General features: G+C 31.9%; 3 protein-coding genes across 8 annotated transcripts in view; 2 read left to right on the top strand and 1 right to left on the bottom strand.

The window, feature by feature from the left end:
• LOC143047644 (testin-like) overlaps positions 1-59,797 on the top strand; it is an 81,561-nt gene extending 21,764 nt beyond the window's left edge. For 2 of the 3 annotated variants that reach the window (XM_076220829.1, XM_076220827.1), the window contains 10 exons: positions 4,768-4,853; positions 7,978-8,158; positions 10,112-10,345; positions 11,348-11,563; positions 37,954-38,154; positions 44,843-45,017; positions 50,686-50,709; positions 54,097-54,266; positions 54,821-55,007; positions 56,160-59,797. In XM_076220829.1, coding sequence (XP_076076944.1) covers positions 4,768-4,853; positions 7,978-8,158; positions 10,112-10,345; positions 11,348-11,563; positions 37,954-38,154; positions 44,843-45,017; positions 50,686-50,709; positions 54,097-54,266; positions 54,821-55,007; positions 56,160-56,308 — 1,623 coding nt within the window. In that variant the 3' untranslated portion in view covers positions 56,309-59,797. The remainder of the gene's footprint in view (positions 1-4,767; positions 4,854-7,977; positions 8,159-10,111; positions 10,346-11,347; positions 11,564-37,953; positions 38,155-44,842; positions 45,018-50,685; positions 50,710-54,096; positions 54,267-54,820; positions 55,008-56,159) is intronic. The other variant, XM_076220828.1, reaches the window with a different exon arrangement.
• Positions 59,798-73,524: 13,727 nt separating this feature from the next.
• Positions 73,525-103,341, bottom strand: LOC143047638 (ATP-dependent RNA helicase DHX33-like). 2 transcript variants are annotated; one of them, XM_076220811.1, is made up of 20 exons: positions 103,249-103,341; positions 99,989-100,060; positions 99,049-99,206; positions 98,163-98,213; positions 97,492-97,563; positions 96,711-96,820; positions 96,338-96,455; positions 95,092-95,190; positions 94,232-94,317; positions 93,644-93,815; positions 92,995-93,092; positions 91,127-91,300; positions 88,481-88,571; positions 84,424-84,489; positions 83,581-83,669; positions 82,091-82,157; positions 79,269-79,373; positions 78,267-78,467; positions 75,450-75,559; positions 73,525-74,073 (listed from the first exon to the last, which is right to left on the bottom strand). In XM_076220811.1, exons 2-20 carry the CDS (start codon positions 100,053-100,055, stop codon positions 73,992-73,994), a joined length of 2,016 nt encoding a protein of 671 aa, XP_076076926.1. In that variant the 5' UTR covers positions 100,056-100,060; positions 103,249-103,341; the 3' UTR covers positions 73,525-73,991. The 2 variants fall into 2 exon arrangements, with proteins under 2 accessions (XP_076076926.1, XP_076076927.1); XM_076220812.1 differs by having other exon boundaries at positions 99,989-100,064; positions 103,250-103,312.
• Positions 103,342-103,534: 193 nt separating this feature from the next.
• On the top strand, positions 103,535-140,597 carry LOC143047637 (activating molecule in BECN1-regulated autophagy protein 1-like). Of its 3 annotated transcripts, none has more exons than XM_076220808.1 (16): positions 103,535-103,628; positions 111,356-111,537; positions 112,391-112,449; positions 113,010-113,193; positions 114,951-115,126; positions 115,913-116,011; positions 119,427-119,545; positions 120,384-121,466; positions 124,832-124,943; positions 125,982-126,133; positions 128,402-128,512; positions 129,080-129,265; positions 130,298-130,395; positions 130,901-130,957; positions 131,404-131,543; positions 136,388-140,597. In XM_076220808.1, the coding sequence occupies exons 2-16, from the start codon at positions 111,415-111,417 to the stop codon at positions 136,584-136,586; spliced, it is 2,898 nt and encodes a 965-aa protein (XP_076076923.1). In that variant the 5' UTR covers positions 103,535-103,628; positions 111,356-111,414; the 3' UTR covers positions 136,587-140,597. The 3 variants fall into 3 exon arrangements, with proteins under 3 accessions (XP_076076923.1, XP_076076925.1, XP_076076924.1); XM_076220810.1 differs by lacking the exon at positions 103,535-103,628 and adding an exon at positions 110,482-110,500; XM_076220809.1 differs by lacking the exon at positions 103,535-103,628 and adding an exon at positions 110,535-110,700.
• Positions 140,598-144,179: the final 3,582 nt, after the last annotated feature.

Here is a 144,179-nt window from a genome sequence, read left to right as displayed (position 1 = left end):
ACCTGTTAAAACGTTTAAAGCGGCTGCATTTATTTGCACCTGTCCTAAGTCAAAGAGTGATGTACTAAATATAATTTCTTATGTATGTTGTCAATACATTATTTATCCCCATCTTCTCAGAAATTTAACTGGTACAATCTAAACATTAACATTAATCTTAGAATGAAGGTTAATTACCGTTTAGCGGGTTATTTTCTCGAATGTAAAATTTGCAAATTTTCATTGAATGAGGTATACGATATATTTTGGCAGCTATTATTTGGCAGATTAAAAACTTTGCATGTGCCATATTAAGTTGGCAGAATTTATTTTGGCGATTTTTTTCTATCCGAAAAAATTTGCAATATGGTATTATATAACAAAACTTCATGGTACTTACAATGGACCTTTAGGGTTTCTGTTACTCAGGAAGTATTGAATGATTTACAAAATACACTTCACATGCGTATTGCCCCATGAGGATACATGCTTTAAATAAGTAAGGGAGACTACTCCATATATAGCTGGATGTCTGTTGGTTACCCCACCATCTTAATTAGTTCTGTCTGTCTGTTATGTGTCATTTGGGGAATGATTGCCAGTTATGGTTTACAGTTAAGAAAATATTATGTTTTGGTATCAATAATGGAAACTGATACAAACTGATAGCTGCCAATATAAAGGATCAGCCATCTTTTATCAAATCTCTGATGTATCAAATTCAGTTGATGTAATTCCTTTTGCATTTAATCTTTTGGAATATAGCAGGATTTTTTCTATGTTAAACTTTTTATGTATTATGTAAAATAATTAGTTTAAATAGGCCTTTTATTCCTCATTTCTGCTAAAATTAGCAATATTATTTTAGTAAAAATCAAAATTTGTCATTATCATTTCAAAATTTTTTTTTTTGTAAGAATGATGGCCACATTATATTTGCCAAACAAGTTTAGGATGATCACATATTTAAAAGTCAAGCATGGTTTATTTATATTGACAAAACCTTCATACTTTGGACCTTAAACTATTACTTATTTTTCTCTGTTCTTTTTCAAAAGTGTACACAAAAATAATTTGATTTGAAAAAATGTAATAAAGGTTTTTGTCAAGGACACAAAGAAACTTTAAGATAAACAATAAATTGATCTATAATGTTTAGGGACATCTTGGTTTTCAGTTATATATGTCACGTTAATTTGGTCAATATATATGGAAATAAATGAGGAAAATTTATTCAATTGATAAAAAAAATATGGAAAACCTACTGCACGTATGCTTGAGTAATTTGCATTGAAAAATTGTTCTGACATCGAAGGCCAAAGCATCCATTGAATATAGATTTTCACCATTTTTACATTGAAATTAGAAGTGTTATTGCGAAAAAATATCCAAATATGTCCTTCAAACATTTTTCTGATCTCCTGGATTCATTTCAAAATAAAAAAAATAAAATAAAATCAATTTTCTGTCTTACTGTTTATACAAAACAAATATATTTTTCAAGTGCAATGTTTGTGTTAGTCATTTTTATTGGAAATTGATTTTTATCATTAAACTTTACATCTTGAGATCTGTAGAAAAGCTAATTCAACAAGTTGTTTTGTGATTGATTAATTTCATTCTAACCAATACACCATAAATCATATTAGAAGATTCAATTTGTGTAAATTTTGTCAGAAAGTTGTTCCATGTGATGTATTTAGAGGTGTAAGTTGACAAATTGATTATTAGTTTTACAGAAGTCATAATTAGATATGTCAGAAGAAAATCTATGATTTCAATTGATTATAAATCAAGGGGTCTATGACCATCTCAAGAAAAGTCGAGGTTTCTACAGTTAATTCTACCATTTACAACTGAAGCACACCTCCGGGTGGCGAGATTTTATTGTTGTATTGAAGACCCATTGGTAGCCTTCGGCTGTTTTTGTTGAGCCTGCAACTTTTTTTGCAGAAAGCTTGACACAGGGATAGTGATCCAGCGACTACAGCGGCGTTAGCTAACTTCTTAAAAACTATATATTTTAGAAGTGAAAGACCTGGTTGCTTCATACTTTGTATATAGATGCCTCATATTACAAACTTTCCGTCAGTGACATGTTCAATGTCCTTGACCTCATTTTCATGGTTCAGTGACTACCTGGAAAAAAATTCAAGATTTTTTGTAATGTTAAATTCTCTCTTATTATAAGTAATAGGATAACTATATTTGGTATGTGTGTACCTTGCAAGGTCCTCATGCCTGTCAGACAGTTTTCACTTGACCTTGATCTCATTTCATGGATCAGTGAACAAGGTTCAGTTTTGGTGGTCAAGTCCATATCTCAGATACTATAAGCAATAGGTCTAGTATATTTGATGTATGGAAGCACTGTTAGGTGTATATGTCCAACTGGCAGGTGTCATCTGACCTTGACCTCATTTTCATGGTTCAGTGGATATAGTTAAGTTTTTGTGTTTCTTATACTATATGCAATAGGTCTACTATATTTGGTGTATGGAATGATTGTAAGGTGTACATGTCTAGCTGACAGGTGTCATCTGACCTTGACCTCATTTTCATGGTTCAGTGGTCAAAGTTAAGTTTTTAAGTTTTGGTCTATTTTTCGAATACTATATGAAATAGGTCAACTATATTTGGTGTACTGAAATATTTTATGATCTATATGTCAGTCGTGCAGGTTTTATTTGACCTTGACCTAATTTTCAGGGTTCATTGCTAAGTGTTAAGTATTTGTGTTTTGGTCTGTTTTTCTTAATTTATTAGCAATAGGTCAACTATATTTGTTGTATGGAAGAATTGTTAGCTGTACATGTCTGCCTGGCATGGTTCATCTGACCTTGACCTCATTTTTATGGTTCATTGATCAATGTTTAGTTTTCTTGGTTAATGTTGAGTTTATGTGGCAGTTGTAATAAAGCTTTATATTTAGGACCATCAACATAATATCAATGATTAGTTAAGAAGGCGAGACATTTCAGCGTGAGCACTCTTGTCTGCAATTTGGTCAGGTTGATGTCTCTTTGACACATACCCCAATTTCATTCTTGATTTTATTTACTGCATAATGCAGTAGGGGTTTTAACACTTAGGTAGGCTTAGCGACCTTTTTTTGTAAGATTTTCTTTGCATGGCTTGTTCAAATTCAAAATGGAATGATTAAATTTTTACTTATTTGTACTCTTTTTGGGGGTTTCAAACTTCAAAGAATTGTAAAATACGTAAAAGACAGCATCTTCTGTTTATTTACTCAAATTTACTCCTTTTAGAATATAAAAAGGTCATTGGTTTTGATCATTATTGAAGGCCTTGTGGTGGCCTATTGCTATGCCATTTGGTCTCTGGTATGAGAGTTGTCTCATTTGCAATCATACCACATCATCTTATTTTAATATAAGACAGGAAAGATTTTGGTGGTTTTAGCCATTAGGTCTAACCAAATCAAAGTAACATTAAAGGGTCATCATTTGATATTAAGGTGGGATTATGATGGCAGCTAATAAGAGGTTATAGTATTATTGTAATACTTGATTTTTATGTAAATTGTATGTAGCTATATGACCGTCTGCTGAAGGAGATAATTAAACAAATTATTTGTTAGATAAATCAATTACTATTAATATAATAATGATGTTTTTCACATTATTGATATAAACGATTGAGGACAGTCAGTTCATATCGTTATATAAATCTAAATCACTTAATGATCACCTTCAAACTTCACAAGATAATCTGGCCTCCAAATTCACTTGATAATCTCAGAAAGTGATTTTTTCCCCACACATCATAATATATATATATATTTAGGCATGTTTGATGTTTACTCTGCTGTCTGGAAAATTATGTCAAAACTTATGAAGCTAAATCGTTATAAAATCAAAGAGATGTGCAATCCATGATAAGGATGAAATAAATTTTTAGAAGGTAGAAACATTATATATTTCTTTAATTTTGTAACACCTGCATAACTAGTTATGCTTGGGCGTAAATTTTAAAGTTGTTAGTTTTATGAATGTTCATCTTTTATGAATTAAAAAATATTTGATGAGAAATGCTGACTCTGCATATTTCAGTTCTTAAGAAATTAGTATGCATGTATGTATACAGTATGGCAAAATGTTTTAAAACAACACATTGAAACACCAGAGTTTTCTAATAACTTAAGTATCTTTTGTCTGTTTGGCTCTTCAGACAGAATTCAACAATGTTTCTGACAAAAGTTTTAAGTTAAAAGAGGATGCATTCATGGTAACATAATCTTAAGACCTAAAGTTTAACAATGTGAATTATTTAAAGTCATGTCTTGTAAAGTTATATAAAGAACTGCTCCTAAGCCTTGTGGAATTTACCGTTGTCAGCAAACTTCATAAATGGAGAAAATTTTAAATTTGCCTCTTCAACAAGAATTGAAAAGTTCACAGCAAAGTGTTACTAACTGTATATATATGAATAAATTACAAACGAAAGTGAACCAATGCCTTGTAAATCTGTAGTATGGTAGAGTCCATGAAGTGGATACCTTGGGTATGCAGGGTCTTTATGATAAAAAACATAAAATGTAGAGAGTCTTATAACAACAACACTTTAGGGACTGCTGCAGAAATTTATTGATCAACATGTTTCGGTGCCTAGGGCACCGTCATCAGGATAAAAAACAATACATAAAATCATGCTGATGTTCAAAATCAGGTTGTAAAAATTTAAATGTCACAATGTTATAAGACTCTCTACATACATGTACATGAATAAAGATATGAAATCAATGAATTCATCTAATTTTTTTTCCAGGAGATCATAGTTGAAGAAGTTGATGAAGGACAGCCATGTTTAGCATGTGTAGAAAGGTGTTCTGGATTTTCACGACACAAATGGAGGTACATGTTTAAAAGATCTATATTCAGAGACTATGGATTCATTTATCGTCATGGGTACCAATTATCGTGGTTTGAGGGAAACTTAAATATTTGTGGAAATTTTATTTTGTGGTTTTGGCAAAGTCTGCATTCATTCCTTTAGAAAATTTGTAATTTGATGAATATTTCAATTCATGGTTTCCCTGTACCTACAAAAATTTATATCCAACAAATATTAATGAATCCACAGTATGTTTGCATTTGTATTACTGGTAGAGCTAGAACACTTCAGTCTTACACATATTGTTTTAAGTTTTGACTAGTGATGTCGTATATCTCAAGGGTCTCATGGCCAAGTGGTCTAAGTAGTTACTATTGTAATCACTAGGCAGTCAACACTGAGGTTGCGATTTCCAACCCCGCTTGTGCAGGGGTGCACTTGACTCCAATCGACTAGGATAGTCCGTTTTCTTAGCAAAGGTCGTGGTTTTCTCCGGGCACTCTGGCTTCCTCCACCAATAAATTTTAGCACCACGAAATATCCAAAAGCGGTGATTAAAAGTGGTGTTAAAACACCAAAAATGAAATCTTACGTATACCTCACCTATTAAGCATTTAAACAGGGTCTTTAACAGTTAGGACTCTGGAGCCTGGTGTTCAGTGATTGTCGTTTGTTGATGTGGTTCATAAGTGTTTCTCAATCCTTGTTTTTATGCCCCATTTATGTGCATTATGTTTTCTGGTCTATGCGTCTGTTCATTTGTCCCTCTGTCCATCCGTCTGTTTATTCATTTTGATGTAGTTGGATTCCAATCAACTTGAAACTTAGTACACATGTTTCCTATGATATGTTCTTTCTAATATTAATGCCAAATTAGAGTTTTCGCCCCATTTTCAAAGTCCACTGAACATAGAAAATGATAGTGCAGATGGGGCATCTGTGTGCTATGGAAACATTCTTGTTTAATACATTAGAGCGTTGGTTTTACTGTTTGAATGGTTTTACTTTAGTCATTTTAAAGGCCCTAAATAGCTTGCTGTTTGGTGAGCCAAGGCTCTGTGATGTATACCATACATCAACCTATAATGGTAAACTTTTTTAAATTGTGACTTCGATGGAGAGTTGTCACATTGGCAATCATACCACATCTTCTTATATCACTTTTAATATGGTTTGTTTTTGCAAACATGGCATAACAAACAACCCTTTTAAAGAATGGATCTAACAGTTTGATGAGATGAATAGGTTACAATATTTCCTCAGTGAGTCAGCTTTTATAACCCTGCTTGACTGAGTTGAGGGAGTATACTATGGATTCATTTATTTTCGTGGGTACCAATTTTCATGGATTAAAGAAAACTTACAAGTTCTTGGATATTTAATTTCTTGGTTTTGCCGAAATCTGCATACAAGCCTTTATAAAATTTGGTATTCATTGAACATTCAATTTTGTGGTTCAACAGTTCCCATAAAATCCACAAAAAAATGGTATCCAACGAATAATAATGAATCTACAGTATATAAATCCTCATACATGAGCGTCAATCTGTTTGTTCATCACACTTTGGTATCCAAAAAAAATTCTGTTGAAAGAAAAATTATTCTTAAGTATTATTAACAAAAATTAAATAGGATGTTTATGACCACTATAAACCCAAGTTTAAGTTGATTTTCTTCATTTTCACTTTTACATTCTAGAGTTATAGTACTTAATTGTCTATTTTGATAGGATAAATGATTTAGTTTTTGCTAAAATATGAGACTGCATATGAAAGACTTAAAAGCTGTGTATATATATATTTTTTTTTTTTTAAATGTTATGATATGAGTTTCATGGGCATTATATTTTTCGGTCTGTGCGTCTGTTTGTCTGTCTGTTCCTTCCTATGTTTTTCCATTCATTTGTGCTGCTTCAGGTAAAGTTTTTGGTCAAGGTAGTTTTTGATGAAGTTGAAGTCCAATCAACTTGAAATTTAGTACACATGTTCCCTATAATATGATCTTTCTTATTTTAATGCCAAATTAAAGTTTTGATGTCACAGTCCACTAAACATAGAAAATGATAGTGCAAGTGGGGCATCCGTGTACTATGGACACATTCTTGTTTTAAATGTTTTTGAGTAAGTAAAGTGTTTAAGAAAACTGTATACGTTTGAAAAATTCATTAATAGAAAATCTAAGTTAGATTTAGATGCAGATGTTATGTAATTAACAAAAACTATAATTTGCCATTTTCGATTTAATTGTTTTGTGAATAGTGACACATGTTGCTTAAGTAGTAGTCTGAAAATAGCTAACACCCACTGGTGATTTAAAGTGTTAAACATGTTCAAAGTAGAGAATCCTTCACTTAGTCTCTTAAACATATGTATGATGTCATAAAATAATAATAAACATATGATGGACTCAAAATATAAAAACACAAAATCTAAAGAAAAATCCCCTTCAATTTATAGAGTTATCTCCCATTGATAAGACTTAAATTCACTCTCTACTAATCATAGTATCTAAAATGTATGTATGTTGTCATAAAATAATAATAAACATATGGAGGACTCAAAATATAAAAACACAAAATCTAAAGAAAAATCCCCTTCAATTTAAAGAGTAATCTCCCATTGGTAAGACTGCATATTGTAGAGGTTATAGTATAGTACTGTATATGCATATACATGTAATACCCTATCTATTTGTTTTAAAAAAAACCTTAGTATATCTATTAATATGTGTTTCTTTAAATTTTTATGCCCCACCTACGATAGTAGAGGGGCATTATGTTTTCTGGTCTGTGTCTCCGTTCGTCCGTCCGCTTCAGGTTAAAGTTTTTGGTCAAGGTAGTTTTTGAAGAAGTTGAAGTCCAATCAACTTGAAACTTAGTACACTTGTTCCCCATGATATGATCTTTCTAATTTTAATGCCAAATTATAGTTTTTTAGAGATTGATGGGTTGTTGGTTGGCGTAAGTCTATATTGAAAGCCCTTACATGGTACAGGTAATTCATTTATTTTCATGGATACCAATTTTGTGGGTGGAGGAAAACTTAAATTTTGTGTGTGTTCATAAGTCTGTATGCAATCTCATATAAAATAAAGTTATAAGGTAGACAAATTATGTTACGTAACATGTATTTCTTATTCTTTTAGAAACACCTGTCAAAATTGCAAGTGCCCAAGGGAATTACATGACATATACAACTTAAACTTTGTCAATGTGCGAGATCGACTAGGATGGAAGCGAATTGATGATCCACTCAATTGTGCCACGAAGGAAGATACTGTATCGTTAGGGTACACCTGGGTACCACCAGCGTTGAGTCCTGAACAGGTAAACAATAGGCATGGTTGGCCTCAGAGAAAATTGGTCTGATAGAATGCACACTTTACTATGATAGCATTTTGCAGCGAACTTTAAATTAGAAATAAGAAAATGTGGATATTATTGCCAATGAGACAAATGTCCACTAAATTCCATTTGATGCGGATTTAAGTAACTTTTGATCACTGTATGGCCTATAAAAGTGTTAAATCTATTAAGTCAGCTATACATTGCCATGATATGAAAAAATGTTAAAAAAAAAACAGAAACCAACTGTATCAACGGGAATGCTGGCTTCTGACTTTGGACATGCACATTCAGAATATGGCAGGTTAATAAAGAAATAAGAAGATGTGGTATGATTGTCAATGAGACAAATCTCCATCATAGACCAAATGACATAGAAATTAACAGATATAGGTCACTGTACAGCCTTCAACATTTAGCAAAACCTATACCACATAGTCAGCTATAAAAGGCCCTGAAATGACAATTGTAAAACAAGAAATCTTTGGCCTGATTTATGTACAAAACCATGAATAAAAACAAATATGTAACACATCAACAAACTACAATCACTGAATTGCAGGCTCCTGATTTGGTACAGGCACATACAGAATGTGGCGGCGTAAATATATTTGTGAACACTCAAAGATATCTCTGACCTGGGACAGTAGTGTTTTAAGTCTATTATTTTAACTTAGAGATTAATGGATAGCATAGTTATAAGAGTGCATTAGGAAAACATAATGTTTCAAATATGATAATAAACTATACTGAATCAGTATAGAAAGAATGAAGGGCCTCAGTGGCCGATTGGTCTAAGTAGTTACTACTGTAATCACTAGTCAGTCAACACTGAGGTTGTGAGTTCGAACCCCGCTCGTGTGGGTGCACTTGAATCCAATCTTGATTGACTAGGAATGTCAGTTTTCCTATCAAAGGTGACTTAGGTAGTTGGTTTTCTCCGGGCACTCCTGCTTCCTCCACCAATAAAAACTGGCCGCCATGAAATAGCGTAAATGTGGTGCTTAAAAGTGGCTTAAAACACCAAAAATCAAATCAAATCTAAATCAACAACAAAAAGTAAACATGGGGGGAGGGGGTGGTTTATGTCAAAGTTCTCGAATAATTCAATTTTAAAATCTACTGACATGTTCCTCTCATCATGAATTTACGTCTTTGACATTTATGACCATCTAATTTTAAAATTTCATGTCGCTTGTCAAATGTGTTCAGATGATCAATAAATTAGAGATGAAGACAACATTTGTTTAAAGATTGTTGAAATAGTGAATAGTGTGCACTAAAGACAAGTTGTTTCTTGAAAGACATAAAAATATTGTTTAGATGAGAAGAAGAAAAAAAACAAATTTGTTGTCCATATATTAATGGAACATTTTGACTATTTTGTTTTTTATGCCCCATTTATGGGCATTATGTTTTTTATGTGCCATTTATGGGCATTATGTTTTCTGGTCTGGTCATTCGTTTATCTGTCCCACTTTAGGTTAAAGTTTTTAGTTGAGGTAGTTTTTGATGAAGTTGATGTCCAATCAAGTTGAAACTTAGTAAACATGTTACCTATGGTATGATCTTCCTTATTTTAACGCCAAATTAGAGATTTTATCCAATTTTCACGGTCCACTAAACATAGAAAATGATTGTGCGGATGGGGCATCCGTGTACTTGGGACACATACTTGTTCTTCTTAATATATTAACTTGAAATAATGGAAAAATGAATTGAAGATATGAAAGAGTGTTTTTTACTTAATTTAGCTTTTGATCTGAATAATATTTTTTTACATTGTATAAACCTGTGTTGATAATTTGCAGCATTCAGACCAATCAAAACAAGCTATCAACTCATTAGTCTGGATGTTTAAGTCTTTCCATTTCTACAATTTCCCCATTTTAAGTCATGTTATTAAATTATTACTATTTTTGTCTTTCATTGCAGGTAGAAGATTACATGGATCAACTTCCTAATCATAAAATTCCAAGAATTGGTTCAGCTGGTGAACGATACAGAGATCTACAATTAATACGACAACTGCCAAAACAAGACTTAGATCATGTTCACTGTAGAATGATTCATAACGACATAGAAATAAAGGAATATAATATCTTTCGAGAACTACGTGACAGTATAGCTTTAGATATTGGATTGGTTAAAGAATCAGAACACGAAACGGTAAAGATATGCTTGAAAATTCGGAAAATACAGAATTAATCATCTTGCATTTAGCTTGTCTTAGAATGAATACAGTTTACTTCCTATTTTTCAAGAATTTCAGGATTAGTTTTCTTTTGTAATACCGTTGAATTTAAGCTGCTTTAAATTAAAGTTCAAAATCCTTTGAAAAATCATTCTTATTATGCTCAGCAATTCAGCAGAAATTTTTTCATATTGGAGTGGCTTGAATGACAAAAATAATTTACTGTACTCATGGACTTTCTATACTATATAGTATAAAAAGTTCCTGCTGTACTAGACTAATTTTGTTTGTTTAATAGGGATTTCATTAGAAACTTAAATGAATGAAATGAAATAAGTGTAAACATGAATAAGACACCAACTCCAGACAACCTAAAACGACATTAGGAGGTCGCTATGCATCTTTGAACAATGAACCAGTACCATATAAAATATTCTGATAACGACGAATAATCTTCAATAATTGAAGGCTTGCTAGAAACTGAAAGAAGAAGACAAAATACTTTTTATCCTGATTGGTGACATGCTGTGAATATATTAAACAGAGAAATTTAAATATTTGAAACCAACCTACAAAAAAAAACAACCTCAAAAGACAAAAACATGAAAAGCATAAAAAAACGTTATGTTTTCAGTATTTTGCTCTTTGCAAATCTTGCGAAAAAACATTTTGATGAAAAATGTTTATTGAAAATTAGGTCAAAAGGAAGAATATGAAATAAGAATAGCTCCACCTGATGTGAAAAAAAGTGAACAATAGTCTTTTCTCTCATAAATCCAACTCATCATGAACATGTCTTGATGAAAGAATAGGTATTAAAATGAACAGTTTGTAAATATGTATCTGAAGCACACCTCTGATTGCTCACTGTATTGAAGACCCATTGTTGGCTTTTGTCTGTTTCTGCTCTTTGGTTGGGTTGTTGTCTCTTTGACACATTCCCAATTTCCATTCTCAATTTTATTGATATTTTACAGAGTTGTTATCACTGCCATGGAGAAATACAAGGAGATGATTTAGTTGTCTTTGCTCCCAAGTTTGGTAAAGATGTATGTTGGCATCCTGCTTGTTTTGTATGCACCACCTGTGAAGAACTCTTGGTGGATTTAGTGTATGGATGTCATGCCAAACAACTTCTTTGCGAAAGACATTATGCAGAAAAAATACGTCCAAGATGTCCTGCCTGCGATGAGGTAAGAGATTTGTTAAAGGCAAGCTATGAATTTTGTAGGATAATACAACTCATATTGAACTAGCCTTTTTGGAGGGTGATAATGGGGGTACCTTCATGACAAATAAGGGTAAAAATTCTTGCCAAATGATGTTAATGGTAATTTTTGGTGTATGATGATAAAATATGCACTTTATTTTAGATGATAAAAAAACTATTGATTTTGACGAATCACATTAAATTTTTTCCAAAAATAACAGTAACGATAATTTTTTGAGACCTCTGATGAAATACGATAAGGATATTTTGATGAATCATGGTAAAATTTGACACTAATAGTAGCCGAAAATGGCTATTTGATGCCTGACTGTAAAGGCATTACTACTCTCTTCTAGTTGTCAGGAAAGGCAAACTAGTACATTGGGCATGTTATTATGTATATAAGCAAGGAGAGCAATAGCTTACCCAGTATGCATTACCAAATATATTGCTCAGTAGTTGTGAGTTTGAACCCTGCATGTAGCAGGTGCGTTTGACTCCATCTTAATTGAATAGGACTGCTTGTTTTTCTCCAGAAGGTTGGTGGTTTTCTCTGGAACTTTGGCTTCCTCCATCAATAGAAACTGACTGTCACTATATAGCAAATAGATGCTGCAAAATCAAACAATTCATCAATCAATCAGTTGTCAAATCAACCATGGTGTTATAGGAATCTTGTACCAAAGTCACCAAACCATGAAAATAGATACAATGAAAAATTAGATTAATTTTAATTTACTGTGGATTCAATTATTTTTGTTGGTACCAATTTTCGTGGATAAGGGAAAGCAACATGTTTGTGAATATTTGATTTCGCATTTCTGATGAAGTCTACAAAGAAGTCGATAGGAAATTTGTCATTCGTTTAACATTTAATTTCGTGGTTCACCTGTAGCCACCAAATGCACGAAAATTGGTATCCAACGAATAATAATGAATCAACAGTACTTATTGTCTAGGAAGGTAATAAATAAATAAATTGACACTTCTCATGTTTCTCATTGAATGTATCATTATTAGTTCTGTGTAATTATATTAATTACATCATATGGTATTAGTTTGAGAAACAAAAATAGATCTCTTTGAAGTTGAGTATGTTATTCTGTTAAAAAAATCTTGAGTTAAGAGGTTGCTCATCATCGTCAATAACAGAACATATTTGTTGTATAAATGTATTCTCAATAACAAAAACTGAAAATTACTACAATCTAGACATTCTTTTATAATCATTTCCTTTGAGATTAGTATAAATAGAGCTAATAATTAGTATAGTATAAGTAAAAACATATGAAATACTTGATAAAACCTGCATAATCAATCTCTTTCTCAAATTAAGAACAATTGCTGATTTTATATAGAAAGGGGAATAACTCTAATTGTCTTGGTAATTTAACAAGTGTCTAAAACTCCAATTTAGAAAATATAATACATGTGATTTTATTGATCTTAGTTTGTAATACTTCTGTCAGTTAATCAATCTTTTTTTTCTTTTTTTATGGTTTTCTGATCAAATTTAACTATTTTATCTTTGGATCTTCTTAACTGAAAGTTTTAATTCTAGTATATGTATTTCTTTTTTCATGATGAAATTAGTGCATAAATACAATTTATATATAAATAGTCAAAACATAATGTTCTTCTTCCGTTAACACCCATATATCACAACCACAGATAATAATCATACTAATGAATAACAAAAAAAGAGTAAAGTGCAATACCACACGACAGAGCCGAGGAGGGCTGGTTTAATAACATCCATTTAATAATGTTTATCATATACAAATTACAAATCAGCTTGAAATGTCAACATATTTATAAATTTCAATAAACACAATCATTTGTAAATCAATCAATCTCTTAATGCACAATGCAAAATATCAAATAGTATGGATATTCAAATTACCTTTTGAGTAGACCCTGTCATGCCAAAGGATTAAACTGCCAAATCATATATAACACTTAACCTAAAGTGCCATTCTGTAAGCAGACAATTCAGAAGGAAATAATTTCATTCTAATTCATAAAATCAAATGACTGAAATCATTTGAATATTTATTGTGTTTCCTACTAATATCCACATCAGCAACACATAGGAATCATTCTTGTGACCTTCCTTGATGTTATTTGCCTTAACATTTTTAGCTCACCTGGCCCAAAGGGCCAAGTGAGCTTTTCCCATCACTTGGCGTCCGGCGTCGTCGTCGTCGTCCGTCGTCGTCCGTCGTCGTTAACTTTTACAAAAATCTTCTCCTCTGAAACTACTGGGCCAAATTAAACCAAACTTGGCCACAATCATCATTGGGGTATCTAGTTTAAAAAATGTGTGGCGTGACCCCGCCAACCAACCAAGAAGGCCGCCGTGGCTAAAAATAGAACATAGGGGTAAAATGCAGTTTTTGGCTTATAACTCGAAAACCAAAGCATTTAGAGCAAATCTGATATGGGGTAAAATTGTTTATCAGGTCAAGATCTATCTGCTGTACAATTTTCAGATGAATCAGACAATCTGTTGTTGGGTTGCTGCCTCTGAATTGGTAATTTTAAGGTATTTTTGCTGTTTTTGGTTATTATCTTGAATATTATTATAGATAGAGATAAACTGTAAACAGCTATAATGTTCAACAAAGTAAGATTTACAAATAAGTCAACATGACCGAAATGGTCAGTTGACCCCTTAAGGAGTTATTGTCCTTTATAGTCAATTTTTAGCCATTTTTCGTAAATCTTAGTAATCTATTACAAAAATCTTCTCCTCTGAAACTACTTGGCCAAAGTAATCCAAACTTGGCCACAATCATCTTTTTGGGGTATCTAATTTAAAAAATGTGTGGCGTGACCCGGCCAACCAACCAAGATGGCTGCCATGGCTAAAAATAGAACATAGGGGTGAAATGTAGATTTTGGCTTATATCTCTGAAACAAAAGCATTTAGAGCAAATCTGACATGGGGTAAAATTGTTTATCAGGTTAAGACCTATCTGCCCTGAAATTTTCAGATGGATTGGACAACCTGTTGTTGGGTTGCTCCCTCTGAATTGGTAATTTTAAGGACATTTTGCCATTTTTGGTTATTATCTTGAATATTATTATAGATACAGATAAACTGTAAACAGCAATAATGTTTAGCAAAGTAAGTTCTACAAATAAGTCAACATGACCAAAATTATCAGTTAACCCCTTAAGGAGTTATTGCCCTTTATAGTCAATTTTGACCAATTTTTCGTAAATTTTTGTAATCTTTTACAAAAATCTTCTCCTCTGAAACTACTGGGCCAAATTAAACCAAACTTAGCCACAATCATTATTGGGGTATCTAGTTAAAAAAATGTGTGGCGTGACCCAGCCAACCAACCAAGATGGCCGCCATGGCTAAAAATAGAACATAGAGGTGAAATGTAGATTTTGGCTTATATCTCTGAAACCAAAGCATTTAGAGCAAATCTGACATGGGGTAAAATTGATTATCAGGTCAAAATGTATCTGCCCTGAAATTTTCAGACAAATCGGACAACCTGTTGTTGGGTTGCTGCCCCCGAATTAGTATTTTAAGGAAATTTTGCAGATTTTGGTTATTATCTTGAATATTATTATAGATAGAGATAAACTGTAAACAGCAATAATGTTCAGAAAAATAAGTTCTACAAATAAGTCAACATGACCAAAATTGTCAATTGACCCCTTAAGGAGTTATTGCCCTTTATAGTCAATTGTTAACAATTTTCATAAATTTTTGTAAATTATTGTAAATTTTTACAAAATATTTTCCACTGTAATTACTGGGCCAAGTTCATTATAAATAGAGATAATTGTAGCAACAAGAATGTTCAGTAAAGAACGATCTACAAACACATCACCATCACCAAAACACCATTTTGTCATGAATTTATCTGTGTCCATTGTTAATATTCACAAAGACCAAGGTGAGCGACACAGGCTCTTGAGAGCCTCTAGTTGGTTATTATCTTGAAAATTATTATAGATAGAAATAAACTGTAAACAGCAATAATTTTCAGCAAAGTAAGATTTACAAATAAGTCAACATGACTGAAATGGTCAGTTGACCCATATAGGAGTTATTGCCCTTTATAGTCAATTTTTAACCATTTTTCGTAAATCTTAGTAATCTTTTACAAAAATCTTCTCCTCTGAAACTACTGGGCCAAATTAATCCAAACTTATCCACAATCGTCTTTGGGGTATCTAGTTTAAAAAATGTGTCCGATGACCCGGCCATCCGACCAAGATGGCCGCCATGGCTAAAAATAGAACATAGGGTAAAATGCAGTTTTTGGCTTATAACTCAAAAACCAAAGCGTTTAGAGCAAATCTGACATGGGGGTTAAATTGTTTATCAGGTCAAGATCTATCTGCCCCGAAATTTTCAGATGAATCGGACAACCCGTTGTTGGGTTGCTGCCCCTGAATTGGTAATTTTAAGGAAATTTTGCTGTTTTTGGTTATTATCTTGAATATTATTATAGATAGAGATAAACTGTAAACAGCAATAATGTTCAGCAAAGTAAGATTTACAAATAAGTCAACATGACCGAAATGGTCAATTGACCCCTAAGGAGTTATTGTCCTTTATAGTCAATTTTCAACAATTTTTATAAAATTTGTAAATTTTTACTAACATTTTCCACTGAAACTACTGGGCCAAGTTCATTATAGATAGAGATAATTGTAAGCAGCAAGGATGTTCAGTAAAGTAAGATGTACAAACACATCACCATCACCAAAATACAATTTTGTCATGAATCCATCTGCTTCCTTTGTTTAATAGTCACATAGACCAAGGTGAGCGACACAGGCTCTTTAGAGCCTCTAGTTTAATATGCAACTCGGTGAAAAAAAATTTTTTTTTTCTCTCATACTGTATATAAAATTATCCATGTAAGGTTTTGTTTATCTGAACCTCCTTGAAAACAGTAAGAGAAAGTTCAACCAATTTTGCAAATTTTACTAAATGAATTGATCTTGTGCACCTGCTACTTAATCTTTGATCTTATATCAGTAAGTTACTGCTCATATGGTTACTGCTTTAGAAAACTCTAGACTGCAACCTGACTGGATTCAACCAAACTTGCACAGATTCTTCATCAGGGAGTTGTGCACCTGCAGTATATTTTTTTTATCCTTAGTAGTGATTTTGTAAGTTAAAAAAATCAAAACATTGGCATTTTCATTTCTTCTTATTTTATTTGGAGATCGCTGAAGACTAAGGTATTACTCAATTATTTTTATTTGTTTTTTAAATTTGGAGAATATTTCAACTCCTGATCCATAGAAATTAACTTAATGCTCTTAAAAAATCTGTATCAAAAGCCTTTATGCTAAATAAAAATAAATTTTATCTTTTAGAGTACATTATTATTATAGGCTTTAAAGTCAGCACAATTTGGAGATGATGTAAACAAATCAATGATTTGGTCATTTTCAAACCTAATTGAACTCTTCTTATAACATAAATGAAAAGGAATTTCAGTTTTTGGACAATGTCTTTTTGAGTCATTTACAAATGGGTTATTCTTTTAACTTGGTTTGACAATTTCTGTAGAGCTTCAGTATGGTTAACACAGCTTGTCTCAGGCACCCTAAATGCTTTTTTAACTTTTTTCATCAGTACAGAAAAAGCTTCAGTTAAAACAGTAGAAATTTAGTCTTTAACTAAGAAAAGAGACTCAAATTGAATCTACCTCAAAAGGAATACACAGAAATGGCATTGGAACAAAAAAAAATCATTAGAATTAAAATTGGGAGGGCAGCACCAAAGCAACATATGGAGGGGTACTTGTAAAAGTCTATGCAGTATCCATATATTAAGCTCCAACAAGTTATAAGTGATTGTGCTTTATAAATGTATAAAAGTAGTTTATAGATTTTCTAAGCTGATAATTATTATTTTATATCAAATCAATCTTGCTGATAACTTTTAATTGAAAAATCAATGGTTATAAATATATATTTGTATCAGTAAGGAATAAGTATGTTGCATGTCTATATACAATTAAAAAACAAATAGTATGTCGGTCACTATATTTCTATTACCTGAGAAAATTAATACTTTATCATTCCAGTTGAACAATTTACACCTAAGGTAATGTAAATAAAAAACAGACAGGAAAAATAATGCCATTTTTTATTACAATAATGAAATACATTGTTGTAATTATATGGTTAAAGCCCAAAGGTAAATAAGACAGATTCAATTAAGCATAACAACAGAAGACTTTACATACGGTATAGGTATAGTATTAGTAAAACACATGTTGTGTTAGGCTCTGATCCTGTTCATAACGTTAAAGTATGTATTAGTTTTCTGTTTTGCTTTTTCCAATCATATTGTGTTGTAAAATGATGCCCTTTATGGGTTCTTGATTAGATTAATAAAATTCTTATCTTATCTTAGTAGGATGAGGGATTACCAATTAGATTATACCCTGTGTAGGGCCGGAGACAGGTGTTACCTGGATAAACTTTATCTTTTGTAGAATGTCAAGTGGTCTAAAAATACAGTACTGGCATGGCTGTAACTTCCTTACTGTAGCTGTTACATGTAGAGTGATTTAAAAATAAAGTACTGGCATGATCATATCTTCCTAACTGTAGGTGTTTTATGTTCAGTGGAAGTGTGAATGAATGAACATTCTTAGAGTGTTCAAATACAGTTCTTTATAGGCTGAAGTTGTCATAAAATACAATTCTTTAAGAGCTGAAGTTTTGAGAAACATAAAGAATATGTAATTTTGAATATACGTTCTTAATTTTTTTAACTTTGATTTCATATGATCAGTCTAGGGTTTGCCGTTCCAAAATATGGCCTTATATGGTCAGGATAAAACACATATTTTCTTTGATCCATCAGTCTAAAGCATAATTTATTAAAGTGAAATTGTTGTGGTGTTTTTTTTTTTTGGCTACTTTAAAAAAAAAAAAGATAAACAATCAATAATTGAGGCTGTCATATGTGTTTTAAATTTAAAACAGAACCAATTAAAAGTAGCATGATCGAAAAAAAAAAAAAATAGATACCATATTTTCTTTTGTGTTTGTTTAAATGAATATATGTCATTTGATAAAAAAATTAGAACAAAACCATCAATATCCCTTTTACCTAGTTCTTACCTATGACATACATTCTCCATCAATAATTAAAATGTAGGCTGGACACTTAAATCAATAAACAAGATAGTTTACAACAGCTTAGTACTGTACTTTCTATCAGACACTGAATGAGTCATTCTGGTTTAATGATTTTACTACTATAAATTTTACCTGTATTTAAGAAGTGATTTTATTTTCAAAAAGTTTTAAAATGGGTGACTTGAAGATGTCAGCTGTCGAATCCACGACAGACATGGATGTATTTAAGCGACTGGAAGAAGAAAAAGCTCCACAGGTATTTAATATGAACATATTGTTTGATGATATTTGAGAAAATTTCATTCAGAAATTTGAATATTGATCTTAATGTTTACTTCTACTACAAGGGGATTAACTTTCGTAATCTTCTGTAATTTTATAATAACAATACTTAATATGTCAAGTTGATTTAAGGAATCCTATTCAAAGTCTGCGATCCTTGAAAACAGATTGTAAAATAAGTGATTTTACTTTAGATTAAAAAGGGGTACATGTAAAATGACACAACTTTAAGATGAGGAGTGTTTTCCTAGGATTGGTACCTGTATTCATTGATTTTAAATACTCTGATAAATATGCAAAATATTGCATGTTCCTGAATAACTATTTTTAGGGTATTCATAAAAGGTCAACATTTTCTTCGAAGCCCATTGTTATTGTTTTTTTCATTACATAATTTTATTCACAAACTTATATAGTACATCAGATAAGTTTTACAATTATGAATACATGTAAGAAACAAATATTTCAAGTTGTTGAATGGCAATGCCTTTATTTGGGTTTTGAAAGTCAAATTAAAATTTACAATGTTTATAAGTCATATTCATTATAAGGGTTTCAATTTCTCATTAAAATACAATTGATATTATATAACAGAGTTTAAACATTTATGTTAAAATTTAGAGTTATAAAATGGTGCTTTTTGTACCAAGTTTTGTTTTCATAAAAATTATTCCTTTAAAGATGACATATAAGGATTATGGAATTCGCCCTAGAGATAGCTATCAGTTGGGTTGGAGGAAATTGGTCGACCTCAGTGCGATAAGGGAACAACTTGTTTGGTCCCTACCAAAATAAAGGGAAAAAGGGTGGGGGTGTAATTGTGACAAATGTAAGAAAAAAATTGTAATGATACAAATTAAATTTCATTATATCTTTTAAAATTTACCAGCTTTAATCAACATATTAATTAATTAAGATTCTGAATCTCAAGATGACTACTAACGAAAATTGGTAAATAAATTCAATAACGAAGGGAAAGTGAGAATTTAAACTAACAGAACACATTTAAACAGGCTGCAGTCTGTCATGCTTAGCAGTAAATATTGCAGTTGGCGCAAAGGCAACAAATATCTTGTATTTAACACAGAGGGATTGATAATTGTTTCAAGTTATTAGCAGTAGGAAATTCTTGTGATATGAATCACTAAAATTTAAATAGAAGATAGAAAATAATCAGATTTATATTATTTGTGTAATTATAAGTTCATCCTGAATTGCCTACCCTTGATTTTAATCAAACTTTTCTGATAGAAAGTATTTTTCAGTTTTTACTTATAAAAAGAAATGCAGAGTTTGATCTGCAATCTTATAAAAGCTTCCTTATGTACTTAAAACATGTGGCTAGCATGTCAACTTGTCACAAAATATTTTAGTATGTGATTTAGTGTAAATAAAAGTCTACTTCAAGATAAGAGAACATGAAACACTGATCTTTTAACCTTGAGAGTTTTTTGAAAGCGATTGCAGGAAGCAAATACTTAAAATTGAAAAAATTCTGAAAATAAAGAATCCTCAATTTTATAAATTCAGAAATTATTGCGTGCATTTGTTATTGCGATTTTGTCATATTAGACTAAAATGCAATTTTAATTTTTGCAATTATATGAGAAGAATCCTGTTTTGTTTATACAAAAAAATTTAAATGAGAGTTTAAATCATTGCGATTATTATAAACCCCATCACATTTTTGGCAATAATAACAACATCACAATGATTTCTGAATTTACAGTATTTTAAAAACTTTTAAGTGTATTCAGATGATGACACATTCCCTACCTCCCCAGCTAGACAAAGTATTTTATGATTTTTCTAAACAGTTTATATCTCTCCTAAAACCTCTTAAAGTAAAGAAAAAGTATTTATTTTGAAAGATTAAGTAAAAATCTAGGATTTAACAGACAATTGTAAATGTTTAAGTACTCTGTCAAAATTATTTAAACTTCTTTGTAAAGTCTAAAATACGAGTATTTGACTTTTTACCTAATTGTTGAAGGTGTGTTGATTTATAGTTATGTGATGAAAGAATGTAGGGTTTAATTCTTCCTCTTAAAAATTTATTAATTTACAATAACCTAACAACTTTGGTCAAGCCTCTTTTGAACAACAAAGTAAATATGTACAATGGCGTGTCATATCTTCTGTCAAAATAATAAAAATTTACTGCTTTATTATCATGTAATTTGTCAGATATACCTGGGAGGATTCAGAGATACAATTGTCCGATAAAAAGTAACAGGTGACCTGCAGGTGAAAACTTTGACCTGTGTTCCCATTAAAAGATGTAGTAAAATGTGTGATCATATATAGAACTAAAATAAAAGTGTAAAAGTGGTCATTGTGACCTTTATCTTTTGTCTGTTTTATTTAATGATGTATTTTTTCAATGTAGCAATGAAAATGGGATGACTGATGTCTTATTTAATCACTCGGCCAAAGGGACTATTGCAAAAGCTATCGTCTTTTCTAAATTGTCATGTGTGTCTGTTTTTAGTACATTCGCTATTTCAACAAGTCCTCTGAAATAAAAGGAACCATTTGATTCAAACATTGCTATCGACTAATACAGACAGATCTTTTTACAATTTTATATTATGTTTTATGGAAAAAAAGTCAGTCAGAGCAGATTTTTAATTCTTTCTAAAAATTTCTTTATCTATGACTATGTAGCAGTGATGTTATGGACATCGTGTAGAAATAGTACTTTTTTTTTGGCTGATCAAGAAGCATCATACTTTACAGCTATGATGATTAAGAAATCCTCTTTATTTGTGCTAGATAAACCTCAATCAAACCATATGTGAAATCAATTTATTTATTTTGATAATTCTTTGCCCTATCTGAATCAAATGTTGAGATATTGTGTATTTAAGGTTGGTTATATAAAATTCCTCTTTAAATTTCATCAACTGCCAGAATTTTTTCTGGATTCTTATGTTTCTAACCACAACTGTCTTTGCTTAAACTGCCAAACCAGATCTCCTAATCAACTTCATAGGAATGATCTCTGAAATACTCTGTGAAATGATTTCTTATTTTCTGCTGTTTCAACTGTTATTATAGGTTACTATTGGATCCATTTGTTCCTTATACGAATTTGCTTTCTGTTCATAAATTTCGTTCTTATGATTCAAATTATCATGTCAATATTAAAAAAACTAGGCACTGAGTGAATGATTTCAGAATTTTTATTCATACCCTCAGATGTTGCCACCATTTGGTACTGCTACACCCTGAAAGAAAACATTCCATCGTCAGCTATTTTAATTTGTATGTTTCCTCTCTAGGTATTGTAAACTCATCAAAGATACCTTGTATACCTCCTGAATTCCACTGTATTAGCACCTATCTGAATGTCTATTAATTAAAAATCGTACAAATAACAAATACATCTTCCTGTCATTATGTAATATAATTTCACTCAACTGAGCAGGTAAAAGCCCTCATCTGTACAGGTAACTGCCCTGGTTTGTACAGGTAGCTGCCCCTCGAGAGCTGCCCTGATTTACCTACTGCATGTTTTTCAGAAGTTCATGTGAATGTTGGAAATTTGTTGTCTTGGCTTCTTTTCAGCCTCTTTGGCATTCAATTCTGTTATATATCAGATAATGATGGTGTACTTTATGTTCTATAAAGAAGGGCTATGACCAGTCATTCTCATGTATAAATGATATTTTTATATAAGTGCATAGTATATCACTTATTTCTTGGTAATTAACTACTTGTCAAAAGACTATAGATAATATAGAAAGCATTAAATCTGACTTCAAAGAATTAATTAATTCTCTAGGAATAGCATTGCATTATCACTGAGAGTGATATAAGATAAGATAATATAAGAATATTATTCTGATCAAGAACCCATAAAGGACATCATTTTACAACAACAATATGCACAATATGATTATATGATATATAAAGGGGGTTGTGTGCAAAGAAGAACATGACATAAAGAATAAATTAGAAGCAACATTGCATTTCTATCAATATGATCCTAGGCAGAGATAGTATTTTCATTCTTGTATGAAAATTTCCAAAGAGTAAAATTTCATCTCAATGTGATCGTCTGATATATGACATGTTTGTAAAGGGGTTAAGGTTTCATTCTTTAGAAAATTGCTTTGTTTTGCAAGCTTCTCATTTAGCATTTTTCATCCTTGAAGAAAAGTCGTGTTATTCAATCTTTTTATATCTTATTTGTCCATGTATCTTTTTAAAACATTTAAAGTAAACTCCTTATATTAAGCATTTTTTTTAAATTCATACAATGATGAAAAACTATCAATTATAATGTTGGAGTCAAGACTATAGAAGTTCTCATGCGAACTGAAAGTTAATTAGTGCTGACTTTTTCAATAAGTAAAGAATACAAATAAATTGATAAAACATCTGTTTTCTGTGCAGGTAGTATTTAATATAATATTAAGGTCTGTTTGATTACTCAGTATAGTTGGAAGCATAAGATATCTGTCAGGAAACGAAGACAGATCATATCAGACAGAGCTAACATTTTAGGTCTGGCATTACAGCATATAGGAATGCAACAGATGGTCAGAAGCCATCACAATACTATTGATAATTACATACATAATTGATTAACTAATGACGTTAAAAACCTTTTAAAAATACATTACATGCATAGGGAGTAGATAAGTAATTGTCAATTGAGTAATAGAGAATGTTGTGGGAAGGAGTTAATTATAACTATTACAGAAGATTTGTTACAAGTATGGATTAATATGTATCTTGTAATTGAATTTTACAAAGAATAAAACTATTTTTTCCAAATTTAACAAAACAAAATGACTATCTGTATGAAACAAGATTCATAAATGACACTTCAACATGCAGTCACATAAGTTGATAGGAAAAGAGTCAACAAGTTTTAAAAAAATCCTATAGACTCCTTAAAAAAACTTGAGCATGTATGGTCACTCAATGGAAATGTTCAAAAACCTTGTCATAGTTTGTTTTGTTTGATACATGAATCTGTAAATTCGAAGTCCTTAAACGAGGGGGGGGTGGCAGGACCTTTTTCGGGACGGCGGGATCTGGTGTATTTAAGCTCGGGATATCGGGATTGATCCTTTCGGGATCCAGTAATTCCTTTTTCTTTTAATTTCAGGATGTCGGGATTTTGGTTTTTGTCGAGCCTGCAACTTTTGTTGCAGAAAGCTCGACATAGGGATAGTGATCCGGCGGCGGCGGCGGCGGCGGTGTTAGCTAACTTCTTAAAAACATTATATTTTAGAAGGTGGAAGTCCTGGATGCTTCATACTTTGTATATAGATGCGTCATGTTACAAAGTTTCTGTCAGTCACATGTCCAATGTCCTTGACCTCATTTTCATGGTTCAGTGACTACTTGAAAAAAAAGTTAAAATTTTTTGCAATGTTAAATTCTCTCTTATTATAAGTAATAGGATAACTATATTTGGTATGTGCGTACGTTGCAAGGTCCTCATGCCCGTCAGACAGTTTTCACTTGACCTCGACCTCATTTCATGGATCAGTGAACAAGGTTAAGTTTTGGTGGTCAAGTCCATATCTCAGATACTATAAGCTATAGATCTTGTATATTCGGTGTATGGAAGGACTGTAAGGTGTACATGTCCAACCGGCAGGTGTCATCTGACCTTGACCTCATTTTCATGGTTCAGTGGTTATTGTTAAGTTTTTGTGTTTTGGTCTGTTTTTCTTATACTATATGCAATAGGTCTTCTATATTTGGTGTATGGAAGGATTGTAAGGTGTACATGTCTAGCTGGCAGGTGTCATCTGACCTTGACCTCATTTTCATGGTTCAGTGGTTATTGTTAAGTTTTTGTGTTTTGGTCTGTTTTTCTTATACTATATGCAATGGGTCTTCTATATTTGGTGTATGGAAGGATTGTAAGGTGTACATGTCTAGCTGGCAGGTGTCATCTGACTTTGACCTCATTTTCATGGTTCAGTGGTCAAAGTTAAATTTTTGAGTTTTGGTCTTTTTTCTAATACTATATGCAATATGTTAACTATATTTGGTGTATGGAAATATTTTATGATCTATATATTAGTTGTGCAGGTTTTATTTGACCTTGACCTCATTTTCACGGTTCATTGCTCAGTGTTAAGTTTTAATGTTTTGGTCTGTTTTTCTTAAACTATAAGCAGTAGGTCAACTATATTTGTTGTATGAAAGAATTGTTAGCTGTACATGTCTTTCTGAAATGGTTCATCTGACTTTGACCTTAATTTCATGGTTTATTGGTCAATGTTTGGCTTTCTTGGTTAATGTGAAGTTTATGTGACAGTTGTAATAAAGTTTTATATTTAGGACTATCAACATACTATCAATGATTAGTAAAGAAGGCGAGACATTTCAGTGTGTGCACTCTTGTTTTAAATGGGACCTCAGGATTTCATGTTTTTAAGCCCGGGATTTCGGGATCAGGACCCCTTGGAACCCCCCTACCCCCACTTAAACGGAGAATGGGTACTGCATTCAATGAGACTTGCTGTGAAATACAGAATGTAGCAACAGTTTAAAATTTTAATTTCACCTACATTAGAGTGTTTTAACATACATTTTCTTGTATATTCCTCAGTTAAAAGTGAAGCACTCACTATCCAACTGTATTGTGTTACAATAAATCTATCTTGACATATTTGTTGAAAAAGTGCATTTCAATTAACATCTATTTTGTTTTAACTTCTTCTACATTTAACCTCTAGTTGTCGTAGGAGTTGGGCCAACTTCAAACAAAAGTACCTTCTCTCTCTAATGTACTTTTTAACTCTGATATATTGCCTAGTTGTGACACAGCTAAGCAGATTTATCTGCCTCCTAAACAATTGTTATGTAATTATAGGTCTGAGGTAATTGGAAAAGATTGTGATATTGTTAGTTACAGGTGTATCTTTACAGGTGTGTCCTCAGTTATCTGTCTGACAATTTTAAAGTGGTATTTCCCAGTTATCAAGAGGTCAAGGTCGATGATCCTGAAAATTATAACCTTCAAAATGTTTTAAAATCCACTGAACAGAGTTAGCTTTTATATTGAATGAATAAAATCAGCAGACAATACTTGGGTAGACATATACTAGCTGTAAACCAACTATTTTTCTGACTAATAAACCTGGTATTTATGGACTATCCACAGTAGAAAAATAACCAGAATATAGATTATAGTAAATGTCTTTATAGTGGATAGTTGTCTCATTAGCAATCATACCAGTATGGAGTTATACCTCCAACTTAATCATCTCTAATCATGATTCCAGTCAAATTTCTGGTCATGATTCCTGTCATAGGCGGATCCAGGGCGGTCGTGGAGCCCCTCCCCCCTTTTCGTGGGAAAAATTTGGTTGATTATATAGGGAATCATTGAAGCATGACTGGAGCGGGCCCCCCTTAGGAAAAGTTCTGGATCTGCCACTGCCTGTCTCGAATCGCAATCTGTATATATCTCTGTTCAGATACCTCATTGACTATTTTCCAGTCAAATTCTTTGTACTAGTAGATAATTGCAAATTATGATTCAAATACAAATCTCTTATCTACAATCTGTAATCATGGTACCTGAACACTTTTGATTATTATCATTTACTACATACTTTATCTATCATGATCTCTGATCAACAGATCATGATTGTCATCTTATATCTCTAATCATGATGTTATACCTTTCACTGTTCCAATCTGTAATCATGATTGCAATCAACAACTTTTGTTGTTAACCATTTCTTTTTTTTAAGAAAATAACACTTCATAAATATGGTACGTCTGATGTGCTTTTCTAAATTAACCTTCAACTTCCCTTACTACAATTCCAGACACTTAAAAAAAGGACAGAAAGTATTATATTGAAAACTTGAAATTTGTATCCCCATATGACTTTAAACTAGGAAGAGAATTTGATATCTAATGAATATTAAGTACTCTATTAAAAACCTGACTTATGCATATTCCTTTATTCAAAGAATTGTGCATAAAATGAACATTTATTTAGAAAAATAATGAAGAAAGAAATGAAAAAGGTTGATTCCAATATTCTGCCCCATATACTATTTCAGAAGCCAATATCCTTTGTTGCGTAACTCTTCCTTTCATTAACATGCAGTATCCTTTCATTAATAGCACTTAGATACATATTTCAGAGTTTCATGTTACACATCGCACTTCAGTTTATCAAGTTTATCAGGAAATAATCAATTTCCTATTAGTTTATTGGCAAAATATTTAGAAAATGTTTACAACAATCCATGTTAATGTTAAAGGATAAACAAAATATAAACATAGGATTTTATCTATGTGATATTGATACCTGGTATATCACAATACCAGCAACAGGTCAGATTGTTTATTTATATCATTCAATTTACAAGGCTTCCACTTATTTTGATGAGTATTCATTTTTGTTAGATAAAGATGTTGATAAAAAAAAAAAAAACTTCCTCAAACTTTCTTTATCTATTGTAAAAATTGTGAGATACGTAGTTATTCATTGTCCTGCTTAATAATCTGGTATGTAACCACATATTTTATTTTTTAGTAGAGGGTGGTAAAGAGTTATTTTTATGTATTGAGTTTGCCAATTCAATTTTTTTGCTGTTTGAGGATAACAACTATCATTAGTCCTTCCTTACATCATGTATCCAGAGCCCCCTCCCCCTGGATCTTCATATATAATAAATGCATTCACTTTTTACTAGTTTAACTCTAAACATTGGATGATGCCCCCCTTCTTCCCCCCTCTCTTCTCCCCCTTTTTAGCTCACCTGGCCCGAAGGGCCAAGTGAGCTATTCCCATCACTTTGCGTCCGTCGTCCGTCGTCGTCGTCCGTCGTCGTCCGTCGTCGTCCGTCGTCCGTCGTCGTTAACTTTTACAAAAATCTTCTCCTCTGAAACTACTGGGCCAAATCAAACCAAACTTGGCCACAATCATCATTGGGGTATCTAGTTTAAAAAATGTGTGGCGTGACCCGGTCAACCAACCAAGATGGCCGCCACGGCTAAAAATAGAACATAGGGGTAAAATGCAGTTTTTGGCTTATAACTCAAAAACAAAAGCATTTTGAGGAAATCTGACATGGGATAAAAATGTTTATTAGGTCAAGATCTATCTGCCCTGAAATTTTCAGATGAATCGGTCAATCGGTTGTTGGGTTGCTGCCCCTGAATTGGTAATTTTGAGGAAATTTTGCTGTTTTTGGTTATTATCTTGAATATTATTATAGATAGAGATAAACTGTAAAAAGCAATAATGTTCAGCACAGTAAGATCTACAAATAAGTCAACATGACCAAAATGGTCAGTTGACCCGTGTAGGAGTTATTGCCCTTTATAGTCAATTTTTAACCATTTTTTGTAAATTAAAGTAATCTTTTACAAAAATCTTCTCCTCTGAAACTACTGGGCCAAATTAATCCAAACTTGGCCACAATCATCTTTGGGGTATCTAGTTTAAAAAATGTGTGGCGTGACCTGGTCAACCAACTAAGATGGCCGCCACAGCTAAAAATAGAACATAGGGGTAAAATGCAGTTTTTGGCTTATAACTATGAAACCAAAGCATTTAGAGCAAATCTGACAAGAAGTTAAATTGTTAATCAAGTCAATATCTATCTGCCCTGAAATTTTCAGTTGAATCAGTCAACCCGTTGTTGGGTTGCTGCCCCTGAATTGGTAATTTTGAGGAAATTTTGCTGTTTTTGGTTATTATCTTGAATATTATTATAGATAGAGATAAACTGTAAACAGCAATAATGTTCATCAAAGTAAGATCTACAAAAAGGTCAACATGACGAAAATGGTCAGTTGACCCGTTTAGGAGTTATTGCCCTTTATAGTAAATTTTTAACCATTTTTCGTTAATTAAAGTAATCTTTTACAAAAATCTTCTCCTCTGAAACTACTGGGCCAAACTAATCCAAACTTGGCCACAATCATCTTTGGGGTATCTAGTTTAAAAAATGTGTGGCATGACTTGGTCAACCAACTAAGATGGCCGCCACAGCTAAAAATAAAACATAGGGGTAAAATGCAGTTTTTGGCTTATAACTATGAAACCAAAGCATTTAGAGCAAATCTGACAAGAAGTTAATTTGTTAATCAAGTCAATATCTATCTGCCCTGAATTTTTCAGATGAATTGGACAACTGGTTGTTGGGTTGCTGCCCTCCAAATGGTAATTTTTAAAGAAATTTTGCCGTTTTTGGTTATCTTGAATACTATTATAGATAGCGATAAACTGTAAACAGCAATAATGTTCAGCAAAGTAAGATCTACAAATAAGTCAACATGACCTTAATGGTCAATTGACCCCTTAAGGAGTTATTGCCCTTTATAGTCAATTTTTAACAATTTTCATTAATTTGGTAAATTTATGTAAATTTTTACCAAATATAGTTCTCTGTTACTAATGGGCAAAGTTCATTATAGATAATATTGTAAGAAGCAAAATCGTTCAGAAAGTAAGAACTTCAAACACTTCACCATCACCAAGGTGAGCGACACAGGCTCTTTAGAGCCTCTAGTTTCAGTATCTTCCATCTTCCTCTTAGGCATCCCTCCCTTTTTCAACCTTGACATACTGTTGTTTCTGTTTGTATTTGTTTAAGAATTGTGCTAAATGCTTGGTGTTATTCACTAGAAATGGAGTGGAATGCATTATTGAATTCATGATATTAACAGCTAGATCATAATATTTTGCTGATTATAAGGGTAAATTGCTGAAAGGTCAATCTCCCTTCTAAATTATTGAAAGCTTTTATCCTGCATTAACCATTATTTTCTGTTGAAAGTTAGATACATCAAATAGAGAAAGTATTGTCCCCCAACACAATATTTCACAATTATATATCTCTGCATTTTGTCTCCATCTATGAAAAAGGTCCAGCCATAGGCGGATCAAGGGGGGGCCGAGGCCCCCCCTTTCATGGGAAAAATTTGGTTGATTATATAGGGAATCATTGAAGCATGACTGGAGCGGGCCCCCCTTAGGAAAAGTTCTGGATCCGCCACTGCCAGCAGAAGACAAAATTCTGTATTAAATAATGTTTATATTGGACAATATGTTATTTTGTCTTGTTAAAGGGAGGTTATCCAAATTTATATTTTGTGTATATACCGTATACAAAATTTCATGGATGGAGTGTGTCAAAATTTTGTCTTATGAAAGGACATTTAATATTTTGGACATGTATATCATCAAAGTATTATATATTTGATATATAAAAACATGCCTAACAAGAATATAAAAATGTGCATGCCTCATGCTTGTATACTGTAGATGAGATTTTTTATGAAGCAGCATTTCACAGTTTTGCACATACTTTTCAAGAATTGTATTTAAAGATTCCAGTAACACTTACAATTTCATGGCATAGGATTCCTAATGTAATACTTTGATTTAGAATTATTGTCAAGGACAGTATTGAGGGTGGATATGACCTTTATCGGGACTCCGGGATCAGGTATTTTTAAGCTAGTGATTTTGGGATCGGGGATTTTTTTTTCTTCAAATTTTTGGATATCGAGATTTAAATTTATTTAAATTCAGGATCATGGGATTTCGTGTTTTAAGCCTGGGGTTTGGGATCAGGAGCCCTCTTACCCCTTTCAGTATTTCACTGTAAAATATAATCATGGGAAAAAATTCAGGGACAGTATTTTGCACTGAAATATTGTCCTAAAAATCTTGACAAACACAATGTTAGACTAAAGCTTCTTTGTAATCTGGGTAAAATTTTTATCTTTTTTCTGCATTTTACTGATAAACGAACTGTTTTGGGCAGCCATCATTACACTACTACAAAAGTTGCAGACCCACTAAAGTTTGACAGATTTTAATGAAAGTTATGAACTTCATAGGAAGGGCAAATATGAATCTTTATATTTAACAAGAAAGCTGATTAGTAAGAATGAAATGATAAAACCACAATTAATGCACATAATTACCCATTTATTTCCATAACCACAGAGAATAATGCTAATTATGAAATAACCACAGTATGCAGTAAACCAGAGGTGCATTACATTATTGGGTAATAATTAGTGATACTATTTTGAGGGGAGAAAGGACAATGACACAAACATCCCTGAAAAACACAAACAACCATAAAGAAAAGTTGCAGTGATAAGGTTCCAAGTCATAAGTTTTTTTGAGACAAACAAATTGAAATTGGTCTTTGGTAAATTATACATGTTTATGTATGACAAGTTTTTCAAATAATTGTAGATGAACATTCAAAGATTTGACCATTGTCCAATGTCCTCAAATTAACACAACTGTCTATGACCTTTAAGAATATGAGTAAATTTTCATCTTGAATATGCGTATGGGAAAAATATCAACCTGAATATTCTTGAAATATTTGCCACTGAATATGGATCGAACCACAATCAGTTAGTATAGGTATAGGAAAGATTTCCGTCAGCAGTAGCATCTGAAATATTTGACCACTGGATATGAATCAAACCAAAATCAGTATATGTTTAAGAAGGATGTTCTATAGCAGTAACATATGAAATATTTGACCACTGGATATGAATCAAACCTCAATCAGTTAGTATATGTTTAAGAATGATAGCAGTAACATCTGAAATATTTGCCACTGGATATGAATCTAAACCACAATCAGTAAGTAAAAGAAGTATGTCCTTTAGCAGTAGCATCTGACCTTCTAAATAAACTGCACTAAATATTAGCGACAACTAACCTTAGAGATATGCAGAAGTTCTGCAGTCAGATTAATCTGTCTGATTGATTATGAAGATTTATCATAAAGAATGTTACTGTTTACTCTCACTATTTTGTGGAGGAATAGTTTGCACACAGTTTTGCACACTTCCCTAAACTTTACAGATCTTACTTATATAGAAATTATGGAGATTTCTCTTTATTATCCTCAGCATCTTGGTTTCTTCATTATCTCAAATTACAGGTGAGAAGATTTTTTGTCTATTTGTTAATTAATTGTATTCTGGTTTCATTAATGTTGTAGAATCAGATGAAGATTATAGATTTGAAAAAATGTCTGAAAAATTATACATACAGTTGAAAAAAACAATTTGTTAAATGTTAAAAATGTAATTAATGTTGAAACTAATGGCTGTTTTTATTGTAAAGCTGATTGTTTACACTGTAAATTATTGTTTATAAATTTTCTGATAAATTACATTTTTGTTTTTACATGGTTCTGAGTGGGACAAGTACAGGTAAATAGCACACCTGAACCGCAGGTTTGGTTAAAAACGAATTAACTAAATTTTATGGACTTTCCCTCATTTTATTTTTGTTCATAATTGCTAAGGGTTACTGTTTTGTATATAAGTTTCATTTAGATGGACACTGTTAAGAATCTGTGATGTATTTTTGCTGTTAGAAATTTATGCTTACTTTACACTAAGAATATGAATATGCTTAAGGGGGTTATATTTTACCTCCTTGTTGTGTTCTGTTTATTAAAGTGGACCCTTAAGGATTGGATCAGATTGAATGTCTTACTTCCTGGTCCGGATCATGGCGGGATGGTATAATTTTTAATGATTTGAAATATTGTCATTGACACCTTTTCATGGTTTCAAGGCATAAGAATTGTCACACCTGTAACATAGTTGTAAAATGTGTCTGTCTTTTCTGCATTTAAGGACTCATTTTGTTGGTGATTTGTGTTAGGTTGCTGTCTTTATAATGTTTACTCCCTAATCTTTTTTTACTCGATGTACAATTTGTATGTGTAACTTCATTTAGAAATAACTGATTTTTCTGTAATTATATACTGGGAAATCATTATTACTCATGGGATATTAATTTTAGTGTATGTTGTGGGTTTATTACCACAAATTAAACAGTTCGATTAATGCACATTTCCTGAAGGCTTATATGCAGAATTTGTTAAAACCTGAAAATAAGGTATCCTGGAAAATACAAATTTTTCCAATCCATGAAAAATTGGTACCTACAAAATAAATGAACTTGGAGGGGGGCATGGACTGAGATTGATGAGGCAATGATCTATTAATGACTCTAGATCTTTGTCAGCTGTGTAATCCCAAGATAATCCTCATAGTTTGCCATCCGTAGTGAAAGTATGTGTTTGTTTAATCTTTCTAATAATGTTTAGCTAATTTATTTACTTTAAGTTGTAGTTTTATATAATTGTTTTACCAAATATTTACTGATAATAAGATGATAAATGTGATATGGATCAAATGATATTATTTGATTAAAAGGATTGAAGAGGGATTTAAGTTCACTGTTCTCAATCATTTAACATTAGTTTTCTGTATCCCATTTTAAGTTGGCCTGTAGGAACATAGTATCTTATCATCCAATCTGCGTCCAGGGTCTCAGTGGCTAAGTGGTCGAAGTAGTTGCTACTGTAATCACTAGCCAGTCAACACTGAAGTTTTAAGTTTAAACTCAGTTGGTGCAAGTGCACTCAACATCAATCTTAATTGACTAGGATTGTCAGTTTTCCTATTGAAGGTCTTGGTTTTCTCTGGGCTCTCCGGCTTCCTCCACCAATGAAAACTGGCCACCACAAAACCGCCAAAATATGGTGCTATAAAGTGGCGTTAAAACTAAGAAATCATATCCAATATGTCATCCAAAATTACCTACATCAATGAAAATTTAGATGGAAAAATTTCTTTTATTGATCAATTGGATTTAGTTTTTGTCGAGCCTGCAACTTTTGTTGCAGAAAGCTCGACATAGGGATAGTGATCCGGCGGCGGCGGTGTTAGCTCACTTCTTATAAGCTATATATTTTAGAAGGTGGAAGACCTGGGTGCTTCATATTTTGTATATAGATGCCTCATGTTACGAAGTTTCCGTCAGCCACATGTCCATTGTCCTTGACCTCATTTTCATGGTTCAGTGACCACTTGAAAAAAAAGTTCAGATTTTTTGTAATGTTAAATTCTCTCTTACTATAAGTAATAGGATAACTATATTTAGTAAGTGCGTACCTTGCAAGGTCCTCATGCCCGTCAGACAGTTATCACTTGACCTCAACCTCATTTCATGGATCAGTGAACAAGGTTAAGTTTTGGTGGTCAAGTCCATATCTCAGATACTATAAGCAATAGGTCTAGTATATTCAGTGTATGGAAGGACTGTAAGGTGTACATGTCCAACTGGCAGGTGTCATCTGACCTTGACCTCATTTTCATGGTTCAGTGGTTATAGTTAAGTTTTTGTATTTTGGTCTGTTTTTCTCATACTTTATGCAATAGGTATACTTTATTTGTTGTATGGCATGATTGTAAGGTGTACATGTCTAGCGGGCAGATGTCATCTGACCTTGACCTCATTTTCATGGTTCAGTGGTCAAAGTTAAGTTTTTGAGTTTTGGTCTTTTTATCTAATACTATATGTCATAGGTCAACTTTATTTGGTGTATGGAAATATTTTATGATCTATATGTCAGTCGTGCAGGTTTTATTTGACCTTGACCTGGTTTTCACGGTTTATTGCTCAGTGTTAAGTTTTGTGTTTTGGTCTATTTTCTTAAACTACAAGCAATAGGTCAACTATATTTATTGTATGGAAGCATTGTTAGCTGTACATGTCTGCCTGGCATATGGTTCATCTGACCTTGACCTCATTTTCATGGTTCATTGATCAATGTTTAGTTTTCTTGGTTAATGTTAAGTTTATGTAACAGTCATAATAAAGCTTTATATTTAGGAGTATCAACTAATATCAATGATTAGTAAAGAAGGCGAGACATTTCAGTGTGTGCACTCTTGTTTACCTTCAATGAACATATTCCTGAAACAGAAAAGAATAAATAGAAGACTTGAATATTTGATACTGAAATTACTTGATGTTGTTACTGGAATAAGCGTCTTTTTGACCAATTGAGTTTGTAATAAATTAACAAGGCCATGTGGATTTACATAGTAAACATTGGCAGATCCAAAACTTTTATAAAAGGGGAAAGGGGACAATAACTGACCTAGAAGGGGGCTTCAGTCAAGCTTCAGTGATTCCCTATATAATCAACCAAATTTTTCCAACAAAAAGGGGGGGGGGGGGCCTGGTCACCACCCTAACGCCTAATGTAAAGTTAGCTAATGAACTCAATAGTTGGTTTGATTGATGTCTATATAGAACTATGTCCAATAAAACAATTTGTGTTTGAGACTGAATAAGTTTTGTAGTTTGTATCCTGGTGATATATCTGAATTATCTGTCTCATTGATTTTATTGAGTCTATAAGATCAGTCAACTAATGATATTACCTAATGTTCCTCTGTGTACATTATATAACATATAACAGGCTGACTTGATGAATGGATAGTTATCGACTCCTAGGAGTCGATATTAAGAATTGAACGATGGACACTTAGGGCGTGAATTTTTCTTGCTACCTGATTGGAAGATATTACGAGACGTGAATAATCAAAATTTATTGATTGGTTAGAACAATCCAAGCCTAGTAAATGTCCTTCAATCCGGTAGAGTATCGGATTTGTCGTCTCTTTTTTTAGCAATTAGATTTTACACAGGTAACTTTTATCTATAAATAGATGAATCTTCTGGAGTAAACAACAACGTTAAACGATACTACTTCATAACGTGTGACCTCACGTGTGTGGTAAAATTTGTTGATTGATGCACGTGGCTATTCTAGTAAATGGATTAATCTACAAAGCGAGAGCACTTTCCATTTTCATCAGCTAAGAGTCGAATATAGCACTTTTTGAAAGGCTATCGCTTGTTGTATTTTAAGTGTTGATAAAATAAAGTATGATACCGATAATTATGTGTATAGGACACAGTGGCTGATCCAGGGGGTCCATGGGTTGGAACCCACCACTCCCTTTTTTGGACGATCAATCCATTTTAATAGGAACATAAAGTTGGAACCCCCTTTATCCTTGGTGAGAAACCCCCCTTCTTTTATTAATGGCTGGACCCCACCCCACCTTCCTCTGATAGGGCATATGTTTCTGGAATTAAATTCCTAAGGGAATCAGTTTTCAATCCTACAACAGAACATGTTTATGTGGAATGATGTTTGGAAACTGGTTTTTAATGTCTCTCCAAGCATACCAGCTTCCTGCATCAATAAGAACTGGCTGCCAGTTATAATCAATAAGTGTTGAAAGTGTTGTTAAATGCCAAAAAAATGTCGTCTGTATAATTATCCGATTAAACTTTTGGTTTTAGGTAGTTGTGACCACATCAACTTGAACCTTAGAACACATGCTCATCACTGTAGATTCTTTAATATTCGTTTATTCATTGGGTTCCAAATTTTCGTGGGAAAAGCGGAACCATGAATTCAAATGTTAAAGGAATAACATGAATGACTGAAGACTTTTTTGAAACCATGAAATTGAATATCCACAAGTATGCAATTTTTCCTCAATCTACGAAATTTGGTCCCCATGAAATTTTACGCCTTAGGTTTTTGCTTTTAACAAAAAGATATAGGGAAGCTGTGGTATGAGTCCCAACAAGACAAATCTCCATCCAAGTCAAAATTTGTATAAGTAAACCGTTAAAGGTCAAAAGTATGGCCTTAGAACATTGAACTGTGATATTGTAAGGGGGCATCAGGTGTTAAATGGATCCATATTCTTAATTTAAGTTACTGTAATCAATTTACTGACTGATCTTTGATCTAGTCATGAAAGTTTCAAACAGTCAATGTGTCTTTCTTTTTAAGCAAACTTTTGCTGTTCAGTGTGTCTCAGCCAAGACTCTATGTTAAATGCGGTACTTAGACAATATAATGGTTTACTTTTACAAATTGTGACTTGGATGGAAAGCAATCTCAGTGGCACTCATATTCTTATATCTATTTTTTTAAATATAATATATAGGGAAAATAAGAAAAAAAATATAGTATATACAGATGAATTGCTTGACATTTTTTAACAGTTTATTTGACATCTTTTAGCAGATACTGTAACAACATTTTAATTGAGCTTAATAAATCAAATCGATATTGTGTAGATTTTATGTTATATTTTCTAACATAATTTCATTACCTATAGAGTTTTCTTCAAATGTTAAAGTTTACCGCTGAGAATTGCTGGTTAAGGTTAATTTTGAATAATGATGATATGCTTAGAGAAATTATAAAATAGACGAGTTATTCGTTTGTTGTGATGTCTTTTTTTTTAGATCAATAGAAATTTATTATCTGATCTATTTTATCAATGCTGAGGATGTAACATTGTCAGAATCGCTGTAAATGTCATCAAGAATTGTGCTCGTAAAAGATTAAGTAATAGTTTTATTTGTGCAGAACATGTAGACCGTCTTCGGTCATATTAGGGTCAATTATGTACTTATGTTATTGCTTATATAATATATCAGATTTGTAGTTATTATCTCAAATTACGGAAAATGCATCATATTCAAACAAGGATTTAAATGAAAAATATTGTGATCAAGTTTCTGTGTTATGTAATAAATTGCCAAAAATTTAATGAAGATGGGTATTTATCAGTAAAATAAGTTCCGATAAGTTAATACTCATTCTATCTTAAAAGGAATTGAGTTACTCAAATAATCTGACTTCCGAAAGGATTGTATTTAATTGTGTATGTACATAACGCAGGACTGGATTATTGCTCTGTCAGACACATCGCTGTGGAGGATATCAAAATGGTGTAATTTATCCTTTTATAGAATCAGTTGTAACAAGTAATAGGATTGATGAAGATAAGGTTATATGTTAAACATAAATCAAAATAGGCTGCAAATTGAATAAAGAAGCTGACGCTGAGGTTATTACATGCCGAAATGGGTGCTAGATTTCATGGAATTGACTCAGCTTTGTTATAATATCTAGCACTTTTTGCTAGCTGAATTAACAGAATTACTTAGAAGTGTGTACATCTAATTTATGGAAAGTTATTCTTTCATTTTGATACTTAATTAAAGATTGTTTCAAATATGGATTTTTATCCAGTTTTACAGTTATTTTTTTTTCATTTCAGCTTATATTTTCGGGGGAATACACTAAAGCCATGGACCAGAATTTCCACAAAGATCATCTTGCCTGCCACCACTGTGACAAGAAACTGGTTGCCTGCCGATACATACTGAAGGAAGAACAACCATACTGTATTCCCTGTTACCAGGAACAGTTTGCACATAACTGTGAAGAGTGCAAAAAAGCTATTGGTCCAGATTACAAGGTATGGGCCCTTTTAATCACTTCTTTCTTACATATTTGATTTTCTGCTTCTTTTAAAATATTTTTCACGTTTGTTCATCAGTCTAAGATGTGATGGTTCAAAATGTTCACTACCTTAAGCATCAACGGTAAATACTTATTAGTCCCCTATGGATGAAGTCGAAGTCTGTCTGTCTGTCCATCGGGCAGACCTGCAAATCAGTTTTCCAAACTTTTTTTCTTCATGTTTAAAGATTTGATTTCATATTTGTTATATTGTTTCATGATGGCAAGTTACAGATCATGTTCAAATTTTGTTCCAGTCTGATGATTTTGTGCAGAGTTATAGTCCTTGTCTTAGAACATCCATCTGGTTACTTTTTGAATTTTAACAACAATAATGAACTGTTAAACAACCATATTATTGATTCTTCTGTAACTTCCCCAGATTGGTGTCTCCTTCACTGTTACAAAGCTGCAGATATAAGCTTTCTATATATGCATATTTCATATGGTAATCATATTTTTACAGGAAAGCTTTGAATTATTTACCATATATATATATATATATATATATATATATATATATATATAAGTGTCTGTTATATATATATAAGTGTCTGTTGCATGTTTCCCTGGAGTCTGTCCTTGATAAAGGTCATTATCTTATTAGATACTAACAGGCTGCATGAAACACAATTTTTAGTTATTTTTACATGTATATGTATATATATATATATATGCTGTACTGAAAGTTGGAGCATATTAAATACATCAAATATATCTTTAGGAACACAAAAGTAATGTGCATCAAATTTATCACATTTAACACACATTTTTTGCATTATTTCTTTTAATATTCAAAAGGTCAAGTAAGAAAGAATCATGCAATCAGAGGTTTTGTAACAATAAACAAGACTTGTCGATTTGTTTACTATGGGAATGATGTCAGATAGTCTAATGGCATATAATGTGTCAGTATGTTATGCAATAGGGTGTAATCACTGATCATCACTGGCAGGAAAACAGCATTTAACATTCAGAAAGACTTTTTATACACACAAGTAAAACACTTTTATGTTTTGAATTATAAACTATGCCAAATCCTTCACATTCTAAAGTCTCAAATGTTTTGAATTCCTAGGCTTCAAAATGACAAATTATATAATGAATCAATAACACACCAATAGTGTACCCAAACAATGTCAGGAATAAAATAATGATCTAATTGTCTTAAAAGATAATAATTAGACCTTTGTTAAGAATACTCTAGTGTTTACAAAATATACTGTAAATTGAGAAATTATTGCGTGCATTTATTATTGCGAAATTGTCATTTAAGACTAAAATGCAATTTAAATTTTTGTGATATTTAGAAAAATCCTGTTCATTCATATAAAAAAATCAAAATGTGAGTTTAAATCATTGCGATTATAACCCTGTCGCAATTTTCACAATAATTAAAGATGAATGCCAGTTTTTGTACCATATTATTCATAACCAACCCAAAACGAAAGTTATTCTAACTTGTCAAAGAAATCAAAGACTACCCATCCTCCACTTCTAATATTACATAGAAAGCCCATTATGGCATTTCCCATGTTACAAGGTTTTACTGTAAGTGATTTCAGCACACTTCAGCATCAATATGACATCATTCTAGGTTAATTATTACCACACTTTCTAATATATTAATGGGGGAAAAGATAAGATAAAAACAGCTGGAAACTTATTTCCTCATTCAAGCTCATTGATGATGTTTAGATGGTTTTACCAGATGAAAGATGCTGTATCTCTTTCTAATATGATAATCCAAGACTATTGGCTCATAGGACATCATTAACGTTTGTTTTGTCTGTAAATTAACTATGATAATCCAAGACTATTGGCTCATAGGACATCATTAACATTTGTTTTGTCTGCAAATTAACTACAAGTGTGCATTACTGATTGGTATAGAGAGCGAGAAAGTGTTTACTTAGGTCAAACAACGTAAATGTATTGTTTCTCAGGCTGCATTGCAGCTAATGAAAAACTGGTTGTCCTCGATATAGCTGAAAGTGGCGTTAAACACCAAAAAATAATCAATTTTCGGGTATATGAATGTTTATTTGACATTATTTGCCACCAACCTAATTTGTTCTCGAAAAACTAAAAATTTGCAGAAGAAATTATAATAAAAAAAAATTTCAATAACAATTACATTTCTGAGTGTCTCAAGTTTAAAAAAAAAAACCAAAAAACCTAAAGAAATAGGTCATAATAATAATAAAGAAATGATATCCATCAATTCTTTACTGTTCCTTAAATGTATGTTGAAAAATCATATTTGTAACCAAACTATATAATTACAGTTTAATAAGTATCTTCATATTGATTTATAAAATTGGAAGTATTAAAGGAACATTACATGCAGTATTTCACTAAGAATATGTGCATTGTACTTTGGCATAGTGACTTAGTCAGTTATCCTCAAAAGAAGGAATAAAGCACTGTGTAAGCCACAGAATAACCAGTATACAGTGCTGAGATACAGTGTGTACCACTATATATGAACAGAGGATGAAAAGAAAATTCATAAGTTTCAGAGTCTGACTCATTTAATGGCTCATCAAATTCTAAATTACTCATCACATGTTGTATAGGAAATAAGATAAAACATATGACCATCATATTTCACAGTTAACTCACAAAATGTTTGTGGTTTTTTGAGAAAGTTTGAATGAAATGACATAATATGGTTGAGGAAAACATCCAATTAGGTTCTTCATTTAAAATAAATCAGACAAAATATATTTATTTATGCATGTGTTGTCTAAACATCAGGATTCACAGGAAAAACAAATATTAGCAGATGATATAGTTTCATTTGATTTCTTTGTTAGAAAGGGAAGTAACTTAGAAAAGATTAGATATTAAATTTTTGTCACATTGGTGTCCAGATTCCTAATCTAACATGTCACATACTCAGTTTAACAAAATGCTACCCCACATCCCAATTTTTCATATTTATGGAAGCAGAAAATAAAAGGTAAAATTGGATTCATCATACCAAACAGAAATTAAACAAATTCAAGTCACTTTTACGACAATGTGACATACTTGTTCATAAAATTTTCATGTAAGAGATGTACACTTTTATTTGGCAGAATTTATTTTGGCAATTTTGTTCTATATGAAACTAGAGGCTCTCAAGAGCCTGTGTCGCTCACCTTGGTCTATGTGCATATTAAACAATGGACACAGATAAATTCATGACATAATTGTGTTTTGGTGATGGTGATGTGTTTGTAGATCTTACTTTACTGAACATTCTTGTTGCTACAATTATCTCTATCTATAATGAACTTGGCCCAGTAATTACAGTGGAAAATATTTTCTAAAAATTTACAAAAATTTATGAAAAATGCTAAAAATTAACTATAAAGGGCAATAACTCCTTAAGGGATCAATTGACTATTTTGGTCATGGAAACTTATTGTAGATCTTGTTTTGCTGAACATTATTGCTGTTTACAGTTTATCTCTATCTATAATAATATTCAAGATAATAACAAAAAACGGCAAAATTTCCTTAAAATTACCAACTAAGGGCAGTAACCTAACAACGGGTTGTCCGATCCATGTGAAAATATCAGGGCAAATAGATCTTGACCTGATAGACAAATTAACCCATGTCAGATTTGCTCTAAATGCTTTGGTTTTTGAGTTATAAGCCAAAAACTGCATTTTACCCCTATGTTCTATTTTTAGCCATGGCGGCCATCTTGGTTGGTTAGGCTGGTCACGCCACACATTTTTAAAACTAGATACCCCAATGATGATTGTGGCCAAGTTTGGTTTAATTTGGCCCAGTAGTTTCAGAGAAGAAGATTTTTGTAAAAGATTACTAAGATTTACGAAAAAATGGTTAAAATTTGACTATAAAGGGCAATAACTCCTAAAGGGGTCATATGACCATTTCATTTGTGTTGACATATTTGTAAATCTTACTTTGCTGAACGTTATTGCTGTTTACAGTTTATCTCTATCTATAATAATATTCAAGATAATAACCAAAAACAGCACAATTTCCTTAAAAATACCAATTCAGGGGCAGCAACCCAACAACAGGTTGTCTGATTCATCTGAAAATTTCAGGCCAGATAGATCTTGACCTGATAAACACTTTTAACCCATGTCAGATTTGCTCTAAATGCTTTGGTTTTTGAGTTATAAGCCAAAAACTGCATTTTACTCCTATGTTCTATTTTTAGCCATGGCGGCCATCTTGGTTGGTTGGCCGGGTCACGCCACACATTTTTTAAACTAGATACCCCAATGATGATTGTGGCCAAGTTTGGTTTAATTTGGCCCAGTAGTTTCAGAGGAGAAGATTTTTGTAAAAGTTAACGACGACGGACGACAGACGCCAAGTGATGGGAAAAGCTCACTAAAAATAAGCTAACATCCCATGAAAATATAACTATAAATTCATTTCCCGGTCAAGTCTTGTATGTGTAAATCATTTATTTTGGATCACAGATTGGAATCTGAAAACATATTCAAACTCCAACGGGGCCATGAATAGAGAAAAAAATCCTATTCTGTAATACATACAGGTGGATGTTTTGGTAATGTGGTAAAGGAATGTTATCATAGTATAATCTTCCATAAGTTAGGGCATCATACTGTTGGGAGATCAGATTTATTGGTATATATGCAGTAAGTGGTTTTGGGACAGTTAAGTGCTTGATTGGAAGTGCTATCAGAACTTTTGTCTGTAATCTTGATTTGAGTCTTGTGATAAAAAAAAAGAATGAAGAAATTTGTTATCCCTTTTCCCTCTGGTGATATAAAGATGCTATATAATAAAGATTATTGATATGGTTGTATGAAAGTATACATGTACTTAGTAATTTCTGTGCTTAAACAGACCTTTTCCAATTTGGCTGTGATTTAGATTTTTTGTGCTGAGGTGGCGATATTAAACAAAATCAATCAATCCAATTTGGTATTTAACTTTTATAGGAGCCAGAGTTATTTGAGAAGTCAAGAAATCTGATTGATACCATTGATGTATAAAATTCTTAAGCTTAATTCACAGTTCACATTTCACAGATTCTCAAAAAATGACACAAGTGCTTTAGATTTACCTGTATGTGGTAATATATTGTTGTTACAGATTACTACAAACACTCTCCAATTAAATTGAATCACTCAAAATCTTAGATGCAATACGCCCCATGAAAAAATAAACATTCAAGGGTTAAAGACTGTTCCCTTCAAAATGTAAGACAGTTAATTACTGACACATGAAATTAACTTCTACATTTATGTACTTTGATTTATTTATATAACATTCTCATTAATAACTAATGGGCTCCTTCAAAACAGCTACTAGAAGGTGTTTTTTTATGTTTTTGGTTTTTTTTTGGTTGCAGCCTCATACATGTGTATCCCATTTGTATTCACACCATTATTCTGAGCTGAAATTGATCATTGCTGACTTTATTTGTGATTTTAAATGAATAACTCTCTGCTTGTCTATGTTATTCAGCTCTTTCAAAATCATTTCATTGTAGCATAAACCTTTTTTTTTCCATCAAAGTCTGTGTATATTTTCCTGTAATTATAATTGGCAGTATTTTGATGCAGCTTTCATCACCTGTTTTCAGTTATCATTACTTACAATTACTACTTAATTGTTCATCACAACATTGAAATCTGTCTAAATTGATAATTTTCCAGGTATCTGAATCGCTGATTTAGCAATTTGTTTGATGTTTTTGAAGCAATAACTTGGAATTTTTCAGTAGTTTTGGTTTACTGGTAAAGTGAAGTGTTTATAATTGCTTTCCATTTTGTTTAACAACACAATAATCAATGGCTTTCTTTACATATGTTTATGTACTTCTCATAGCCAAATTCTCTTCATAAACATTGGCTCTTTGTTTTATGATGTGATTAAAGTAGTGTAAATTTACTGTTGTTTTACAATGCTTATAACCTCCCTTATATTTTTGTTACTTGCTGAATAGACTTTCACTTAAACAATGAATTAAATGGTTTGCACATATAGATATAGTAAGATGTGGTGTGAGTGCCAATGAGACAACTCTCCATCCGAATAACAATTTATAAAAGTAAACCATTATAGGTCAATGTATGGCCTTCAACACAAAGCCTTGGCTCACACCGAACAAAAAAAGCTATAAAGGGCCATATAGCTTAGTTCCATGCAATACATTTTAAAAAGGTTTTTTTTTTTAATTTAAAGATCAGATATTTTACAATATATTTTGCATTTTTTTTTTAATTTTTAGCAGACTTATCTTACAACAAATTTTAAAATAATAACTTGAGGTATGATTGCTAATGAGACAACAGAATTTACCAGAGGTTAACAACTATAGGTCACTGTACAACCTTCATTTATAAAGTCCAGTGACTACACTTACTTGGGTACCTTAACATGTTTAAATTTCTGTTATCTTGTCTTTCGTGGCTTGCTGTCTCATTGACCATTTTAATGTATATTCTTAGTGTTTTGTCATATATATATATATAGCCTAGATGGTCGAGTTGTCTAGCGCATCAGTGCAAGGCAATTTGGTGCTTTGATATCTCAGTTGCATGAGTTCAAATCCCGGCCAGGGAAGAACAAAAACAGATCTAACATTGTTGGGCTGCTATGAAGACGAATTATATATATATATATTTCTATTTCAGGATTTGTCCTACAAAGACCGCCATTGGCATGAATTCTGTTTCAAATGCTGTGAGTGTGGAAAGTCCTTGGTAGACCAAGCTTTTGCTCCTAAGAATGATCAGATTTACTGTTCCGACTGCCATGATAATAAATTTGCTGCTAGGTGCGATGGATGTGGAGAGCCTTTCAGGGGAGGTAATTAACATTAAAGCCTGAGATATTTTATTATATTGTGGTTATATAAATGTATGGTTTATAAAATGACAATACATGTATATCTTGCTATGATTATGTGGAATTGTTTTGTTAAGGAGAGACCATCTATTATATAGAAAGAGAGAATGATTGTATTAAAGTTATACTTCTATCAGGTGCTATGAACTATTATAATTTTGCATATGTAAATATTATGCATGATTCACGAAATATATAAAAGCCTTGTAAGAATTATGATAATGAAGTGTATGTATAGAACTTTTTATTTGTTGCAATTTGTGCCAACAGACAGACAGACAGAGAAATGACTAGTGCATCCTTTTTTTACACAGTGCACATAGCAATCAATAGTGGATTATAGAAACCTTTGTTTTCTGAGTCAAACAGTGTAATCTTGAATAAAATTTCAGAAATTTTTAAACTGAAAAATATTATTTCATTTGTTCAATTAGTTCAAAATACAGGCAACTGTCATTCCATTCAAATTTGCTGTATGCCTGTTCAAATTTGAAAATTTTAACAAACATTTAACGTAAGGAATGAATCTAATTCAAATAGTTAAAATAGTTTTGCTGAATTGTTATTTTTTGTGATGATTAGGAAGAAATGATACATCAGAAATGCATGCCAAAGTCTTCTAAATTTATATATATATATTTGCATGCAGGACTTTAAAAATAAATAAATTTGGCATTAATGAGTGCATTTTTATAAATGAACAATCTTAGACAATGATTCATATAAAACATCTCTAATGTAGAGGCTGAAAAACATAAATAAATTAAAAGATGCAGTAATTTGTTTCTGCCGCAACCTTTATGATGTATTTCTTGTAGGAGGTATATACTTGTCTTCTTTACTTGTTAATTATATGTTTACATGTTAATTAGTGTATGAATCGTCCCTTACACCAAATGTCATAATAGTACCGTGTGCAAAACATTTATCGCCCAATTTTATTCTGACGTCACCTGATCGAATGATATAGTATCAACCTTTTTTGTTTGTTTGCACTTTTATCAAGGTTGTATGATCAAAAGATCATTTCTACCTGTTTGTTTTCTTGGTTAATTGGAAGCAATATCTTACTACAACAATAGTTAAACGGAATGACTTTTAAAATAGTTTGGCAATGTTTCTACACAGATGTTGTTTTTAGAATTTTTCATCTGTTTTTTTTCCGGTCCAGTTTATTTTTTTAAGAAATCCATAATGATACATCAAAGATTTTTCAGTACATTGTACCACAAACCCGGAATAAAGTTTGTCAAAAAAAAATAAACCATATGAGTTATCCTATCACACAATTCAATCTCATGGTAGATTTGAAGAATTTAGCCACTGACCTATATTTCACACTTCAGCAATTTTGAATAATAAAAAAGTTTCAGATAGGTAATTTTTGTATAACATTTTTTCATCAGAAAAATACATTCCTTGGTCATATCTGTACCAGTTTTCTAAGTTTTTTGACAAAACTGGTTTTGACTCACTGTGCGCTCTGCATTTTGACGTTTTTCAATGAGTTTTCTTCTTTTTTGAAATATTTATAAAACAATGATCTTAAAATGGTAATTGATTTTCATTCATTGAGGCACATGCAAAATAAAAAGTTTGATTTAACACATTTTTGATAGATAGGATCCAAGGAGTTCTAGCTTGAATATACAGCAGACTATTATTGTTTTGAATAGCGGTTAACGGGTAGAACTAGTTTGAACTCCCAAACTGTCTCCACTTAGTGGTAGAAATCTAAAGAATAGTCAATTGGATGCTAGTGACATACTAACTGCCATGCATGTAATTATTGTTAACTATCTTTTTAATGTTAAATACATTAATCCTGATAATATGTATTTTTAGTTGGTTTGCAGCCAGTAATTAATAAACATCTATTATTTCTTTTATTAGAAGATGAAATAAATATCATTCTTAATTACAACAGACATGCAACTACCAAGTTTAGCATACAGGTGCCGTGTGCAAACTATTTTGTATTTTAACGTCTCTGCATTGATTACAGTAAGAAGAACAGACACAATGTTGTGTCATCAATCATTGATACAAAACAAAAGTCTTTTATAACAAACTTAGTTATCCCAGGAGCACTGAAGTCAATGTATTGATAATAGATTTGTTGTTTTCTTAAATGCCATACCAGTATGCTTATTTGTTTCTCTTCGACTTTAGTTGAATTAGTTTTAAATTAAAGTTATCATACTGGTTTTGATAGAGATTATATAAGTCAGAGTTTAGATGCTGGAAATGGAAGTTCGGGGGAATTGCTAAATTTGAAATTTTGTACTTTGAACTCTTTTGGACAAATTGTGTCCAGCTTTGACCAAACTCAGTTTGACAATGTCCCTTGGGATGAAAAAGACCTCTATTTTGATTTTGAGGTCCATTGATAGACTGAAATATCTTCATTGGTTAAAAAAAAAATAAAGGCCCTAATAATTTTGAAATTAGTAGTAGGTCAAATTATCAAATGTCAAGGTCACGATAGTCATTGATTGTTTGAAATTTGTTAAATATGAACCCCATTGAAACTTGGATCAGTGGGTCAAAGGTACAAAAATATCTACAAATTGACTGAAAACAAAATATCTTTTGAGCCCAAAAAAAGATCTTCACTAATTTTTTGTGAGTAATGTGCCTGGACTATAGATCTTGAGGTCACTAGTTCAAAGGTTAGGTTTACTGCAGCAATTAGATGGACTGAAATTTTGATCATTCTACATAAATTTTCCTTGTCAGATTTTATAAAATGTATATTTTCCTTTTATGATGCATTGTCATAGTGACATTGCATTATCAAAATTGAAATGTTCAAATTTGAATGATTAGACATTGTTTTGTATAGCCATCTTATAGGGATTGCTGTCTAGGAATTGCTGGTTTCACAAACTTAGTAAAACTTTTTTTGAAACATCCATTAAAATATTCTTAATTAGTTTCTCATTTTATTAGAATAATGCAACAAGATGAACAGATGCCTGTTCTGTCATTTAAATGCCAGATTTGTTTCTCTATGTTTTCCCTGTCTGACTGAATTCCTCCAAAATTATTTAACTTAATGGTTTGTGAATTTTGAGATGCTTTTTCAGTAAAGTTTGGCTCTGTCAACCAGTATTCAGTAAAAGTACTTTGTCCTACTTCATTATAGACTTACATTATAATAGGCTAGATTACAAAACATTGTCAATTGTTGTGAAGTAAGAGTCAGGCATTCCTCTCAGTGTTATTACATCAGTACTTAGTAAACTATAATTTGACAAAAAGCATGTAGCTATCTTGTAACAATTTAGTTGCAATGGTATGTAAAACATTAACTTTTTTTATTTTAAGAGCTCTCTAGTTAAGAAGGAAATAATGTTAACAGGTTCTGATGTTTATTGTTATCGACTCCTAGGAGTCGATATTAAGAATTGAACGATGGACAGTCAGTGCGTGAACTTTTATCTATAAATAGTCGAATCTTCCGGAGTTTCGTAAACAACAACGTTAAACAATATATACTACTTCATAACGTGTGACCTCACGTGTGTGGTAAAATTTGTTGATTGATGCACATGGCTATTCTAGTAAATGAATAAATCTACAAAGCGAGAGCACTTTCCATTTTCATCAGCTAAGAGACAGCTAGCCCTTTTTGAAAGGCTAATGCTTGTAGATTATAAGAGTTAACTAGAGTAGTGGTACATTACAAGTTTTTTACAAATAATATTTAGATAATATGTAGATTCTGTCCAATAATGAGTTACATCAATATATGACTTGTGTCACCCGACATGTCACCTGGCAGTGTCCAAATATAGCTAGTGACACCTAGGGATCGCTCTTTAAACACGTGTCATCACCATCTCTGTCACTCTTTATAAAAACATAAACGCCTTGAAAATGGGTGGACAGAATTCAACCAAACTAGTTTCTTCTACAAAACATGAAATTGTGCATCTGCTATTGTAAATTTTTACCTAAGCGATGTTTGGGGGTTCCCCATACTAAAGCATGGCAATTTTCTGATCATACTTTTGGGAGACAACAGGTGACACATGTCTTCTATGGAAGACTCACACATTGTATGTCAAGTTTATTCAAATATATACAATTGAGATCATTTAAACAAACAAGTCTAAACTTTTTTTTTTACAAAGGGTTAGTTGCAATAATAGCTTGCAACAGCTGTCAAGGTACTGATAGTACAATATTCTAGAAAATCATGGTGTCTTAAGATCTGTTACATAATCAGGATGTCTTGAGAAATTTTTGTTTTTATCAAAATAAATGGAAATATTTTCATACAATCTATCATTATATATTGTTTCCATTAGTTTAAAATTACATAATATTCACAATAAAAACTGCTATCTTGAGTAACTTTCAGACCTATATACAATTTGGTCAATATATTAGCTGCATTGATTTTATGTTTCTGCAAAACATAACATTGACGTATTTAATTAATTTTGCTTTTGTTGCAGCAAATTTGTGACTTCCTGAGTTCCATATAATATCTGTATTTTTTCTAAGGTTATGCAATAATTGTGTTCCTTATTGATCAGATCGTATTTGTCTCTCACTCATTAGGCAGTGAAAATGACAATGATTAATCAGACGCTGCAGAAAGCTTTTTAAAAAAGCTGTGTTTATGAAATATTTAGATTGGCTATTTTTAATACAGTTTTTAAGCATTTTGAACATAAATAATAAGGAACAAACTAATTTAAAGTCATAACAATACTACTTGTTTGTCCTTTCTGGACCAATAGTACAGTGCTCCTTCTTTATATTGTAGGGTAACTTCATTTGAAAATTTGTCAATCATTACACATCTCCTTATTTTTATAGGGTATGTTGATGAAATTTGAAATAATCCAATTGATTCATTGCAACTAGTGCAAAATTTTTTTTTTTTTAAATCTCAATTTTACAAGAATCCAAAAGAGGCTGCACTGTATTATAGAAACTTCCTTTATCCAATCTTGGTCTTTGAAAAAACAGTCATTGGAAAAATAAAGCCTAATTGTACATTACATTATTTTGTCATGAAAAAGCACATGCAATGCTGTATTTATTTGTTAATAAGAAAAATAAACAAACAAAATTTGAAAAAAAGCAAATCAGCATAAAATTTTGCCTTGTCAGGATACAAGAAGTTTCAGTGATACATGTATTATCATTAATAAATAATGAGTGTGACCAATAAGCGCAGCGACATTTTAAGTTGTGTTTTTAGGGGTCATCTTTTAACAGATACAATGTCTAGTTAATGGACATAGATTTGAAATGGATAAAACTTTTGTTACCTTAGCTTTCTGTTTTTGAGGTAAGTGAAGTGGCCCTTGGATAATGGTTCACATGGTTTTGATGTGTCAATGAATCTGAAGCTGGAAGCCACATTCAAATTAAATGAACTATCAATCCAAGTGACAAAGTCTATCTATAACTCATTTTATTAAAAAAAAAAAAGTATTTTTCAAATCGACCAAAATTTTTTTTTTTTTTTTTTTTACTTTAAATATTTTATTTCACTACTGGTTGTGAACAATGTCCCTTAGCTCAACCAAAATTGTATTATGCAAAAAAGATGACCCCTTTAATGTCTTGTATGATTGCTAAATATTTTTCTTTACTGCTCACACAGGGGATGAAAAATTAGGAACAGAAGGTCAGTGAATAGCATGCCGCTCAATGTGGCTTCATTTCAGCTTGGTCAACAGCATCATGTTTTATTTCATTTTCTCGTCTGGTTCTAGGCTCTGGCTGTATTGCGCCAATCACTTGGCAGTCGTCAGTTCATTATCAGAAAAAGAACAGATAAAAACAAGAGAATAGGGTGAAAAAAAAAATAGTTTTCTTCAGAACCAGTGAAATATAATATTGCCTCCTATACAAACTGAAGGGTGATAGCATAAGTGATTCTGGGAATGAAAATAACCTCTCAACTGGGGTTGAATTCCATTGTTTTCAACATTTTTGTTGAGTGCTTTGAAAATATTACCCAAAATGCATTGGATTCAGAAACAGCTAATTTCAATCTGTGTCAAGTTTTTTTTGTAGATTTTTGTTCTCTTTAATATGAGGTAAAAATTCTATTTTATTTTTCTAATAAAAAATAAATCCTAGGTTTGCTTTTATAAGTAGCTTTTTTATGAATGCTACAAAAAAATGATTTCTGATTGCTAGTTGTAGTTAACTACCCAATACGAAAATAATAAAAATTCATGATAATAGCACATTTCAGTTGTATATATTAGGTGGGCCATACACTTCTGTTCAATTCTCAGAGAAATTATGTCTTTCTGGCTGATTTACTATGAAATTTCAAATCTTCATAGCTTGGCATCTGTTAATATTTAACATAAATTAATCCTTGTTCAGAATTTTGGTTTCCAGTAACTGTTTGCAGTTTAAATCATTCTAAATCCCATTAAAAGACTTTTGTTCTTAAATTCCTCTTGTTTCAGCTATATAGACTGCTATAACAGAAATTCATTATTTTGTGTCAGATAGTTATCAAAGGTACCAGGATTATAATTTAATACGCCAGACGTGGGTTTCAGAGCCATAACTGACATAACATTTGATAGGAATAAGTCTACTTGCAGATTTCTTGTAAAATTGACATACTTATAGTTATGATCTTTTGAACAAAATTTGAAAAAGTACAGAGAAATAATGGTATCTTTAGGATTTTTTAAAATTGGTGTTTAGAGGATGGTCAAATTTCAGAATCTAAAATATTTCAAGACTTCAATACATGTTCTTATTTTAGAGAAAATATGTTCTTCACAAATAAGTTTCAATTGAAGAAGAAAACACTATGCCATTAATCTAGGAATGTTTCTTCTAAAATATTGCAGTAAATTACATTTTGTTTATATTAAAAATGTTTAAAATTGACCAAGTCATCTGCTTGTTAAAATATGACAATTTTTCAAATTGCTTAGAATTGGGTGAGAGATACAAGTACTGGAGATAGGCTGGTGATTAACTATTTCTTGACTTGACTGTTTCTCACAGAAAATCTCTGCACACTTCACAATTGTACATGTAGTTATAATAATTAAATGTATGAACAGGTCTATGTTATCAGTAAGTTGTAGGAGCATGTACTTGTTTAGAAAAATGTACAAAATAATATGTTTAAAGTATATGTTTATAGATTGTAAAATGTAGGACAGTAAATGTTAAAAAGTTATATATGTAGTTAAATTAGAAACTGTTGTTTCTTAAAGCAAGTTGTCCACATCAATTGGTTACATGTAGAATTGCAATGTAAATTAATCTTTCTTGCCTTATTAAATTTTACACATGCAATGTTATACACCCCATAAAAAACAGGTGGAATTTCCATGAGTGGGTGGTCCAATAAGACCATGCCTGTTTGAAGAAATTTAGGGAATCTTTTGGTCCAAGAAACAGCTAATCACAAAAATTGGTACAGGCATAAAATGAATGAACCCATGAACCCATATTAATCAGTCAAAGGAAAACATAAAATTTTAAAGTTATGACTTATTGACTAATATCACAATGCACAATAGTTGGAAAAATGTTCTTTTATAATGTCACAAATAGCACAAAATTTGATATTCAACTAAAATGCAACTTAATTATCTGAGCCAAATATGACACTTACTGAACATAGTCGTTTTGAAACAGCATTGGTGTATATGTTTAAAATTTTGTCTTTTAACAAAGTTAATAACTTTAATGCAGTGATTTTCCCAAATGTTAATATCTCTGTATATTTTAATGGTTTGAATCTTTTAATTTGAGACTGTTAATAACGTTGAGATTTATTGTGATGGTTGGATTTGTTTACCCTAATTGATTGTTTTTCATTTCACATGTTTTAAGAGCTAATCTGCATTACTGATTAATTTGATTTTTAGGTAATCAGATTAATTAAAAGATGTATTTAATTATACAGTTAAATTTGGAGCAGTGACAAATTGAATGTTGCAGTACATGTATTAAATTCTAGTTTGCATGTTCCGTTTCTAAGTCTGTGATGAGCATACTGTGGATTCATTTATTTTCGTGGATTCCTTAAACATTGCGTTTGCGTGGATATTTAATTTCATGGTTTTGCTAAAGTCTGCAATTTTACAAGCCTATAGAACATTAACATTTTGTTGAACATTTAATAGATATAGGAAGATGTGGCATGAGTGCTGATGCCAATTAAGTTTACTTTAACCCATGAAATTCACCAAAATTGATATCCCACGAATAATAATGAATTCACAGTATGCTTTGAAATCAGAATAGGATCCACAAATTAAGAATCATTGAATACACCGAAATTTTCCACTATATAACTTAAAGTTTCGTGATTTATTGAATTATTTTTCTTTGCTTATGTTTTATGGACATTTTTTTCTGTATGTCCACCAATCTTTTAATGATATACTTATGAAAACTCTAAATTCCTGATTAACACTTTGGTTTTTCCATTTCTAATTTTTTCTTTCTTGTAAGAGTATATTAAGATTTCATGTTGTGTATGAAAATGGCTGTATTTTTAAGAATTTACCAATTGGAAGAAAATATGCAAGATGTTCATTGAGAAGAGATAAATAACTTCTAAATTTTTGTAAAAGAGTTATCTGCATTGCTTTGAGATATGTGAATTTGTATTGTTTCCTGAATTTCTACCCTAGACCACACTGACACAACTTCACACAAGTCTATTATCTACAAGTCACTTCCTACATTTCACAAAGTAATGCCCAATTTTATGAATAAAATTACAAAAGAAGAAAGTTTTGAGACACATATGTTACTTAAAAAATTTAGGCACACCTTTGGACACAACAGAGACATAATTTGTCTGTCAGCTTAACTAGTTAGACAAACTGTTCCGGGGCATCATTATTACATTAGTGGATAGTTGTTTTTTTCACAGAAACAGCCAAAAACTAGTAATGTTTTGCAGATTAAATCAAGCCAAAGCCAGTGAAAAATATGTGAAAATGGAAACATTGTGAATTATCTCCATTTCATTGTTTCAGTTTTATAATTCATTTTCATACAATTTATGTTTCAGGAATGAAGAAGTTTGAATACAAGGGAAAACAATGGCATGAAGACTGTTTCTGTTGTATGATCTGTAAAGACCCAATTAGAAACAAGAGTTTTATCCCACGTGATAATGAAGTAGTTTGTGTGCCATGCTATGAAGATCAGTTTGCACAGAAGTGTTCTAAATGTAGTGGAGTAAGTATATTACTTGTATAATGTAAATAAAATTGAGAATGGAAATAAGGAATGTGTCAAAGAGACAACAACCTGATCAAATAGTTCCTTATAGACACAAAAGCAATGCAGCATTGACACAAAATAAAAAAAGAGGATAAGTTTGATAAACCACAATGAAACAACCAAAATTCCCCAAAATGGTCATATCCACAATGATATACTTAATCAAAGACTATTTATCAGTCCATATTTTGACAGAAAACACTAAAAACCAATTTTATGATAAGAATATATACTTTTGAATGTTTGGGCTCTATATAATACATAAAATGCTTTTAAGTTAATATAAAATTAAATGGCAAAAATATTTAATTCATGAAGAATTTTTTTCCTGAAAATAGTTACCATTGCAGGTAACCATTATGGAGAGAAAATACAGTTAAGTGTAAACACAGCATTCTTTTTGTACATTAATGGTAATAGTATTTTTAGTTCAAATTAGAACATGTGTTGAGGTTGCTGTATATCCTCTCTATCAATCAAGTCATTTTACCTTTATTTATTATTTCCAGGTGATTAACAAGGGAGGTGTGGCTTACAAGAACATGCCATGGCATAGAGAGTGTTTTGTATGTACTAATTGTAATAAAGAGCTAGCTAAAGAAAAGTTTACATCAAGGGAAGATAAACCATACTGTGCTGAGTGCTACGGACAACTATTTGCTAAGAAATGTTGTCGATGTGAACAACCTATTTCAGGTATGGACTTGACCAAAGTAAACAAATGAGAACTTTACAGCTTATTTCCTTATGCATGTAGAGCAAGTTAGCTTGCTTGCTTTGTTTGTATATTGTACAATTGTAATTGGGATAATGTCCAATCAAATTTGAATATACTATATACAGGTTTAATTATGCCTATATATATATTTGAAGATGTCATTCTTAATTACAAAGCTTGAGTAAATAATATACAAACAAAACAAGCAAGCCAAACAGAGTTTTACTTTACAAGTATTAGGAAATTAGCTGTAAAATGAAAATATGGAGGGATGGTATGATGGCTAGAGAAAAATATTCAAAAAGGACCAATCATCAAGGATGTCTCAGTATAAATATTAAAATAAGGAGATGTGGTATGATTGCCAGTGAGACAACTATTCTGCAGAGTTAAATGTAGTGGTAGTGAGCAGTTTCCGGCAACTGTAAGGCCTTCAACAATATGAAAACCCATACTGTATAGTCAGCTATGAAAAAGTTTGACATGAAAATATAAACAATTGAATTGAGAAAACTAACTGCATAATTTATAACAAAACAATTCACAAAAAAAACCAAATATGACAGACATGTACCAATGGCAATCACTGAACTACAGGCTTCTGACTTGGGACAGACACATGAAGAATGTGGTAGGGTTTAAAATGTTTGATGATAGTGGTGTAACGGCCCAACATAGGAACAAACTATCAGGTGAAAACTCATCAGATTGATACTCAGATTGATACAACACAGGATAACATCTATCAAAAACACAGAATGTACTAGGCAGAGAATTTATACATCCCAAACAAAGAATAAGACATGTACATATTGAAGAGTACTTGCAGTTACTGACAGCTGTTTCAAAGCCTATAACAACTTACAAAAAAAAATTATGTGTGTAAAATATCAATCACTACTCATGCAACATCCAATGGATTTAGTGTAAATATATCATTTAACAGTCCAAATAAGTAGTTCATCTCAACCTTCTACTTGCCTCTGAAGAAGTTCAATGTGAATTTAGGCTTACTAGTACATGGGTTGAATTTGAAAATATTCCTTCAATATAAAATAACAAACAACAAAAAGGTGAAACGAGCTAATATTTCAGTTTTCTAAATAAAATTTTTTAATTTTATTTTATAGGTTTTGGAGGAACTAAATTCATATCGTTTGAAGATCGCCATTGGCACAGTGATTGTTTTGTCTGCCATAAGTGTGAGAATTCAATGGTAGGGAAAGGATTCCTATTGAATGAGGGACATGTGGTCTGTCCTGACTGTGGTAGACAGTAAAACATGCTAAATATAGATTTAATCAATTGGAAAAGTTTGCAAATTTAGATTGGATGCTTCTGGTATCTTCCTAGGCTCAGTCTTCATGCTTAACCACAAGTCTTACGGCATTGGCTTGTAAAATTGCTTTTAAGCTTGTAAAATTCTTCTATACAAGCCAACAGAATCCAACTAGAATTTTCAAAAAAATGAGCTAGCTTGTAGGCTCAAAAGTTAAGCGTGAAGGCTGGCTAAGGCTTACAAGAAATATTTCTGAATTTTTTTTGTCCTGCCAAAATTAAAGTCATGTATGCGGTACTGGAAATGAGAATGCATGGAGAATAGATCTGAAAAGATTTTTTTTTTAATGCAGACTCATTTTTGTGTGTGTACAAAACAGAAAAGTATTAGATATTCCCTTTCAATTTAGTATAATAAGATACATTTGTTTACAAAGGGAGATAATCCATTTATTATGGCAAATATTGTTCATCTTTAGGCAATATTTTAAAGTATTTAGCCAAAGATCTGATTATTTCTTTTAGTCTGCCTTTGATCCCTCAATGTGGATAATTTCCATTTTCATTTTGCTTGATAAAAGAATATTTAATCTCATTTGGAATTTCTTCTAATAAAAGATCTGCACTTTGTTATTTATTGTTTTAATGTTAAATTTATTTATATTCTATATGAGAAGATATACACATTAAAAGTACCCTGTAAACAGTTTTTGGGGGTAATGTTACCTTAAATTATATGCATAAGGCAGAATGTAATTTGACTCTCAACTATTTTAGATTCCCAGAAGCATCTTTCTGTAGGATTTTAAAGCTTTGATTGGAGTTGTTTGTGTATATAAAGATTGTTATATTTTTTGTTACTTATTTTAATTAGTTTAAGAATTAGAAAAATTGTTTTCAAAGGACACAGTTTCAAGATCTTATTAAATCTTTATCTTATTTTAAGACAAAAAATTTATATAAATATAAGTATCTTTATTAAGATTGTAAGGCATTTCTATGCCGACTGTTTTTATAATGAAATGTAAATCTGTAAAAATTCCCAAATTTAGTACAAGTTTCGTGTCAAGAAGTGATTGTTTTGTAAGGAAGCATTTGTGAAAATATTCAGATGTTCTCTTGTTTGTTTTATGCCAGGTAGTTTGAAATGCCTTCTTGCCTCATTAAAATAATCAAAATATGCTTAAGAAGCTTTTATTATTTTGTATGGCATTACCTATATAGCAAGAAGATTTTTCACATTCTCCAAATAGTTAGATTTAATTTGTGTCCTTGAAAACAAAGTTATTAGTACAATGTAGTATTAGATGATTATCATCTTAATTCCACATGTTTCTGTCTTCCAAGACAAAGCCATTCTCATTTTAAAGAGAAAAATTTATTTTCCTCTTGTTTAGTCTTCACAAAGATTTAAGCTTAAAATGCCTGATTTTTTCTTTTTTTTTCTTCCTATATAAATCTGTTCCTATCTGGGGGAAAAAATGATTTTCTTCCCTTTTTTTCTGAGATGACACAGCTATAAGATTTTTTTTTATCTAATTTTTTAATTTTTTTTTTTTGCCTTCATGACAATTAGATTTTATCATTCTGACTTTTTATTTCACTCTTTCATTGTGAGTGTCCGTAAAAGTATTGTTAGGGAGTAATGTCAGTGTTTCCATTGTTACTTTAAAGGATTATACTTGCCTGTGTATTGCTAATGCAGCTTTTTGTCATTAGGAACATGTATATTATATGTTTGACCAGGTAATATAATATGTTACATTTTGAAACATTGCTCCCTCATAGATTGATTGGTATCAATCAAAGCATATTTATGAATGTGTCAGAAAAGGCAGAAGTCTTAACTGAATTCCAATATGTGTTAGAAAACAAGTACAGCAGAGGACTTCATAAGTCTTTGAACATTTTTTTTCATAGAAAGTAATAGCAGGATTAATTTCCTGTTTTGTTTGTGTTTTAAATGTTGAAAAAAATTGTATACTTTACTTATAAATTATTATGCAATGAAATCAAATGACGTATCACCTGCAGTCCTTAATCATATTATATTAATGAGTTTATGATTAAACCATGGTGCACAGTTGACAATGTTTTATCAGAGACATATATACATGTGTATATATGTCTCTGGTTTTATAAATAGTTGATATATCAAATTTAAAGTTAAATGAAATTGATGTACAACCTATGAATAGAATATTGAAAAAATAATTTATTAATTTATTCACTCACCCATTATTGGTTCATTCAAAGAAGTTTATTTAAGAACTTTTTTATTCTTAATTTTGGTTTTAAAGATGCATATTGCTTACAGACTCAATAGTTTTTTTGTTAATTGAATATTTCATATTTTAATTAATATCTAACATGATATTTATTCCATATACAAGAAGTTTTCAATGTTGTCTTTATTAAAAATATATAAACTGTTCTCACAATAACTGTTAAAATATTAAAATAATTTATTATATTTTTCACTTTTTACAACAAAGGCATTAAATTCCCACCTATACTGTACATATATATTTGCCTACAAATCAGCATGTTGGAATTTATATATGGAAGACGTTTCATTATATTTCTTTTATTTCTGTGATATTTTCTCTTGAAACTACAAAAGTATTCATGAACCTTTTAATTATACATTGTATATGCATATAATTGTTTATGATTGAGATAAAAATATTGTTATTGAAATAATTTAATATTTGTTTTGTATGATAAATTTGAAAATTTTATAAATTCTTGATACTGCTGATTTTTGAAGATCTTGTTAGAAGTGGTTCACATGGTGACATACTACATGTATTCATTTTGATTTAAACATGGACTAATTGTATAAAAAGAAATCAAACTGAATGTTTTAGTTTTTAAACAAAGTTTCCTAAAAAAAAACTTTTTCAATTTTTCCATTATTTTGTTTTATCCAAGAGAAGCAGTAGTTTTTAATTGTAAAAATCTTAAAATGAATTGTAGGCTCTCATTGAATTTGTTGATATTTAAGATAAATCCACTTAAAATTGAATATCATTTTAGCATAAAGATATATATATATATATATATATATATATATATATATATTTGTACGAATGTTCAGTACATTTCGAAAGAGTGTATACATTTATCTAACTAAAGTACAAAAAAAATGTAAAATTTATGCACTGGATAGTCTGGTGTATAATGCAAATCAACTGAACTGTAATACTTTTATATAGAATATAGTATTATAGGTATGAAGTTAGGAGGACATTTCTCATTTTCATTTTTTAGTGGAATGTTTTTCAAGTTATATTTAAATGAAATTTAGTGTTTGAATATTTAAAAATGCTTTTTAACTGTTGTTGTTATGTATCTGTTAAAATTTTAAACACACAAATTGTTAACTTTTACAATCTTTAACAATTCACTTTCACTAATGCTGTTTGTTAGAAGTAAAATTTTAGTGCAAAAAGCTGTTTGTTAACATGAATAAAGCTTTAAGAATTGCTGACTTTTATCACTTTATTAAGTCAAATTTCCGTACTTTCATTGGCTTCATCTGTATCCTCTGACACCATTGTTTAGCTCACTGTCTAAACCTCTGGAACAGTCTCACAGAGTGATATTTTATAGAGGTATGTTTCTAGACTTTCATTGGCTTCATATATATCCTCTTACTTATTTGTTTAGCTCACCTTCTAAGCCTCTTTTTTGGAACAGTCTCTCAGAGTGATACTGTAAAACCAGAAATGACTCAGTGCATTTATGTTTGCGATTTTTGATTTGAAGAATTTTGAAGAATGTACAAAAATGCAAGATAAATTATTGCGTTGTAAGGAAAATATGCATACAGATGTATGTATAATTTGTCAGAATGTTTTGTTCTCATAATTGTGAAATCACATAATTCCCATTCATTAAAATCTCACAGTTTTTTTCAGAATTTACAAACATTATTTAATTTAGCCAAATTTCTGGATTTCTGGAACACTGTCACATTTGTTTTGACTGACTTTAAAGCCTCTTCTTTTGAATAGTCTCACAGAGTGATATTTTATAGAGGTATGTTTCCAAACTTTTAATGCCTTCACCATGTTCACTGGTTTCGTCTGACAACCTCATCTTTGAAACAGTCTACAGAGTGATAGTGGGTATGATTTAGGGTCTCCTAAATTTTGATATTATAAGGCTGCCCTAGTTATCTAATTTGTTAAAGTCAAGTTTTCTTTATACACCCAAATGAAATATTTGCTTTAGATTCACGTTTAAAAATCCTCACCACTAACATTTTATTAATTATGCCTGTCTTCAAACAACAATATAGTATGTCAACAAAGAAAACGAATTGGTATATAAACAAGGTCAGTACATAGAATATATACTTCAACACCGTTATGTATTGGTGAAATTATGGAATATTTATCAACAAGGTGGTGTAATCTTCCACTAAACTTTTTAGAAAAAGGACATGACGTTCTTTTATATAACCATGGTTCATCAACTTTGTGCTCAGACACTGCATGATTACATTTATTAAGTCTGTGTAGCAACTGCAAGCTATTGAATATCGAATGAGTTTGGGGAAATGTATATAGTGATCAAAGGTACCAGGATTATAATTTGATACACCAAACGCACGTTTCGTCTTCATAAGACTCTTCAGTGACGCTGAGTTCATATATTTAAAAAGGCAAACAAGTGTAAAGTTGAAGAGTATTGAGGACCCAAAATTCGATATACAGGTGATGTTTGTTTATAGCTGCTAAATAAAGGAAACAGTAGTATACCGCTGTTCGAAAGTCATAAATCGATTGAGAGAAAAAGAATCCGGGTTACAAACTAAAACTGAGGTAAACACAGCAACTATAAGAGAAAAAAAAACAAGGAAATAACAGAAACACTGTAGTGCAACAAAAAACAAAAACCACAACACACAGAAACGAAATATAAGATAACAACTGCCATTTTCCTGACTTGGTACAGGACATTTTAATAATAAAAAAAAATGGTGGGTTGAACCTAAGCCTGATCTAATTTTTGACAAGTTATCTAAGGAATTCTGACTCATAGGACATCATCAATATATTTTAGTATCTGAAAGTAAAATTAAAGAATCGCAAGGTGCTCGCACTCTGTATCTCTTTGTCGCCCTCTCATTTTCATATCACTGAATAACCTATATTTCATTCAGAACATTTTATATCTCCTACTAAACTTGAAATAAAGGATGGTACTGATACTAGAAGGACTGCTTCATACCTTGATTTTTTCCGGTATATTGACAGCAGGAGATCCCTACTGGGTGGATGCACTCTGTCTCACCATTTAGATTTCATTTGATTCCCTAAACTTGATTCAAAATTTGAATTTACTAGTACATGATTTCGCACGAAAACATTAGAAATATTTTTACATTTTAAAACTGTGTTCATACTGGTGTTGCCTAGATAATTTCAAAGCACGCATTTAAGTACCCTAAATCTCTTAACAGTTTGGCCGACGATTTTGCTGTTGGTAGATTATTTCAATCCCTGATTGTCATTTGAGAGAAAGATTCATCACAGGCATTCTTTCTTGGTAAAGCGATGTTAATCTCTAGTCAAGTTATGGTTTAGCGTCAGATAAATCATTGACGATCTATATCGAGCAGATTATCGATCGTGAAAAGCATGCATTTATACACCTGTCCCAATCCAGGAACTTTACCATTTTCTCTCTGCGTTGAAGACAAATTCATGGCCTTGGGAAGTTTCCAGTTCTTTGATCGGGTTGGTGTCTCTTGGACACTATGCCCGTTTTCATTCTCAACTTCATAATATGTTTGTTTTCCTCCGTTGTTCGAGGCTTTCCCATTTTTCATGTTTTGGTCATATTTGTGACCCGGCCAAGATTTATGTCTTTTTAATTATTATTTACAAACCTGGTTTCTCTTTTCCATGGCTTTTATCTTATTTTGGTTTGTTGGTACTATACTGTACCATGCATATACTCTGTAGGTCTTACCAAGAATACACATGCAGCCGCCTATATAATACAGGTTTTGTGCAGACTTTAAGATTTTTTATGATAAATCCTAATGAGGTTAGGTAGTGACTGGTTGTTACGTTTAGGCATTTGCTTGCGTCAACGTTTTTAGTGCATACCCGTTGAGTTCGTTAGTTCTATGTATTACTGATCGATTTTTCTGTGCTATTTTGTAACCAAGCATTTTAGGCGTTGAAATTCATTTGCCATTTTTTTTCTTTCAAACTTTCAATAATGTTAATTCTTTCTGAACAAGGTCTGATTGTTTGGTGATGGTTCGAAAAAGTAGGCTATTATCACCAACTGATGTCTCTAATTTAGTTGCTGTATCTGGCATGACATTGATGTTATACCAGATAATTGTGACTTCAAGTACAATAGATAGTACTTGCATTTGTGTGGAGCCATTATATTTGTTTTCTTTAATCATCGACTAATGAGATGTCAGCATCATCAACACGCTTTTGCATTAATCAGAGCCAATGTTGAACTAAGTGATTTGTGATTTGGTCTAATCTAGGAAATTGTTTTAGATATCAAACAAAACTCAGCAAAGATGCCATGGTTATAATAGTTATCAAAGGTACTAGGATTGTAATTTGATACGCCAGCGCGCGTTTCGTCTATATAAGACTCATCAGTGACGCTCAGATCAAAATAGCTATGAAGCCAAACAAGTACAATATAATCAAGTATGCTAGACGCGCATGACACTCATCAACTCATCTACATAAAACCCAGAAAGAGGGCTCAAATCAAATCAGGTGGAAGGCCAAATAAATAGGACGCTGAACGTAAAACCTCCAAGTAGTTGTGATGCAGAATCTAACTAAGGCAATCATTTCCCTAGGGTAGAAACCCTTCTTGTTATAAAGCTTTGACCCACACAATGAATGTACGTAAAGAACGGAAAACATTAATGTGAAATGAGTGCCTACTACTAGGATAATGTTTCGGACGAAACTGTTTCAATCAGCGGTAACACCGGTCCTGGAAGTTGTGAAAACTCATCAAATATAGTAGGCTTATGACTACTTTTTGCCATACAAGACAAACAGAGCTGTAACTTGTGAGCCAAAAGAATACTTTAAATTTACAACACACGTATGTTGCATCACATTTCTCAAATACTATTAAACAGACTTAATTCACACATTTGACCAACAGCTCTTCAGTGATGAGTTGTAACGTGTATGCCATTTACTGCCTGTTGAGTCGTATGTTGGGTTGAGATGCGCTTAGCACGACAATATAAACATATTTGTTAAGAAAAACGTAAAATCACAAAAGTACTGAACTCAAACACATCAGACGAATGGATATCATATTCCTGACTTGGAACATGCATTTTCTTAGTAGAAAATGGTGGATTAAACCTGGTTTAATAGCTAGCTAAACCTCTCACTTATAGGGCTATCCTTACTCATTATATTGTCTATGAACTGAACAATTAGCATGATTTTTTTGTTGTGATTAGATCATTTCATCAGGACACATTTACATGAAGGGCTGACACGCTTTAGGATATAGTAATAAGGGTAGGGAGTACAAAAAGGGTATATGGGATGTTAGGGATACAAAAGGGTATATAGGATGTTAGGGGTAAAAAAGGGTACATGGGATGTTAGGGGTAAAAAAGTGAGATCTAGGAAATAGAGTTAAAAATATACAAAACAAAGCGAAATTAAGCAGCCCGTGTTAAATCAGAATACCCGTAATGGCTATTTTATTAAAAAATATTGGACATTCAACCTCCCACTACCTTTTTTTTAAATTCATTGTCAATTTAAAAAAAAGTTATCATAATTCTTGACTCAGTGGTCAATTCAAAACGACCAACATACGATGAGTTAGTAATATGCTTTAGCATCTACACATGTGATGATAACAAAGATATCAAGAACAAACTTTCGTATGTATTGATATCCATGCAAAAACGTCAAATTATACATTAAGTCGACTATATAGACAAGCTTTATATTGGCTTTTCCTAAAATTCCCTTTTAACTCAATTTTATGTTTCTGAACAAAGGGCTTTTTCTAGATTTACCTGAATTCAGTACGCTCAAACAAGAAAGTACAAGAGAAATAGACAATAATAGTATAATATTACATACCGGTAATTAATTTGATTATGTATAGGAATGTCTGATTACTAAACCACAGATCAAAGTGTTTTCCACCTTATCAATAACTTCAGACAATCTCTGAACTTAAAATCAAATAATGTATACACGAATGGATTCACCACATGGTGTAAGATGAAGAGTCTATTCAACCAAATATACACGTTAAGTTCAACATCAGCTTGCTTGAACCAATATAACGTATCTTTCGATGTAATTACAAACATTGTAAGTGTGGGAATGAACGACACAAGGTAGAAAAATACCATTGTAAGGAACATAATATTAAAGTTTACTGTACTTCGTCTAACTCTTTGTAAATCTTGATTGTTTTCCACATATCTTTCATTGTTGCCTTTGTAACTGCCCTCAGAAGTCATCACATGTTTATTTCCTTCATCATTGGCAGATTTGTTTATGTCGTCTGCAACTCCTGGTGACTTGTATAAAGACTTTGTTTTTTCATACCTTTTGTAGATTACTTTCCCTATTGGCGCATAGACAGCAAAGGTTGCAATAATGTTGACGAATAAAAGAATAAGAAGAACAGAATAAAATAACCCGCTGTTGAATCCGGAATGATTTTTATTTCCGGACACCGAGCATGCATATCCAGTTACGTTTTTTCCTTTATAATTCCAGTCAAATTCTCTTACTCCACTTGCAATAACGATTGGTATAGAGTAACTTAAACACAAAAATAACAAAATGACAATTGCAATACGTTTCCAAAACAACGTCATTTTGAATCCATGAGGTCTACATATTTTTAAGTACCGTTGTACACCGATAAGAAATAGCATATGTGCAGATGCCGTTGATGTGAAACAGCTTAAAAAATTAAGCGCAACACAAAGTGATTCAGTTGGATAATTGACAAAAAATAAGTAATCCGAAACATGGAGTACTGTACTTAGAAAAGTAGCTATCAGATCTAAAGATGCAAGTACAGGAATGAAATATCGGTCCTCATTATTGTTTTTCATTTTCAAAGAGTAGACCAGCAATACAGACATATTTCCAACAAATCCAATGATGAGACAAAACATATTAAAGATAATGTTAGGGATGAAGCTTTTCACGAAGTGGTTATTCCACGCTTCCAGTGTAATATTCATATCCATCTTAATAAACCGGAATGATTTTTCAAAACTGATACTCTTTTCCTGTCAGTTGCTTAAATAATGGTCCTGAAATGTAGGTTGCAGCTTTAAAACTACCAAACGATGTTGAAATAAAAATGTGTGTGTACCTTTCAATCGTATTTGTTGGCACAGCTAATGGATTTTAAAGTGGATATGCAATCCTTTTGTAAAGCAGTCTTAAATGGACTTCCTTATCTAGGTTGTAAAACCTGATTGCATTTGCTTTGCGGTCAACAGAGACTGAAAATTTCCAAGTGTGTAATTTTTGAACATTTAGGGAAGCTTAATTATTCAAAATATAAGATGCAAATGTTATTTAATACTCCATATGTGCTTTTCGATAATGTATTTCACAAATATGATCTCTGACACTAAATATTGAAAATCAGAAACATCAAACAATGAGTCAAAAATATATAAAGACAAACAGCTGGGGAATACCTAAACATACAGAAGGATAATATAAGACTGTATATTTCTTTATCACCGTCGGAAGTTCATTTTTCCCCTCAAAGCCATGTTACTCAAATATTCACTCCTTGACAATGTAATGGCATCGATCTCAAGTGAGGAATTTCAAACCTATACACTGAGAGAAAATTAAAGACAACGATACTACTTCTATTAATTGTGTCTTCAGTGGAAAAGGAGATTTGTCTTTTGTATTTAGTCTCAGAAACTGTTCATATTACTGAAAACCTTCCTTTTACTGTGTATGCCCATTGAAATCACCAATTCCTAATTAAATAAACTTATTGGAATTTCTTGTCTCCGCAACGTTGATTAGTACGATGTTTTCAGACGTGAAGATTTCCTTTCAATTTCATAAAAACACCCACGATGAAAACTAACGAATTTGGAGTGCTGTACAACTCAGTGTCAACTTATTTTGCATTGTTACATCTAAATGTGTAGATCCGAATAAAGCAAGCATCTTTTTGTGATTTTGGTATATGTATGTTTCTGCTTTTTAACTGAGCTGTCTCGAGGTACAAAACACAAAATCATTTTTATATGCAAACAGGGTAACATTAGTGAGATCATTATCCTGATAAAAACAAATCCGTTTTCCTACTTTGTGTTCTTCGCCGACATGTGTTATATTTTTGAGTGTGAATTCACATTACTATAAGACGTGTCACGGTACTTGTCTATCCCAAATTCATGTATTTGGTTTTGATGTTATATTTGTTATTCTCATATGATTTTGTCTAATGCTTAGTCCGTTTCTGTGTGTGTTACATTTTAATGTTGTGTCGTTGTTCTCCTCTTATATTTAATGCGTTTCCCTCAGTTTTAGTTTGTTACCCCGATTTTGTTTTTTGTCCATGGATTTATGAGTTTTGAACAGCGGTATACTACTGTTGCCTTTATTTATATATGTACTAGTATTTTTATATCTGGTTTTGTCGTCTTATCTCTCATAAAATAGTTGTACTGATTTCAATTTGAAGATGATGAAAGTTAGTATTGGTATATTGGTCCTGATCTGAAACGTATATCGACTCTTACCAAAACATTTTTTTAATAAAATAATGGTGCGTAATTTGAATTGTGATTTTAAGATGTATGATCGTAACAACGACTGCAGACAAACATTCAAGCATAAGATGGAAAGCATCAAATATTAACTGATTAGGTTAAAGTTGACTTTATGAATTTTGGTACGGTATAATGTATAAATATTCGTGTACAAGAAGCTGAAAAGATACTATCATGTTCCAAAAGACAATCGTCCACATAAAAAGAAGAGAAAACAGTAATTACAATCCAGAAAACATTGCTTTCTTAGTCTTAGCCTAATTCAAATGGTCATCTCATCAGATAAAACTTGACCAGCCTTATCTTTCCATTATGCTGCACAAACACAACTTGTAAATACTAATGGATTATGTTGAGGATTTGTCTGGACAACTCTGAGCAAACGTGAAAAAGCAAACAATGATATTTTTATGAATGGGTTGAACCTGTGAGGTCGTTGATAAAAATCAGAATTTATAAGCTTCATGGGGTATCTGCGAAGAACTGAATGTTGCAAAACACTAACTTTATCGGAATGAAAAATGCTATTGTTCCTACAGAAAAAGTCCAAACAATATCTCCTGTGTGTGTGTGTGTGTGTGTGAAAACTCATGACATGGTAGTTAAAGAAAAAAGTAATTGACAACTCGCTTGGAAACCAAATTCCAACTGAAGAGGGGACTAGTGAACAACATAAGGCTCCAAGAAAGATAGACTGCAGTTGTTTACATCCGTATCGTTAAGTCTCTGTTGGATAGATGTCTCATTGGCAATCATAAAACATCTACTTATTTTGAAATAAATTTGTGTTATGTTCCTTTTTAACTTTAATATAAGATAAAGAACTCTTTTTAACTGTAATATAAGATAAAGAACTCTTTTTAACTGTAATATAAGATAAAGAACTCAATCTTCCTTCTCTTTTCTGTATTTCAAAGTTCCAAAGTTGTCCTGACAAAAAAAACGTAAAATTCCATAGTCTTCCAAATGCTCAATAAAACCTCTTTCTGGTTTATTAACATTTTACGTTAACTAAAGTTTTCGGAGTTACTGTAAAACTATTCACCTAAAGGGCATTGTGAATCAGATTGGAAACTAAAAATTTCAACCAAAAATTTTGAGTACATATATTTTTCTTCGGGTTATAAATGACAGACAAAGAAAGGTATCCCCTCATATCGCAAGATTTATAGAAATAAGGAATTTTTATTTTGTTAAATTGAAAACCACAATATGAAAAATCGATATATCCGACGCGTTCAAATTAATTCCTGTAGACACCTCACAACGACATATGTTCTGTATTGATTAGAGGAACAACTAGTATCATTATACTAAATTTACTTTTGTCTGTCGACCAAGTCCAAGTATTGTGGATACTTTGTCACACGCAGTGTGTCGAATTGCATAGAACAACTTTCGCATCAAGTTTAGTCTGCACCTTCTTGATCAGTTCATCACTTTGAACATCCACTTAAATCTGAACAGAAAAATATAGATTTATTGTATATCATTTTTTTTCTGACTAAGGAACATTCCACAAAAGGTGTTTTGTCCCAAAAATTATGCACTAAGGTGTAAGTTATTACAACTTCTTTAGCCTCTAGAGTTATACTTACAGATAGAGATTGATTTCTCCAATCTTTTTCAGTATCAACACCAGTTAAATCATTACACTACCTAAGTAATAGATTTAGCTAGTTAAAAAATCAGGTTTAATCTACCGTTTCATACATCAGAAAATGACTGGAACAATTCAGGCATATGACAGTTGTTATTTCTTCGTTTGATTTGTTTGAGCTTTTGATTTTGTCATTTGATTCGGGACTTCCGTTTTGAATTTTCCGCAGAGTTCAGCATTTTTGTTATTTTGACTGTTTTCTGCTATTTCGTCGTGCATATGTGGAAGAACTGAAGAATAAAATGTTTGTGTGATAACAAGGCTACAGTAGATGTCTTACAGAAAAGGCATACGAAATCGTTGCATTTCATGAATTAAGTAAGGATATTAACATTGATAGCAGTTCAGCCAAATTTTATGTTTATGTCTAAATAAGTACCGGGTCAAGAGCCTCCCACACAACAGGTGCTATTCTGTAAAAACAAGACAATCGTGTGGTACTGGTTTAAAACGTTTTAATAGCTTTTAATTATTAACTGGAGTCATTATTTATCAAGATGCTTGATTTCTTAATTGACAACATACTAGCTAGTACTTGTTACCTTTGGAGGACGTGTTTTTCAACAAAATATCGGCATTCCCATGTGAACTAATTGTACATCTCTTCTTGTCGACTTGTTACTTTGTTCTTATGAGGCTGACTTCATACATGAACGTCTTAGGAAGAAATGAAGTTAGCAATATCCTTTAACGTTACTTTCCGCTGTATAGATGAATTTCTCTCACTAAATAATTCAAAATTTGGTGACTCTCCAATCGAACTACAGATAAAGGCTACAACAGATACAGTTAAGTCTGAGTCATATCTGGACTAACATCTTGAAATGAACAATGAGGGTCAGTTTAAAACAAAACTATACGACTAAAGAGTTCAGCTTCCCAATTGTGAACTTTCCATTTCTATGTAGCAACATTACAGTAGCGCCTGCATATGGAGTATATATCTCCCAATTAATGCGATATTTCCGGGCTTGTATTTCCTATCATGATTTCCTTGATAGAGATTTGTTGCTCAATAGGAATCTATTCAACCAAGAATTCCAAATGGTGAAGTTGAAATCATCCGTTCGTATTTTAAGGACGCCATCACGAGTTGGTTAGCCGTTATAGAATATACGTTTCATAGAAGATATCGGATGTGTTGCTTATGTAGTAACTACAATCGCTTTCCCTTTTCACCAACGTGACCTACCGAATAAGACTAATTACCTGGTTTGTACTAACATGAGCAACATGACGAGTGCCACAAGTGGAGCAGGAACTCATTACCCTTCCTGAGCACCTGAGAACAACACAGTTTCTCGTGGGGTTCGTTTTGCTTAGTCTTTTGTTTTCTATGGTGTGTCTTATGTACTTCTATTTGTCTGTTTGCCTTTTTCTTTTTAGTAATGGCGTTGTCAGTTTCTTTTCTATCTATGAGTTTGAATGTCCCTCTGGTATCTGTTGCTCATCTTTTACATTGTACCTGGCAGTGTTCCAAACACTGAACAGATACTATTACTTTAGTTATAGCACTATAAAACTTAATTTGTATCATGTTCAAATGTTTAGGACTTATCCAGACTTAACTAGTTGAGACGACTCAAAGCTATACTGAATGGTGTTAAACGTACATATAACTCTACCAAAGCCAAACCAAGGTACAGTGGTTTTGAGAATTATTATTGGAAGCAATGTTGACAGTCACATTTATTTTTTTTGTTTTTAAGATCCTAATTTAAGCATTTCATTAATATATTTTAGATTTAAGCATATTAATTGACTGGATACATCCTGGACTCAAAATTAAATAAAAACAAGATCTTTCTTAACATGTCGTGACTAAAAACATTTTCGAAACTGGAACTGAAATTTATGCCCCTACAGAATATGTTGTTTGTATATGAAGGTGAGGCTTAATATTTCTACAGAAATACATTTGTTTGTTTAATTAACTGGTGCTGTGGTAGAGCTAGATTTCTGTATATGTTTAAAAAAAACTTTAGATAGTTCAGGCATTGATTCTACATGGACGATAGACTTCAGATGCGTATTGCAGATATATTAAAACCAGAATCTGAGCTAAAAAGAGCGCAAAATGCTATAGCCTTTTATTGTTTTTTAATGAGATATTAATGACCATATAGATGTAGCTTTAGATACAATATTTACATTGTACAGGTACAGCAAATAATTTTGCCATATATAATTAACTTTGAACATGTAGGTTTGTTTTTGTTTAGGTAGAGTCTCATTCGTACATTTGAAGTATATATTTTTATTTTATTTTTTATGACTGCATTTTGGGGATCTTAGACCGCAAACAGTCAACTAGTTTATTTATACGATATTATAATTATAATTGGCCGTATCAATTAATTACTCTTGATTCCCAAAAATTGTGTTGTTTTCATTTACGTTTGAATGGGCAATTACATTCATCTGGCAATTACTGTAAATTCAGAAATTATTGTGATGTTTTTATTATTGCGAAAAATGTGACAGGGTTATCATCGCATTGATTAAATCTCACATTTTGAAATGTTTTATATGAATCCAATAGGATTTTTCTGAATATCACAAAAATTAAAATCCCATTTTAGTATAAAATGACAAAATCTCAATAATAAATGCACACATTAATTTCTGAATTTATAGTACATGTACATTCATCTAGCAATTTTTGCTATCTTTCATCCACATCAGTTTGAGGTAATGCTCTCCCTGCTCTAGTTGCACTCTTTGTGACAGATTCTTGTAGTTCTGCCTACATCAAGTACCATATGACCTTGCTTGCAGCTCTTTAGCTATCTACACAGAGTTGAACATTATTTCCATAAGTTTGAGTCTAACATTGAGCTGTAACTTTGTGTAGCCATATCAAGGGGTATGATTTTTGTGATACACCTGACATACCAATGTACTATACAACTAACAAGGACTATTTTATCCCAAATTCATGTATTTAGTTTTGATGTTATATTTGTTATTCTCAATGGATTTTGTCTAATGCTTAGTCTGTTTCTGTGTGTGTGTGTGTTACATTTTAATGTTGTGTCGTTGTTCTCTTATATTTAATGCATTTCCCTCAGTTTTAGTTTGTTACCCCTATTTTGTTATTTGTCCATGGATTTATGAGTTTTGAACAGTGGTATACTACTGTTGCCTTTATTTATGATAAAATGCATGCCAAATAATATGAGTACAGTACAGATATGGTCTGCTTTAACCTCAATTGCCATGATTGAATGAATAAACTTGGTTTTCTTTTCTAGTTGGGTATTTACTATATAAAAGGAAATTAATTGAGAACTGGTTGAAGATTTAACTTCCAAAAGAGAGAAATGATTTGAATTTGATATTCCTATCTTGACTTTATCAATTTAATGGAGCAACATCCTTTGAGTTGAGTAGATTCCTCTCAGTTGATATGATATTTCAGGAAATAGTATTGAACATAGGGTTCTGAATGGTAAAGTTTAAGTCATCTCATCAAAAAGTGAACACAGTCTGCCATGATAATAAAGCTAGAGGTTTTGAATGTATGTATCCCAATTGATAACATATTTTTTCAACAGGTTGTAGCAACAATACTGTCCTCCTTAATGGTATTATGTTTCTTATACTGGATTTTTATTTGCCATGAACAGCACAATGGGCGCCTTTCCTTCCAGAACACCTTACGATTTTGGTTGAGTTTGTTTTTGCTTCAATTGTTGTTTTCTGTGTTATGTTTTGTGAACTGTTGTTTATCTTAACTGGGTTAATGATTTCAGAAAAGAAAAGCTTTGAATTGTTTATGAAGTCCGTTGGACAACAGGTATATGGAGAAGACAGAACTAAGTTAAAAAAAACTTGTGTCTAATCCATTTGTTTTGTACAATAAAATATGTTTAAACTAGACAACAGATTATTGAAAAATAGACCAAGGCCACAAAGTGATGACAAAAGCTTTAACTGGTTTTTCGGGTAAAATGGCTTGTTCTTATGTTGTACTATTACACAATTATCCAAAGTTAGAGGAGGGTTATGGGTGCACAAATATTAACACTGCAACATTATTCATGTCCCTGTCCTAATTTAGAATCCTGTGACCAGTGTTTGATGCTGGTCGCTTTGTCTAATGTCTGCCTTTTTATAGTAGAAAATATGCTATGGGCTTTGCTCATTGTAAAATGCCATATGTTGTCCTAGAGGGATTACATCCAACTCATTTTGACTCTGGTGAATTGTTGTTTCATTGACAATCATAACACATCGGCTCTCCCTTGACACCATCTGCGAGTATGGCCTTCAGGAAACAATGATAGTTCGTCGGAAGGGGACAATAAATGGCTGACCCGTGTTAAGAGAGCCATATCTCTTGCACGTTAAAGACACCCTTGTAGATTTCGAAAAAGAGTAGGCTAATGCCGCTACAAGGCAGCAGTCGCACCTGCAAAGTGGAAAGGGATTAATATAAGTTGCAAAACTTGTTTCCCAATCCACTATAAACAAATATGTTTAAACTAAACTAACACATCTATAATCAATTTAGCATACTGGTATATAGGAGTGAAAAGCTGGAAGAAGAAGCTAATGCAACACATATAAATCACATATCACTTTTCTTGGTGATCAGAGCCAGCTCAGAAACTGTTCATTGGATAGGAAACTCTGTTCTGACAATTCAGTCTAACTTTCAGAACATCTCGGTTTTGCTACTTAAAACCAAAATCTGTTTAGTTTTGATTTACCATATCACAAATTGAAATAAAAATAATTTGCACCTTTTATTTTATATAAGGAAGTAAAATAAACTTAAACAAAAAACATAATAACAACCAATGGCAAAGGCATACACACATGATTTACAAGGCACTTTTAAAAATTATGTTGTTGAAAAATCCAAGCTATAAAAAACTGTTCCTGTTAACAATAATATTTTCAAACTGAGCGCCAATTTCTAGTATCTGATAACATTACATTAATCAATAAAATGATCACTAGTTGTAATATGACTAGATCTCTATATGCTGTATTTCACTGCAGTAAACTTTCAAATCAATCTTTCATTCCTTATATCTTCAATTTCCGTTCAGACATCTACCCTCTTAATATCTCCAATTTCCTTTCAAACATATCCCCACTGTAAGAATGTCCCATTTATACAAGATTTCATTCATTTTGGTTCTGACATAAGAAGTTGTCTTATTGCACTAGTCTAAAGATACTCTGTGAAGAAAATCATCCTGGTTTAGGTTTCTTTTTCCTGAAATAATGTGGAGCTGCTTCATATAACCACTCTGGATCTACAACACTTAAGTCCCTGTAATAAAGATAAAATAATACTGTTTTATTCAAATTTTTGTTGATCTTTGTTGAAATAATTCCCAGCTTTTGATAAAGGAATTGAATGCTTCTTTTTGTATATTTATTTGGTTGTAACAGCTTTGACCAAAGAACATTTTGTATGAAGCACAATACGTACATATCGCTTCATTCTAAAAATATGTGTGCAGTCAAGGCTTTTACAACCTGTTAAAATTACTAAAAGAAGCATTCAATACTTACAAAAACCTTCTCTTTTTTTTGCTAGAATAATGAAAAGACAATTTCTATCAAGTTTTTTTCTTTTATTTACCTGCACACTTTATTGTGGAAGCTTGTGTCATCATGTATGTTACATGAAATGAAGGTTAATTTCAAAATGACACAAGACTGCTGTAAGCCAATGAAAATTATGTATTATAAGGAAACATACATGTAATGTTATTATTTCAAATTATTTACAATGACTAAATGTTAAGGGCATACGATACAGATTTGATCCCATATTTACATGTTGATAAAAATTTCCATATAGACTATTTTTTACCTGATTAATTCAAATATATAATAAAAAATATACATTCATGTGCTACTTTTTGAGTAAAATGAGGTCGAAATTTAATATATTTTGCTCAAAATTCGGATTTTTGGCCGTATTTTCCTTTTCGAAAGAAAGACATAACTTTTTTGTTTTAAAAAATAAACACAAAATGTTTTTTGTTAAATAATTTGTAATTTCTGTATTTTATACTTATCCTAAAAATTTATACATTTTTTATTCAGAAATAACTCATATTTATCAAATGTTCATGAATGAAAAAAACATCATTTTATGCTGTATATTTATCAAATTTTAAAAAATTGCACTATTTTCGTTTTCATGAAAATTGGCTCACATAATCTTCTCGGGTAATCAAACCAAATGGCATTTTAAAAAAGAGGGGTCCATGAACTTGTTTTCAAGTTAAATAAGTTTGAATGATGAAAATCAGTCGAAAAACTGTATCTTTTCCCGATAAGTCATAGTTTGACATCGCGAAAATAACAATTTACATTGGCAACGTCATTACCGCCCCTGTAACTGTATCGTATGCCCTTACATGCATACTTGCTCAATGTTTGAGGCTGTGTGGACTGTTGTCTCATTAATAATTTCTGGATATTACTTCTTTTTCATATAATGATAAAACTACAATGAATAAAAAGAGAAAACAAACAATTTATTTGCTAGGACAAATTAGAGGTTTTGTGTGCAAAAGTAACATAATGACAGTGGTCGTGTTGACAGAAATTCTAACCGTATTCAAGCTACACAAACAAAACCTTTTAAAAGTAAACCTGACATCTCTCTCTATTTATAGGCCTTATTCTTACCTCATGTAACATTTGGTGGTCTGTATGAGTTCATTATATATTACATAGGCAGGTTTACACATAAATAATGATGAGGATGGATGAATAGATACTGGTTTCCTACTGGACAGCTAAAACAGTACAAAAAATAATATTGCATTCAATATGTAAAGTGAAGATGTTCTCAGACCTTAAAAGTTATTATGATCAGTTGGTTTGAAATTTTTGTTTTCTGGATATAAGATTGTCATTTTTGAATGATTTGCAAGAGGCTAAATGAATATCAGAACAGTATATTTTTTTTTATCCTTTTTCTTAACTCTTTGAAAACAGTAATGATCAATTAAAATGATTCAAGTACATGTTGTAGTAAACTATCACCAAAAAATATTAAAATGTGAGTTTTTCATATTGCAAGATTCCTTCTGCATTATAATCATAATAAAGATTTCAAACCAGGTGCTCCGCAGGGCGCAGCTTTATACGACCGCAGAGGTCGAACCCTGAACAGTTGGGGCAAGTATGGACAAAACATTCAAGCGTGATACAGCTCTGAATTTGGATTGTGATCAAATTTTTGACATTACATGGTGTTTTTTTTACACAAAACAAATGTCAAGATTTTACAAATCAATTAAAGATTTCTTCTTCAAACTTATTTAAATCTAAAATTAAATAGTTGACACAGCATAGGTTTCTGACACAGAATGAATGTGGTCTAATGAACTTAAAAATTTTTTTTTTGCCTTTGAGCAATTCACTATGCTGTTGAATATTAATCCTCTCAAAAAATTGTTTGAAGAAATTTTCTTTTTATTTATGAAATCTGAAATGAGAAAAATTTAACCCCCCCCCCCCCCCCCCCCCCCCATTTTTTTTCACATCCCCGTTTCCCTTTTTCCAAAACTGATATCAATTCAAATTTCTAATGGAGTTTGCAACAATAACTACTCTTTTAAATACATCATAAAATATTAAAATGTAAAATAAAGTGCTTGTTATCACTGAATGGTAAAGATTGGTTGGTAGTAAAAGTGAATATACATTGTTTATTGTATAAAACAATAAAAAAAAACTTCATCAGCAACATTTTATATTTGCAAATTTCCAATGAAGTTATTTACATAAAGTTATTGGCAAATAAAAATAGAAAATGACATCATAGTCATGTCTGGCAAATGTCCAACATACATTATCTAAAAACATTTTAGATAAGATAAGGAAAAAAAGCTTCATCAGCAACATTTTATATTGGCAAATTTCGAATGAAGTTATTTACATAAAGTTATTGGCAAATAAAAATAGAAAATGACATCATAGTCATGTCTGGCAAATTTCCAACATATATTATCAACTACTATTCTATACAAAGAAAGATAACTCCAATTGAAAATTAATTGCTATTGCACAATATTGTGCAATTAGATCTTTCTTGCTATTGTGCAATACTGTGCAATTGAAAATTTCTTGCTATTGCACAATACTTGATATGGAATCCTGATTTGGACCAACTTGAAAACTGGGCCCATAATCAAAAATCAAAGTACATGTTTAGATAAAGCATATCAAATAAGCCCAAGAATTTAATTTTTGTTAAAATCAAACTTAGTTTAATTTTGGACCCTTTGGACCTTAATGTAGACCAATTTGAAAACTGGACCAAAAATTAAGAATCTACATACACAGTTAGATTTGGAATATCAAAGAACCCATTTATTCAATTTTTGATGAAATCAAACAAAGTTTAATTTTGGACCCCCATTTGGACCAACTTGAAAACTAGGCCAATAATTAAAAATCTAAGTACATTTTTAAATTCAGCATATCAAAGAACCCCAAGGATTCAATTTTGGTTAAAATCAAACTAAGTTTAATTTTGGACTCTTTGGACCTTAATGTAGACCAATTTGAAAACGGGACCAAAAATTAAGAATCTATATACATAGTTAGATTCGGCATATCAAAGAACCCCAATTATTCAATTTTTGATGAAATCACACAAAGTTCAATTTTGGACCCTTTGGGCCCCTTATTCCTAAACTGTTGGGACCAAAACTCCCAAAATCAAACCCAACCTTCCTTTTATGGTCATAAACCTTGTGTTTAAATTTCATAGATTTCTATTTACTTATACTAAAGTAATGGTGCAAAAACCAAAAATAATGCTTATTTGGGCCCCTTTTTGGCCCCTAATTCATAAACTGTTGTGACCTCAACTCCAAAAATCAATCCCAACCTTCCTTTTGTGGTCATAAACCTTGTGTTTAAATTTTATTGATTTCTATTTACTTATACTAAAGTTATTGTGCGAAAACCAAGAATAATGCTTATTTGGGCCCTTTTTTGGCCCTTAATTCCTCAACTGTTGAAACCAAAACTCCCAAAATCAATCCCAACCGTCCTTTTGTGGTCATAAACCTTGTGTCAAAATTTCATAGATTTCTATTCACTTAAACTAAACTTATAGTGCGAAAACCAAGAAAATGCTTATTTGGGCCCTTTTTGGCGCCTAATTACTAAAATGATGGGACCAAAACTCCCAAAATCAATCCCAACCTTCCTTTTGTGGTCATAAACCTTGTGTTAAAATTTCATTGATTTCTATTCACTTTTACTAAAGTTAGAGTGCGAAAACTAAAAGTATTCGGACGACGACGCCAACGTGATAGCAATATACGACCAAAAAATTAAAATTTTTGCGGACGTATAAAAATGCTTAAATTTCAGATCTATGTTATTTCAATTTGGAAAATGTTCATTCTTTATTAACAATTATTTATAAAGTTGAAAAATAATGACTGAGATATAATAGAAATAATTCTTTTGTGTAGCACTTACAGAAATAAATTCTCCTTCTTTCTGTAATTCAGCGGCATTCATGAAGAAACCAAAAGCCAGACATTTCCTGAGAACACTGAAATCCTGTCCACATGATTCTATTGGTAGTTCTAATTTAACACAGATCCCACGTAACTGTTTCCTCACCTCCAAGGCAAGTCTCATATTTCTTAAGTTTATGAAGTTCTCATGACACCACTCCTAGTAATGAATAAAAGGCACATAAAATATATAATATCAGATTTTATAATGAAAACCCAAAGAATTAATTAACCAACAGGCATATAAGGGTGGTTTGTGAAATCTGAATTGAAAATGTGTGAAAGAGTAAAAATCATGGATATAAGCCTATTTAGAAATGTAATGCACCAGAAATAAAAAGTTGCCAAATACATTTCAAAATGTCAAAATTACCCCATATTGTGACTTGATGACTTGAATGCATCAGTTTATACACTTGTGCAATGTGACAGCTAAATGTAGAATTTTTTTTTTTAACACCCTTCCAGAAATAAGAGCACAAAAACTTAGATATTTGTTTCTGGCATAATGGTTAAAACAGACTATTGATGTCCAATGAAGGTTATATTCATGAGATATTCACACTAACAAAAAACTCCATTCGTAAATTGAAAAGAGATGTTTCCCTACATTAACAAGAAATTTTCATGAATTTCTGGCTAAACAATTGTCTTTGTAACCACTAGATCTAGCCTAAATAATGATTGACTGATTGTTGATGTTTTTACGCCACTTTTAAGCTATTTTCATTGAGTTCAGGTATTATTGGTGGAGGAGACCGCAGCGCCAAGAAAAAACATGACCTTCGATAGGGAAACTGACAACCTTAGTCAATTAAAATTGGAGTCCTAGTGTGCCCACACAAGCATGGTTTGAACTCACAACCTCAATGTTCACTGGCTAATGAGTAAGAGTAGTAACTACTTAGACCACTCGGCCACTGAGGCCCCACCTTAAAAAAGAAGAGTTTGCACAACAAACCTTGTTTCCTCTAACACTTTTGAAAGCTCTATAAATATTCAAATATGTCACATGATCACCATCACTGGAAATAAACTTCTTCCTGGTCTCTAAGGCTTCTTCTCTCTATAATGATAGAAGTCAGATTAGTTTTATATCACAACATAAAAACAATAAGATACAGAGTACTTATACTGTGAGTTGATTATTATTCGTTGGATACTAATTTTCTGGGATTTCGTGGGTACAGTTGAACCACAAAATTCAACGTTTCATGAATGACACATTTTCTTAGGGTTTGTGTGCAGACTTCGCCATACCACGAAATTAAATATCCATGAACATGTAAGTTTTACTTCATCCAGGAAAATTGGTACCCACGAAAATAAATAAATCCACAAGGCAAATTCTCTAGTGTAAATAACTAAATAATCAAGGATATTCTTATTAATTCTATTGAGGACTAAAAGTGCTGACTTAATCTCAATTTATATTTCATACTTAAAGTGTGTGCAGGGTCAATGCTTTCAAGAAAGTAAAGCATTCAAATCTTATTACATTTTAAGACTAAAACCAAGAAATTACATGTCAAATTAAGCTTTATTGTTGTTTTTATTCCTACACATTGATGTTATGTTGTATTAAAGAGCACATGAACGTCACTTTTATTAGTACATAAAACTAAAAGATTGATGTCTGCCAATCACAATGATGGAATGATATGAAACATCTTTATTATGAAATTATATACAAATTAAAAATCAGTAATTCTTTCAGATTTGTTTTATTTCAACATTTAAAATTTGAAAGGAGTAGGTCCGGTAAGGACTGATTTTGGCCTCAAATTTCAGGTTCATCTGACGAAAGATTTTGACCACTTTTTAAACACTTAAGTGTCTATTTTATTTGAATTAATTAGTTTATGTGAAAGATTTTAACAAATTTAGTCATTAAAAACGATCCGATTCAAGCTCAAATATGAACAAGAGTGCACACACTGAAATGTCTCGCCTTCTTTACTAATCATTGATATTATGTTGATAGTCCTAAGTATAAAGCGTTATTACAATTGTCACATAAACTTAACATTAAACAAGATAGTTAAACAAAGACCAATGAACCATGAAAATGAGGTCAAGGTCAGATGAACCATGCCAGGCAGACATGTACAGCTAACAATGCTTCCATACAACAACTATAGTTGACCAATTACTTATAGTTTAAGAAAAATAGACCAAAACACAAAAACTTAACACTGTCCAATGAACCGTGCAATTGAGGTCATGGTCAAATAAAACCTGCGGGACTGACATATAGATCATAATATATTTCCATACACCAAATATAGTTGATCTTTGGCATATAATATTAGATAAAAAGATCAAAACTTAAAAACTTAACTTTGACCACTGAACCATGAAAATGAGGTCAAGGTCAGATGACATCTGCCCGCTAGACATGTACACCTTACAATCATTCCATACAACAAATATAGTAGACCTATTGCATAAAGTATGAGAAAAACAGACCAAAACACAAAAACTTAACTATAACCACTGAACCATGAAAATGAGGTCAAGGTCAGATGACACCTGCCAGTTGGACATGTACACCTTCCAGTCCTTCCATACACCAAATATACTAGCCCTATTGCTTATAGTATCTGAGATATGGACTTGACCACCAAAACTTAACCTTGTTCACTGATCCATGAAATGAGGTCGAGGTCAAGTGAAAACTGTCTGACGGGCATGAGGACCTTGCAAGGTACGCACATACCAAATATAGTTATCCTATTACTTATAATAAGAGAGAATTCAACGTTACAAAAATTCTTAACTTTTTTTTCAAGTGGTCACTGAACCATGAAAATGAGGTCAAGGACATTGGACATGTGACTGACGGAAACTTCGTAACATGAGGCATCTATATACAAAATATGAAGCATCCAGGTCTTCCACCTTCTAAAATATATAGCTTTTAAGAAGTGAGCTAACACCGCCGCCGCCGTAGCCGCCGCCGCCGTAGCCGCCGCCGCCGGATCACTATCCCTATGTCGAGCTTTCTGCAACAAAAGTTGCAGGCTCGACAAAAATCTACCTAATATGCCGAAAAATGTCACTTTCCAGATGGTTTTTGTCAAAAATGAAAGTGGCCGCATCCGTGTTCATCCTCAACCTTTATATATGTTATGTATTATCATAAAATACAACTTACATTTCAATATTAAGGATGAACACGAATGCGGCCACTTTCGTTTTACACGAAAACCGTCTAAAATTTAACTAAAATGCTAGAATTATGAGGATTTCAGTAATTTAGCATGACTTAATGGTGCTAGTACCGGATATATGTGCATTGTATTGTCAAAAACAGCCCATATTTATGTAGCAGAAGCATTCTACTGTCCAATAAATAACTAAAGGTTTACATTTTAACAATTTTGTAAAACTGCTATATTTTGGGGCCAAAAAGGGGTCTTACTGAACCTACTCCTTTGTTTTACTATAAATTCAGAAATAATTGCGATGTTTTTATTATTATTGCAAAAAATGCCACAGGGTTATAATCGCAATAATTTAAACTTGAATTTCGAACATTTTGATATGAATTGAACAGGTTTTTTCTCAATATTGCAAAAATTAAAATCACATTTTAGTCTAAAATGACAAAATCACAATAATAAATGAAATTCCAGAATTTACAGTATTTCACCATTTGAAATTTCTAGCACATTCAGGTAAATATAGTTACCTTCAGCACCTAAATATGGACCCAACTATGGAGATAATCTGGCAAATCTATTTAAACTTTGAACCTTTAAAGAACCAATGAAAACTTACTTTACTTTGTGGTGTAAACATAACAGAATCCACTGACAGCATGCTAACAATACTCAATATCTCTTCTCTAAAAAAAAAAAAAAAAAACATTTTTCTTTTACTAGATTCTTTGTAAATTGTTTTGTTTTTCATCTACATCTATATAAGACTAATCAGTGACACTCATATCAAAATATTTATAAAGCCAAACAAGTACAAAGTTGAAGAGCATTGAGGATCCAAAATTCCAAAAAGTTGTGCCAAATACGGCTAAGGTAATCTATGCCTGGTACATATCTTACAACACACACATGTATATAATACTTCAACTCCTTTTTAAATATATGCAATACAACGTACAAACATGTCTAACCAGAAAAAAAAAATGTAACCATAGGGACACAGATGATGCCCCCGCTAGCATATAATGTTATAAAGGGACATATCTCAAGAAATGTAAAAGTGGCTGTATCAATATTTGAAGTTGAACTTAACCCTTTCATCGATGAGTATCAGTTTACCGGGATTCATGTTCTGACAGCTGACAATGAGTCCCGCTCAAAACAGTGCAAACACGAGTTATCTTCCTTTGTTGAATACCCAGATTAAAGTGAAAACATGGCGCTTCTGTTTGTTGAAAACCGTGTCAAAATCAGAGGAAATCTACAGACTTTACAAACATTTGAAATGAGGGAACATTCTTTTGAAAGAATATGGAAGAATTGAAGCCAAACTAGTATACTTTTTTACATAAAATGTCGTTTTAAGTACAAAACACTTGGAATGGACATTGTTCAGTGTTAGAAATTTCTACAGCCTCATTAAATTTTTCAAAATTTTGCTGTTTTGGGTTAAAAAATTACGATTTTGGGTCAAAGAGCAGAATTTTGAGAAATTCACCTAGATAATGCAGAAAGTTTGAAAATTTGAATATTTTATGAAGAAAAAATTATCAAAACAGGAACAAAACTGTCAACATGGTGTTAGTGAATGAAATAAAGACACAGACAAGTTTTTATTGACATTTATTATGAAGATTTCCCACTTCAGTAATAGTAGCCAGGGAAGCCATCGTCTCAGAGTAGCTTCTGTCTGGGCAGCTATTGGTGAAAGGGTTAAACTGAGTTTTGTGGTAATAAGCATAATAAGCATAATATATACATTTCATCATATTTATTTGATTGAGGCAACTAAAGTAAGAGAAAGGAAACCAATTTTGGGACGACAGACAGGTGGAGGGGGCATAACGAATACAAGTATATCTCAGGTATTCTTAGATTTAAATATCATTAAAATTGACCCTTTATTGAGGTAATTCTGTAAAGTTAAATATTATAACAGATAAGTGTTGAAAAAAAAAAATTCAATAAGTCCCTTGTAATTGTATAATATGATGTACTGAAACAATTAACCAGATGTAAAGTTGTGATAAATAAGCTGTTAAACTGAAAGTTTCAGAAATAACATAAACGTTGATTCTTTCTTTACAAAACTAATGAACTGAAACTTACAAGCAGTGATTGTCTTTAGCAATCAGTACTGTTTTAGAAAGTCTGGGATCTAATGGAAATGATACCATCTGTTTACCAAGCGGTGTCAACTAAAATAATCGTATAAAATGGCAAAGTTAAAAACAAGAATATGTGTCAGATGATGCATAGACCAAAAAGCATGAAAATAATTTTACACTTTAATTTTATTAAAGTCATAAGAAACCTCAAATCAAAACAATAATGCATATGTTTTTTAATAACTCAATGGATAGATTTCATTATAAAACTTATGTATATAAACTTTTTTCTGAAGAAAATTCTTTAATTTATTCATATTTAGAAGAAGTTTACTTTATTTTAATTGCTTTCTTCCAGGAAGCAATTCCCCCAACATATTTTCTGTATGCAAAGTGACCTCAGTGTGACCCATCTCGTAAAAATCCGGTGATCACAATACGCATGGATGTCCTTAAAATAAACTATTATCTGATTTTTTTGTCAATTGTTGACAAACGGGTGACAATCTTTAAACTTCGGCTTCAAAGCACGAACTTTAATTACCTACCATATTTTCACAACACTGACCGATTGAAAAAAAAATTGACGATTATACGAAATTTACACGAAAAAAATGATAAATTCATGCACAGAAGACTAAGTTAATGATGTTTGTATGCATTGGTTCAAGAATTGGAAGAACATTATTTTTCACCGGTCACTCGTTTCTTATGACTTCAAGCATTAAAATAACCGAAATCTGAAATGTATTGTAACCTAAGTCAGACAAACATAATTCTTCAAACTGTGTTTTTTTTTGAAAAAATCAATATTTGTTTCTGAAATGAATAAAAATACACAAACCTTAATGCAGTCTTCTTTAGTGACTGCTCCTAAACTGTGCAACTGGTGAACTGCACCTATCAATGACTGGGAAAAAAAAACAATGTAATCAATGACTTATAACAATGTTATTCCAGATTAATGGCAATGCAATAACAGACAATGACAATGTGAGCTACAGAATGTAATAGCCCAATGACAATGTAATAGTAGACCAATGACAATGTAAGCTACAGACTGTAATAGCTCAATGACAATGTAATAGTAGACCAATGACAATGTGAACTACAGAATGTAATAGCCCAATGACAATGTGAACTACAGAATGTAATAGCCCAATGACAATGTAATAGTAGACCAATGACAATGTGAGCTACAGAATGTAATAGCCCAATGACAATGTAATAGTAGACCAATGACAATGTGAACTACAGAATGTAATAGCCCAATGACAATGTAATAGTAGACCAATGACAATGTGAGCTACAGAATGTAATAGCTCCAGAATGTAATAGCCCAATGACAATGTAATAGTAGACCAATGACAATGTGAGCTACAGAATGTAATAGCCCAATGACAATGTAATAGTAGACCAATGACAATGTCAACTACAGAATGTAATAGCCCAATGACAATGTGAACTACAGAATGTAATAGCCCAATGACAATGTAATAGTAGACCAATGACAATGTGAGCTACAGAATGTAATAGCCCAATGACAATGTAATAGTAGACCAATGACAATGTGAACTACAGAATGTAATAGCCCAATGACAATGTAATAGTAGACCAATGACAATGTGAGCTACAGAATGTAATAGCTCCAGAATGTAATAGCCCAATGACAATGTAATAGTAGACCAATGACAATGTGAACTACAGAATGTAATAGCCCAATGACAATGTAATAGTAGACCAATAACAATGTGAGCTACAGAATGTAATAGCCCCAGAATGTAATAGCCCAATGACAATGTAATAGTAGACCAATGACAATGTGAGCTACAGAATGTAATAGCCCAATGACAATGTAATAGTAGACCAATGACAATGTGAACTACAGAATGTTATAGCCCAATGACAATGTAATAGTAGACCAATGCCCCCCCCCCCCCTCCCTACGCAGATGTAGAGTGTTATTTTAAAATACAAAAAGTTCAGATAAGTGAAAACATCCTAGCATTCAAACTACGAAGAGTTATCTGGAAGTGCTCCTCTTATGCAAGTTAATACTCCAAAAAATGACAAAGTTCAACTATCTCCCAAAAGAGCAAATATTTATAACAAGAGTGCACAAGCTGAAATGTCTCGCCTTCTTTTCTAATCATTGATATTATGTTGATAGTCCTAAATATAAGGCTTTATTACAACTGTCACACAAACTTAACATTAACCAGGAAAACAAAACATTGACCAATGAACCATGAAAATGAGATCAAGGTCAGAAGAACCATGCCAGGCAAGCATGTACAGCTAATAATTCTTCCATACAACAAATATGATTTACCTATTGCTTACAGTATTAGAAAAACAGACCAAAACCCCAAAACTTAACACTGAGCAATAAACTGTGAAAATGAAGTGAAAGTCAAATAAAACCTGCACAACTGACATATAGATCATAAAATATTTCCATACACCAAATATAGTTGACCTATTGCATATAGTATTAGAAAAAAAGACCAAAACTCAAAACTTAACTTTGACCACTGAACCATGAAAATGGGGTCAAGGTCAGATGACACCTGCCAGATAGACATGTACACCTTACAATCATTCCATACTTCGAATATAGTAGACCTGTTGAATACAGTATAAGAAGAACAGACCAAACCACAAAAACTTAACTATAACCACTGAACCATGAATATGAGGTCAAGGTCAGATGACACCTGCCAGTTGTACATGTACACCTTACAGTCCTTCCATACACCGAATATACTAGACCTATTAGTCATAGTATCTGAGATATGGACTTGATCACCAAAACTTAACCTTATTCACTGATCCATGAAATGAGGTCCAGGTCAAGTGAAAACTGTCTGACGGGCATGAGGACTTTGCAAGGTACGCACATACCAAATATAGATATCCTATTACTTATAATAAGAGAGAATTTAACATTACAAATAATTTTAACTTTTTTTTCAAGTAGTGACTGAACCATGAAAATGAGGTCAAGGACCTTGGACATGTGACTGACCGAAACTTCGTAACATGAGGCATCCATATACAAAGTATGAAGCATGGTCTTCCACCTTCTAATTATAAAGCTTTTAAGAAGTTAGCTTACGCCGCCGCTGTAGCCGCAAAAATCAAAACCCTGACCACATGCCCACCATTTATATAATGAACAACAAGAATGTGTCCCAAGCACACGACTGCTCCATCCACACTATCATTTTCTATGTTCAATATACCATGAAAATGGGATTAATACTCTAATTTGGCATTACAATTAGAAAGATCATATCATAGGGAACATGTTTACTAAGTTTCAAGTTGATTGGACTTCAACTACATCAAAAACTACCTTGACCAAAAACTTTAGCCTGAAACCTGCACTATCATTTTCTATGTTCAGTGGACCGTGAAAATGGGATTCTAATTTGGCATTAAAATTAGAAAGATCATATCATAGGGAACATATTTACTAAGTTTCAGGTTGATTGGACTTCAACTTTATCAAAAGCTATCTCGACCAAAAACTTTAACCTGAAGCAGGACAGACGAACGGACGGACGAACGAATGAATGGACAGACAAATGGAGGCACAGACCAGAAATATAATGCCCATAAATGGGGCATAAAAAGACATCAAAGTAAAAACTACCTAGGATTCAAACTGTAGGAGGAGTTATGCGGAATAACTATATACCCATAATGGGACGGAAAGACGGACTGACAGGACTAAAACAATATGCCTCCCAACTTTAAGTTGCAGGGGCATAAAAAAAACTGTGAAATAAACTGGACAAATTTTTATTTTTTTCTCAAAACCAGACTAATAAACTAGTACTTAAATCAAACTCAAACAAGAATGTGTCCACAGTACACGGATGCCCCACTCGCACTATCATTTTGTATGTTTAAAGGACTGTGAAATTGGAATAAATTCTCTAATTTGGCATTAAAATTCGAATGATCTTATCAAAGGGAACATGTATACTAAGTTTCAAGTTGATTGGACTTCTACTTTATCAAAAACTACCTTGACCAAAAACTTTAACCTGAAATTTGCACTATCATTTTCTATGTTCAGTGAACCGTAAAATTGGGGTCAAAACTCTAATTTGGCATTTAAATTAGAAAGATCATATCATAGGGCACATGTATACTAAGTTTCAAGTTGATTGGACTTCAACTTCATCAAAAACTACCTTGACCAAAAACTTTAACCTGAAGCCAAAAACTTTAACCTGAAATTTGCACTATCATTTTCTATGTTCAGTGAACCGTAAAATTGGGGTCAAAACTCTAATTTGGCATTTAAATTAGAAAGATCATATCATAGGGCACATGTATACTAAGTTTCAAGTTGATTGGACTTCAACTTCATCAAAAACTACCTTGACCAAAAACTTTAACCTGAAGCCAAAAACTTTAACCTGAAATTTGCACTATCATTTTCTATGTTCAGTGAACCGTAAAATTGGGGTCAAAACTCTAATTTGGCATTTAAATTAGAAAGATCATATCATAGGGCACATGTATACTAAGTTTCAAGTTGATTGGACTTCAACTTCATCAAAAACTACCTCGACCAAAAACTTTAACCTGAAACATGCGTTTTCATTTTCTATGTTCAGTGGACCGTGAAATTGGGGTCAAAAGTTTAATTTGGTTTTAAAATTAGAAAGATCATATCATAAGGAACATGTGTACTAAGTTTCAAGTTGATTGGACTTCAACTTCATCATAAACTACCTCGACCAAAAACTTTAACCTGACATGGGACAGACGGACGAACGGACGAACGAACAGACGAACGAACAGACGGACGAACGGACGCACAGACCAGAAAACATAATGCCCCTACTACTATCGTAGACGGGGCATAAAAATGCAGTACGTACCTCTATCGATGGTTTGTCCATAAAATCAAAGTTAACAATGTCTGAGATACCAAGGGCAAGTAACTGTAGAACAACACTTGACAGATTACATCTGAAGATACAAAAAAATATGCTGCTATTGATTATACATAAAACATGATACCAAGGGCAAGTCACTGTAGCACAACTCTGGACAGATTACACCTGACGATACAAAAAATATAACTGCTTTTGGTTACACGTTATAACATGATACCAAGGGCAAGTAACTGTAGCACAACACTGGACAGATTACACCTGAAGATACAAAAATATATGCTGCTATTGATTATACATACAACATGATACCAAGGGCAAGTAACTGTAGCACAACTCTGGACAGATTACACCTAAAGATACCAAAATATATGCTGCTATTGATTAAACATACAACATGATACCAAGGGCAAGTAACTGTAGCACAACTCTGGACAGATTACACCTGAAGATACAAAAATACATGCTGCTATTGATTAAACATAAAACAGGATACTGATATCTATGTATCATTTGTTTAAAACTCATTTATAAATCTAGATATAGAAAGATGTTGTATGAGTGCCAATGAGACAAATCTCTATCCAAGTCACAATTATAAAAGTAAACCATTATAGGTCAAGGTACAGTCTTCAACACAGAGCCTTGGTTCACACCGAACAGCAAGCTATAAAGGACCCCAAATAATTACTAGTGTAAAACCATTCAAATGGAAAAACCGAAAAATTTGCCTTTTAAATACTAATCTAGAGGCTCTAAAGAGCCTGTGTCGCTCACCTTGGTCTATGTGAATACCAGACAAAGGACACAGATGGATTCAAGACAAAATTGTGGTTTGGTGATGGTGATGTGTTTGTAGATCTTACTTTACTGAACATTCTTGCTGCTTACAATTATCTCTATCTATAATGAACTTGACCCAGTAGTTACAGTGGAAAATGTTAGTAAAATTTTACAAATTTTGTGAAAATTGTTAAAAAAAATGACTATATAAAGGGCAATAACTCATTAGGGATCAATTGACCATTTTGGTCATGTTGACTTCTTTTTAGGTCTTACTTTGCTGTACATTATTGCTGTTTACAGTTTATCTCTATCTATAATAATATTCAAGATAATAACCAAAAACAGCAAAATTTCCTTAAAATTACCAATTCAGGGGCAGCAACCCAACAACAGGTTGTCCGATTCATTTGAAAATTTCAGGGCAGATAGATCTTGACCCGATAATTTTTTTTACCCATGTCAGATTTGCTCTAAATGCTTTGGTTTTTGAGTTATAAGCCAAAAACTGCATTTTACCCCTATGTTCTATTTTTAGGCGTGGCGGCCATCTTGGTTAGTTGACCGGGTCACCGGACAAATTTTATAAACTAGATACCCCAATGATGATTGTGGCCAAGTCTGGATTAATTTGGCCCAGTAGTTTCAGAGGAGAAGATTTTTGTAAAAGATTAAGATTTACGAAAAATGGTTAAAAATTGACTATAAAGGGCAATAACTCCTAAATTGGTCAACTGACCATTTTGGTCATGTTGACTTATTTGTAAATCTTACTTTGCTGAACATTATTGCTGTTTACAGTTTATCTCTATCTATAATAATATTCAAGATAATAACCAAAAACAGTAAAATTTCCTTAAAATTACCTATTCAGGGACAGCAACCCAACAACAGGTTGTCCGATTCATCTGAAAATTTCAGGGCAGATAGATTTTGACCTGATGAACAATTTTACCCATGTCAGATTTGCTCTAAATGCTTTGGTTTTTGAGTTATAAGCCAAAAACTGCATTTTACCCCCATGTTCTATCTTTAGCCATGGTGGCCATCTTGGTTGGTTGACCAGGTCACCGGACACATTTTTAAAACTAGATACCCCAATGATGATTGTGGCCATGTTTGGTTTAATTTGGCCCAGTAGTTTCAGAGGAGAAGATTTTTCTAAAAGATGACTAAGATTTACGAAAAATGGTTAAAAATTGACTATAAAGGGCAATAACTCCTAAAGGGGTCAATTGACCATTTCGGTCATGTTGACTTATTTGTAAATCTTACTTTGCTGAACATTATTGCTGTTTACAGTTTATCTTTATCTATAATAATATTCAAGATAATAACCAAAAACAGCAAAATGTCCTTAAAATTACATATTCAGGGGGAGCAACCCAACAACGAGTTGTCTGATTCATCTGAAAATTTCAGGGCAGATAGATCTTGACCTGATAAACAATTTTACCCCATGTCAGATTTGCTCTAAATGCTTTGGTTTTTCAGTTATAAGCCGAAAACTGCATTTTACCCCTATGTTCTATTTTTAGCCATGGCGGCCATCTTGGTTGGTAGGCGGGGTCACGCCACACATTTTTTAAACTAGATACCCCAATGATGATTGTGGCCAAGTTTGGTTTAATTTGGTCCAGCAGTTTCAGAGGAGAAGATTTTTGTAAAAGTTAACGACGACGGACGACGACGACGGACGCCGGACGCAAAGTGATGGGAAAAGCTCACTTGGCCCTTTGGGCCAGGTGAGCTAAAAATAAGATAAACACAAGTCTGAATTGAATGGAAGTATACACTTTTATATGTTGACATGTACAAAATTACAAAATCTAATTTGACATAAAATACCTGAGGATTTCTGGTACAGTATTTTTCTTAAAACTGTCAAATTCTTCTTCTGTATAAATTCTATAACATGTTCCAGAACTTTCTCTCCCAGCTCTTCCTGTCCTCTGTAGAGCCTGAGCTTTTGAAATTCTCACAACCTTTAAAAGGTCAAGGCCACTGTTAGGATTGTACAATCTGAAATCAAATAATATTGACTCTGAATTTCATGACAATATTTCAAATCATTTGAGTTTACATCTATTATCAAGTTATTGTCCCTTCTTTATACAAGATTATATAACTAATTATAGAAAATTAAATATCCAATTTTTACCCTTCAGTTTATAGAATGGCAAATAAATTCTGCATGGAGACAAGCTTAAAGAGGGCCTTCTTAGTAGCAGGATGGCTAGGATACCTTTTGTATAAAAAAATAGTCTTTTTCTGTATTCTCTTTTTATATAAAATTTTTTCACTATTCTGTAAATTTAAACACCTCTTATTTTCTTTTCTTTATTCAATTACCCTCTAAACTTTATATTTAAATTTAAAGATATTTTCTCTATTCTGTAGGATATACAGACCATAGGCTAATTTATATTCTTCTGCATATGAAATACACACATGTTGTGTTCTTGTATGTATATAAACCCTATGCAATAACTTACTTAGTATTACATGTTAAATGATGTAAAGTACAGGCTGAGTGCATAAGAAATTTAAATTGAACATTGCTTAAATAGAAGAAACAAGTGAAACTGCGAGCTACTGCTCACTGATGATACCCCAAGTGGATAATATTAATAGTGTAAAAATATGCAAGTGTTCGGTAAACAGGAAGTTGTCGAGTGATGAATCTGAAAATGCATCACACGGTATAGCTGACTTATAAAAATCCTGAAACCAAATTTCAGAAATCCTTGTATTGTAGTTCCTGAGAAAAATGTGACGAAAATTTTTTACTTGGTTATCATGTGTAAAATCATACAAGTGTTCGGTAAACAGGAAGTTGTCGAGTGATGAATCTGAAAACGCATCACACGGTATAGCTGACTTATATAAATCCTGAAACCAAATTTCAGAAATCCTTGTATTGTAGTTCCTGAGAAAAATGTGACGAAAATTTTCAACTTGGCTATCATGTGTAAAATCAGACAAGTGTTCGGTAAACAGGAAGTTGTCAAGTGATGAATCTGAAAACGCATCACACGGTATGGCTGACATATATAAATGTTGATACCAAATTACAGAAAGGGTGAATGTGTAGTTCCTGAGAAAAATGTGACAAAAGTTTCATGGGACGGACTGACTGACGGACTGACGGACTGATGGACGGACGGACTGACGGACGGACTGACAGACAGAGGTAAAACAGTATACCCCCCCTTTTTTAAAGCGGGGGTATAATAAAGACTCTAGCTGGTTCTAAAGTTAGCTCCAAGTTTTCAAAACTGGCGACAAAATATAGGAGCTGGCGTTTTTCTGGCTCCAACTTTTTGGGAGCCAGAGCAGCCCCTGCAAATGATATATTTGTAGGTTTTTTTTATTTGTTGTGTGCATTAACATCTTACAAGTTAATCAATACTATTAATAATCTACCATATAGTAGCTTGCTGGCAAAAATACCTACAAATGTTAATATTGGAAATATAATTTGCATAGACAAAACATCATGATTTCAAAGCAGCAAAATCATAAAATTACCAATATTTCTTCCAGTCTTTGTAAATTACAATTTTAATTTTATTGATACAAATCATAGTTACGTTTTTTTTTATTTTGCCATTCTCACCACGATTAGTGCAATGATAAATCTGTAATTGAAGAAATGCAGATAAGGTAACCATTATGTATAACAGATTGACATATTTGATATCGCTGACACTTACTTTGCTTTGACAACTCCAGTATCTATCACAAATTTGATGCCATGTATGGTCACAGATGTCTCAGCTATATTAGTGGCCACTATCACTTTTCTGGATCCCTTTAAAATCAAATGTCATTTAAATTATAAATAAATAACAAATGTACAATACAAACACTAACAATCTCACAAATAATACAGTGAAACAACTTACATGTAGGCAAATAAATTAGTCATGTTAATTTACAGAATTCAAATAGAGAAAAATAGCATTCAATGATTGACCGAACAACACATAAATTCATGTATGCACATAGCGCTTGAGTTAATTATCAGTGTTTTGTTTGATCATGAGTTGAATATTTTTTGATATCTAAATTCTTTGATGAGTTATTCTTTTTATTACATTGGGTAATGGCTTTTTTATGAAATAAATGTTGCAAATGCAAGGAACTGTATCTTTTTCTATGCATTCACAATTTGTTTATATCCAATGATATCAAATTCTTGACAGCGCATTTGTTGAAAGAAGTCAGAGGAGTGAAATATCCACTTTTATTTCACATGTTTTATGTTATTCATTGCAACCAATGTAATAATTGCCATTATTGGTCAAACATTTAAATTCATCTAAATTCACTACTTTGAGACTCTCATAATGACCCCCTTACCTCAGGTGTTTTATTGAACACTTTTAACTGTAGATGAGATGGTAGTGCAGCATACAAAGGGCAGACAACTAATGGTGGCCCTTCTCCTACCATGTCTTTAGATATATCTCGTATACACCGGACAGTTGACTCAATCTCTTCTTGACCAGTCATAAATATCAGCACATCTTGGCTGTAAATTCAAATTAAGAACCATTATGAAAAAAATATCTTTTGTATCTTGCACAATACTGAAAATTCAGAAATTATTGCGATGCTTTTATCATTGGGAAAAATGCGACAGGGTTGTAATCACAATAATTAAAACTCACATTCTGAAATGTTTTATATGAATTGAACAGGATTTTTCTCATAATCACAAAAATAATAAATAAAATCACAATAATTTCTGAATTTACAGTAGTTTTCTCAAGATTCCTTTTTTTGCGTGGATATTTCATTTCTTCAATTTACCAAAGTCTGCATACAAGCCTATAGAAAATTTGTTATTGTTGAAAATTCAAATTGGTTTTAACTTTAAAATCCACAAAAAAAATGGTTTCAAATGTACAATAATGAATCACAGTATTTATAAACATGATAACTCACTTAGGTGGATGGTCTCTATGTAACTGGAATAGTGTAACAACAGCTGCCATAACATAGTCCGACTGAGTTGTTGTGGAGTAGAATACCTGCAATGTAAAACAAACTCATTTAAATGTAGATGTGTAATCAGATTTGTTTTTTATATACAAAATTATATTTGTTTTACTGAAAATCTTCTTTATGTAAGGAATAGTATAAATTTCAATGGTTAATTTTCATTACAACATTGCAGCAACTGAAACAGATCAGACAATAATTGTAACATATAAGGTCAGAATTTTTTTCAGTCACTTCTGAATTTACTGTAGATATTTATCAACTTATTTCATGCCTGTAAAAGAAATAATTTCATACTTGTACCTACACATCAAAGCTATTTTTTGTTATAAAAAATATTTCATTTTCAGAGCTCTTTTACAATAATTTTATATTACATCATTTTTTTTACAAAGTATCAGAAAGAAATGTAATATTTTCATGAATGGGTGCTTTTAAATTGAATGGATAGACTTTTATGCAGTTTATGCAAGTTCATATAATCTATAAAGCTCAGAGAGACATTTAGTATGAAACCTCTATAATGCAACGAAAGTACAAAAGTTGCATTCACTTACAAGCTATTTCCCTAATGCAGGTAGTTTAAAGGTTTGCTTGGCTTGCTTGCTTAGTTTGTATAAATGTTTGCTCAAGCTTCCAATATTAACAGTATATACTCTTAAGCCTTGTCTATCTATTGATTTCAGATATCAATCTTAATTACAAAACTTGAGCAAACATTAAATAAACAAAGCAAGCCAGTCAACCTAATCTTCAAAACACATGCATAAGGAAAATAGTTCTAATAAACAAGGAATTCTTACCTGTACTGGATACTGTCTACCTTCCAGGTATAAAACAGGTGCTTTGTTGAAGTAATTAGAGAAATGATCAACATCCATTGTAGCAGACATAACTATTATCTGAAAAGTCAAAAATTATAATACATCTACATGCTGTACTTGTTGAGAAAATATTGATATAAAAGTTATCACATTTACTGATATATTTTGCCCAGGATGGCATAATATGTAAGCATATTGTCCATTGTAAACACTTGCTCTATAAAAATAAAGGTAGTATGTGTCAATGGGACACAAACATCCCTTCTAGTAAATATGCAAGGTCAATGTACCAATTCATACCTATTGACTTTTGGTTTTCCTTGAAACTTGCTTCAGTACATTTCCAGTAAAGATTGCTTGGGTGTATGAGTGATCCTTGGTTCAATATCAAACATTTATAGGTTTAGTCAAGAACAGTGCAAGTTACACCAACCAAGAACTAGATCTGTGTTTATCGGTAAAAAGCATTGTGCATATGTTTAACAACATTTAATTATTGAGGCAAAGTAAAGTTAGAGGGTGTGCTACTAGGCAGGGGTGTAAAAAGCAATCAAAACAATATGACTATTGTGTGTCAAATTATAATTAGACATGCTCCAAAGAGGGGCGTAAAGGGGGGGTATCTGCACGGAAGAACGCGAAATAAAAATGCCATTTCACGATGAACGAACAATTAAAAATGTCTTGCACGTTGATCTTTTTACCGATTTCACGAAACACGGTGAATAACGAACCTTTTTCACGGCTGCACGTGAAATAAAAATGGCAAAACACGTTGCACGAAAATAACCCTTTACCACCCTCTCCAAAGCTAGTTCTTTATATTAGGACTTTTATTCCTCTTTCTGCTAGAAACCTTTGACATCACGCACCCTCACAGCCACATCATCTTCTTAAATAAAGATGGCAGTATAATTCAAACAATAAATAAAGTAATGCTTCATTTTAAATTGTTTCCAACAACAGGGAACTAAATATCAGAAGAATGTGTTGGGGGAAAAGAATGCATGAAGCAAACTTAATTTAGAGTATGGAAACAGAACTGGTACACAGATATACAGGACAGCCAAGGGTTCACGGGTAACATTTCATGCCCTCTTAAACCAAGCGGAAGGGGCATACAAATTAATAATCAAAACAATGGAAATGTCAAAGACATACTTGTGTTTGTAAAACTGTGAGTTGGGATGAATTGTTATAACAATAAGGACAAACCAAAACAAACCTTTAATGGCTTCAGTCCTTTCTTTTTTCGATCTCTTTGTGCCTTTTTAACAACTCCAAATAAGACATCTGTGTGAATTGTTCTTTCATGAGCTTCATCTAGTACAATTATTGAATACCTGCAAGTATATTCATTTATCAATCATTCTTATTTAATTCACATGTTTTCAAATATAAATAAAACATATTCATTATCACTTTCTATTCAATATCATTATCAACATCACAATAAAGCGACGACACAAAAGGGTACTTTTAACTTTAGCGCAATTCTTAACACTATGACGGATACTGTTAGTTGATTTAATTCTACATTAGCTCCCTCAGAAGGTACTGTCTCATCAGGAGAGGACTTATTATAACAGACCACTCACCTCTTCATAAGTGGATCTAATGTTGATTCCCTGAGTAACATACCATCCGTCATGTATTTAATTTTGGTAGATTCTGATGTGACATCTTCAAATCTTACTGAGTACCCAACCTGTAATATACAAAATGCTATTTTTAAAAATTACCAACCATGCTGACTATTAAAGGGCTTCATGGTGACATGTTACGTAATTTCACCTTGATCTCTGGTAGGTTATAGTCCAAAGTCAATTACAGTACATTTCCTGACATCTGTAAAACACCACAAATATTTTTCTATTTAATCAAAATTGTGAATATATAAAATTTAAATGATTAATTGCATACAGTTGGTAAGATTTATGAATTATCTCCCTTTGAAATTATGCATCATTAAACACATGCAACACATAAATATAGAATACATAAACGTTAATGTTCTTCTAAACATTAATATTAATGTTTTGACAGTATTCTCCTTTATATATATAAAATAAATGGGAATTGTGTCAACTGTTATAAAGGGATATAACTCAGGAGCTGTAAAAGTGAAGCTACCCAAATTTGTACTTGATCTGAGTTTTGTGGTAATTACCATTGTGCACAACTTTCATTTTTGTCAACATTTGGTTGACACAAACTAATGTTAGAGAATGGAAACGAAAATTCTTCCATACTTCCATTTGTACAGGGGAATAACTAGAGAATGGTAAAAGTGATGCAACCACAATTCAAACTTGGCTTTGCTTTCATGTAATAAGCATGTGTGTATAAGTTTCATAACATTTGGTTGGCATCACTTACCAAATGCCCAAGTAGGGTACCAGATTCCTGAGCAACTCTTTGTGATACAGTTATAGCAGCTACTCTTCTAGGCTGAAAAAAGAAAATGAAAAACAATTGTTATGGATTTTAACTAATTTTGAAAATACTTCTGTAAGGGTGTAAATAAGAAAAAAAAGAACCTTAGCATTATACCAGCAGCCAAGTAGAATGAAGAATCTGATATGCTTATTTTCTTAATATTCTAATGCCTCGTTCACAAGTACATTTAACTCGAATTGAATTTGCAAATGGAATTCGCTAATCACCTTCACACACTCTTCCTTTTTAATTCAATTGATTCGAATTAGGCTAAATCGCATTATCCAATTCGTATTAGAAATGCGTTTTTTTCAATAAGAATTAAGTTAATGTCGTTAGGACAGTAAAGCAAATTTGACGTGCAGTGCAATTTGAATTATAATTTACGTTTGGACATAAAACGTCTCGAATGCAATTTAAACTAATTCAAATTAGTTAATGCGAATCGAATTTGAATTACGTGTGACTGCAGCATCATAGTACAAACCAGTTACCCTATTGCTAAACAAATTTCTATTTCAAATACATCTTGGCAACAAGGGATACAATTTGCTTAATATTACAGTAGAGTCAGGGAAAATCACATAATTGATTTAATAAATATTTTTTACCTGAGTCACTGCTATAATTGATCCTCTGTGGACTCCTGCTTCATGCAAAAACTGTATAATGAAAACAATCAAATTATATTCAAATGAATTTAGAATTTTTAATGTATTTTGGATTCATTTATGTTTGGATGATTAAAGAGTGGTTGTATTTTCTTGATATTGGATTTTGTGGTTTTGCCAAAGAATGTATACATTTTACTAGTCTTTTTAAAATGTGTATCTTATTGAAAATTTAGTGTAATGCATTGCCTATGCCCATTCAATCCATGCACCTTGGTATCCTATAGATATCAATGAACCCATGGTATTTGAAATTTTATCTACAAAAAAAATATGAGAAAAGATATATTTCATAAGGTTTCCACTTTATATATCTGAATATAGAATTAACATGATTAAGTGAACTAGAAATATTTTGGTCAATGAATTTATCAATGACAGCATTTCTCAAAAGACAAAATGCTAGATTTATTATTGTAATTTTCAGAAAATCCTATCGAAATTCAACTTGAGCATTTTTAATCATGCAAAACATATCCTCAATTTCCCAATTTTTTTTTTGAATTAAACATAGTATACCTTTGTGAGATGGTGTTGTAAAAATCTTTAAAAGTTTACATTAACATACATGTAAACCAACTTATTTTGGCGAGCGATTTATCTTAGCGACTTCCGCAAGAAGAAAAATAACGTGAAAATAAATCATCGTGAATATTTAAAACTAGCATCTTTTTTTTTATTAAAGTACATTTAGTAAATTAGAAAATCATGAAATTAAATAGATGCGAAGTGGACTAGAAAAGGTCAAAAGCAAAATAAAGTATCTGCGAAATTAAGTTGGTTTACAGTAATTAGATTTTATTTTTTCTGTTCCGGTATTTGATACCTGGGGAATCTGGGTAGTTTTTCCACTTCCTGTTTCTCCAATAACAATGGCAGTGTCCAGGCTTCTGATTTGTTGTGTAAGTTTGTGTTTGGCAGTGAAAATTGGAAGCCTTCGTCTTTCTTGTTGCAGTTTATAATTATTAACAAATCCATTTTGTGCTGAAAAAAAAAATCATACTTGAATAAATCTTATTAAAAGATTTTTTTTATTTACACCTCTTAATTGCCCTAAGTCATATAGGTGAGAATCTCTATCAATCTTAACTGTGCATTAGAATATCATTGAAACATATCAATTCACAAACTGTAGATTTGGGTGATGCATACTGATAATGATTTAGATTTGGTTGAAGGCCTGATGGAAAATTTACTTAATTCATGATATTATTGCTACCTTTTAAAGGAATTGTTTGTATACTTGCAAGTCAGTCATTCAAAAAGATTTTAAATTATAAGAAAGAGCTTCATTCTGAATCTTATAAAATATCAAAACATTTCCTCAAGTATATGTAGTAGAAATGTAATACAAATTTTATTACAAACGTTTCAATATTCTTCTGGGAAGATTAGACTTAATAAAGGGGAAAAAATGTAGGTATATATATATATGTATAATCCAGAATAGATTTTGTACTGACTCTCATCTTAAAAATATCCTGTTTACATCATTACAAGGGTAAAGGAGATTTAGTACATGTATGATTGCCGACGAGACAACGATTCATCAAAGGAAAAAAGCACAAGATTAAGCTCAGACATGTTTACAGTTTTGAACACAAAGATTTAAATGAATTGATCGAACTGTTGTAAATTGATAATAATGATAACAAAATCTCTTTCAAACATGGTGAAAATAAATAAAAATATGGCATGGCACTTATCAATGCTTATGTGCACAATTTGAATTGAATTTTCTGTCCAATTAAACTAATCCAACATACATGCATGACTATGGCTGTGTTGACTATTCAGCTTCTTCTTTTTGAAGGGTGGTTCTTCACTTGGCATTTTTCCTGCAAATTTCAAACAATGTGTTAATTAGTGATATGTTAATTGTGATTTTATTGTATGTCTTTATCATTAAGTAATAAATTTATTCACTAAATATGACAATTTCAGTGTTTAATTGACGTTTTATTCCCCATCTGTTGACATTAAATCATAAAACAGGATGCGGTACTCATGTTCTAAGAAGGCAAATTTGGCTACACATTCCCACATGCAGGGTCATGCAGACAGTGCCTACCTTATAGTCTACTCTCAACCTCTGAGAAGAAGTTATAATTCATGGTACTCACAAGTTGACCAGATTAAAGCTACCATTAGTCTGATAATTTATGAAACCATCATGAGAGTAGAAATGCCCTTTACCACCAGGCGTTAATTGGTCATTATCTGCTACCATTAGCATCAAATTTGTTAAAATTCAGTGATTTGTAATATTCTTATTGAGATTTGTATTAAGTCTGAAATAATTATCATGATTATCCATTAAAGTTATTTATGGAAAGTTCAGAATTGAACATGATTCGTCAATTTTTTAACATCACCATGATAAGATAGATAGTGTACATTTTAATGCCATGCACCTAAATTCCTAGAATTACCAACCGTTGTTCGTCATGATGCTGGGTTTAGTCTTAATATACAAATCACCGTTTAGTTCAAATAAATATGACCTCTTGAAACTAAATAATAGTAAATTAAGGGGAAATATTCATGATCGTAGGAAGGCGTCACAGAAGACGTCATAACCATTTCGCCTAGGTAGGGTTAATGATTTGCATAATCCTTAAGCTTGGTAGGGTTTAAAACTATCTGTATCTGTATGGGTACATTGTAGTTAACAATGCTGGCTTTTATACAACGGGGTGAAGGGGCTGTAGATTTACTGACGTTTCATGAGAGCAGATTTTAAGCTCTGTACGCCTGTTGCACGCACAATTGGTGTCCTCTAGATGGTTCTAGTTAATAATAGTGGACACAAAGAATGAGTTTGAATGTTGCGGCGTTTTATCAAAGCAACTAGTATTGTTTCTCACTTGTTTTTCGATTGTGGATCAGTGGAATAACCTGTCAGAGTTAACTGTGCATGTGTGATGGCAAATACTTTGAATAATTTTAAGTCTGCATTAAATGGCGAAAATTGGAACCAGTATAAATTCATATGTTAGTGTTAAGTTTTTTTTAATAAGTCTAATTTATATAAATATATTATTATGAGACAATAAATTGCATTACGAAATTCCAGTATGAGGGGGTCAGTAGAAGCCGTCTATGGTCCGCAAATATCAAAATCATCAAAAGGACCTTAAGAGCTACGTTTTCGCAGCTAGCTAATTCAATGACCCATAGATAAAGGTATAAAAGTAAAGGTATGTTTGTTGCTTGATAATTTTCAAATTTTTTCAGTGCTGGCTGGCTGATTTTTAACAGTTAAAAAGTCATCTGGATCAATAGCAGGTACATGTAGCAGCCCCTCAACCACCTTATACAAAAATTTAAACCACACCATATTTATAATTACCTTAGACAAGTCTTAGCTCTTAAGGTCCTCTTGATGATTTTTGGCAAAAAAAGATGACAATAGAGCTACGTTTTTGCAGCTAGGACTAGTCCCAGTATGTATCCAGGTGTGTTGATAAGTCGTTATCTTAAGGCTATTTTTTTCTTATTTTTTCTGTAGACTTAGCTTTCATTTTTTATTACCATGCAATGTCAAGCTTGGTAACTCATAATTGTTTCTCAGTAACTCAATGTACGATGCTGTCCCATACTGAACCTTCTGACCTTGTTTGTTTACAATCAAATTTCAATGGCGTCAAAATCATGTGATGTCAAATCGTTATACCAAATCAAATTGCTCTACTGTCAATTAGGGGATTTTTCAGTCTACGGCAATTACGTTATTTCTTTGTGGGATATTGCTTTAAAATAGTTTGCAATAATTTAGGGTTTTATTCAACAGGAAACCTCATTTTTTTACATTCCTTTCGACATCAAAGGAATTTTGAATGAATATTTACCTACAGTCATGATGGTTAGAATATCGATCTTTTTATTATGAATAAAAAAAAAAATCCATGAAAAATAAATGTATATTGTTTTTTATTAACCTACTCTATATTCCTGTACAAAATTATGGCATGGACATCGTTTTTTCATATAGTTTTCCTCTCATTTTGGTTGGGCTTTTTTCGCGGGAAAATCATAAAAGACGTAAGGAGCATGTCATTTTAAAATTCCTAAAAATACGATTTGCTTGACCTGTATTGCCTGCCACAAGATAGATGACGCTGAATGGAATGTACACAAAGCAATGGAGGCCGGAAGTGGGATTTTGTGAAGTTCTAGAATGTTTTTAGACATTCAGAAGTCGGGATTGAAACGGGCATTAGAAAATTGGCATTTTTTACCAATAATTGAGAACAACAATGAAAACTTACGTTAAGAAATATTTTTTTATTCAAAAGTGCAGAAAAAACATATTCTGCACTGTTTTTCTACGCCGGAAGTAGCATAGTGACGTCAATGCGTAGTTTCCCAGTGTGTTAAGTTCAAACACAAATACCTAACGAACTGACAAGATGAACGATTTAAGACTACGGTAGGATATGTATGTACTTCGAGATTCCGCCAGTTTAGACGCACGCCTTGATTGACTGCAAGGGTACAGCAGATCCATGTACACTCCCTAAGGATTAATGGAGATGTGTCCTTTACAATATTATCCCCCAGAACGATCCCCACCCAAGGGAGCGTGTAGAATACCGGGAAGTCTGTTATTATGGTGGAGGAAGTCGAAGTACTCGGAGAACCACCGGGCTTCTCTGCGGGAACAGAAAACCCGAAAAGATTTCAGAAGATCAATCTCCAGGTCAAACTGGGAACAACTTTGACCTACCGAGGCCCCGAAATATCCAATCTGGTTTAAACTCCGGTCTTGATACCAGATATGTGTGTGGGAGGGTAAAAATCACCCTACTAATGTACTGAAAATTCGACGTCTCGAGTGAGAATCGAACTCGGGACTTTCAGCACTGTAGTCATCGGTCTTAACCACTAGACCACGAACCCACATGTAGTAAATATATAAAAAAATATCTTCCAAAGTATATTTTTATACATTTTTTTTTAAACTCTTTCACGTAAAAGCTAGATACTGCAAGAACAGATTTACTTTATATGATTGATTATATACCTTTATTACAACTTAGTTTCCTATAAATACCATAATCAGAAAACACATGGTATAGATTTTTCACAGCACATGTGGGTTATTTACAAAACATTCATCATTATAAAAGACAGATTTTAATTGTGATGGTGTTTCGTTCAATAAATTTGAGATTATCTGTCTTAAATCAAATAAATAGTATGATGCTTCATCATCAATTATTCGATCTGAATTTAAAGACTTTAATGATATATTGTTGTCAATATATTTTAAAGCAAGCATTTGGAAAAACAAAAATCTATCTTTTCTTCACTCCCAAATCAACATTTCCTGTTTGTTGGGGTGAAAAGTTCATTGAATGATTTAGGGCTCTTTCGCATTTTACTGGGATATATTGCTTAATTGTAAGTTATCTTTTGACAGCCAGTGATAACCTCTTATACTTCATCAGTTTAAGTTTTGATTAGAAGCTCGTCTTATTTGAAAATACAATCTTTGTCACTCTAAAATCATATGTTTTGAGTGACTCAAATCTGCTGCCAGCTTGAGTGCAGGTTATTGAAGATATGCAGGTTATATAAACACTTTACCAAGAACACTATTACACCTAAGATTTTAAACAAATCACAATTAGATATTTCCCTTTATTATGAAGCCTTGTTTTATCTGTGAAAGAGAAAAATGGCCATATGAATTCTACATGTCATGTAGATTAGACATTAGACATTATTTTATTAAACCAATCATGGGCCCTTGTCGGGCAAGATACAAAAACATCATACAATGATTATAGAAACATTAGTGAAATACACAATATTATAAGTAATATACAAATAATAAATTGATAATATGAGCAATGTAGGATATAATTAAGGTAAGAGGCATTGAGTGCAATGAGGTCGATTTAATATTAAAAGAATATGATATAAAGTTTATTAATACGGAAACAAAAAGTAAAAATAGAACCAGGAATATAGTATCTCATTCTGCAGTAGTTCTCCTCATGACCAGTGCACTGCAGTGAGGGACTTTTACATCACAACAATGCAAAGGTCATCAAGGGGAGATCCTTCCGAACTAGCTACAGATACATGAGATTACTCCAATAGTGATTCTCCTCATGATTAATGCACAGCAGCAAGGGTTGACATTGCTACTGGACAATATTCATCAAGGGACGGTGATCTAGAACTCACTATAGAGAAAATATAAAGTTCAAATTACAAGTAGTAGAGGGAGATAAATCCCATTAAAACTTTTCATATTTCTTAATGAACATGCATAATTCTGATAATAAATTCTCATCTTCATTATTCATTAACCATATCAGTTTTTGGTTAGGGTCAAGATTTTTAAAATTCTTGCAGCAATTATTTATCATTGTTATCATGTCTTTCCTTTGGTCCGATAAACTATCACAGTTGAAAAGAAAATGTGTTTCATCTTCGACCTCATTACTACAACATCTCTTACATATTCTATTGTGTCGGGGAGTATTACTATATCTACCTCTCTCTATAAGTAAATGGTGAGCAGATATGCGAAATCTTGTTAGACTCCGTCTATCTTCAAATTTTTTAACAATATTAAGATATTTTTCACAACCAAAATTTGATTTAAAGGTAACATATGTGCATAGTTTTCCTTCTGAGTGAGTTTTGAGATTTTTTTTCCCAATCTTTCAACATGGCATTTCTTAGTTTTCTGTTGTCAATTGGTTTAGCCGTGTCTGAGGATATTTGATAATTATTAATCAGTGAAAGAAGTTTTTCAGATGACATATACCACGACGATTTCTTTGACTCATACAATTTTTTTGATTCTATAAATGCATTATATAACAATGGAAAGTTAGTGTCTGATTTTTCTAGTCTGTAATAGTATTTAGTCATTGCTTTAATCATGTTAAAATATATTGGTAGTCTTCCCAACTCAGTTAATACTGCAAAATTGGTGCTTTTTTTTTGGAGCTCCAAGAATAAATTTACAGAATTTAGTATGAAGTTTTTCAGCAGGTAATTTAGAGTAAATATGGTCAAATGAAAAAATTCCATTTCTATATTTAGATGTACATGTATCATAATTGAAACATCTTATTTTTTCGGTCACACTAATAAGCAACAAGAAGAATTATTTTAGCGACAAGAAGCGACAAGAATTCATATTTTTTTTTTTTTTTTTTTATAAATATTACTTATTCCAAATAAAAATTAAAAGTATACGCAAAAAAAAGTTAATATTGATAGAAAAAAATTGAAACATTTATTTACATGATATTTTATCATTTATTATGTGTAACAACAAGCATTACGTTTAACCTGTCGTGTTATCATATTTCTTTTACTTGTGTTTTAGAACAGTAATATATTTATCTTACAATTTGTTTTTTAAAACTCTCTTTGTACATATATTATATAAAATGCATTATTTGTGCTTCATTGTCAAGAAAATGCAGACACAAATTATGAAATACAAAGAACTGACATCAAGAAAGAGGAAAAGAAAATTAAAATGTGAATATTTTTCATCATTTTATTTTGTGTATTGCCTCATTAAACGGAATTTATTATGTCTAAGCATATTGATTGAAGATACATGTAACAAATCAAATCAAATCAAATAATTTTATTGGTGTAAATTCCTATACAGAAATGATACATGTACCAGCCGACATTTACAAAATACAAATACAAAAATAAACAAACAAACAAACAAACAAAAAACAAAAAAACCAACCAAACATATTTTCTCAATGATCATGATAAGAGATACATATTTTATATTTACATTGCGTGGAGGTGTTATTCATACAATATTATTAATCCAAGCTATTACAATCAGCTTTAATAAGTACTATAAAAGCTCTTAACAACATTATGTTTGCTTTAAATGAATGTAACATGAAATTAGTGACAATCTTGAGTTTTCGACAGGTGTTCACTATTTACAATGATTGTATATTCTGGCGTGTGTGATTGTATAGTCTGACAAAGTATAAAAAATATCAATTTATTTCTGCTCGTTTATTAAAAAGAATGTTTTCTTGTCGCTAAATAGTCTTTTTGTCGCTAATTAGCGTTAATTAGTGAGACCCTATTTTTTCAACTTTCAAAGAAAAAAAATGAAATACTTTTAAATTACTATATTTTTGTATAAACATGGAGCCATCAGTAGCCCAATGATATAAGTCGTTCACCTACAGCAATCAATATCTATCAATACTGTGGATGTGACATGTGCCCTTCATTTTACATGTACATGAGGGGGGGGAAGGACCTTTATCTGGACTCAGGGACCAGGTGTTTTTGAGCTTGGGATTTCGGGATTGACCCTTTCAGGATCAGGGAATTCCTTTTATCGAATTTCAGGATGGCAGGATTTATTTTATTTAAATTTGGGACCTCAGGATTTCATGTTTTTAAGTCCAGGATTGCGGGATCAGGGCCCCTCCTCCCCTCCCCCCCTTATACATTTTTGTAAATTCAATTCAACAAGACATAAGTAAATTCTATGGGTACCATAACATTCAAAGTATATTATATGAATACTATTACATTTTAAACTCATATTGATACCATACACATCACGATTATTCTAAATTTTCATAATTTTACTTTAAACACACAATCACCTACATGTATATAACATGTATAAGATGTATGTGTATATACATAAGGGGCCAGCTGATGGAAGCCTATGGGTGCGGGAGCTTCTTGCTACATTGAAGACCCATTGGTGGCCTTCGGCTGTTGTCTGCTCTATGATTGGGTTGTTGTCGCTTTGACACATTCCCCATTTCCTTTCTCAATTTTATATAAATACAGGTCAGTGGTTATCCTCAGACACAACAACTTCTATCATCTGAAAGACCAGGTACATTAGTAAGTCTAGTGACATCGCTGTTAAAAGAGTCAGCTTGTTTTATACGGACATACAATATAAGTTGTAAAACTTGTTTTACAATCCACTATAAATAAATATGTGTAAACTATGGACATACATTTGAGGAATGCACAAGTTTACGAATTTGTGTGTTCACAGACGTAGACTTAGATGGTATCAGCTACATGAATAGTTAATCCAGACTTTTTAACTGTTCCACTCTTAACTTTGTCTAGTTTGCATGTAAACATGGTAAAGACTTAAATGAAGGCTGTACGGTGACCTATAGTTGTTAATTTCTGTGTCATATGGTCTCTTGTGGAGAGTTGTCTCATTGAATTGGCAATCATACCACATCTTCTTTTTTTAATACTTATCCAGGACTTACGATCTTCTATCTGGACACACCAATGTGTAAACCTTCATTGTATACAGTGCATTCCACAGACATGTCCTGAGTCTTTTCAAAGTGATTTCCCAGAAATCACCCTTAAATTATCTGATTGAGAACTACAAATGTACATGTATTAATATAACTGTCTTGAACATGGATTGTACATCTGCATTGAGCATTTTCATCAGTCATTAAAAAGAAAATGACAAAAGTGAAATAAAATTATTAAGTGAGTTCATATAAACATGTACATGTAGTAAGAACCATTTCGTTGACAAAACCCTGAACACATTTATAAGTTTTCTTGTCAATATTTTTCTACCAGAAATTGTATTCCATTTTATGGTTTGTACTATGTACATTTTTGTACATCCCTTTTACATCAACAGGCTAATTATAAGTGTCTCTTGCTATGCATGCATCACAGGCCACGCAAATCCACAATAGGGTAAAGGATACAATCAGTAAAATTGAAAATAAGACAAGTGTTCTGGTACATTTTGTGTAAGTGTAAATGTATTTAAAGATCTTCAAGACAAAACTGCAAAACCATAGCATGTTGATGGTAAAATTGAACAAAGACACATCGGTCCAGTCAATCAATTGGGGATGATGACTGAAATATTGTGTATTGTATATTTCAGTCAATCATCTTAACTCTAAATCAGATCTGTGCTACATTTTGTAACGCTGAAAAGCAACCAATTTGGAAATCAAATATTACATTTGTCATATATTCTATACTTCTAAGTTCTTGTTTATTGTAAATATATTTTTATCGACTCCTAGGAGTCGATATTAAGAATTGAACGATGGACAGTTAGTGCGTGAATTTTTCTTGCTACCTGATTGGAAGATATTATGAGACGTGAATAATCAAAGTTTATTGATTGGTTAGGACAATCCAAACCTAGTAAATGTCCTTCAATCCCGTAGAGTATCGGATTTGTCCTCTCTATTTTAGCAATTAGATTTTGCCTGGTCATTAATCATGCATATTCATGATATTGGTACACAGGTAACTTTTATCTATAAATAGTCGAATCTTCTAGAGTTTCGTAAACAACAACGTTAAATGATATATACTACTTCATAAAGTGTGACCTCACCTGTGTGGTAAAATTTGTTGATTGATGCACGTGGCTATTCTAGTAAATGAATTAATCTACAAAGCAAGAGCACTTTCCATTTTCCTCAGCTAAGAGTCGACTAGCCCTTTTTGAAAGGCTAATGCTTGTATTAATTAAAATCATTGTAACAAATTCATGAAACTCAACCCAATTTTACATAAACATAAGTCTTAAAGCTTTTAGGTCAATTTCATGTTGATACAATTGATTAATTATTAGGATGCAGAAACAAGCTGTTAGCTTCTGTTGCTCTATTCACCATGTTTACTAGCGCTTAGCTGACCTTCTGTTTTCCATAGCGTTCTTATAACTTATGCTAAGTTGACTGGGATATGAATCAGTGATTGAGTGACAGAACATTATCATTACTAGAAGATGCCCGCGAAATTGTGATACAATTGAGCAAGTGTTGAAACAAAGAGTTTCAGGTTAAATTCACAGGCTGTATGTCGACTGAGCATGCACGAAGGCGTATAAGACATCGATCGATAATGGTCTATGATAGTGGATATTTTCTCAAAAATTGGAGTTTTCTGTGGAAAAAAAGATTGTTTCAAAGATAAATTTAGATAGTTCAGAACAATACAATGTACATTTATAAACATGATAAGGCATATCACAAATATTTTCGACTTTGTATGGCTTCAGAGGAGTTGCGTCTCAATGAAATCTGTCTCTTCCTTTAATAGTATACATGTACATGTAGATACATGTACATGTACTTGAAATAAATATAAAAGAGACTTGCAAGATGTTCTTTTTTTATGTCTTCAAAAAGGTTTTGTATAAATGAATTCTGTTTTTTAAGAGTACAAAAAATAAGTAAGATATACATTTTTACATTGGAATGATGATTTTTTTGTTGTTGAAATGTAAATCCTATAAACTCTGTAAATATTTGTCCCCCAAAATGTCCAGCAATTTGGTGACATTATCCTTAGTGTAAACATATTTGGTTTTAAAATCAGTGAATTTCATCACAAAGTAAGATTCTGATAAGCTTTAACAAGAAATTTGTAACTTAAATTCTTATTTTTTTTTAACCCTGTTACATGTCATGCAAGTAAATGAAAAGATATATTCAACCTTCAATTGAGCATGTGCAGAGTATATTGTAGAACAATCAAAATTGTTTATACACGTAAAATTGCAAAATTGAAAAAGGATTGGAGCTGAAATTAACATGCTAAAGACCATAAAGTACTGTCATAGCGAATTGTTTTAGGACTAGGGTCTAGATTAATGCAACTTCCATCTAGTTTATACCACATCAACCCTAAAGGGGAATACTGTCCATGACTTGTTGCCTAAATTTGTACAAGTAAAGGAGTAGGTTCACAAAGGGCCTATGATTTTGATTAAATCCATGTATTTAAAACTATGACAAAATAATAAATATTTTATGAAGAAATATTTGTGATATTTGCTACTATATCATTTGTATACGAAATTACTTCTTTTAGGCATACCACATTGTTATTACACCCAAATTCTATATTATTTGGGTTGGATTTAAAAATGTAAGCTATATACATGTATTAAGGAAATGGTTATATTTATTTTACATCTGTTGTTCACCTGCATGTGATTAACTATATTGTCAGACTACTGATAGTTTCATTTCTTACATTCACTATGTATTGATTGAGATTTTGTGGCTGGAGGGTATAGATGACCGTGTCACGATGTCACAACGGTCAAAATAAATGTTGTATTACTTGTTATCTCATTGATCTTCATTATGTCCATACATTGGTTTTATAATTATCTAGTACATGTTCTCATAATACCAGATTTGTTACAGGAAAATTTATTTATTTGTACATGTATGATTCTAATCCTCAGAAGAGATAGACTTTTATTTGAAAAGGTATCATTTGTTTTGAAAGTTTTAAGGGGATTTATTGACCAGATTTAGTTTGATTACTTAGTGTTGCATAACTGTTATTTATGTAACAAAATGTGTATTAACTGTGGTTAATGAGCCATGTAAATTGAGGAAATGAACATTGTTAGTATAAGTAATTTTGGAATTTATATAAGGAGAAAAGCCTTGCAATGAAAAGAAAGGTAAATTGTATATATACCAGTAAATCTTTTTCAACTATTTTAATGCACCCACCTCTAAAAGGTGGGGGTACATTGTTACCCATGTTATAAATAGTTGACATATCTTCCAATTGAGAGTTTTTAGTCCAAGATTTATTTGGAGGGTATGGGGATATATTTGAAATAGTTCTATTATATTGTACCATCAAATACAAATATGTATTGTTGAATATTTGGATTATTTTTTTTAAACAATTTAAAAAAGGATCCAAATACATGTATTCAACGATACATTTGTACTTGCATTTAATGGTACAATATAGAATAACAGGCTGTTCATTTTATATGCTTGCATTTGTTAATTCTTCTACTTTTCAGTATGAACCTTGGTATACACATGATACATACATAAACTAAAAATAGAAAAGATATTTTTCTAGACATTTTAGTTTCTTAAATTTTTTGCCAAAAGTAATCTTGAAGACATAGATGTAAGAATGTAAATCACAGTACCATGGTGCTGAAAGAGAAGTGTTAATTTCTGCTGACTTCTACGGAAAATACTTTGTATTGTATACCTAATTAAAGAAATAAAGCCAACCTTACCCTTTTTAAACTCATAATAACTATGACAATCTTTTGCCATGCATTTATGATAAAAAAAATTCTTTTACAGAAGAAAATGGTTCACAAGTACACCACAATGGAATCGTAAAATAAAGAAATCAAGTGGAAATGTCTAATATTGCTAGCTATCTAAGCAAAAGAGAAATAGGATCAAATAACAAGAGATGGAATACAAAAGATAAAGTTCAGGATTACTTTGATGAAATAGGCAGTAAACCTGTTATAAATAAGGTAAGACAAGAACAGGATTTGTTTAGATGAATACATGTATATTCCTTATTTTGATGAAAATGTATGTATAAAATTAAGGATTTCTATCAGAAAATAAAAACATTTTTAAATACAGTAACCTGCCTAATCTGACACCTGAGTATTCCAACATCCTGCTTTAACCGACACAATTTCATGGTCCCAAAATATGCCTATTCTCTACAGACAAAACCTGAGTATTCTGACACCCTGCTTAATCTAACATTTTTTTCTGGTCCGCAGTGTGTCAGATAACACAGGTTACACTGTAGAAATAAAAATAGAAGTGGAGTACACAACAATTACACAGCACCACATAGGTTTTGAACAAATTAGAAAAATGTATAATCCTGTATTCCAAGGCCCTACCTGAAAAGATATCTTATTCACAAGAATGAGCCATATTTTAGGTAAAGATCGTTTTAGGTTTGGTAAGGCCTTGGCTTATGTACATGTCTTGATACTGAAGTCAAGATCTAAAACGGGTCTATTTTGATAATTTTTGCAGTAAGCATGTATTAAATGCAAGAAATTTGAAGCCCTAATGCAAATTTAATGGAATAATATCTGGCATGATTGTAGTCTAAATAGATTTTAAAAAGTATAAGGTATGATAATGGCCATATCATTCCTTATCCTTTATGCGCTATTGTGGTCACATCAACTTGAACTTAAGTATATATATGTTCATTACATACAATGTGAACTTTTTAAAATATATGCCAAATGAGTGTTTTGTTACTTTGGTTGGATTTTAACTTCCTTGCTAAGCGAATCTTTTTTGAAGCCTATATATTTTTATTAATGTGGAAATTTTACTATTTTTTTTTTGTAGGCATGCTCCTTGTCAAGACGATGTAGGGCAACATTTCTTGTAGATTTCAGTTGTGATAGGTAAGTACCTGTATATATCAAATGTGATATCACAGTTAATTTATAAAGGACAATCAAGGTTTTTGAAAAATAAGCAGGCACACATTTATATTTCATTGCAATTTTATGGTAACTTGTAAATTTACAATATGAAGGTAGAATGCTGATGTTTGCTACAAATCTTATAAGACAAGGTCTAAAACGTTTAAGTGAAAATAGATGTCATTCTATGAATTCCCAACTGAGTTACACAAGGTTTATTAACAGAATAAGCATCTCATACTATGCATGGGATTCATGTTGTATGAAATGGGATATGCAGTTAAGATACAATGTTTACAGATTTTCAGTGACTTAACTTTACTGTAATATAATTACCCATAGAAGAAAAATGTATGTTTTTTAGTCTAATTTGACCAAATGTGAAATGTATCTAAAAGTGCACATCCATATTTTTGATAAGAGTTTTGTGTTGTTGAGGTTATTTGTTATGTTCATTTGTTTATCATTACTTTTATCCTTTTTTGTCAATCATTGAAGATAAAAAGACTATTTTACTATATATTATCTTATTTTTGTAGAACTAAAATAGCATCAACTCATGGTGACCATAGTGTAAGAATAACAGATGAAGCAACAGGAAAATGTACACATGTTCTTGAAGGTCATCCAAGGACACCATGGTGTCTGGCATTCCATCCATCATCCAATCAAATTGTAGCATCTGGATGTCTTGATGGAGAGGTCAGAATCTGGGACCTCTTTGTAAGTTTTTCTATTTCATAAAACTTACATTTTACATTAATGCTGCATTTGATTCAAATTGTTACGGCTTTGAAAGATAACTGAGGGATGTTAAAACAGTCTGAGAGATCCATAATTTCCATGAAACTTGATTTGACAATAATCTATATATAGTTGTCCAAGTCAGTCATAATGGAATTTTGTAAATTATTACAACTTTGATATTATTTTAACTTTGAATGTTAAATTGCCAAAAATTCATTATTCTGTTAAAGTACCAGTATTTATTTATTTATTTTTCAACAACTCAAACTTTGTTGAAAGAAATAAGTCTGATAAGTTTAATATTGCCTATAAAGCAAAAAAAGCTGGAAAATAAAAATTTCAGTATTCAAAAAATGAAGTTGTGAAGTCTTTAAAGTTCTTGTACTGAAAATATGGTAATGGAATAGTTCAAATAAAAATTGTATCACACAGCTAATATGTAATGAACTTATTTTGACTTTTGACATTTAGGTTTCTTTCTTAGTTATTGATAAATTGGATTAGTGTTTTGCATAATATATTTATTAACTAAATTATGTTGCTAAGAAAAAGTAACAAATGTTTTGTTTACTCATGTATTGTATTCAGTTATGCACAATATAAATCAATGGAATTATAACAGAAGAAATTAAAAATATTCCACTTTTTGAACTTGCAAGGGTTCATAGAGTTATTATATATCCTAATACAATATTTCAAGAATTTGGGGGGGACTGCCTCTCCTGACTCACTGCAAAAATGAATGATCTATGAATTATCTTTGTTTAAATGTACGTTTGATATTTAAACAATAGAATATTTTGAATTGATTTAAAAAAATATTCAATATTAAGAGCTTCAAAAACTAGATTCAAACACTTTTAAATCTTAAGGTGGTACCTAACACTTTAACTAAAATTAATTTGGCTCGTTTAATTTTCTTAAAATTTTGACCCTTTGACAAAAATATAAAAATTTCAAAAAATTTGAACCAACCGTTTTATCAGAAAAATTACACTGGTTATATAGCAGTTTGACAAACACTTATTTTGATCATTGAGAAGCTTAATATTCCCTTATGAACACAACGTCATTAAAACGTTCTGCTGATTTTACAGAGTTATCTCCCTGTAGTGTTAGGTACCACCTTAAATTGAAGTTCTGTGTGATTTGCACTTTACTTGATTTACTGTAGATTCAATACTTTTCAAGCAGTATAAATATTTGTGGATTTTATTGTTAAAGGCAAACACAAGTTCAAATACTCAGTGAAATACAAATTTCTTGTGTGATGCACTTTTCCAAATCATGAAGTCAGGTATCCACAACAATGCATTTTTTGTCTTCAATTCATAATATATAAATAACACATAGCTGATTGATGATATTGCAGATTATTACCCTGAGAAAATATTGTCAACATTGGCTTCACTCCTGTTGACAATGTTTTTCAGAGGAGTTATAATCTGCTCTAGCTCCCTCTTAGCTATATGTGTTATTTAATTTATGATACTGAATGTCTTATCATTATTCTCGTTTAAACTTTATTAAATTAGTTATTATCTATGAAGTTGTTTACAAAACAAAGTTACAGTAGTACAAAAAGTATAGTAAATATATATATATTGGTTCCTTATAAGAAAATGAATAAATTCACAGTGATTTCTATATAAGTAAAAGGTACATCCGACCTTGTACCAACACTTATCTCAATTTATTGTAACATTTACAAAATCAATTTTTCTGATTTATAGGGAGGTGGTTCAGAAGTATGGAGATGTAAGGAACATACAGTAATAGCCTCCCTTACATTCCATCCCACGGACAATCTGTTGGTGTTTGCTGCTGGAAACTCTGTGTACTTCTGGGATTGGACTAAGCCAGAACCTTTTGCTGTTTGTAGTACTAAACATGATTTTGAAAGAGTCAGGTAACTAGAATCAAAATTTGTATGCCTCCGCTAAGGACATTAATGTTCTATGCAAGTGGGAGCATCATTTGTGTGCATTCCCCAGTGATTGTTAGTTGTAGTGCTATATAACATTCAGGACACTAATTTGAATAATTAACAATTAAATCAGTTAATATAGGCAATAGATTATTTTCATATTACCAACCTTTAAGTCTGGATTATATGATTTTCAATAGGTACCAAATGAGCAACCAAAAGAAGTCAAATGAATCATATAGCCATGCAATTAAGGGGAAATTTTTTACTGTTTTCTGAATATTTTGTCGTGTTTAAAAAAATTTAACAAAAAATTTCCCCCCAAAATTATACCAATTGTAAACTTGAGTTTACTTCTCTTAGTTGTTCTTACTTGAACAAGTACCAGAATTTCCTACCATAGAGTAAATAATATGTTGGAAATGAATAAATTCCCAAGTCAAAAGTCTGTAATATGAAAATAGCCTATAGAAAAATGCATATAATGCAATACGTCAATGTGATACTGTAGTAAAAACATTGATTTGAAAGACTTTAAAGATATTACAGTAGACTCCACCTAATCAGATATCGGCTAAACAAATATATCGGCTATTTTAATATTATTTCCAAACAATACAGATTGAATCGTTATACAGATCTTACTTTTTTCTCTGACAGAAAATTAATACATTTTTGTAACAGTTTTGGAATTCATTTATTTATATGTACAATTCCTTGAAATCTTTATATTTCCTTTTAAATTTTTTTTCATGATGTTTTTTTCAGATGGGTGAAGTTCCATCCTCATGGCCATCATCTTTACACAGGAATAACCAACACTGCTACATTACAACAGTCTAACTCCTCTAGAGTCTCATTTATAAGGTAAAACACTTTTCAGAGATACTTGACGGACATTACAAGCAGACAAACATACTCAGATACTGTAAACCAACTATTTTTCAAGCGATTTATTTTCGTGTCCATCAGGAATATATAAAACTTGGATTTTTCCTTACTTTACTACATCTATAAAATTTGAGAACAACAAAATTATATCACAGAAAAAGGATAGAAAAGGCTAAATACAAAATAAAATTTCCGCAAAATAAGTTGGTTTACAGTATTTAAATATATTTTTTGATTCAGGACATGTTTGAGTTTCAAATAAATATGGTCTAGAAACATGTTTGCTTCTAGATTTCTTTGGAGTTTTTCTGCATCATTTACATAAACTATCATCTCCTCTTATTTATAAGTATTTAAAAGTCAAAATCAAATTAGGAAGCAATCATATTCTCTCAGGGTTTTTTTTTCTGTTAGATTTTTTCTGGTATGTACTGGTACTGGTACTCGTACCGTAAAGCGTGTTATTTTTGAGGGGTGTACATTTTGCTTATTTTCGCAGATAAAAAAAAACGTCAAAAAAAATTCCCCCAATTTAAAAATGCTCATGCTAATGTATTGTTAAAAGTTTTGAATCTGCCAAAATAATAACCGCTAAAATATTTCATATATCTTATTCAATGAAAATCGCCAAATTTTTACACCCGTGAAAATAACCTGCTATACAGTATCTCTACTGGGAGAAAACTATATAAGTTTGATTAACTTGTGTCTCCTCTTTTGCATATTTAAGCAAATAAAATATGTTTTAACTCATATCTCTTTTGCCATAATACAGAATTAATATCATTAGTTTGAAATTTCGAAAATACACAATGAAATAAAGCACTGTTGTCACTCATGAAAACACATAATGTGTTTAGAAAACATAAGCCATCAATCTTTGCATATTTGATTAAAACATTTACAATAGAAGGATTAAAAAAAATAAACTACTTCAAATTCAAATAATTATTGAGAGGTTTTTATACGACCGCAAAATTTGAAAAAATTTTCGTCGTATATTGCTATCACGTTGGTGTCGTCGTCGTCGTCGTCGTTGTCGTCCGAATACTTTTAGTTTTCGCACTCTAACTTTAGTAAAAGTGAATGGAAATCTATGAAATTTTAACACAAGGTTTATGACCACAAAAGGAAGGTTGGTATTGATTTTGGGAGTTTTGGTCCCAACATTTTAGGAATTAGGGGCCAAAAAGGGCCCAAATAAGCATTTTCTTGGTTTTCGCACTATAACTTTAGTTTAAGTTAATAGAAATCTATGAAATTTTGACACAAGGTTTATGACCACAAAAGAACGGTTGGGATTGATTTTGGGAGTTTTGGTTTCAACAGTTTAGGAATTAGGGGCCAAAAAAGGGCCCAAATAAGCATTATTCTTGGTTTTCGCACAATAACTTTAGTTTAAGTTAATAGAAATCTGAAATTTAAACACAATGTTAATGACTACAAAAGGAAGGTTGGTATTGATTTTGGGAGTTTAGGTCCCAACAGTTTAGGAATTAGGGGCCAAAAAGGGACCCAAATAAGCATTTTTCTTGGTTTTCGCACCATAACATTAGTATAAGTAAATAGAAATCTATGAAATTTAAACACAAGGTTTATGACCATAAAAGGAAGGTTGGTATTGATTTTGGGAGTTTTGGTCCCAACAGAATAAGGGGCCCAAAGGGTCCAAAATTAAACTTTGTTTGATTTCATCAAAATTGAATAATTGGGGTTCTTTGATATGCCGAATCTAACTGTCATGACTGTGTATGTAGATTCTTAACTTTTGGTCCCGTTTTCAAATTGGTCTACATTAAGGTCCAAAGGGTCCAAAATTAAACTTAGTTTGATTTTGACAAAAAATGAATCAGTTAGGTTCTTTGATATGCTGAATCTAAAAATGTACTTAGATTCTTGATTATTGGCCCAGTTTTCAAGTTGGTCCAAATCGGGGTCCAAAATTAAACTTTGTTTGATTTCATCAAAAATTGAATAAATGGGGTTCTTTGATATACCAAATCTAACTGTGTATGTAGATTCTTCATTTTTGGTCCTGTTTTCAAATTGGTCTACACTAAAGTCCAAAGGGTCCAAAATTAAACTTAGTCTGATTTTAACAAAAATTGAAATCTTGGGGTTCTTTGATATGCTGAATCCAAAAATGTACTTAGATTTTTTATTATGGGCCCAGTTTTCAAGTTGGTCCAAATCAGGATCTAAAATTATTATATTAAGTATTGTGCAATAGCAAGTCTTTTCAATTGCACAGTATTGCGCAATGGCAAGAAATATCTAATTGCACAATATTGTGAAATAGCAAATTTTTTTTTAATTAGAGTTATCTTTCTTTGTCCAGAATAGTAAGCAAGAAATATCTAATTTCAAAATATTGTGCAATAGCAAGATTTTTTTTTAATTGGAGTTATCTTTCTTTGTCCAGAATCAACTTAAATCTTTGTTATATACAATATACAATGTATATTCACTTTTTACTACCAACTGATAAATTAAAATAATCTTTACCATTCAGTGATAACAAGCAGTTTTTTTACATCTTAATATTTTATGATGTATTTAAATGAGTAGTTATTGTTGCAAACTCCATTAGAAATTTTAATTGAGATTAGTTTTGGAATAAGGGAAAGGGGGATGTGATTAAAAAAATTGGTTTCAATTTTTCTCATTTGAAATTTCATAAATAAAAAAGAAAATTTCTTCAAACATTTTTTTGAGAGGATTAACATTCAGCAGCATAGTGAATTGCTCTAAGATAAAACAAAAATTTTAAGTTCATTAGAACGCATTCATTCTGTGTCAGAAACCTATGCTGTGTCAACTATTTAATCACAATCCAAATTTAGAGCTGAATCCAGCTTGAATGTTGTGTCCATACTTGCCCCAACCGTTCAGGGTTCAACCTCTGCAGTCGTATAAAGCTATGCCCTGCGGAGCATCTGGTTATTAATGCGAATAATGGGACTGAGTGAATATAACAATAATAAAAACTCACATTCTTATATCTGATTTCTGTCTGCAGATTTTCCTGACGTCGCAATAATTAATTTCACATTTTTGCCCATATTTGAAAGATCGCAATAATAAATGAATGCAATGTTTTCTGAATTAACAGTAGTTAATTTTATATTACGTAACTGCATGTTTATGTTACTATATCAGGAACCTGACAAGTCATTGTTTTTAATAGTATTTTTTTTCTCTGTTTTTTTTGTCCTTTTGGGAATTATCTATTATATTGGCTAGAGGTTATAAAACAAATATACAGCGCAAAAAAAATAAATATTGTTATATAATCAGATCTAACCATAAGGAATTGCAAAAGGTGCAAGTCCTCAAAATCGAAGAATTTGATGAATATGAATAATGACGGAGTTTGGGTTTTTTTTTGTAGTGGAAGACCCAGTTTTGTACAGAGAACAAGAGGCTTAAGTAATGTATATGACAACTTGGTCGAATGTTTTCAAACTTATCAGAGAGATAGAGTTATAAATTTGGCCACGGCAGGATCAGGTAGGTTGTAAGAATAATTTTGGGGAAAAGATGAAACCCTATTATTCCTTATATGTTCAAGTCCTATTTCTATACTGATAAATATTATCTAAAAACGATTTTCAAGCAATGGAAAATGTATTGACAAATATGTAAAGGAATAAATTATGGTTATCATATATTTATAAAAAATCACCAACTGTCACATATAAGAAAATCACAGTACATACATGTATTTGTGCTTCAACATTATGAAATGTTTGTACTTGACACTGAAACTATGTACATGTAATCTTGAAAGTTCTTTCCAATCTTAAATATAGTAATCATTCCTTAAGGTTTTAAGTATAAAAAAGAAGATGTGGTATGATTGCCAATGAGACAACTATCCACAAAAGACCAAAATGACACAGACATTAACAACTATAGGTCACCGTACGGCCTTCAACAATGAGCAAAGCCTATACCTTGGCCTTGATTACCAGTACTGTGGAATCTTTTATTTTCGTGGGTATCAATTTTTGTGGATTGAGGAAACTTGCATTTTCTTTGATATTTGATTTTGTGGTTTGCTGATTTCTGTGTACAAAATCTATAAGAAAGTTGTCATTCCTTGAACATTTAATTTCGTGGTTCGTCTTTACCAACGAAATCCACGAAAATTGGTATCCAACGAATAATAATGAATCCACAGTAACTAGCGTCACTGCTTTGTATAGGTTAGATTAAATTTCATTCTTAATCCTTTTTCACTCACATTCAAGATCACTTGTAGTGTTAGACAAAATGTTCTCTTTAGTAGGATAAAAGATTTACTATAATTTATACTGATTGATTATATCTATTACTAAATTTGCAGGTCCCATTGGAAATACTGCTGATTTAGATACACCTCCCTCACCTGTACACGAGGAGGGCCTTAGTTTTGCTCGTCAGTATGCCAGGCACATCACAGAAACAGCTGCATCTGAAGCTGCAGAACAAGATGATGTCATTCCTTCTGAAGATCAGGGGCCATCGTCAAGCACTGGCCCTTCACTATCAGGAGACTTTTCCTGGAGTCCACCTCCAAGAACAGCTCCCTCAGAGGAGGCAATGGATAATTCAGCAACTGCTCGTCCTGTCATTATAGTATCAAATTCACACGAAAGACCGCCAAGGCCATTAAATTCATCAAGGCTCTCAGCAGGGATAATTGGCAATCGTAGAACAGATAATTTATATAGACATATGTTTAGACAAAGTAATAATGAAAGTGCTTCTGGGAGTTTAACTAATTTAAGAAGGAGCCCATTGTCAAGGCCAAGGTCAATATTAGACCATAGTAACTGTGATGGACATTGTGATGTGTGTAGAAACTATAATTTGACAGTTCACAATCGGAGAAATCAGTCGTCATTACAGTCTCGTCAAGAAAGACTGGAAAGTCGTAGACGATATTGTCGAGATCGTTTAATGGCCCTACGAAGGAGACAGAATGACCTGCCTACATGTAGTTTTAATGAAAGGTCATCTATTTACAGTGATAATTCTTCTGAAAGACTGTCTGGTCATAACCAACCACGATTTAATATTAGTTCATCTCCTGATCAGCCAGAGGCCAGTGCTTCAGGTCAAAGTTCAGTTGATAGAAATATGAATATTTCAGAAAGTGCTAATAGTACATCGTCTATGACAGAGAACTATGATAACATTCGAAACAATTTTGTCTCTATAACTACCAGGTTAGAACAGGAGATGAATGAATTGGATCGTAGAATTAATGATCTTCGGAACAGTTTTCAGGAAAGCATCCGACAGTTGCAAGTGGAGCATGGAATTGGAGAGGCCAGTGACGAACAAAGTTCGAACAGAGATGTTCCTTTGAATCAACAAGTAACGAGACCTGTTATTACCGTCACTGGATGTAGAGAATCTCATGACTCAGAGCAAAACCAACCAGGTGAGATTCTGCCACATATTGAAGTTATTTCTTACTGTACATTTTGTAAATAGGAAATTATTGCAATGTTTTTGTTATTGCAAAAATACGACACGGTTAAAATTGCAATATTTTAAACTCACATTTTTAATTGTTTTATATGATTTTTTCTCAATATCACAAAAATTTATTAAAATTGTATTTTAGTCAAAAATGACAAAATCACAATAATAAATGCACACAATAATTTCTGAATTTACAGTTAATTATTTTTAGGCAGTTAAGCTGCCTTATGCGAGCACCCTGGGTTTGGGTTTCCCCCTGGGATTTTTTGAAAAAGTGCCAGTGCTCTGATCTGGCAGGTCTGGTAGTTTCTTTATAACTAATCAGACATTTTTTTCACACTTTTTGTTATAAAAAACAATAAATATAAGTAAGATTACCTTAAATGATCGTCGATTTTCCCAAAACAATTGATGTTCCCCATTTGAAAAAGGGCTAATTAAAAAGTTAAGCATAGCTTTTAATCGTCTGTGCTTTTGAGGAAGATGTAAGTGAACTATTGTAAGAATAATTCCATCGCCGAAAATGTTTGTAATGAAGGCATTAAAATTTGCTAAATGGCATGAATGGCGCATGGATATTATTTTGCGGCTATTACGCCGTTGAATTTGGTGGATTCCATCCTACTAAAGGTAAATATTTAAAAGCATTGTCTAACTTCCTCTCTGTATAAGTCTTGGATTTGTAAGAATACTTGATTATTTTATTTCTATATGTATTTTATTTAATTATTTAATGCAAGCTGATGTTATTATTTGTCATCGTGTCTCTCCGTACTTGCTATGTATCGTGTAAACCCCCAAACATTATACTCGATCAGGGCCGTTGGAATTTCAATCGGGACCTCATTTGAATACGTATTTATAGATTTTGTCGATGTCAATTAAGGTCATTTCAAGATGGTTTCCTTCATCGTGTTTTAGTTTAAAGTAAAATCGCAAAAATACTGAACTTAGAGGAAAATCTAAAGTTGACATGGTTAATTAATTGCTTTACACACAAACCTGTAAACTCATTCATGTAAGACGATACACCTGTACAATGTGACCTTTCACCTGGAAATATAGTTTCGTATACAAAATTCCACTTCTTTCAGGTTTACACTTTCAGTATTAATGGTTACAATTTAAAATTTAAAAATGTTAGGTCTTGATTTATTTAAGTCGACAAGTTAAGAGTTAAACACAAAAAGTCGGATACGAAAATTTTTGATAATTTAATCACAAATATTCAAAATGGCGCATCGTGGTTTTCTTGTACACACGTGAATAACATTAAACGAAATCGATCTTCGGAAGATTTCAGTAGGTTTTATCTTGACTATAATGGTTTCACCATTGAAGGGTTCATCTTTTATTGATATTCAGGATTCAGGTACAAGTGTTAAAATGCAATGACACCAATTTTACAAAATCCGAAACGAAGCGGACATTCGATCAAAGGCTGATTTTTATGCAAATTACTAAGTCAACACTGTTAGATTGTTTATTTTATTTAAAAATAATAACAAAGAGTAGTCAAGAATACTTTTATTTCTAAAAAATACAAAGAGTTGTCAAGAATACATTATAACATTGACAACACATGATGTTTCTGTTTACTTAACCTCAGAAAAAAAATGTCATGAAATCCTATAGTACTGCATAGTCCGCACCCCATCCATCAATTTCATTTCCAGGGTAAAAAACCGCGGACTATACACCCCTTTCTACGGTATGTAACACATAAACAAACGACAGCTACTGAATTACAGGCTCCTGACTTGGGACAGGAACATACAAAAATTATGTAGGTATATCTCATTACCAGAATATTTAGCCCACCCCTTTGTCATGGTCTATTGACTAATATGTATTAGTTTTTGATTAGGTCAGTTATTTATGTTAATTTGGTGTGCAGTTGGATAAACTTTGTCACTTTTAATTTCTTGGCTCACACCGAACAACAAGCTATAAAGGGCCCAGAAATTACTAGTGTAAAACCATTCAAACTAGAAAACGAAAGGTTTGTTCAAAAAGGACAACTTATGAAAAGTCAATGGTATTTGGTAAGCAGTTGTATATTCCTCCATGCAGCTTGTAACTATAAGCAAAACCTACATGTATACTGCATAGTAAGCTTTAAAAGACCAGGAATTACAAATGTAAAACAATAAAAACTAATAAAAATGTTAAAATAAATAATTGGACATAACTTTTGAAAGTGGCGGGATTGGATAGTGAAAATTTTAGGGTACAAACATTATTCAATACTTGAGAAATAGCCGAGATAATATTTTCACCAATTTTTCAACAATATTCGTCTTAACTTCTGCCAAGTTTGCCTCTGCCTTTTTTATTTAACTGTCTACAGCGCCTTTGGTGCTTTGATTTATCAAATTATGAGGAAAAAGAAACCTGCAATGTGGTTAAATAGTTATTGAAGATATGGGAAATATGTTAAGCTTGCATTGGCATAAGATATTTCTTTTTGCCATCACAAGACTGATCCATTAAAGTATTTTTTTGTATAGATTTTTTAAGTCCCACCGTAACGGAGGGAGCATTTAGGTCCTGCCGTAACAGAGGGGGCATTCAGGTCCCGCAGTAATGGAGGGGGCATTAAGTTTTACTCTTGTCTCTCTGTACGTACGTCCCATACATCCCAAAATTGGTTTCTGTTCTCTACCTTTAGGTTGTCTTAATCAAATGTTATGAAACTTATACACAATGCTTATTACCACAAAACACAGATCTAGTACAATTTTTGGGTAGCATAACCTTTACTGTTCTTCAGTTATGTCCATTATAACTTTATACGATTGCAAGTGGGGGCATCATCTGTGTCCCATGGACACATTCACCATTTATTTCCAATGCCTTGGGAGATACAGTGACGCACATGTCTGTCCCTGGATGATAATTAAGAAGACACTTTACCTCCTTAAGTAACCATAGCTGTTGGGTTTGTTTCCTGATGAAAATTATAATTTGAACATAAATTGTTATTCATTGACCTTAAAGTTATGGGTCATGTTCAATTTTAATGATTTTGACATTTGCTGTTCCAGAGTTATTTCCCTTAGCAACTTAAATTTTTTTTTTTATTTTTGTGCAGTTACCAGTTGAAATTCAATGTACTGTTTGACTAAAAATTCTTGCATTTTCATACAATGATATGAATCATTAAGATACCAGTTATGTTCAGTTTGAAGTGTTGTTTTTGGTTTTTTTAATGCTTTGAAAATGAAATGCAACCAAATAACAATAAAACAAATGTCAGAATATTTTTTTTACAATATTTTTGTTGTACCTCCACAGTTAACAGTAATTTATATATTTCAGGAAATCAGCAAACAAGAGACAGAACCCATTTACTGGAGACTGCACTCAGAACATCTGTATCTAGTCCTAGACAATCTTTACCGACCCCACCTGTAGTCTCATCAAACTCAAGGTATTCCATAATTGTCTGAAATATGCCAATATTTTTTACAAATTTAACATAACATACTTAGCTCATTTTGAATGCAACTAAGCATTTTAACTTTAATTCTTGCAAAAATTAATAAGCAGGTCATTCAAATGAAAAATGTTTTTGAAAGAATTCTTCATAAACGAAAAACGTTCTTGAAAGAATTTTTCATAAACCAAAAGAATCAGTGAGTTATACAAAAACCTGATAGACAAGCCAGTATGTTAATTTAGAGAATACATGGAGGTTTGATTGCAACTAATATTTGGACCAATTATCATTTTTAAGTTGCCATTTCTTATTCTCAAATTTATACCAACTATACTTAGGTACAAGGTCTTAAGTAAAGTATATTTTCATATTTATTGAGTAAACATGGCAACAAACCATGTTTAAATTTGTATATTTTGTAAAAAACCTTGATTTTCCTTTTTTACATCTACATTTATGTATGATTAACTTTGGAAAAGTATGTGAGCATCAGAGGAACTTCAACAACTTTATGTGAAGTTAGATTATGTATATGTCTACTATATCCTAAAGCTTGTCTTTAAATATTTTTTTGTTTCTTGGCTGTGTGCAATGTTTCCTATGGTTAGAAAACTATTATAACAGTGTTTTCTTCATTATCATAAATAAAAGGCCCATATATATTAGGATGTAATTTTGAGGTGGTAACATCTAAAATCTTGTATAATCCATTTAAGTTTCTTGATCTTATGTTTTGACAAACATTTTGTGCAAATTTAAAATAATTCTCCAAGACTTGAATTTCTTGGGCCAAAAACAGGCTTAAGCACTTATATATAGTTATGATTTGGGCTTTTCACTATTACAGCAAGATCAGTGCTAAAATTGAAAAACCTAAAAAACAAGAAATTTAAATCTATAAGATAGATATAAATATACAAATGAAATAATTGAATATAAAAAAGAAGATGTGGTACACTTGCCAATGAGACAACTCTTCACAAGAGACCAAAGGACACAGAAATTAACATCTATATGTTTATGTTTTAGTTCCAGGACAGAGGTTTCATCATCATCATCTAACACATGGCAGACATTACAGAGGCATCATTTACATCCACATTATTCTGTCAGTATACTAGATGATACTATAAATAGACCACATGATGCTGTTCAAAGGGCCATCAATCATACAATAGCAGGTATGTGTCAATCTATAAATAGACCACATGATGCTGTACAAAGGGCCATCAATCATACAATAGCAGGTATGTGTCAATCTATAATTCTAATGCAACAACATTTGTAACGTTCTTTTTGATTGGATAACGTCACTTTCTTACATGGCATCAACTGACAATTGATGCTATGGGACTTACGCGCAAGCGCAGACGGCATATGACAGATTTTAAATACATGTTTTAACGTTGTTTTCTGTCAGTTTCATTAGAATGGAGATAACAATATTGTATTTTAAGCTCCGACGGCATCAATTTGGGATTTGATGGTCGCTAACGCGTCGCCAGTAAACTTAATTTGCGACCATCAAATCCCCAATTGATGCCGTCGGAGCTTAAAATACAATACAGTTATCTCCTAAATAGCAGGTATGTATCAATCTATAAATAGACCACACGATGCTGTACAAAGGGCCATCAATCATACAATAGCTTGTATGTACATGTATTAAACTATAATTAGGGCCACCCCAAATGGTGCACGCCCTGTAGAAATCAGTCTGTCCGTCAGTTACAAATTGTTTCCGCTCTACACAATAGCCCGTGTGGATTTTGATTTTTCCACCTGCCCACCGTTGGCAGCCCACCCGTGCCCACTCTAGCTATAATCTCTTTCTTTTGTAAAAATATTGATTACAAATGCTTATCTGCTTTTTTCAAGTGATTGTACTTGCAAGTCTTAAGATTAAACAAAAGAAATTGCATGCCCACTCCTATGGGTGGGCAGAGTGGAAAAGGTAGAAATTTTGCCCACCAGGTGCCCACTCCCATGGTGGGCTGGTGGATAAAGCAAAATCCACCTGAGCTGTTGTGTATATCCAGAGCACCGTTATAATTTCATACTTTATACTTGACATGTATATTAACCAACACCAAAGGGTTCTTAATGTATGTACAAAATCCTAGGTCAAAGGTAGAGGTAAAAAAAATGTCAAGTTTCTGTTCATAACCCCATGTCCTATGGTAAAGAAACAAATATTTTACCACACATTATTCACAGCGGTGCCCATCTCAATGATGTCTAGTTAATTATGTATTGGAAATTTTGTTTGTTATTGAGGAATAAGGGTTTTTTGTATGGATAGACATTTTTATCTTGCAATAACCAAGAAGCCTTGTTATAAGGTTCTTTTACTTACAGAAAACATGGCATTTTAATATCAAATTTGCATAAGAATTTAAGATTATACATCCAACTCCTTAACAGGCACTCCTGTGCAAAAGACGTTAAATCAGTTACAAAATAAATAGCATAGAATACATCACATAAATATAAAAAAAGAAGGTGTTGTATGCTTGCCAATGAGACAACTGTCCACAAAAGACTAAAATGACACAGAAGTTAACAACTATAGGTCACTGCCTTCAACAATGAGCAAAGCCAACACCAAATAGTCAGCTATAAAAGGCCCAAATATGACAATGTAAAACAACTCAAACGAGAAAACTAACGGCTTTATTTATATGAAAAAATTAACGATAAACAAATATGTAACACATAATCAAACGACAACCACTGAATTACAGGCTCTTGGCTTGGGACAGGCACATATATAAATAATGTGGCAGGGTTAAACATGTTAGTGGGATCCCAACCCTCCCCCTAACCTTGGACAGTGGTATAACAGTACAACATAAGAACAAACTATTAAAATCAGTTGAAAAAGGCTTAACTCATCAGATGGACAAAAATACCAATGGATGTGGCCAGGTACTTGTACATCCCGACAACAAAAAGACACTAGTAACAGATCTGAGAGTTCTGACAGCTAGTTCAAAGCCACTAACAACTAATGAAAAAATCCTGCATCTAAGACTAAATTATCAATCCGTACACATCCAACATCCAATGGATTTAGTGTAAAGACGTCATAAACAGTCAGAGAAAAACATGACCTTGTGCAATGCCAAGTTACAGGTATCGACAGATTGTAGATCCATGAATGTGTGAATGTATATAACATACTAGTAATATTTAGTTTGCTTTTAATTTACTGAAAACAAAATCAATATTTATACCAATAAAAACAATATTCAATGATCTTATTACAGTGTTAAATTGGTAACCTTTTAGAATAAGTTTATTTGAAGGAGCCATAAGTTTACAAGGATCATTTCTAAATTTCTGGGCACGGTTAACAACATTTCCGTAAAAATGAGGATGTGCTATCCCGTTTGAAATGTCAAAGAAATAAAAAAAATAATGTTTCTAAATATTTGATTTGTTTGTAGGTGCTTTTATGGGTCGAGGTGAAGCAGCAGTAGCTAGTAATATAGTAAACCAGACTTACAGAATACAGTACTGGGATATGAAAGCAAATGCAGTTCCTGATATTTCTGATGGTAAATTTATGGTTTCATCCTCTTCAAAATCTTTAAAAAAAATTAAGATTTCCAATTAAATTTGTTTGCTTGATAGTAAAACTAGAGTATAAAAACTACTTTAAGTTTTAGAGAAGAAAAACAGTTCACACATAGAATATTACACAATAATAATTACCATTTTTTAAATATAATCTTAGATTAAAATTGAAGTTTAAGTATTATAGATAAAGATACAACATTCATACTTTGACCCATAATGGTTGACTTTTACAAATTGTGACTTGGATGTAGAGTTGTCTGATTAGCACTCATTCCACATCTTCTTATATATATTAAGGTCGCAGTGAATTTTGTTTTTGCAATACCAGTTTGGGAGATTTTCAAATACAGAGATTTATATCACAACTGTATTATGTTATCACTTATATCTGCAGGTCCATAAATGGTTTAGCAATTTTGTTTTAATTCCAGTCAAATGTTGTCTTACTTATAATGAAGGAAAAATTCTCAACCAAATTTTAAATTTTAATTGCAACTATAACTGCAAAATTTATTCATTTACCGTATCCATAATTTCATTTTTAGAAAAGGTCAATATAATAGTACCTCATTGTAAACTTCACAATGATGCTAGCTGTGATATATCGCAGGATGGGACATTGCTAGCTACATTTGCACCAAGTCATCGAGGCTTCCCAGATGACAACATTATGGCTGTGTATTCACTTTTACCAGAGACAGTTGGCCAGTGTCTGTACACTAAAAGTTTTGGTAAGTATATTTGTCCATCAGTGTAAACAATTTACTACTTTCATGTTTGTTTTATCAAATAAATATCCAATGATACTACATTCATTAAATTTGAAGGTCCTTTGAGTGATTGTCATGCTCCAAATAGATTAAAAAAAACTGCAAATGTTTGAAAAGAAGTTATATTTTCTTTGTTGGGGAGGAGAACTGAGTTTAAACAATATTTTATCTAACCATACACAACAGCTGTGTGGATTTTGATTTTTCCACCTGCCCACCGTTGGCAGCCCAGCCATGCCCACTCTAGCTATAATCTCTTTTATGCCCCACCTACGATAGTAGAGGGGCATTATGTTTTCTGGTCTGTGCCTCTGTTCGTCCGTCCGTCCGTCCGTCTGTGCCTCCGTTCGTCCGTCCGGTTAAAGTTTTTGGTCGAGGTAGTTTTTGATGAAGCTGAAGTCCAATATACTTGAAACTTAATACACATGTTCCCCATGATATGATCTTTCTAATTCTAATGCCAAATTATAGTTTTGACCCCAATTTCATGGTCCACTGAACATAGAAAATGATAGTGCAAAGTTCAGGTTAAAGTTTTTGGTCAAGGTAGTTTTTGATGAAGTTAAAGTTAAATCAACTTGAAACTTAGTACACATGTTCCCTATGATATGATCTTTCTAATTTTAATTCCAAATTAAAGTTTTGACCCCAATTTCACGGTCCACTGAACATAGAAAATGATAGTGGGAGTGGGGCATCCGTGTACTATGGACACATTCTTGTTTGTAAAAATATTGATTACAAATGCTTATCTGCTTTTTTCAAGTGATTGTACTTGCAAGTCTTAAGATTAAACAAAAGAAATTGCATGCCCACTCCTATGGGTGGGCAGAGTGGAAAAGGTAGAAATTTTGCCCACCCGGTGCCCACTCCTATGGTGGGCTGGTGGACAAAGCAAAATCCACCTGAGCTGTTGTGTACACGGAGCCTGAGTTAATTGTGTTTGACACTTCTTCATTGATATAATAATATATACATTTATAAACATTTTAGGCCCAAATGCAATATCAGTGAGTATCTCACCAAGAAATCAACATGTGTTAGTAGGATTAGCTGCCAAGAGGTTGATATGGGTCTTCACAACAAATCAGGTAATTTAAGTTGAAAGTGTTATATAGCTCACCTAGCCCATAAGACATTGTTAGCTGACATTTTATGGTGCTTGTAATTATATATATAATCTCATAGATGTTTATGTCCCTGCCACAGCCGAGGTGGCATTTTAAAAGTGTTACCCTTGTACATCTGTATGTACATCCAAAAATAAGTTTCCATTCTCTAGTTTATTTTTGTCTTAACTAAACATGCTAAATGTTATAAAACTTTGTCACATTATTACAACACAGCTCAGATCAAGGTTAAATTTGGATGCTGGTCAAAATGTGCGTCAAGTTTTAAAATATTTTTCTTGTGCACAATGAATTTAAAAGAACAATTTTATTAGATTAGTCAGAAGTTAAAGAGCAAAAACAATTTTTTGTCCGTTTTTTTTTTTTTTTTTTTTTTTTTTTTTTTTTTTTTTTTTTTTAAATCAATAACTAATTTCCAAGAATAATAGCAATAGTGACATAAAAATGTTATACTTTAATTTTGTAGCTGGTTGGTCAGATTTATAAGCTAGATAATGCCAATACAGGAGAAAACTCTACCAAGGTAAGTTTGTTGTGATCATTTATACCAAGATATATTCTATTTGTCTCTTGGTAATCAGATATTCTGTAAGAGTTATCTATAAATTTTTACAATTTTCTGCATAGAAAGGTATGTTTCTATGGTGATTGAAGCCTTGTTGGAAGAACATGTTTGAATATATAAACTACATTATAGACAGATGGACAAGTTTACTAAAAAAAGTCAGACAAAAAATCTTTTGGATAGACAGAACTTTTAAGATTTTTTGGTTGAATATATAGTAGAAAAGTTCAAATTTTTTTTTTCGGTCAAACAAACCCTAAAACAATTAGGCACAGACTGCACTCAAATATTTTATTATTACAATTTTTATTACTACTTAAATTCAGCACTATAGAAAATGCATAATTTTCCTGTCCTGCATTTTACTTGTCATATTTAATGAAATATTTCTCCTTATATTCCAGCATGTGATGGATATAATGCATCCGTGTGATATAGACATCAGGTCACATGTCAGTGTCAACTCGGCAAGATGGATGCCTACTCCAGGACATGGACTAGTATACGGTACTAATCGTGGAGATCTACAGATATGTAGACCAGGGTGAGTAACTGCATTTATTATTACCAGTTTACTTTACCATTTGAAATGCTAACATGAAATTTTCATGTTAGTATTACTTCACAATAAATAGTGTTCATTTTTGTACTACATTTCTGTCATAATTAGGTTATCTATTATATCACCTACTGTAAATTCAGAAATTATTGCGTGCATTTATTATTGCGATTTTGTCATTTTTGACTAAAATGCAATTTAAATTTTGCGATATTGAGAAAAATCCTGTTTTATTCATATAAAAAAGTTCAAAATGTGAGTTAAAATCATTGCGACTATAACCCTGTCGCATTAATTGCAATAATAAAAACATCACAATAATTTTTGAATTTACAGTATATGTATTCAGCAGTTAAGCTTTAGGAAATGACACATTGTTTAACTACTTCAAAGTCTGTGTTTTTGATAACTGAAGTGTGATAATTTGTGGTCCTTTACTTTGATAAAGAGTTTAAAACTTATTTTCAGTGTTAATTCTGCATGCCACTCCACTTATATTTCAACCAAGACTTCATCATAAATTCAAACATAATGAGCATTATAATTAAAAAGACCTCAAAGGATCTTGTTCAAGGCTCCATGTATTATTTTTTGTGTGCCCATACGTATCTTAGATTTGTAAAAGCTTGAAATTTGTCCTATTATACAATTATTGTTTGTTGCATACAAATTTTCTCAGAATTTGTTGTTTCTTCAAACCACCAACTAGGAACAAGAAGTACCTAAGCTACTAAGCTATAACTTATTTTCCATTGAGTCCATAATTGTGTTTATTTTAAAACAACAAATTTGAACCCCCCCCCCCCCCAAAAAAAAAAAAACAATGTTTGCAAAATCTACACATAAACAAAAGTGCTTCCTAAGTGTTTCCTTGTCCTGAACATGCATGAAATATTTGTCACTGTACATTAAGCAACCAACAGTCAACTAATCTTAAGTATACAAAATTCAAAATCATAAACTAGTCAAAGCTGTATTAGTTCAAATACACTATTAACTTCATGGGCTCATGTAGCATGTTTACTTTGGAGTGTTGGAGGTCCTGCTTGGGCTTGATCCCTCTCTAGGTAAAAAAAAAAATGCTTCAGAAATCATGTTGTTAATTCTTGTTTTTTTGTAACCAATTCTTCTTGATTGTGGGGAAATTGATTTTTTGTGAATTCCTGACTTCCTCATTTTAAACAAGAATATAGGAAATTTGTATTTTGTTAAAACTCTTTATTTGGTAGTTCCTTTATACCTACTATAATCACCTTGTGAGCTAGCAGGTGGAAATTCTGACTCAGCATGTCAGACTTGTTCAGACAGGATTAATTGATGTCTTGTTGACATGCTATTATCCTGAAATCATTACAGTTAGATATTCAGCAGTCACTAATCAATCTTTATTTGAAGGCAGTAGCTTGCAGATCTGTATTGTAGTTGTGTCAATATCAATTCTACTTTTAAGAGGTATTGCATGAAATAAAATGGGACAATTTGATTTTCAAAAATGATACAGTGACAACTTCAATATTTACTAACATGAAGAGGTTCAGTAAAAGCTTTTTTCCTTTCCTAATTCATCTTTGAAATTTTATCTATTATTTTGTCCAGCTGTAATGCCACCCCATACAAACACACACAAGTATGTGAATAGAGCAAACATAAAATTACAGTGGCTATAATACATATCAATAGAAAAATTTGTAAGGGTTCCACAGAACCCAGTGTCTCGCCTACTTTTGCTGTTAATGACAGGCTCAACAAAAATGAATAAAAAAAAGTCAGTTAAAAAATTCCTCTTGATAATATCTTTTGATTGTAAGAAGCTTCTGTCCAAGTTTGATAAAAATCCAGGATAGTTTATGAATCTAATAATAAATTTTTAAAAAACTTTAACTGCAGACTACATGTACATGTATATGTAATGTTCATTGAAAGAAAAACTAAGTCCGTTTATAAGTAAAATACAGATACACAGGTACAAAATTTTAACAAAATTTTTTTCTAGATACTTGCTTTTGATCATAAACAAACTTCTGTCCAAGTTTGGTACATATCCAAAATAGTATAAGAAAGTTATTAAAATTTTAATAACTTTAACCATGGAGTGAATGTGTTGTTTCGTGGCAGAAAATCAAAGATACGTGAAAAATGGATTTATTTTTTTACAAAATTTACTTCTGGATACTATCTTATGATCATAACCAAGCTTCTGTCCAAGGTTGGTACAAACCCAGGATAGTTTAAGAAAGTTATTAAAATTTTAAAAACTTTAACCACAGAGTGAATATTTGTGGACGCCACCACTGCAGCCAGAATGTAGGATTGCTATGTCTCGCTTTTTCGACTGAATTCGAAGGCTCGACAAAAATTATATAAAAGAAAACAAGCATTTTGTTACTTTGTACATATTAAAGGGGAAACAATATGAATTTAAGGAGTTGTGTTGTATATATATTACCTTGATTATTTTGTGAATCTACCATACAAACCACATGACATTCACTTATTATGTAATGTCACTACAGTGATATAATTGTAAATTCTAAGTCATTTATCTGAATTATCAAGTCTTGCTCATTTCTTTCATAAACGTCAATAAGAAAGCAACCCAGAATACATAACAAAATACAAAAAACATCTAGTGGTTATTTTCACATTTATTGTCAATGTACAGCACTATATTTATTGTCAAGGAACTAATCACATATTTCAAGTAAAAGTACAATTAAACAGATGGCACAGTTCCCATAACTAAAGACTTATTGATAAATGTACATAAAAATTTGATAAATACCAATGATGAAGCCTGTCCTAAGTTGCACCTAAAATTTGAAAGAGGGTACCTTTATTTTTACAAAGAATTCTGTGTCTATGATCATGTCTTAATGGAAGCATTCCTCTAGTTCATGAAGTGGATTTCTTACAAAATTGATGACACTTCACAGTTTGAAAGATGGTTTCCTCAGTTTTTCAAAGAATTCTGTGATCTTCTTCTGTCTAGGATCATGTTTTAACGGAAGCATTTCTTGGTCTATGTGTTCCTCTAGTTCATTCAGTGGATTACGTATAAAGCAGTCCATCATACCATTCTGTTCATAATACATACGAAGCATCTGTATATATTTCTTGGCAATAGCTGGTGTGATAATTTTTTCATTATTTTTCACTGAATCAGGAAGTGGAATAGAAGGTTTCAGATGAAGATGTTTCACTGGTTTCCTGTTCCTGCGTTTTCGTAATTTATATTTGGACACCAGAGGTTTTGATTTTTCACGTATTATCTGTTTGATAAAATCTTTCAGTTTATCATTTGTATTTGGTTCATTTTGTTGCAAAGTTTTCACCTTTTCCGAGTCCATGAAATTAATAACTGCTGTTTCAGTAATGTTTTGATTGCACATTTCTTTAGATCCAACACAAGTATTTGAATGTCCCACTAACAAATGGTTTACAATTCCCTGGTATGTCATTTCTCTTCTTGATCTTGGTGATGTGGTAGTTTGTAAAAAGTTCCAATGAGTTAATTAACATGAGTTGATTTTATGTGAAGGTTAAGATTTGTTTACTGAAGTGTAGTAAACACTTTAACAGATCAATGTGAATTGTTTTAACTATAAATTGTGTAAAAGTTTATTAAGATGATCTTTAATCATAGTTTAAAACAATTCATGGAAGATTAAATGTACTTGCATGATCAATAGTTGTGTTTTTATTTGGAATCATGAATAAAAATTCTAATAATTTTAAATTATAGAAATGTGATTATATTACTGGAAAAATTATGATTACTTCTACATTTATAGTAATTAACACTACTGGTTAAATTAAAGTAACTTTTAAACATATTAATGAATCATTTAAAAGTTCGAAACTTTTTTGTGCCCCTGTCGTGGCGGAGGGGGATTTAAGTGGTACCCATGTCTGTCTGGTCAGTCCTGTCTGTCTGTCACTTATGTCCACCAAACTGGTTTCCATTCTCTATTATTAGTTTGCCTCAGCCAAATGTTATAAAACTAATACATAATGCTTATTGCCACAAAACAATGATCAAGTTTAAAATTGGGTAGCATCACTTTTACTGTTCATGAGTAAATGCTTTTAAATGATGAATTTTAACGTTTAAAAAAATCTTTGCCTAAAATCTGGAAAATTATGACAATTTTATAAAAAAAAAAATGTTTTTGTCTACTATGGATTCTTTAATTTTTGTGGATACCAATTTTCGTGGTTTGAGGAAAGTTTGCATATTCATGGATATTTAATTTTGTGGTTTTGGCAATGTCTGCATACATTCCTTTAGAAAATTTGTAATTCGTTGAACATTTGAATTTGTGAATCTCCTGTACCCAAGAAATCCACAAAAGTTAGTATCCAATGAATATAAATGAATTCACAGTATAACTTTTACATAACTATACTAGATAGATCTTATCATGTTGCCAATTTTAAAACAAAAATGGTAAGCAAGGCAAGATTTACATACAAATCAACATGACCTTAATTGTTGTAGTTATTGCCCTTTAATGATAATTCTTCCCATTTTCAAAATTGTGAAAGATAGATAGAAACTTCAAACAGCAAATATTTTCAAGAAAACGGATAAGTCGTAATGGCTGAAATCTTCAGTCGGCTTGTCATTTGAGTTATTGCCCTTTGATATGTTAACTTAAACAACTGTAATAGATAAAAAGAAACTTAAAAAAGGAAAATTAACAGCATAAGATATACACAGGAGTTGTTCCCCTTTAATGATGTTTTTACTAAACGATGGCCATTGTTGAATATGCAGTTTAGTGACACAGGCCTTTAGTTTATTTCACAATTGATATTTTCTTTTTCAGATCACTAAAAGTATCAGAAGATGAAGAAAGAGCCAGTACCAGCTCATCTATTAGTCGGCGTAATATACTGCTGGATCACATGTTGGGTGGAATATCTCGTACTCCAGTGACAGTCAACAGTATAGCTACTCAAACACCTGCTGTACGGAGATCTATGTCGACACAGACTGACGAATCAGATTCAAATGTTATTGTGTAAACATTTTATTACATTGTATTTGTATGCTTTATGTATCTACTGGATCACATGTTAGGTGGAATATTTCGTACTTCAGTGACAGTCAACAGTATAGCTACTCAAACACCTGCTGTATGGAGATCTATATCTACACAGACTGACGAATCAGATTCAAATGTTATTGTGTGAACATTTTATAACTTTGTATTTGTATGCTTTATGAGGGGCTTAAAGGGGGTATCTGCACGGAAGAACGCTAAATAAAATTGCCTTTCAACAATGAACAAACAATTAAAAGTGTCTTGCATGTTGATCTTTTTACCGATTTCAGGAAACACAGTGAATAACTAAATCATTTTCACGGCTGTGAGTGAAATAAAAATAGCAAAACACGTAGCACAAAAATAACCCTTTACCACCCTCCTTTGTATATCCTAGCTGTGTATTACCAATATGGAGAGATTAAGATGGCCATCTTTTAGTAAAAACATCATTAAAGGGGAATAACTCTTGTGCTTTATGTATCCTAGTTGTGTATTACCAATATGGAGAAATTAAGATACACATAGTCAGACCAAATAGCTTATGAACCACAATCAGAAGCTTTGATCTTATTCCAATGCCAGTCTCTTCACTGTCTTACTGTCACAATCAGAAGCTTTGATCTTATTCCAATGCCAGTCTGAGCTCTTCACTGTCTTGCTCTCACAATCAGAAGCTTTGAACTTATTCCAATGCCAGTATGAGCTCTTCACTGTCTTGCTCTCACAATCAGAAGCTTTGATCTTATTCCAATGCCAGTCTGAGCTCTTCACTGTCTTGCTCTCACAATCAGAAGCTTTGATCTTATTCCAATGCCAGTCTGAGCTCTTCATTGTCCTACTGTCAGTAGGATATTATCCAACCATATATTGTAAAGCAAGTAATTTTCGCGATGGTTTTATTTTTGCGACTTTGCAAGAAGAATAGTATCACAAATATAAATCGTTGGGAATAAGTAAATCACTAAATTAAATCTTGTGAAATAAACCAGATAGGGCTAAACACAATATAAAGTATCTGCTAAAATAGTTGGTTTACAATAATATACTGTGTCTAGAGTTTCATGTTAAGCTGTATTGACATAATTATTGAAGCTACGTAGCTCACTACTGTAGTCCAAAGTTGGACAAAGAGAGAGAAAAGGCATGTTAGTGTGATAGGTTGTAAGATGTCTTATACTAAAGTTAAACTACCAAATACTCAATTGGTTGTGTGTGTCGAAAAGACTGTAAGAGTAGTCATGAAAACATAAAAAGTAGATTCTATTCTTTCTGATCCTCTTGTAAAAGTCATGTAATTCACAGCTTCAGAATCTAACAATTCTGGGTAATAATTTCAAAAGCATACACCAAAACGTTGTGATAACGTTCTAATCAATGGAAATTCAACCAATGACATAACTTTATTTTTATTTTGGTATACAAACAATGAAATTACCCATAGTCCTTTAGATTCTGAAAAGGTGAATTCTCCAACAGCAATAGTTATGTAGGTAAGAAGATCGACACCAGAGTAAGCTTATGCTTGTATAGTGTAGTTACACTAACCCATCAGGAGATCTATTTCTACACAGATTACAGGGGCGGATCCAGCCATTTTTAAAAAGGGGGTTCCTAACCCAGGACAAAAAGAGCAGGGGTTCAAACTACATGTCCCCATTCAAATGCATTGATCGTCCCAAAAAAAAGGGGGGGTTCCAACCCTGGGAATTCCTCCCCCTGGATCAGCCATTATTGCAGATTATAAATGAATCATATTGAGATGTTAATCTAATTGTGTGAACATTTTATTATTTGTATGCATGATGTACTGTAAATTCAGAAATTATTGCGTGCATTTATTACTTCCTTTTTGTCATTTTAGACTAAGACACAATTTTAATTTTTGGGATAGGGAGAAAAATTCTGTTTAATTCCTATAAAAAAAAATTGAGTTTAAATTATTGTGATTATAACTCTGTCACATTTCGCAATAAAAAAATCATCGAAATAATTTCTGAATTTACAGTATTCTCACTGTGTAATATGTAGAGAATTACAGATCTAGGACATTATTGCTGTACAGATATTAGACAAGGATTTTTTTTATTGTGAAGTTCACCATTGCAATGTTTAAGTTTATATATATCACTGTTACATTATACATTTAGTCGAAGTTAATGATGGACTGCAAAGATTTGCACAGTGGCTTACATTAATGTACATGTAGGTAATAATCTAAATGTTCAGATAATTTAGCTTCGACCATAGGGGTACAAGATATACTCCTGTATTTTTCTAAAATTTTATGATGCACTTAATTTATTTGTATGTATTAATGGAGTCAATTTCTTGCCAAAGTTGTATAGTTAAGGATGTGCTTTTTGGTATTCCCCATCTATAAATAATGTGGATTGAGATAGCACTGGAATTTATTTCTGTATCAAATTTTTCAGCTCTATGTCATTATATGATTACATTAGATTTTGGGAACCCACCTTCAATGTGGATTTAAGAACCCCCCTAGTTTATATTAAATTTTGTGCAGATCCTAACCCACATATTTCGATGCAAATTCGTAATCCATCATCTACTTCTCAGTTATTATATATGGTAAAGTCTGAAATTATTGGGTGCATTTATTATTGAGATCTTTGAAAACTTCCATACAGATATATGTACCAGCTATCAGAATATGAATTCTTATAATTGAGATTCTCACACAGCATCATGATTGGTTATATTGGGAATCACTGGTCCATGACCAAAGCATGTCCCCTCTTTGACAGTCAGTGGGCCCCCACTTTTAAAAAATTCTGGATCTGCCACTGTTTACAGTATACACTCTGATGCAACTTAAATAGACTTAAAGATTATTTCACATGTTTAAAAAGTTTCATTTATTTAAGAATTAAATGCTTCTTTTTGTAAATTTATTGGGGTGTAAAAGCGTTGACCGAAGTACATTTTGTATGAAGCGCGGAAGCGCTTCATTCTAAAAATATGCGTACGGTCAACGCTTTTACAACCCTATAAAGTTACAAAAAGAAGCATTCAATACTTATAATTACATTTTTTAGCTATGATCATGAAAACACGAATTTTATATATTTTTTTATTTAATTCACCTGTGCACTTTATTGTTGGACCACGTGTTATCATGAATGAAAAGTTGTATTGAGCAATGCAATTGCTTACGGAATAACATGTGATGTGCAGTTAGCCAATCAGAATAAAGTATTATAATGAAACATACATCTTATGTAATTATTACTTTACACTTTCACTAATGATTTAATTAACACTTCTCTACTGATTTAATTAACACTTCTCTTCTGATTTAATTAACACTTCTCTTCTGATTTAATTAACACTTTCACTACTGATTTAAATTTTGCCATGTGGGAGGAAAATTTTTCCCGCCCAGATTCCCCATGGTTTGAGAAGATGAAAAATCAATGATTAATTGATTTATTACCTAGATATAATATTACCCCATCCATATATTTGACATAAAAAAGTGACCCAATCATCTAGAGATTCATTATATGATGCAGACTTCCATTTCAATATGAAATATGTACATGTGTTGCTGTGCAATATTCTTTTTATGATGTATTTTGATAATCATGTATTGTATGTCCGACAAATAATTTCAAAGGTTAAGACAATGATATTTCATTAAAACCAGTTTATATGCTGTGGAAGTTATCATTGCTTGATTTGACATTGAACACAGCAATATCTTTATACAATGTATTTTGTTAATCATGTATGGTATGTCCAACAAATAATTTCAAAGATGAAGGCAATGATATTTCATTAAAATCAATTAATATACTGTGAAAGTTACCATTGCTTAATATGACATTGAAATGTTGTAGTTTACCATTTTTGTAACCATCAAATATGTGAATAGGGCCACATGTTAGTGCTTGGTATTTATTGTATTATGATTTTCCTATATTTTGTTTCTAAATTCATCATGTTATTAAACCATTTAAATCTTTAACAGTTTGGATTTTTTCTGTTTTCATTCTTGAATAGATTTAGGGAGCTACCATTTGATTTTTATGGGGGGGCTAGGATGAAATTTGAAAAAATAGGCAGGACAGGAGTTTTGTGTAAAAAAAAAAGGCAGGATGAGACACTTGCCAAAAAAAAAAGTCAGGACGACAATTTAGGTAAAAGAAAGTCAGGATAAACTATAAAAAAAAAAGGCAGGACCGAACAGAGTGAAAAATAAAAAGGCAGGACAGAGATTACAGCTAAGAAAAAATGCAGGACAAAATTTTTCATCCTAGCCCCCCCATAAAAATCAAATGGTAGCTCCCTTAGTATAACACAATTGTCACACATCTCAGTGTTTCTTCTTCTTTGATTTTTTGTCGAGCCTGCAACTTTTGTTGCAGAAAGCTCGACATAGGGATAGTGATCCGGCACCGGCGGCTACGGCGGCAGCGTTAGCTCACTTCTTAAAAGCTTTATATTTTAGAAGGTAGAAGACCTGGATGCTTCATACTTTGTATATAGATGCCTCATGATACAAACTTTCCGTCAGTCACATGTCCAATGTCCTTGACCTCATTTTCATGGTTCAGTGACTACTTGGAAAAAAAGTTAAGATTTTTTGTAATGTTAAATTCTCTCTTATTATAAGTAATTGGATAACTATATTTGGTATGTGCGTACCTTGCAAGGTTCTCATGCCCGTCAGACAGTTTTCACTTGACCTCGACCTCATTTCATGGATCAGTGAACAAGGTTAAGTTTTGGTGGTCAAGTCCATATCTCAGATACTATAAGCAATAGGTCTAGTATATTCGGTGTATGGAAGGACTGTAAGGTGTACATGTCCAACTGGCAGGTGTCATCTGACCTTGATCTCATTTTCATGGTTCAGTGGTTATAGTTAAGTTTTTATACGACCGCAAAAATTTTAATTTTTTGGTCGTATATTGCTATCACGTTGGCGTCGTCGTCGGCGTCGTCGTCGTCCGAATACTTTTAGTTTGTGCACTCTAACTTTAGTAAAAGTGAATAGAAATCAATGAAATTTTAACACAAGGTTTATGACCACAAAAGGAAGGTTGGGATTGATTTTGGGAGTTTTGGTCCCAACATTTTAGGAATTAGGGGCCAAAAAGGGCCCAAATAAGCATTTTCTTGGTTTTCGCACTATAACTTTAGTTTAAGTGAATAGAAATCTATGAAATTTAAACACAAGGTTTATGACCACAAAAGGAAGGTTGGGATTGATTTTAGGAGTTTTGGTTCCAACAGTTTAGGAATTAAGGGCCAAAAAAGGGCCTAAATAAGCATTATTCTTGGTTTTCGCACAATAACTTTAGTATAAGTAAATAGAAATCAATGAAATTTTAACACAAGGTTTATGACCACAAAAGGAAGGTTGGGATTGATTTTTGGAGTTGAGGTCACAACTTTATGAATTAGGGGCCAAAAAGGGGCCCAAATAAGCACTATTTTTGGTTTTTGCATCATAACTTTAGTATAAGTAAATAGAAATCTATGAAATTTAAACACAAGGTTTATGACCATAAAAGGAAGGTTGGGTTTGATTTTGGGAGTTTTGGTCCTTACAGTTTAGGAATAAGGGGCCCAAAGGGTCCAAAATTGAACTTTGTGTGATTTCATCAAAAATTGAATAATTGGGGTTCTTTGATATGCCGAATCTAACTATGTATGTAGATTCTTAATTTTTGGTCCCGTTTTCAAATTGGTCTACATTAAGGTCCAAAGGGTCCAAAATTAAACTTAGTTTGATTTTAACAAAAATTGAATCCTTGGGGTTCTTTGATATGCTGAATTTAAAAATGTACTTAGATTTTTAATTATTGGCCTAGTTTTCAAGTTGGTCCAAATGGGGGTCCAAAATTAAACTTTGTTTGATTTCATCAAAAATTGAATAAATGGGTTCTTTGATATGCCAAATCTAACTGTGTATGTAGATTCTTAATTTTTGGTCCAGATTTTTTAAATTGGTCTACATTAAGGTCCAAAGGGTCCAAAATTAAACTAAGTTTGATTTTAACAAAAATTAAATTCTTGGGCTTATTTGATATGCTTTATCTAAATATGTACTTTGATTTTTGATTATGGGCCCAGTTTTCAAGTTGGTCCAAATCAGGATTCCATATCAAGTATTGTGCAATAGCAAGAAATTTTCAATTGCACAGTATTGCACAATAGCAAGAAATATCTTATTGTGCAATAGCAAGAAATTTTCAATTGCACAGTATTGCACAATAGCAAGAAATATCTTATTGTGCAATAGCAATTAATTTTCAATTGAAGTTATCTTTCTTTGTATAGAATAGTAGTTGATAATATATGTTGGAAATTTGCCAGACATGACTATGATGTCATTTTCTATTTTTATTTGCCAATAACTTTATGTGAATAACTTCATTGGAAATTTGCCAATATGAAATGTTGCTGATGAAGCTTTTTTTCCTTATTATACTACCGCAAAATTTGAAAAATTTTTCGTCGTATATTGCTATCACGTTGGCGTCGGCGTCGTCGTCGTCGTCCGTCGTCCGAATACTTTTAGTTTTCGCACTCTAACTTTAGTAAAAGTAAATGGAAATCTATGAAATTTTAACACAAGGTTTATGACCACAAAAGGAAGGTTGGTATTGATTTTGGAAGCTTTGGTCCCAACATTTTAGGAATTAGGGGCCAAAAAGGGCCCAAATAAGCATTTTCTTGGTTTTCGCACTATAACTTTAGTTTAAGTGAATAGAAATCTATGAAATTTTGACACAAGGTTTATGACCACAAAAGGAAGGTTGGGATTGATTTTGGGGTTTTGGTCCTAACAGTTTAGGAATTAAGGGCCAAAAAAGGGCCCAAATAAGCATTATTCTTGGTTTTCGCACAATAACTTTAGTATAAGTAAATAGAAATCTATGAAATTTTGACACAAGGTTTATGACCACAAAAGGAAGGTTGGGATTGATTTTGGGGGTTTTGGTTCTAACAGTTTAGGAATTAAGGGCCAAAAAAGGGCCCAAATAAGCATTATTCTTGGTTTTCGCACAATAACTTTAGTATAAGTAAATAGAAATCTATGAAATTTAAACACAAGGTTTATGACCATAAAAGGAAGGTTGGGTTTGATTTTGGGAGTTTTGGTCCTAACAGTTTAGGAATAAGGGGCCCAAAGGGTCCAAAATTGAACTTTGTGTGATTTCATCAAAAATTGAATAATTGGTATTCTTTGATATGCCGAATCTAACTATGTATGTAGATTCTTAATTTTTGGTCCCGTTTTCAATTTGGTCTACATTAAGGTCCAAAGGGTCCAAAATTAAACTTAGTTTGATTTTAACAAAAATTGAATCCTTGGGGTTCTTTGATATGCTGAATTTAAAAATGTACTTAGATTTTTAATTATTGGCCTAGTTTTCAAGTTGGTCCAAATGGGGGTCCAAAATTAAACTTTGTTTGATTTCATCAAAAATTGAATAAATGGGTTCTTTGATATGCCAAATCTAACTGTGTATGTAGATTCTTAATTTTTGGTCCAGTTTTCAAATTGGTCTACATTAAGGGTCAAAGGGTCCAAAAT

This window comes from Mytilus galloprovincialis, chromosome 10, assembly GCF_965363235.1.
Source record: "Mytilus galloprovincialis chromosome 10, xbMytGall1.hap1.1, whole genome shotgun sequence".
Lineage (NCBI taxonomy): Eukaryota > Metazoa > Mollusca > Bivalvia > Mytilida > Mytilidae > Mytilus > Mytilus galloprovincialis.
The sequence above is the reverse complement of the archived record's forward strand: the minus strand, read 5'-3'. Positions and strand labels throughout refer to the sequence as shown.

Coding starts and splice junctions, on each gene's coding strand:
- LOC143047638 (XM_076220811.1), bottom strand. CDS start 100,055: ATGCCAAGTGAAGAACCACCCTTCAAAAAGAAGAAGCTGAATAGTCAA. Junction 94,318..95,091: donor GTAGACAGTATCCAGTACAG/GTAAGAATTCCT, acceptor TTTACATTGCAG/GTATTCTACTCCACAACAAC. Junction 88,572..91,126: donor ACTGTACCAGAAATCCTCAG/GTATTTTATGTC, acceptor TTGTATCTTCAG/ATGTAATCTGTCAAGTGTTG.
- LOC143047637 (XM_076220808.1), top strand. CDS start 111,415: ATGTCTAATATTGCTAGCTATCTAAGCAAAAGAGAAATAGGATCAAAT. Junction 113,194..114,950: donor TCAGAATCTGGGACCTCTTT/GTAAGTTTTTCT, acceptor TCTGATTTATAG/GGAGGTGGTTCAGAAGTATG. Junction 116,012..119,426: donor TCTAGAGTCTCATTTATAAG/GTAAAACACTTT, acceptor TTTTTTTTGTAG/TGGAAGACCCAGTTTTGTAC.